At 38.6% G+C, this 144,179-nt stretch overlaps 1 pseudogene; it reads right to left on the bottom strand.

Moving 5' to 3' along the window:
* Positions 117,496 to 119,283, bottom strand: Gm5046 (predicted gene 5046; annotated as a pseudogene).

Genomic DNA, 144,179 nt, shown 5'->3' with positions numbered 1-144,179 from the left:
ACAATAGGAAAGTTGAAAGAAATATCAACTTCCTAGTTGGCATAAGGTTTCCATTCCTTCTGGCAGTGCCCATGACCATGCTGGGTTCCAACCTAAGAAAAGATTTAAAACAAAAGAGTTAAGCTTATGGCTAGCCTTCAGGAAGCATGTAGTATGAGGGAGCTCATGAAGCCCTGCTCCTAGCTGAGGTACTATTGGCAGTTGGTAGCTGCTGGAGAAAGGAGAATCTGATCCTGGTAGCTTGCCCATATTTCAGTGGATGCTGCCACATACATATATGTATGGACCATGCCAACCGAATTCATTTCAGTATTTAAAAAGAAAAAGACATAAAGTTGGGGAGGAGACATGTTGGTGGCAGTGGATTTGAGGTGGAGAATGGGGCATGCTCATAATCAAAATATATTAGATACATGTTTAAAACTATTTAGAAAAGCTTGCACAAACAAAACCTGAACAATAATATCAATAGATTTGCTAACACAGAAGGGTGGTAATCTCTTAATGCCCACTAATGGGAATATTGTATACTATGTGAGATAAAACACATGGTTTCAAGTGTCTAAGTCTCACTTTAAATGGGAACAAAATTTGCCATGAATTTTAGTCATGAGACTTGAATGAAACCATATATGACATGAAATATCTATGAGATGAATTTATAAATATTTTAGATTCTAAAGTCAGACAGCTTTGCCTCACCTTGAATCTGTCAATTATCAACAATTGATTAAAGATGTTACTTGATCTTCCTATGCTTGAATGTTGCCCATTCAAAATGAAATATTGAAATTTAATCACCAATAACATGATTTTAAGAAAAGGGGCCCGTGAGGTATGAGTAGTTCATGGGGACTTCTCTCCTCAAGAATGAGGTTAAAGTCTTTAAAAAAGATACTTACTTCATAATGTTGCTCTTATGTATGTTTTCAGGATTGAGCATTTCGCATTTGTGTGTACTTCCCTGGGCAAGACAATTTCTCTTACTCTCATCACTCCTGACCTCATATTAAGATCAGGGATTTCCCAAGTACTTGGAGTACTAGTTGGGCCAGGTTAGATTGGAATGTGGTGGTTTCCACAGAAGCATTACTTGTGGGAAATGCAAATCCAAAGTCAGAATACATATCTACTCCAGTAAGAATAAAATATTGTCGTTTTCATGGAAGATGTGGTTCAATATAGTTAACCTGCCACCAGGTTGCTAACTGGTCACCTCAGGGAATGGTGTCATATCTGGGTCTCAGTGCTTGTCTCTGTTGTTGGCAGATTTAGCATTCATCAACAAGTGTAGCCCAGTCAGCCATAGTGAATGGAAGTCCATGCTGTTGAGGCCAAACATAACCAGCATGTCTGTCACCATGGCAACTTTGTTCATGTGCCCATTGGGCAATGGCAAGGATGGCTGGGGAAAGAGGCTGACTGCCCGTAGAATGGATCATCTTATTTATTTGATTGATGAACTCCTTCTTGGCTGCAGTCATCAATTGATGAGCACTTATATGGAACATAAATGTCTTCACACCCTTTGCCCATTTAGAAAGATCTATCTACATACTTCTTCACCACGTCTTTCTCCCAAATTTTCTGATTCTGATCTTTCCAAGTCGCTTACCTTCCATCCAATCCATTAGCTACAGCCCATGATTGTGCATTTGGCCATTTCTTGTTCCAAGCAAACTGTAATATCATGCGTATTACTCAAAGTTCTTCCCACAGTGAAGATTTCCCTTCACCATTATCTTTCAGGGTTGTCCCAGAAATGCTCAGTGGAAATTGACCATGCCATTCTGAATGTACTCATAGTGTAATATACTCATCTGATCACTTTAGCATTCATTTGATCTATCACTCCAGGCAGGCTACATTATTCTCCATAACAATGTCTGAGAAAAGTAAAATGTCAAAGGTGTATTTCTCATGTCATATTCCCATGATGAATCAGAAGATTATCTTTGCTGACTGCGTTCCTGGGGATTCCTGGTAAAATAACTACTACTTTGAAATTTTGTGATTCCTTTATCAAAGATAAAATAGAGTTATGGAGGACACAACAATGTATATCTGAGATTTGACTAATAGACTTCTGTGCACACCTCACTTTCTAGAATTTTGTCACATGGGTCTACCCATTATGATAATGTCAGAAAGAACTAACCTAGCATTTACCCTATTCTAGATTTCTTTCTCTTCTTGTGATAAAACATTCTGACTGAAAATAAACTTGAAAACTTGTTTATACAACATTATAGTTTAAAGTTCATTCCTGAGGGAAGACAAGGCAGAAACACACTGACAGCAAACAAATTACAGTAGGAACCACAAAGGAAAGTTACTTGAAGCTTGTTCACAAACCTGTGCTTAACTAGCTTCATTATAAAGGGCTATCTTTCCAGGGAATGGTGTCACCCATAATGGGCTGTGCCTTTCTACATCAATTAAAATGGAAGATAATCTCCAATAGGTAAACCCACAAGATAATTCAATCTAGGCAATTCCTTGGTTGTCAGATGACTCTAGACTCTGACAAATCAACAAAGCTGATCAAAACATGACAAGTATGAAAAATACTGGAAAACTGAATAGATCAGTTAGCTTTATATGAAATAATGTTGTTTAACAAACCATCATAACAATCCTAGGGAACAAAATTATTTTTTCTCTTGAATTGTTAGTCACTTGTGGTTTGGCTAATCTAAGCTAGGTTAACTAGCTTGATTACAAGGTCACATAGGTCTAAGTCAACTTTGTGGGTCTTTTATTCCCTACATAGTAACAAACATACTTATGTTATTTGCTTGTGTTACAAATATAAAAGCTCATTATCCAAATTAACCCTAATAGAATAGGAATGGAATTTAAGAAAGTAATGGAAAGGGTTAAAATATGATGAATGAACATATTATAGTATACAATATTCTTTCTATGAAAAAATCTGAAGCCTTGATTGACATGTTGTTAGTTGTGTGAGTATTCTCAGAACAAAACTCATGAGAGAGGTAGGAAGCAAGTTTAAAAGAAACAAAACTGTGGTATATTTAAAGAAAAGTTCTCAGATATTACAATGTTTAAAGCTTTGCTACTCACAAATTGTGACAATATTTAGACTTCTTTACCACTGACATGTCCGGTCATTTGAATCAGAGATGCCTCTTAAAAGATGGTATACACTTAGGTAAAGCATTTTTCTTAGGCTAAGAGAAATTACTGTGATACAGGAAGATTCATTTCTGAGTCATAATCATATTAGGGAACATTCTCCGAAGATACTGAGGTAAGAAGGTACATCTTTCCCATCAGGAAAATGCCTGGGGCACAGAGGGATTCAGCTGTGAATCATACAAGGAGAACATTCCAAAAAAGATACTAAGGTAAAGAGATATCCATCTTTTATGAACATGAAGTCAATAATATTGTCTATTTACTTAAAAGGAATCTAACATACCATATATATCAAATAATAATATCTACTATATTCATTTATGCATTCTATTGATTTTTTAATTAAGTGCTAAACACTATGCTGTATATTAAGGTTATTGAAACAATGAAGCATTTTTATTTGTTTTCATGGAAATCAAATAACCTATGTCAATTAAAATTCAAAAAAAAGTACAATGAAACACACTTATAGGAAGCTATAAAATAAAAAGGGGTGTTCTATTGTATATGTGACTCTACTATTTTGACTATGTTTTAAAACAAAGTAAATTAAAGACATTTTTTCCAGAAAAGGTTTGTCACAAATTTTGAACAAAATTTTAAGAAAACTTCAGGGAGTCCAACAGGAAAAAAAGAAAGAGATGAGAGAGCGGGGAGGAGAGGGGGAGGGAGAGGGAAGGAGAAGGGGAGGGAGAGGGGAGGGGAGGGGGAGGGGGAGGGGAGGGGGAGAGAGAGAGAGAGAGACTGTAGAAAGATGTAGTTAGGAGTGGGAATGCATAGAAGTCTGAGACACTGTGCCATCGACAATGGTAATCATTATTGTCAACTAACACTTAACTTTATTTTTACAAATCTATCAAATAAGAACTATTGGCTATAAGCTCATTTTATAAATTAAACAAGAAGTTTGAAGAAGTTTTATGTTTCAAAGACACGTAAGTAATTGATAGAGGACAGAGTGGGATACAAAGACTAGTTTGCCTGATTTCAATGCTATTCATAATAGATAAGATACAAAAGCCAATACCGTGTCTACTATAAGTCAACAACGGGTCCATAGATCGACTTGAAATGGATGTTGAAGACATGTAACTAAGAAGCTGTATCATGAGTGTGGGCCAGTTACTTTTGATAATTTTTTAATACCGTCTGAGAAGAGAGATACTGTATCACTCGGAGTGAAACTTGAAGAATTAGGATATTCATATGAAAAAGAATAAAGGGAGAATCTAGACAAGAGCATGGTTGGATGAACAGCCAGCACAAAGTAAACCAAAGAGCATTTCAGAAGAGACTTGATACAAAGAAATGGAATAATGTTGGAGCACCTTTTAGATAAATGCTCAGGAGTAGTATAGTTGGGTCCTCAGGTAATACTATGTCCAATTTTCTGAGGGACCACCTGATTGATTTCCAGAGTGGTTGTACCAGCTTGCAGTCTCTCCAGCAATGCAGGAGTGTTGTTCTTTCTCAACATCCTCACCAGCATCTGCTGTTATCTGAGTTTTTGATCTTAGCCTTTCTGACTGGTGTGAGGTGAAATATCAGGGTTGCTTTGATTTGCATTCCCCTGATGATTAAGAATGTTGAACATTTCTTTAGGTGCTTCTCAGCCATTCAGTATTCCTCAGTTGAGAATTCTTTGTTTAGCTCTGTACCCCATTTTATATGGTTATTTGGGTCTCTGGAGTTCTTGAGTTCTTTGTATATATTGGATACTACCCCTCTGTCAGATGTAGGGTTGATAAAGATCTTTTCCCAATCTTTTGGTTTGTATTTTGTCCTATTGACAGTGTCCTTTGTCTTACAGAGGGTTTGCAATTTTATGATGTCCTATTTGTCAATTATTGATTTTATAGCATAAGCCATTTGTGTTCTGTTCAAGAAATTTTCCACTGTGCCTGTGTGTTCAAGGCTCTTCCCCACTTTTTCTTCTATTAGTTTCTGTGTCTCTGGTTTTATGTTGAGGTCCAGGAGCCACTTAGACTTGAGCTTTATACAAAGAGATAAGAATGGATCAATGTGCATTTTTCTACATGTGACCACCAATTGAACTAGGACCATTTGTTGAAAATGCTGTTTTTTTTCCACTGGATGGTTTTAGCTCCTTTGTCAAAGATCAAGTGATCACAGGTGTGTGGGTTCATTTCTGGGTCTTCAATTCTGTTCCATTGATCTACCTGCCTGTCTCTGTATCAGTACCATGCAGTTTTGTCACTATTGCTGGGCATATACCCAAAAGATGCTCCAACATATAACACGGACACATGTTCCACTATGTTCATAACAGACTTATTTATATATAATAGCTAGAAGCTGGACACAACCCAGATGTCCTTTAACAGAGGAATGGATACAGAAAATGTGGTACATTTACACAATAGAGTACTATTCACTTATTAAAAACAATGGCTTCATAAAATTCTTAGGCAAATGGAAGGAACTAGAAAATATCTTCCTGAATGAGGTAACCCAATCACAAAAGAACACACACAGTATGCATTCACTTATAAATGGATATTAGCCCAAAAGCTCAGACTCCCCAAGATACAATTCACAGACCACATGAAGCTCAAGAAAAAGGAAAACCAAAAATGAGGATACTTCGATCCTTCTTAGAAGGGAGAACAAAATACCCACAGAAGAAGATATTGGTAGGTATATAAGTGGGTAGATGAGCAGATAAATTCATCTATATAAAGGAAAAGGATTTGAAGGAAAGGGTAATTTTATTGCTACAGATTTGAAATGACTTTTATAAAGTAAACTACCTTAAAAGATAAGATTTTCCAATTCTCTAGAAGAAAGAGTGAAGATCTTAAATCATGGGCTATAACTGATGCTCTATATACTATATATGCTAAAAAATGAACCTTTACCATCTAATGAATCACTGCTTTAATATCCTATTTGATGCTCAAGATCAATATGTTGCTATGGAAACCTGAGTCTCTCTAGTCATTAATGCCTTATTTTTCCCCACACAGGAATTTGAATATTGTGTTATTCCCTCAGCAAGAATTAAATTAGCAATTATTCACCTGAAAATAGCATCAGCGAGATCTAAGAAAACACACAGAACTAATGATGTGTTAAGTTCACATAAATTATTCTTGAATTATGATGAGGTCTCATGAACCTGAATTATTTTTCACACACACATACGGGGGGGGGGTGCTTGAGGGAGAAAGGTGAGGAGTGTTTGGATTTCTTCTATTGATTACTTTTCTCCCTGAGACGTAAATTTGATAACTTGCCCACTCCTGATCTGTTCTCCTTTCTTCTGGTTTAGTAACTTAGATTTCACATAGAAAACAACTTCTGATCAGTTATAGTCTTCAGATTCTTCTTTTTCTTCTTCTTCCTTAATATTATGATTATACTTTACTAGTTCTTTGTGAATTTGTACTTGTTTTTGACCATATCCCCCAACATTCCCAAACCCAGTCCCCCTTCACTTCCTACTTAATATATTGTCCTGTTTTTCTTCAAGACTAACTTAGGCTGCCACATTATTCTGGGATATTCCAATGGAGTGTATAGACTTGTATCTATATCTTATAGAAAAATGACCTTTCTTCTCCCAGTAGCTAAAAGTTGACAGTAGCTCCTGGGATGGATATGGACATTCATGCCCAGCTTCACTTTCCATGCTGAGATTGGTTTGTCTTGAACCTTCACAATTCTTGTGCATGCTGACACAACTGCTGTGACTTCAAAGGTAAAGCTACTTTTCTATGTCCAGAAGAGACAATTTTCCTTGTCATCTACCTCCTCTGGTTCCTAAACTTTTCCAGGCCCTCTTCCACAATTATTGATGATCATTGGGATGGTAATGTACAATATATATATACTGAATATTCTGCAATCTATTTTCTGCTCTTTGCTTTTTGACCAGTTGTGAGTATCTGTGTTGATTTACTACAAACAGAAGCTTCTCTGATGACTGTTCAGAGATGCATTAATGTATGGGTATAAAGGTAAGTCATTAGGAGTTGGTTTAATACTGTCCACTTAGCAGGATGACAGTGGTAAGTTATATTCTAGGGTCTATAACCTGTCTACCAATATGGTGCCAGGTATGGTTTGTATCTTGCAGACTGTACTTACATCCAAGCAAAAAGTTGTTGGTTGCTACCATGGTATTTGTGCTACAACTGCACTATTGGGCATGTCGTGCCTGAAATGTCCTTGTTGTAGCACACAATTTTTAAAAAAGTAAATCTAGCCAAAACGTAAAAGATTTGTTGAGTACTCAGATTCTTGGGAGGTGTTCTGACTTCTTGTAGCAGATGTTGCTTTGTTCTCTGAGCAATTATCTCCCGACTTCTGTAGGTATTCCATCAAGAGGATCTCATTTGCTATAAACTACAGTAATTCAGAGACTTTGGGAGATCTCACAGAAAAAATATTCCAGCTCACCATTCTTTATCCTTGATAAGCATGGCTTTTCTCAATTTCCTGCTTCTCTGCCACTTGTCATTCATACAAAATTCCCAGCACCATCTTTCAAATAAGTAGCAAACTCTAAAGTCTATGATTCTGAGTCTTTTTAAAAGAAAACTCAAGTTACCTCTCATAGCTTGGATATTATATGTGACCTAAATTTATTCAGAAAAGTTAAGGTCTGTTCCTATAGCTTTACCTCTAAGTGTAGTATAAATTGAGAATAATGGAAGGGGATTGACCAACACTACTGTTCCTTATATTATATAAGAACTTATATAATGACTGCTAATGTTTCCAAATACTGGATATTCATCTTTACAGTTTTCCTTTCCATAGTTTGAAGGTGAAGCTTTGCTAAATTGTAGTGATACATATTGAAAAAACTTTCTTAAGAAAATTTAAGTAGTGGAATGTGTTCTTTTTCTTGTAATCAAGAACTCCAACTCAAATCTTTCCCATCCCTTGATTCAGACAATATATTGTGAGCCTTAATTGTGAACCATGAAACTTCAAATGTGCACCAGGAAGTAGAACTAAGAAAGAAATTTCCCACTAGACTATAGTCATGGCCTTTAGAGCACAAGATTCCCTTTCTATGAGTATGAGTGGGAAATTCTTTGTTGTTCAACAAGCAGTAGTGAAAAAAGATGGGTCAAATGGATATCATGAAATCCCAGTTAGTGATTATAAGATTTAAATTAATACCTGAGTTTGAAAACTGTTCAAATATATGAGAGAAATACATAGAGGTCATGTGAATAGCCTCTCGTTTTTAAGTTGATAAATTGCCAGTCTTTCTCCTGAGGTAGAAAGGTGTGGATAAGAATTAGAAACTTGAATACTGGGACAATGATTTATAATAGTTCCTACATATCTGGGATAGACGCCAGCATGGGTAATTGAAAGAACACTGTTGGATGAATGTCTGTTCATATTTTGATGATGTAGTTATAAGACTTGAGCAGGTGTCATGGCACATCACAATAACCTGACTTAATAGGTTCCTGGCCTCACATACAGAGGTTCTGATTCTGGAAGTAGAAGCAGACCCGAATATTTGCATTTTACATCAAAGGGGTGTGAATAAATCGGCACATTCTAAGAGCAATTTATGTAATGGTCTGTCTTTTGTCAAACAGAAGATCTTGTGGCTTTCTATCATTACTCAAGGGCAGAGATATGAGTCATGGAATATTAGCCAGATTATACATGGCCTACAAAGGATAAAATCCTAATTGTTCAATGATTCATTTTCCCATTAACTCAATCCATGCCAGATGTCCTGCTGTATGAATGATCTCATGATCAGTACAGAATAAAAATTAGATACTTCCAGTATGATTTATAAAATATGTGTTATATATATATCACAAGACAGATGCATTAAGGATCAGGTGTCACTTTTAGAATCATAGTAGACATAAGCTGCTAAAGGTAAATTTCATGCAGTAAGAAAATATTGTTTAGAAGTTTTTTGGAGAGGACCCTTGAACTGAACTATTATAAAAGTTGAGTGTTGGTGTCTACAGATAAAAATAAAACGATGTCAGTTTTTCACAGAAAAGATCAAGATAAAAAGTTCAAAGGCCAAATTAACTAATCATATTTGTCAGGATGCAGGAGAGCTGTAGGTCAGATGTGTGTGAATCCACAGTAGGCTAAGACTGTGGCCAGATACAGGGTTTTTGGGACAGAAGGCTCTAGTCATTAGATACATTAGATAGATATTGCAATTTATGTATAAAGGGAACACAGAACCTTAATAAGAGACTGGACAATATTGTTGGCAATATTGTTTCTCTCATCTTCAAGCATCAATGAATCCATACTTCGCAAGGCTGGAATACCTGGGTCAGAACTAAAAATAACAACAAAACCGAAAGAACACCTGAGTTTATCCCACCACACATTGTCTCACTGTGGGGCTTTAAGGCTTTGACAATCTCTGCTTCTTCTTCCTTGTTGTGAAACTTGTGTTAAAGTTGTGTGAATTGGAAACATTAAGGGTTCTTTGAAAAGTCAGTTGTGTTGGATGGAGCTTTGTTAGGACAAGCACATGAAGGAACTTTTCGTTGAAGCAGACACAAGTGAAAGGCTAAGGTAGACTTGGGAAGAAATGTTTTATTGAAGTAGACATTTGTGAAATGATGTTCTGTTAAAGCAAACATGTGAAAGGACCTGTGATGAAGGGGTTTTTCCTTAATGACACATATGTATTGGTCTGTCTTATATTGTGTACTTAGCTCAATTTGTCAGGACTCCACAGAGAAAAACACACCGAAAAAACTTCTGGTGGTATGTCCTGACAGTGACAGAGACAGAACTTGGCTTGCTGGTACAGCTAGCTGTACAACTCTGTTGGTCTCAAGATTTGCTGATTGTTTCTTCGCTGAGAGAGACACAGTCAAGAGCTTCTCCTGGTGCCCCTCCTGCTACCTCCTGTTAACTAATCCCAAGGCTAAGGCCTGGCTGTCTCTGCTAGGTAGTGCCATGGATGCTGATTCATGTTTGCTATCCTGACTCTACTGAACTGGACTGCTGGTGCTTCTGTAAAGTATTTGTGAGTTGATTGAGCTGCCACTGCTAACCTGTGAACTGAACTGCTGATTTTCCGACAACACAGATGGGAGCTGCACCAAAGAACCATTTTCAAACAGGTCTGTTTCTTTGCCACTGCCTCTGGCGGGTGGTGGGCTAAAAGAGAGGTGGATAAAAAACCATCATTAAAAATAGGGTTTAAAATGGGGAAGAAAATACCCATGGAAGGAGTGACAGAGACAAAGTTCAGAGCTGAGACTGAAGGAAGGACCATCCAGAGACTGCCCCACCCAGGGATCTATCCCATAAACAACCACCAAACCCAGACACTATTGCATATGCCAACAAGATTTTGCTGACAAGACCCTGATATAGCTGTCTCTTATGAGCTATGCCAGTGCCTGGAAAATACAGAAGTGGATGCTCATAGTCATCTATTGGATGGAACACAGGGTCCCCAAAGAATGAGCTAGAGAAAGTACCCAAGGAGCAGAAGGGGTCTACAAACCTATAGGAGGAAGAACAATATGAACTAACCAGTACCTCCCCTCCCCACCCCCTGCCCAGAGCTTATGCCTCTAGCTGCATATATAACAGAGTATGGCCTAGTTGGTCATCAATGGGAGGAGAGGCCTTTGATCTTGCAAAGATTATATGCCCCAGTATAGGGGGATGCCAGAGCCAGGAAGTGGGAGTGAGTGGGTTGGGGAACAGGGGTGGGTATAGCGGATTTTTGGAAAGAGGATAGCATTTGCTGGCGTGGATGTGGAGAAAGAGGAACAGTCCTCCATTGTTGGTGGGATTGCAGGCTGTACAACCACTCTGGAAATCAGTCTGGCGGTTCCTCAGAAAATTGGACATAGTACTACCGGGGGATCCAGCAATACCTCTCCTGGGCATATATCCAGAAGATGCCCCAACGGGTAAGAAGGACACATGCTCCACTATGTTCATAGCAGCCTTATTTATAATAGCCAGAAGCTGGAAAGAACCCAGATGCCCCTCAACAGAGGAGTGGATACAGAAAATGTGGTACATCTACACAATGGAGTACTACTCAGCTATTAAAAAGAATGAATTTATGAAATTCCTAGCCAAATGGATGGACCTGGAGGGCATCATCCTGAGTGAGGTAACACATTCACAAAGAAACTCACACAATATGTACTCACTGATAAGTGGATATTAGCCCCAAACCTAGGATACCCAAGATATAAGATACAATTTGCTAAACACATGAAACTCAAGAAAAATGAAGACTGAAGTGTGGACACTATGCCCCTCCTTAGAATTGGGAACAAAACACCCATGGAAGGAGTTACAGAGACAAAGTTTGGAGCTGAGATGAAAGGATGGACCATGTAGAGACTGCCATATCCAGGGATCCACCCCATAACCAGCATCCAAACGCTGACACCATTGCATACACTAGCAAGATTTTATTGAAAGGACCCAGATGTAGCTGTCTCTTGTGAGACTATGCCGGGGCCTAGCAAACACAGAAGTGGATGCTCACAGTCATGGATGGATCACAGGGCTCCCAATGGAGGAGCTAGAGAAAGTAGCCAAGGAGCTAAAGGGATCTGCAACCCTATAGGTGGAACAACATTATGAACTAACCAGTACCCCGGAGCTCTTGACTCTAGCTGCATATATATCAAAAGATGGCCTAGTCGGCCATCACTGGAAAGAGAGGCCCACTGGACTTGCAAACTTTATATGCCCCAGTACAGGGGAACACCAGGGCCAAAAAGGGGGAGTGGGTGGGCAGGGGAGTGGGGGTGGGTGGGTATGGGGGACTTTTGGTATAGCATTGGAAATGTAAATGAGCTAAATACCTAATAAATAATGGGAAAAAAGAAATGTAAATGAAGAAAATATCTAATAAAATAATTAAAAGTTAAAGTGATGATTATAATGGTGTCTACCTCATATAGTTTTAAACATTGATTTATCATAGAAAAAATCATAAAGTGGTATCTTAGTCCATTTAAGGATATTCTATGTTATTTTTCAAAATATTACAATGCATTTTTAAAATTTGTTTTATTTATTTATTTGAAGAAAGAGAGAAGAGAGATTGGGAGAGAGAGAGAGAGAGAGAGAGAGAGAAGAGAGAAGAGAGATTGGGAGAGAGAGAGAGAGAGAGAGAGAGAGAGAGAGAGAGAGAGAGAGAGAGAGATATTGATTTATGGTGCTCTATTTATGCCATGCTGTACAGGTACATATCAGAGGATACCTTGGTGTAGTGGCTATTCCTGGTTGTCAACTTGACAATATTTGGAATGAACTACAATTCGGAATTGGAAGGCTCACCAGTGACCCTTATCTGGAGGCTTGGAGATCCTTATCTGGATCTTGGTTTGAAGATCTTGAGCCATAGTGGCTATGGATTCCAGAAGATTGAATCTCCGAGTTAAGGAACACACCTTTAATCTGGGCTATGCCTTTCATCTGGGATTAAAGGTGTGGTGGAACACACCTTTAATCTGGGCTACACCTTTTGCTGGAGACAATATAAGGACATTGGAAGAAGGGAGTCTAGCTCTTGCTCTTGCTCTTGCTCCTTTGCCTGCTTGCTGCGTGAGACTGAGTAACTGCTAGATCCTTGGACTTCCATTCACAGCTGCGACTGAACAATTGTTGGGAATTCGGCTGCCGACTGTAAGTCATCAATAAATTCCTTTACTATTTAGAGATTATCCATAAGTTCTGTGACTCTAGAGAACCCTGACTAATACAGAAGTTGGTACCAGGAGTGGTTCTAGAGTAACAGAAGTACAAGGATGAATCTTTTAAAATACTGGAATTGGCTTGTTGATCCACCAGCACTTTCAAATATTGAAACCTCTCCAGATTCTCTCCCTCCTGGGAGCTCAGAGAATTTTGAAGACCCATGGTTGAAACTATATTCCGAACTTAAAGAAGCTAATGCCCTTGATTTTCTTAATGAATTAGGTGATTCAGTGCACAAAGCTTTCTACAAGATGGGGAAAAAATCGAAAAATGATTTTACTGGCTGGCTGCTCTTAGTATCTGTGGAAAAAATGATGAATGAAAGGAAGGAGTTGTGTGATAAAATCGAAAGGCTCCAGACACAAGTAAACGATCTAAAAGTTGCTAAGTGTGTCCTTGAGGAGAATCTTCTCTCTTGTAGCAATAGAGCTCAAGTTGCAGAAAATCAAACAGAAACTCTCATTGTAAGGTTGGCTGAACTACAGAGAAAATTCAAGTCTCAGCCTCAGAGTGTGTCGACAGTTAAAGTAAGGGCTCTAATTGGCAAAGAATGGGATCCTACAACATGGGACGGGGATGTGTGGGAAGACCATGTTGAAGCTGAGAATTTTGAATCCTCAGATTCTCAAGGGTTTGCCCCACCTGAGGAAGTAGTACCCTCAGCCCCACCTCTTGAAATAATGCCTTCCCCACATGAGGAAATTAATTTTTCAGAGTCTGCTCACGGCCCACCAATAGTTTCTTCTAGACCTGTAACCAGACTCAAAGCAAAACAGGCTCCTAGAGGGGAGGTAGAAAGTATAGTCCATGAGGAAATTCGCTACACTACTAAGGAGCTTAATGAGTTTGCTAATTCATTCAAGCAGAAACCTGGTGAATATGTGTGGGAATGGATTTTAAGGGTGTGGGATAAGGGTGGAAGGAACATAAAACTAGAGCAGGCTGAGTTTATTGACATGGGTCCTCTGAGTAGAGATTCTAGGTTTAATACGGAAGCTCGCATAGTTAAAAAAGGTGTCAAAAGTTTGTTTGAATGGTTGGCTGAGGTGTTTATCAAAAGATGGCCTACTGGAAATGACTTGGAGATGCCTGATATTCCGTGGCTTAGTGTTGATGAAGGGATTTTAAGACTTAGGGAAATTGCAATGCTAGAGTGGATATATTGTGTAAAGCATAATTGTCCACAATGGGAAGGTCCAGAAGATATGCCTTTCACCAGCTCTATAAGACGCAAATTGGTGAGAGGGGCACCAGCACATTTGAAGGGTTTTGTTCTTTCCCTTTTCCTTGTGCCAGATCTTAGCATTGGAGATGCTTCTGCTCAATTAGATGAATTAAATTCACTGGGTTTAGTTGGATCCCGAGGTAACAAGGGCCAGGTGGCAGCATTGAATCGCCGGAGACAAGGTGATCCTAGTTATTATAATGGACAGCGTAGACAAAAGAATGTTTATAATAACATACCCAGTAATGGTCAGCACAGGAGAGGTGAAATTTATAATGGCATGACTCGCTTGGACCTTTGGTACTGGCTAATCAATCATGGTGTTTCCAGGAATGAAATACATAGGAAGCCTACTGCATATTTGTTTGATCTGTATAAGCAGAAAAATTCTCAAACAAATGAAAGAAAGGCTACATTAGATCGTGGTAAACAGCAATCTCGGCCAGTGAATCAATTTCCAGACTTGAGACAGTTTGCAGATCCGGAACCCCTTGAATGAAGGGGTGGCCAGGTTCCTCTGAGGAAGGATCTTGATAAGACACTCAAAGGTTTTGCTGTTACCCTTTCTCCAGTTCTTCCCCAGAGGGACCTACGGCCTTTTACAAGGGTAACTGTACACTGGGGAAAAGGAAATAATCAGACTTTTCGGGGTCTGCTGGATACTGGTTCTGAGTTGACACTGATCCCAGGGGATCCCAAGAAACATTGTGGCCCTCCAGTTAAAGTAGGGGCTTATGGAGGGCAGGTAATTAATGGAGTTTTGACTGATGTCCGACTCACAGTAGGTCCAGTAGGTCCCCGGACACATCCTGTGGTGATTTCCCCAGTTCCAGAATGTATAATTGGGATAGATATACTCAGAAATTGGCAGAATTCTCATATTGGTTCCCTGAACTGTAGAGTGAGGGCTATTATGGTTGGAAAGGCCAAATGGAAGCCTTTAGAGTTGCCTCTGCCAAAGAAAATAGTGAATCAAAAACAGTATCGTATTCCTGGAGGAATTGCAGAAATTACTGCCACTATCAAGGACTTGAAAGATGCAGGGGTGGTGGTTCCCACCACATCTCCATTTAACTCTCCTATCTGGCCAGTGCAGAAAACAGATGGATCATGGAGAATGACAGTTGATTACCGAAAACTAAATCAGGTAGTAACTCCAATTGCAGCTGCTGTACCAGATGTAGTTTCCTTACTTGAGCAAATTAACACATCTCCTGGCACCTGGTATGCGGCTATTGATCTGGCAAATGCCTTCTTCTCAGTACCTGTCCATAAGGACCACCAGAAGCAATTTGCTTTCAGTTGGCAAGGCCAACAGTATACCTTCACAGTTTTGCCTCAAGGATATATTAACTCTCCTGCCCTGTGTCATAATTTAGTTAGAAGGGATCTTGATCGTTTGGATCTTCCACAAAATATCACATTGGTGCACTATATTGATGACATTATGCTGATTGGACCAAGTGAGCAGGAAGTAGCAACCACTTTGGACTCATTGGTAACACATATGCGTATCAGAGGATGGGAAATAAATCCAACCAAAATTCAAGGACCATCTACCTCAGTGAAATTCTTAGGAGTCCAGTGGTGTGGGGCATGCAGAGATATTCCTTCTAAGGTGAAAGATAAGTTATTGCACCTGGCCCCTCCTACAACCAAGAAAGAAGCACAACGTTTAGTGGGTCTATTTGGATTCTGGAGACAACACATCCCTCACTTGGGTGTGTTACTTAGGCCTATTTACCAAGTGACTCGGAAAGCTGCTAGCTTTGTGTGGGGCCTGGAACAGGAGAAGGCCCTTCAACAGGTCCAGGCTGCTGTGCAGGCTGCTCTACCACTTGGACCATATGACCCAGCAGATCCGATGGTACTTGAGGTGTCTGTGGCTGATAGAGATGCTGTTTGGAGCCTCTGGCAGGCCCCTGTAGGTGAATCACAGAAAAGGCCTTTGGGATTTTGGAGCAAAGCTCTACCATCATCTGCAGACAACTATTCTCCCTTTGAAAAACAGCTCTTGGCCTGCTATTGGGCCTTAGTGGAAACTGAACGTCTGACAATAGGACACCAAGTCACTATGCGACCTGAACTACCCATCATGAGCTGGGTACTATCAGACCCTGCAAGTCATAAAGTGGGACGTGCACAGCAGCAGTCTATTATCAAATGGAAGTGGTATATACGTGATCGGGCCAGAGCAGGTCCTGAAGGCACAAGCAAGTTACATGAAGAAGTTGCTCAAATGCCTATGGTTTCTACTCCTGTTACAATGCCATCTGCTGCCAAGCATGCACCTATAGCCTCATGGGGTGTTCCCTATGATCAACTGACCGAAGAGGAGAAGACTAGAGCCTGGTTTACTGATGGCTCTGCACGTTATGCAGGCACCACCCAGAAGTGGACAGCTGCAGCATTACAACCCCTTTCTGGGACAACCTTGAAAGACACAGGTGAAGGGAAATCTTCACAGTGGGCAGAACTTCGGGCAGTACACATGGTATTACAGTTTGTTTGCAAGAAGAAATGGCCAGATGTACGATTATACACTGACTCATGGGCTGTAGCCAATGGATTGGCTGGATGGTCAGGGACTTGGAAAGATCACAATTGGAAAATTGGTGAGAAAGACATCTGGGGAAGAAGTATGTGGATAGATCTCTCCAAATGGGCAAAGGATGTGAAGATATTTGTGTCCCATGTAAATGCTCACCAAAAGGTGACTTCAGCTGAGGAGGAGTTCAATAATCAAGTGGATAAGATGACCCGTTCTGTGGACAATCAGCCTCTCTCCCCAGCCATCCCTGTCATTGCTCAATGGGCACATGAACAAAGTGGCCATGGTGGTCGAGATGGAGGTTATGCTTGGGCTCAGCAACATGGGCTTCCACTCACCAAGGCTGACCTGGCTACAGCTGCTGCTGATTGCCAGATCTGCCAACAGCAGAAACCAACACTGAGCCCCAGATATGGCACCATTCCTCGAGGTGACCAGCCAGCAACCTGGTGGCAGGTTGACTACATTGGACCACTTCCTTCGTGGAAAGGACAGCGTTTTGTTCTTACTGGAGTAGATACTTATTCTGGTTATGGATTTGCCTTTCCTGCACGTAATGCCTCTGCTAAAACCACCATTCACGGACTGACAGAATGCCTCATCTATCGTCATGGTATTCCACACAGTATTGCTTCTGACCAAGGAACTCATTTCACAGCCAGAGAAGTACGACAGTGGGCTCACGATCATGGAATTCACTGGTCTTACCACATTCCCCATCATCCTGAAGCAGCTGGGCTGATAGAAAGATGGAATGGCCTTTTGAAGACGCAGTTACAGCGCCAATTAGGTGGTAACAGCTTGGAAGGCTGGGGTAGAGTTCTTCAGAAGGCAGTATATGCTTTGAATCAGCGCTCGATATATGGTACAGTTTCACCCATAGCCAGGATTCATGGGTCCAGGAATCAAGGGGTGGAAAACGGAATAGTTCCACTTACTATCACTCCTAGTGACCCTCTAGGAAAATTTTTGCTTCCTGTCCCCATAACTCTAGGTTCTGCTGGCTTAGAAGTTTTGGCTCCAGAGAGGGGAGTGCTCCTACCAGGAGCTACAACAAACATTTCATTGAACTGGAAGCTCAGACTTCCCCCTGGTCATTTTGGGCTTCTAATGCCCTTAAACCAACAGGCTAAAAAAGGAATAACAGTGTTAGGAGGGGTGATAGATCCAGATTACCATGGGGAAATTGGATTACCTCTTCACAATGGTGGTAAGCAAGATTATGTCTGGAGTGCAGGAGATCCCTTAGGGCGTCTCTTAGTACTACCATGTCCTGTGATTAAAGTCAATGGGAAACTACAACAGCCTAATCCAAGCAGGATGACAAAGGACGCAGACCCATCAGGAATGAAGGTATGGGTCAATCCTCCAGGAAAAGAGCCAAGACCTGCTGAGGTGCTGGCTGAAGGTGAAGGAAATACAGAATGGGTAGTAGAGGAAGGTAGTTATAAATACCAATTAAGGCCACGTAACCAGTTGCAGAAACGAGGATTATAAAGTAATATGAATGCCCATTGTAAATTTACTAATGCGTTTGCGATTGTACGAGGGATAGTTATATCATGTTAGGCGTATTTACAACCTTGTTATTGTTTCATGTGAACATGAGATATTATTTGTGTCAAGTTGACAAGGGGTGGATTGTAGTGGCTATTCCTGGTTGTCAACTTGACAATATTTGGAATGAACTACAATTCGGAATTGGAAGGCTCACCAGTGACCCTTATCTGGAGGCTTGGAGATCCTTATCTGGATCTTGGTTTGAAGATCTTGAGCCATAGTGGCTATGGATTCCAGAAGATTGAATCTCCGAGTTAAGGAACACACCTTTAATCTGGGCTATGCCTTTCATCTGGGATTAAAGGTGTGGTGGAACACACCTTTAATCTGGGCTACACCTTTTGCTGGAGACAATATAAGGACATTGGAAGAAGGGAGTCTAGCTCTTGCTCTTGCTCTTGCTCCTTTGCCTGCTTGCTGCGTGAGACTGAGTAACTGCTAGATCCTTGGACTTCCATTCACAGCTGCGACTGAACAATTGTTGGGAATTCGGCTGCCGACTGTAAGTCATCAATAAATTCCTTTACTATTTAGAGATTATCCATAAGTTCTGTGACTCTAGAGAACCCTGACTAATACACTTGGGAAGGATTTTTGGTTCTCTCCTTCACCCTGTGGGTTCTGGGTAAAACAGCTTAGGTTGTCAGACTTGGTACCCCATACCTTTATCCAGTGTGCCATCTCACTGATCTTTTAATATGCCTTTAAGTAGGTTCATAGTTACAGAAATATTAAGCATATTTATCCTTTCAACCATCACCTTAACAATCTACACATTATACATATGCATTCACCTATGTGTATATATACATCAATATACCCATTCCCCATTTCCACTTTTACTAATATGTTACTTATTTTGTATAGTGTTTCCAATAATGAGCCAATATTCTCATATTATTATCATTTGAACTTCACAGTTTATTCATAGTTACATAGTTTTACCTAATGGTTTTCTGTTCCAGTGTACCATTCCCTTGTCATGTTGTAGACTTCTCTTGCTATAAACATATTTTTATACTTTGTAGCTTTGGATAACTTAATTTGGAGGAATACAAGCCAGACATTTTGTAGAATTCCTCTAGACTAGTGTACTTGGTGTTGAAATTAGGGAAGATTGTATGGGAAAATTGTTGAGATCACATGCTCTTTCCCATCTAATGCAGGTTCTAGAATAATTATGGTCAGCACAACTCCATGTTTTATACTTGTCTTGTGCAAGCTGATAATATAGGTTAGAAAGTTTCTCCAAAATTAAGTTGCTATTTTTTCCATTTTCTGTTACATATGCTACAGAAGGAATGCAGTGTGTACATCTGTATCAGTAATTTTTCACATTGCTGTAAGAAGGTACCCAAGCAAAGCAAGTTACGTAAGAGGGTTTTTTTTTTTTTTGACTTACTAGAATACCATGTATCACAGCAGGACTCACCACCAGTCACAGACTAAGTTGATTGGTCATGTTCTGTCTGTATGCAGAAAGGAGAGAAATAAATGCTGGTGCCTCACTTGCTTTCTCCTTTCCATTGGGTCTGAAATACCAGCTTAAGAGATGGTACCACTTGCTTTCAGGATGAATCTATAGTTGACCTCTCTGGAAACAACCTCACAGATATGCTGAGAAGTTTGTCTCCTAGGTGATTCTAAAGCCTGTTGAGCTGACAAGAGTAACAGATCCAGTCCAACAGCCTTCACTCAAGAAATGGAAGCTGTGTGTTTCCTTTTATAGAAAGAAGGAACTACATACCCCATTGTTTTTGGTCAATTCTATTTAGACAAAAATAATGTCTCAATTTTAAATTTAGTTTTACTTTTTATTATTATTTTTCAATTAATTTTTAGTTATTTTTTATATTTACTTATGTATTCACATATATACTAATTATAGCCTCTACTCCAAGTCCTACCCTCACAAATGCCTCTCCCCACTCTCTATTACTATTATGCTCAGAGAAGAGGACACCCTTTATAGATACCAACCTGTCCTGGCATATCAAGTCACAGCAGAAGTAAACACATCCTCATCTTCTGAAGCCAGACAAGGCATCCCAGCTAGGGAAGGGGATCAAATGGCAGACAGCAAAGTCAGAGATAGCCCCTGCTCCAGTTGATAGGGAACCCATATGAAGACCAAGCTGTACATTTGCTACAAATGTGGGGGAGGCTTGGTCTATCTCATGCATGCCCTTTGGCTGATGGTTTAATCTCTGTGAATTCCCATGGGCCCTGGTTCTTTGACTTTCTGTGTCTTAGTTTAAATTTTTTAGGTCCAATTTTATTTTATTTACTTTATTTTTTCATTAGGTATTTTCCTCATTTACATTTCCAATACTACCCCAAAAGTCCCCCATACCCTCTCCCCCACCCCGCTACCCACCCACTCCCACTTTTTGGCCCTGGCGTTCCCCTGTACTGGGGCATATAAAGTTTGCAAGCCCAATGGGCCTCTCTTTCCAGTGATGGCCGACTAGGCCATCTTTTGATACATATGCAGCTAGAGTCAAGAGCTCCGGGGTACTGGTTAGTTCATATTGTTGTTCCACCTATAGGGTTGCAGATCCCTTTATCTCCTTGGGTAATTTCTCTAGCTCCTCCATTGGGGGCCCTGTGATCCATCCAATAGCTGACTGTGAGCATCCACTTATGTGTTTGTTAGGCCCCGGTGTAGTCTCACTAGAGACAGCTATATATAAAGAACTCAAGAAGGTGGACTCCAGAAAATCAAATAACCCCATTAAAAAATGGGGCTCAGAGCTAAACAAAGAATTCTCACCTGAGGAATGCCGAATGGCTGGGAAACACCTGAAAAAATGTTCAGCATCCTTAATCATCAGGGAAATGCAAATCAAAACAACCCTGAGATTCCATCTCACACCAGTCAGAATGGCTAAGATCAAATATTCAGATGACAGCAGATGCTAGCGAGGATGTGGATAAAGAGGAACACTCCTCCATTGTTGGTGGGATTGCAAGCTTGTACAACCACTCTGGAAATCAGTCTGGCCGTTTCTCAGAAAATTGGACATGGTACTACCAGAGGATCCCACAATACCTCTCCTGGGCATATATCCAGAAGATGTTCCAACTAGTAAGAAAGAAACATGCTCCACTATGTTCATAACAGCCTTATTTATAATAGCCAGAAGCTGGAAAGAACCCAGATGCCCCTCAACAGAGGAATGGATACAAAAAAATGTGGTACATTTACACAATGGAGTACTACTCAGCTATTAAAAAGAATGAATTTATAAAATTTTTAATTAAAATATAATTTCATCATTTTATTCCTTTCCTCTTTCAATCCCTTCCATGTTTCCTCCCTCTATCCCGTCTCCTATTTTTCCCTACCCTTAAATTGATGGCCTTCTTTTTTTATTATTATCATTATACATATGTATATATAAATACATAAATATATCAATACAATGTGCTGAGTTCATTTAGTGTGGTTTGTAGATATATGATTTCAGGAATACTTTGTATTGGATAACCAATTAGGAACATATCTCTGGGTGAAACTAATTCTCCATCTCTTAGTTGTTTTTAGTTCCTTGTCTAAGGTTGGAACCCTGTGAAGTCTCCATCTTTAATATGAGCATATGTATTGGTATTGCTGTTGTTCTTTCTTGTTCAAGCAGCCGTGTTGTTGAAATAGCATGAATGTAGCTTATCTGTCATTTATAAGAGACATAATCTCACAGCAGACATCCTGGCCCTTTGGTTCTTCTGCTGTGCCCTTTGAGTTTTAGGTTTAGGAGTTGTGTTGTCTTCCACCTATGCAATCATCTATCATCATTACTGGTTGTATTTTTCTGAAATGATCTCTGGTGTAAAGTGAACCTTCTTGCCTACACCTCCTAAATTTTATTTATAATTAATATCATTTACATTATGTATAGACACTGTTTGATATTTTGATATGTATATACATTTTTACATTTTAGAATGATAGAAGTAGAGTGAGTGTGTACATCACCTCATGAATTTATTAAGAATTTATTTGTAGTGCAAACATTTACCATCTTTTCTTCTTAGTACAATGAAGTATATAATACATCATGGTTATCTATGGACACCCTGCCATGCAGGAGAACCCCAGAACAGATCTCTTGTAACTGTAACTCTTTACCTGTTAATCATGTTCACCAATCCTCGCCCCTTCTCCAAACACTACCTTGTGATTCGTAATTCTTAAAGAATTTACGAATTTAAATGTAAATGAATTTAAAAATTTAAATTTATATGCTAAAACAATTTAAATCCTAATAATAAATAGGCAACAGGTGGATAAGGTAGAAACTGGCATATTTAACTTGCTAAGCTCTGGCAAGCTTCCATTACTGTACAATCCTGCTAGACTGACTTTCTCTTAAAGAAGGAAGCAATCCATACTGGGATCTATCTATCTGAGGTCTATCTGGGGTCCTTCAGGAAACCAAGAACACTTGTCCCTTGTAGCCAAGGAAATGATTTTTCTCAGTTTTGGATTCTGACTTATTAGGGAGCTTGTGGAGTTATTTACAGTAAAGCACACTCTTTCATGTAGACCACTTTTAATGACTAAAATAACCAGGGCACAAATTCTGAGCCCAATTATTTTATGCATTTGATGCTTCTAACAACCACCTAAAATATTAATTGTTGGCTGACTATTAAGGTGATTGAAAAAACTATCAGATTGAATCCTTATAAGGCTATGATTAATTTGATAGTAGAAAATGCTTTACCAGCTCATCCATACTAGTCACCATTTACATAACACTGCTATGTTTTCCAATTTGGAAATCTCAACCTTGGGAGACTTATGTTAAAATTAAGAGTAAGTAAGACTCTACACAGATTTTAATCCAGCAGCATGGCTACTCTGGCTGGAATACCATGTCCTTTGCACACATTTTTAATCAATCTAGCTGGAATACAGACACACCATTAGTACACACTATTAATTCCAAACAATGAAGGGAAAACTTAATTTGTAAAAGGAAACACCAATGTTTGAAAGTGATATCTAATTGAGTGGCAGACAAATTAAGGAATCAGAGAAATATTTGTCAGAATGGAACACGCCCAATTCTCAGGGCAGAACAGAGGAAAGAGATGTGACTTAAGAGAGAACATGGGGGCAAATTTTTACTGGGTGAGTTTTACGCCAACGTGTTGAAGAAAGAACAAGCTAGACTCAGGTGAAGACAGGATGAGCCACAGAATGAGAAACCAGAAGGTTAGAACATATTGCCAAACTTAGTAGTAGGCCAAGCAGAACAATTTAGTCAGAAACTGAGAGAAGGCAATTTGAATCAGTCAGCTTGGAGAGGAGTTTTGAACCAGATAGCTGAGTTGAACAGTTAGCCAGATTTCAGAAAGAACTAAAAAGGATGAGCTTAATCAGCAGAAGGTTTCAGAAGCTGAAAACATTCTAGATCTACATTAGACTTTATGAAAGCTTGAAGCTTCTAAGACTATGCCTAGATTAGCAGACAGAGACAATTACTTTTATGCAAGACTTTATGTGATTAAGTCTAAAACATTTGTTCTCCAGTTGTTTCAGTTACTTTGCACATTACTACAACCAAATAACCAGACAAGAATCAAGTTACATGAGGAAGGATTCTTTTGGCCTATAGTTAGACATAGACCACAAAGATATGTATGGGTAACATGTTGGTAGGAATGGCTGCTGACTGTCATCTCCCAAGCAGGACACTCATATCTCAGTCAACCAGAAAGCAGAAAGAGATGAAAGTAGATGCTTAGGTGGCTATTTCTCTTCTCTTCTCTTCTCTTCTCTTCTCTTCTCTTCTCTTCTCTTCTCTTCTCTTCTCTTCTCTTTTCTTTTCTCTTCTTTTCTTTCTTTTCTTTTCTTTTCTTTTCTTTTCTTTCTTTTCCTTTTTAAGACTCTTCTTTAAGACTAACTCAAACCCATGAGATAATGCTTCCCACACCATGGGCCAGTCCTCTGTTTATCTTCTCTAGAAATACACTTAGAAAAAATATGGCCACCAATGCCTAGGCAATTTTAATCTAATCAAATTGACAACTGGAAGTAACCACCATGATCTTTGTGATGGTTTGAATAAGAAAGACCCCCACAGGATCATGTATTTGAATACTTGATTCCTAGATGCTAGAGCTGTTCAGAAATAATTAGGAGGCATGGAATTATTGGCGGAGGTGTGTCACTCAGGGTAGGCTTTGAGGTTTCCAAAGCCCATGCCATTCTTTGTCTCACCCTGCCCTTTCCTGCTGGCTCCCTGTAGATCATATGTAATCATCCAGCTGATCCAGTCTCATCCCTGCCTGCCTTGCTGCTCACTATAATGGTCATGGACTCTAATCCTCTGAAACTGTAAGGAAGTTCCCAATTTAATGCATTTTTAATAAGCTCCCCAGATCATGATGCCTCTTCACAATAAATGAACCGTAACTAAGACACTGCTCTTCCCTAACTAGTGTGTAACCTCACACTAGTCATACCATTAAGACCCCACTCCAATACCCTTTAAGAAGAAGATAAACTGAAGAACAAATTGCCATCTTAAATTCCTCATTGTCTTTGGTTTAGAAGATGACTCAAATTCCAAATGAACACCTCTACTTTATATTCATCTCAACCTTATGTTAAGAGTGTAAGTACAAAAGCATGTACAAAGAGGATGTCCAAACCAGATTCCTTTTCAAGGCTGTAATCCTGATATGATAAAGATGAAATAAGCATATTGTTCTTAAACACTATGTGCTTCACAAATGTTACTCCCACCTAATCCTTGAGTTCTTAGAAATAAGAAATTGAGATTCTAAGGTTAGTGATGATGATAATGACAGTGAAAGCTATTCCCATGGAAATTATGTGTACAAAGAAAAACAGTGGAGTTGGTGAGGTGGATACAATTAGCACCACATGCCCTCTGTGTTCCTTTTCCAGATCATTATGCTGAAGTTTAACTCTTGTGAGCAGCCATGGACAAAGAACTCTGATAACTACCACTTTCTCTCCAGACAGGAGAAGAGCCAACCAGTCTCTTGTATTACTCCCAGGCTGTCATGCTGTCTTTTTTGAGGCACAGTATATAAGTGTTAGAGTTACATTATAACAGAGGGTCACATATCCTACTTGGTGTGAATGTGAGGGGAAAGAAACTTTATTCTGGATCAAGAGAAACTGGCAGATGACAGCTGAGCAACAGCTAATAGAATCTCTGGGAAGATGAATGGGATAGGTGACAGGAATCTATTACTTAATGTAACTTCATAAAGGCACTGGGTTTTAAGTACCAAAGGAAAAAAGTGATCTTGAGAGAGAGAGAGAGAGAGAGAGAGAGAGAGAGAGTTAGTTTTATGAGAAGTTCCCCATAAATAGGAAGTTCTCAGATCCAAAAGTGAATTGGGTACAACCACAGAGGTCTGTATCCATGACTTAAGCAAAAAAAAGTTTCAAAAAAGTACACTCAGTATTTTCAGTTCCATGTTATCCAGTGAGTAACAGAAAAGGAAGAGCGAAAGGGGTGGGGAAACAGAGGCAGGGATAGTCCTTTGGGTAAAGGCAGTAGTGGAGACTAAAAGGAGAATGACAAAGATTCCAAAATAAGGGACTAATAGCTACAAAAGGATCTATAAAAATGAGAGCACATGCAGTATTTGTCTTTTTGGTTCTGGATTATACCACTAAGTATAATATGTTCTTTTTCTACCTAGTTACCTGTAATTTTGTTAATTTTTCTTTACAACTAAATAGAATTCCATTGTATCTGTGTATTACTTTCATCATTAATTCAGCAGTTGAAGGACATTTAGGTTGTTGCTGAGCTAGTGTCTGTGGGCTAGGATATCAAGTCCTTTGGGCATATGCTAAAGAGTGCTGTAGTTGGGTCATAGGTAAATCTACTCTTATATTTTTAAAGAATTCTCCATTTGGAATCTCACCAACAGTGAATGAGGGTTCCTTGCCCCCTACAAAAATTAACAGCATTTGTTGTCATTTTTTTTCTTCATCTAAGATACTCTGAGATAAGATACAATCTCCGAGTAGTTATAATTTGTATTTCTCTGTTGCTAAGGATGGTTGAACACTGCTTTTAGATATTTCTTTGCCACTTTTGTTTATTCGTTTGAGAACTCTCTGTTCAGATTCATAGCCCAACTTTAATTGGGTCATTTGTTTTCTTGACTCTTTGTTTTCTAAGTATATATTCTAGATATTATTCCTTTGTCAGATGTGCAGTTGGCAAAGATTCTATGCCACTCTGTGGGCTTCCTCTTCAAGTGGTTTATAGTTTTCCTAGCTGTATACAGCTTTTTCATTTTATGAGGACACATTTGTCAATTGCAGGCCTTAATTCCTACATTCTAAGTCCATATCTTGTATTCAGAGTTATTATAAGAGTAACTAAGACACTTTTTTACCCTAACTAGCCGTGTGACCCCACATTAGTCATGATACCTTTTGGAGTTTAAGCCTTCCTACTGTAAAATGAGAATAAAAATCCTCACTCGTGAAATTGTTTATCAACCTTCAATGAAAACATTTATAGGGCAGTAAACACAGATAATTGTTTTTTTGTTTTTCAGAAACATAGCTTGGAACTATATTATTAATGAAGACAACAATGGTGATGGTAAAGCTGCTTCTGCTGAGCTTCTCGCTTCTTATCACATATGCACATATGTACATGATACATCCATACAGCTACCACATATACATACAGCAACACACACACCTAAAATTTAAAAAAACAAAGCTTCTGCACAGCAAAAGAAGTAATGAACTGAGTAAAAGAGGCTACAGAATGAACATGCCTTTATAAGCCCAAAACTGTGAGCAGTGAATACACAACACCCAAAAAAAAAATGTAGATTCTCTTTTGGCTATGAAACTTGAGGCTTGGTCACCCACATCAGTCAATCTGTTCAAACTGTGTAGCATAAAGGATCATTTCAAAGGCCAACATATAGCTTGTATTCCCACTGCCTGGTGCCTAAACATGCACATACCAATACAGCCTCTTTTTCCCTACAAATTCTTTGCATTCTCATTGAATTAAAGGGACAGTTGGCCACCTGTCTTCTCTTCAGGATCTGTGTTCCCATTTAAGGCAATGAATGGCAATATCACCAGAGCAATGAACTACCTGCTAAAACGTTGAGAGGCAATTAGCTTGAAGTACGCATAGCCTGTATTTGCATCATGGTGGACTTATTACCGACTACATCGCCTACAATCATACCTTTTTATTTTTCGAAAATTGTATATTTGTAGTCAATGATTCTAGTTCATACACATCTTCCACTTCCTCATTTTAGCTGTGCTCTCTAACTACCTCCCATTTAATGACAAACTTCACATTCAAAGAGAAGATAAACCTCACTATGTCTTATTAGTACTGTCTATATGACCATATATGTGGGCTCATCAACTAGGCACTGAGGTATAGGTAACCTACCAATTGATGCTATCTTCCAAGATGGTGGTGTCACCTTTTCAACTCAAAGGGCAATATTAAACAAAAGTGTACTCAAACTCTGTGTGTGTGTGTGTGTGTGTTTATGCATGTACTTGCAAGTGATTGTATGTATGTATAAACTGATGAGACAACTTGGGTATTAAAAAAAATGAAAGAATTTAATGTTCCCAGAACCTAGTTAGATTGAAAAATAGGATGCTCCAACAAGATTAAGACAGAGAGGGAGTCAGTCATATGTTTCAAAAGCAAACCCTTAAAAATCAATAATAGTTTCAATTATTAATATTTCATTATTAATTTGAGTTAATTTATACATTGCAATTGTTTATATTCACATCACAATGAGCAGCTAAAAATAGAATGCCAAGAGAAATGGTACCTACCATTAGGTTTTTCAGCTGCACAGTGTCAGCAGAGGCGAGGTGTAGTCTATGAAGCTGCTTTGGGGCTGTAGGCAACAGGCAGTACCGTGTGTGTGGCTTCCTAAACCCGTGAAGCATGAACTGCTCAAATGCAGGTTGACTAGAAATGGAATGGAAACCACACTATAGTTCTGTCCACCACTCACTTCCAGATCTACCACCTCCAACCAGGAGCGTGAGATACTTGTGCTGTGACTGCCTGTGGTTTCTGTTCTGGGCAAATGGCTGAGTGGAAGTCACATATCCTTTTTAAGATTATCATTCCTATCAATAATACACTTTAGTAATAAGCTTAGAGCTTTCACTTTTGGAATCTGATCTCAGTGACTTCCTCATACAAAGCCAGGAGGTGTGTGAATGCCAGAGTTTTTCAGTCATGGGTCATATTATCACAAACACAGGATCCAAATCTGAACATCATATTTTTTCCTTTAAAAACATCTGTGTGTGTGTGTGTGTGTGTGTGTGTGTGTGTGTGTGTGTGTGTGTGTGTCTATACTGCCAAAATGTAGGAATCAAATCAAAAGTAAACCCTGGGTTTTAGTTTTTATTTACTACCTTGTTTCAGACAGGGTCTCTGGTTTGTAATTATGTATGCCAGGACAGCTGACCTGTGAGTCTTTTCCTGGTTTGTCCTTTTGTCTCATAGTAGGACTGTTAGTATCACCTATCAATATCACTAAGTCTAGCTTGAGTATTGTGCATTCAAAATCAAATCTTAATGCTTGTATGTCAAATTCTTCCTCATTGAGCCCTCTTTACAAATCCTAATATTCTTTTAATATTGTTGTACTGCCTCCACAATCTAAGACTGAATATGAGATTTATTCTGGCTACAGTTGTAATGAATAATAGGTAGACACTCATGCTTCCTGCTCCATTAATCAGAAATAACTTAAAAAGAGTTAACATGGCAGTAAAATTATCTTTTTTTAATTTTTTAATATTTATTTATTTATTTATTTATTTTTATTACATATTTTCCTCAATTACATTTCCAATGCTATCCCAAAAGTCCCTCATACCCTCCCCCCCACTTCCCTACCCACTCATTCCCATTTTTTTTTTTTTTTTGGCCCTGGCATTCCCCTGTACTGGGGCATATACAGTTTGCGTGTACAATGGGCCTCTCTTTCCAGTGATGGCCGACTAGGCCATCTTTTGATACATATGCAGCTAGAGTCTATTTTAAAAAAATATACTTCTTGTCCTCAGCTATCTGGAACCTCATACTTGCTGCTGGTTCAGCCTTATCAAATGGTTCTGGAACCTGCAAATGCTCAATGAACCTAGTCCAAATCAATTCAAATTCAATATTTGACCACTTCTTAGGCCTTGCTCTCTCAGCCCCATCTTTATCATCTAATACAATATTGGTGAATATTGCTCATAATTTATATAAAAGTTGTAGATAAAAAAATAAAAACTTATAGCAATGGATGTGCATCGAGTGTTGGTATCTTTCCTGGATACCAAAATATTGATTCAATGTTGGAAGTGTCAGAAAAGTTCTACTGGAGAACATGAACGCCTTCTACTTTGAAACTAATAAGAATATTATTCACAGTATGCTCTACATCCCCCATTTCTTTCCCCTAAAGCAGAGGTTATAATCCAGATTTTCACATTTTAAGGACGTTAAAGACAGCAAGCGAACCTGTGGACAAACTTGTGTTCTTCACATGGTTCATGCATGTCTTCCAAGGAATTATATTATGGTAGTTTCCAATCCATTGGGTCCAAGCTGATAAATACTCATAGTTGGTGAGACATGAAATCAACTTTTGCGAACTAAATCCTGTGTGTGTGTGTGTGTGTGTGTGTGTGTGTGTGTGTGTACGCACACATGTGCACGTGCATCCATCCCTACTGGAAAAAGATGTGCCAAATTGACTTGTCACACTACCCAGAAAACAAAACAAACAATTATATCAAATAATAAATTGGAAAGAATTTGAAAGGCAACTCAGAGATGAGTTGAACTTGAATCAGAGATGTAAGTATCTCAGCAGGGGTAGCTCAATGGACAGGTGTGCTGCTGCTCTGAATCCATTACCTTTGAGGTGCCAATCAGTTTGGATATTATAATTTACAATACATTTTTACAGTTCTTCATGCAATAACACAGTAGGATTGCTCTGTGCCCTTTGACAATGCTTATAGCCACATTCCTGGTGAGAGACAAAAGTGAGGTTCTAGCTCCAGGGTCTTCTTTTTTAGCTAAACTACCATCAAGTGGTGTTTCTTAATCCTCCCTCTTGGGCATGCACAGGATCAGCCATAAGGAAATGTGGGCATAAAGTAAATTCAAGAATAAATAGAAATTTGAGAATGTAACATACATAATGCCAAGGGCTCAAAGGAGACATACTTTTATTGGGAGAGATTTTTTTTTTTTTTACCCAAATCAAGGAAAGATGTTTTCAGCTAGAATAGATTGGACTCTCAAAGAATGAATAACATTTGATTTTAGGATTGTAGTCAATCATTCTCTCTCCTTCGCTTGAACAGACCCTTGAAGGAAGCAAAGTACAGAAAAGCATATGGGGTGGTAAAAGTAAATAAAATGTGGTGTTTCTGAAGCATTTAATCATTCAATAAGTCTTTTATGTGCAATGTGCCATTGGAGTCCCACTAGAAAAAAGAAAGCAAGGCTTGTGGAGTATTAGCCTTGAGAGGCTATACACAGAAGCATATTTTAACTCTAAAATGGACAGAAAAGAAATAATGACTAGGGGAAGAAGGTTCCAGAGTCACACATATTCACTAATAGTTTAAATACATCAAATGCTATTGGAGGGGTTGGTGACAGTAGAAGGGCAGAAATGTACTGTGGTCCGTGTAGCTTCATCCTTGAAGGAGACATGCCCCCAAATAAACAGAGGCACAACATGTTATGCAAATTCATTGATACCAAATAAGTGTGATGTGGAAATTAAATTAGATGCAATGTCAGGGAAGCCCCCTTTTCCAGATAAAATCTAGATGAGATGAAGTTTGGTTCTATCTACATTTGGAAGCAGATTATCTCACATGGATAAAGAACACTGAGAGGGCTACATGATTTGAATGAGTTCAATGGGATGTCAAGCAGAAAAAGAGTAAAAAGAATAAAACTTCAAATAAAGAGGAAAAAACATCCTGGTCTTGTAATTGGGGTTTTATCTCACAGCCTATGGAAAGTTGCTGGATAAACTTAAACAGCAGTAGTATGATTCAGCACGTATTTATTATTGTGTTTATTTTATGTATGTAAATACACTGTCACTCTCTTCAGACACACAGAGGAGGGCATCAGATCCCCTGAGCCATCTCTCTAACCACCACAGCATGTCATTTTTTTCTACACAATATTGGCTACTTATGAAGAATAAACTGTAGATGTAACAAAAAGTTAAAAAAAGAAACATTTGGATTCTGTAGCAATGGTTTTCAGGAGTACTCACAATGGTATGGAGTAAAGTAATGTACACCAGTCCACAACTCAGCCAGGGACAGATGAGCTGCTCCTGCCTCTCTCCCATACCCCACCACCTGACTGTCTCCCAGGAGGCCTGCTGTAACCAGGAACACAGGTGACATCCCTGCCCTAATACTGCCCCAGCAGGGATGCACACAGATCTGCTGATACAGGACCTATTTACTCTGCTGAAATCTTGCTTCTTGTCTATAAGGCTGCCCAGGGCAAATCAGACACTCCTGACCCTTTCCAACATCCCAGAGCCTATCTGTCTACCAAGGGGTCTGCTGTAACCAGAGACACAGCCTTTTTGTCTCCTAGGAGGTCTACCAGGAACACAGGAGACCTGCCATAACCATGGTCACAGGAGGCCCCCTAACCATAGACAGATCTGTTTGCCTCCCATGAGGCCTGATCTAACCTAGGACACAGAGTTTCAAGGAGTGACAGGTTTCAGTAAGAGATGACCAGGCCAGTTAATACCAGAGATAACCATGTGGTGAGAGGTAAGCACAAGAACATAAGCAACAGAAGCCAATGCAACTTGGCAACATAAGAAGCCAGTTCTCCCACCACAGCATGCCCTGGATATCCTAATACACTTGAAAAGCAAGAATCTGGCTTAAAATCCCATCTCATGAAGATGATATAGGGCTTTAACAAGGACATAATAACTCCTTTATGAAATACATGAAATCATGGGCAAATGGGGAGAAGCCCTTAAAGAGGAAACAAATAACTCATTTAAAGAACTACAGGAAGAATCAAACAGGTGAAGGAATTGAACAAAAATATCCAAAGCCTAAAAATGGAAATAGAAACAATAAAGAAACCACCATGGAGGCAACACTGGAAAAGGAAAATCTAGGAAAGAGATCAGGAGTTATTAATGCAAGCATTAACAACAGAATGCAAGAGATAGAAGAGGGAATTTCAGATGTAAAAGATAGCATAGAAGATATTGATGTGCAACAGACAAAGAGAATACAAAATGCAAACAGCTCCTAACCCAAAACATCCAAGAAATTTAAGACACAATTGAAAAGACCAAACCTAAGAAAAATAGGAATAGAAGAGAATGAAGATTCTCAGGTTAAAAGGCCAGAAAACATTTTCAACAAAATCATAGAAGAAAACTTCACTAACCTAAAGAAAGAGATGGTCATAAATGTACAAGAAGCCTATGGAACACCAAATATATTGGGCCAGAAAAGAAAATCCTCCCATCACATAATAACCAAAACACTAAATGCCATATGAAAGAAAGAATATTGAAAGCAGTAAGGGAAGAATGATATTTAAAATAAAGGCAAACCTAATAGAATTACACCAGACTTCTCAACAGAGACTCTAAAATCCTGAAGATCCTGTACAGATGTCATGCAGACCCTAAGAAAAGCCCAGGCTACTATAACAGGCAGAACTCTCAGTCATAATAGATATTCAACCAAGATATTCCATGACAAAACCAAATTTAAATAATACCTTTCTACCAATCCAGCCTTCCAGACAATACTATAAGGAAAACTCCAATGCAAGGAGGGTAATTATACCCAGAAGGAATACTATGTAATTTGTACTATGAAGCCACAATTACTCTGATACCTAAACCATACAAAGAACAAAAACAAAGAGAGAGAGAGAGAGAGAGAGAGAGAACTTCAGACCAATTTCACTTATGAATATCAATGCAAAAATAATAAAATTACTACAAACTGAATTCTAGAGCACATTAAAACAATCATTCACCATGATTAAGTAAGCTCTATCCCAAGGATCCAAGAATAGTTCAGTATATGGAAGTCCATCAATGTAATCCACTATTAAACAAACTCAAAAATAATGTGATCATCTCATTAGACTCTGAAAACGCCATTGACAAAATACAACACCCCTTCATATTAAAAGTCTTGGAGAAATCAGGAATTCAAGGCACATACCTAAACATAATGAAAGCAGTATACAACAATCCAACAGCCAGCATCCAATTAAATGGAGAGAAACTTGAAGCAATTCCATTAAAATCAGGGACAAGACAAGGCTGCCCACGCTCTCCCTATTTACTCACTATAGTCCTCCAAGGACTAGCTAGAACAATTAGACAACAAAAAGAGGTCAAAGGGATAAAAATTGGAAAGGAAAAAGTGAATGTATAACTATTTCTAGATGATATGATAGTTTCCATAAGCTACTAGAGAACTCCTACAGCTGATAAACAACTTAAGCAAGTGTCTGGATATAAAATTAACTTAAACAAACCAGTAGCCTTCTTCTATACAAAGGATAAATGTGCTGAGAAGGAAAATAGGGAAACAACACCCTTCACAATAGTCAGAAATAATATAAAATATCTTGGTGTAACTCTAACAAGCAAGTAAAAAATCTGTATGACAAGAACTTCAATTCCGGGAAGAAAGAAATTGAAGAAGACCTCAGAAGATGATAAGATCTCCCGTGCTCAGATTAGTAGGATTAACATAGTAAAAATGGCCACCTTACCAAAAGCAATCTAAAAATTCAGTGTAATCCCCATCAAAATTCAAACTCAATTCTTCACAGAGATACAGCAATGTTCAACTTCATATGAAACAAAACAAAACAAAACAAAACAAAACAAAACAGGATAGCTAAAACAATTCTCAACAATAAAAGAACTTCTGGGTGAATCACAGTCCTTGACCTCAAGCAGTAATTCAGAGAAATAGTGATTAAAAACTGCATGACATTGGCACAGACACAGACAAGTCCATCATTGGGATAGAATTGAAGACCCAGAAATAAACCCACACAGCTACTGAAGCTTGATCTTTGACAAACAAGCCAAAACCATATAGTAGAAAAAAGAAAGCAACTTCAACAAATGGGGCTGGTCTAACTGGCAGTCTTCATGTAGAAGAATGCAAATTGATCCATATTTATCTCCTTGTACAAAGCTCAAGTCCAAGTGAACCATGAACCTCCACATGAAACCACATATACTAACTCTAATAGAAGAGAAAGTGGGAAACAGCCTCAAATGCATTGGCACAGGCAAAGATTTCCTGAACGGATCATCAATGGCTCAGGCTCTAAGATCAACAATTAATGTATGGGACCTCATGAAACTGAAAAGCTTCTGTAAGGCAAAGGACACTGTCAGTAAAACAAACAAACTAAATCTGTCAGCAACTTACAGATTTGAGAAAAGACCTTCACTAATCCTATATCTGATACAGAGCTTATATCAAAAACAAAACCTCAAGAAATTAGACTCCAGAAAACCAAAAATCCCAATTGAAAAATGGATTACAGAGCTAAACATAAAATTCTCAACTGAGGAATGTAAAATGTCCTAGAAGCACCTAAAGAAATGTTCAACATCCTTAGTCATCAGGGAAATGCAAATCAAAATGACCCTGAGATTCCACCTTACACCAATCAGAATGGCTAATTTCAAAAACCCAAATGACAGTACATACTGACAAGAATGTGGAGAAAGAGTTACAATCCTCCATTACTGGGGAGATTACAAACTGCTACAACTACCCTGGAAATCAATCTGGTGGTTCCTCAGAAAATTGGAACTATTTCTACCTTAAGACCCGGCTATACTACTCCTAAGCATAAAACCCAAAAGATGCTCCACTACATCACAAAGACAAGCCTTATTTATGATAGCAAGAAGCTAGGAGTTATCTAGATGTCCCCTCAACTGAAGAATGGATACCAAAAATGTGGTTCATTTATACAATGGATACTATTTGGCTATTAAAAATGAGGACATCACTAATTTTGCAAGCAAATGGATGGAACTAGAAAATATTCTGAGTGAGGTATCCCAGACACAAAAGGACATACATGGTATATAACTCACTGATAAAGGGATATTTGCCAGAAAGTTCAGAATGCCTATGATACAATTCACAGAGAATATGAAGCTTAACAAGAAAGTAGGCCCAAATGTGGATCCTTCAATCCCTCTTTAAGGGGAAACAAAATATTCCTGGGAGACAGACAGAGAAAGGGACATGAGTGGGAGAGAAGATGGGGGAAAGGGGGCAGAATCAGGTACCAGGATTCTGGAATAGTAGAGAAGCCCAGAGGGCCAGGAGAATGACTTGAAATATGCAGCAGTATGGGGTGGGGTATGGGGAGAACCACTACAAAGTCTGGACACCAGGGATTTTAGAGGCTCCCAGGAACCAATAGTGATGGCATTAGCTGAAATGCCTAACAATGGGGAGATAGAACTTGAAGAGACCACATCCAGTAGATAGAAATGGCTTCCAGTTGAAGGATAGGGCCACCCACCCATCTCAAAATTTTTTACCCCAAATTGTTCCTGTCTAAAGGAAATGGATCAGAGACTGTAGGAAAGGCCATCCAGAGACTGACTCAACTTGGGATCCATCCTATGTGCAGGCATCAAACCCTGACACTATTGCTGATGCCATGTTGTTCTTGCAGAAAGATCCTGGCATAACTGTCTTCTGAGATGCTCTACCATTATCTGACTGAGACAGGTACAGATATAACCAGCCTTTGGATCGAGCCTGGGGACCTCTATAAAAGGTTTAGAGGAAGGGGTGAAGGAGCTGAAGGGGATTGCAACCCCATAGGAAGAACAGTATCAACTAACTGGACACCTCAGAGCTCCCAGGGACTAAGCCACCAACCACAGACCATACACAGGCTGCTCCATGGCCCCCTTCTACATAATTAGCAGAGAACTGCCTTGTCCGGTCTCAATGCTTGGTCCTATGGGGGCTTGATGCTCCAGAGGAGGGGGGTGCTAGTGGGATAAGGTGTGTGTGGGAGCATGGGGGAGTACCTTCTTAGAGGTGAACAGGAGGGGGAATGGATGAAGTACTCATGGAGGGTGGGCTGGAAGGGAAAACACTTTTGAAATCTAAACAAATAAATAATTAATAAAAATCTATAAAATGTATATTCTGTTTGTTTTTTTTGTTTTTTGTTTTTTTAAGAAAGTGATGTACATAGAGCTGGGAGAATTATATGGATTCACATGGCAAAGCTGTCACATCAAACTGGTGTGATGAAAGAATCCCCAGTTTTCAATGTAGGCAACTAGATCAACGGTGATGTCATCTTAGAGACTGGACAAGAAAGATTGATATAAATTGGAGTAGAGTTTTGCCTCAGCATCAGTGGGAGCATCTTGGTTCCAGGACTCCGCTGAAAGTAGTCTGCACAGGTGAGAGTGTGGACTACAGAAGCTAACAGCTTCTGGGACAGGAGGGAGCCACAGAGCTTCTGAGGCAGCTCCCTTTTCAGGCTCCAGACATCTGGGCACCTTCCTGACCAGAGGATAGGTGTCTGCCCGGCCCTGGAGGGCTTTGCCTCAGCATCGGCAGGAACCATCTTGGTTCCGAGACTCCACCGAAAGTAATCTGCACAAGTGAGAGTGTGGACTACAGAGGCTAACAGCTTCTGTGACAGGCCAAAGCAACACAGCTTATGGGACAGGTCCTGTTTGGGGCCTTCATCTTTGGCCAGGAGAGAGGTCCAAATGCCAGATATCCGTGCACCTTCCCTGTAAGAGGAGAGCTTGCCTGCAGAGAGTGCTCTGACCACTGAAATTCAGAGGAGAGAGCTAGTCTCCCAAGTCTGTTGATAGAGGCTAACAGAATCACGAGAGGAACAATCTCTACCCAGAGACAACTATAACAACTAACTCCAGAGATTACCACATGGCGAAAGGTAAACATAAGAATCTTACTAACAGAAACCAAGACCACTCAATATCATCAGAACCCAGCACTCTCACTTCGCCCAGTCCAGGGTACCCCAACACACCCGAAAAGCTAGACCCAGATTTGAAAGCATATCTCATGATGATGGTAGAGGACATCAAGAAGGACTTTAATAACTCACTTAAAGAAATACAGGAGAACACTGCTAAACAGGTAGAAGACCTTAAAGAGGAAGCACAAAAATCCCTTAAAGAATTGCAGGAAAACACAACCAAACAGGTGATGGAATTGAATAAAACCATCCAAGAACTAAAAAAGGGAAGTCGACACAAAAAAGAAAACCCAAAGTGAGGCAACGCTGGAGATAGAAACCCTAGGAAAGAAATCTGGAACCATAGATGCGAGCAACAGAATACAAGAGATGGAAGAGAGAATCTCAGGTGCAGAAGATTCCATAGAGAACATCGGCACAACAATCAAAGAAAATGCAAAATGCAAAAAGATCCTAACTCGAAACATCCAGGAAATCCAGGACACAATGAGAAGACCAAACTTACGGATAATAGGAGTAGATGAGAATGAAGATCTTCAACTCAAAGGACCAGCAAATATCTTCAACAAAATTATAGAAGAAAACTTTCGAAACCTAAAGAAAGAGATGCCCATGAACATAAAGGAAGCCTACAGAACTCCAAATAGACTGGACCAGAAAAGAAATTCCTCCTGACACATAATAATCAGAACAACAAATGCACTAAATATAGATAGAATATTAAAAGCTGTAAGGGAAGAAGGTCAAGTAACATATAAAGGCAAGCCTATCAGAATTACACCAGATTTTTCACCAGAGACTATGAAAGCCAGAAGAGCCTGGACAGATGTTATACAGACACTAAGAGAACAGAAATTCCAGCCCAGGTTACTATACCCAGCCAAACTTTCAATTGTCTTAGATGGACAAATTAAAGTATTCCATGACAGAACCAAGTTCACACACTATCTTTCCATGAATCCTGCCCTTCAAAGGATAATAACAGAAAAATAAATAAATAAATAAAAGGACAGAAACCATGTACTAGAAAAAGCAAGAAGGTAATCCCTCAACAAACCCAAAAGAAGACAGCCATAAGAACAGAATGTGAAATTTAACAACAAAAATAATAGGAAGCAACAATTATTTTTCCTTAATATCTCTTAATACCAATGGACTCAACTCCCCAATAAAAAGATATAGACTAACAGACTGGCTACACAAACAAGACCCAACATCTTGCTGCTTACAGGAAACTCATCTAAGGGAAAAAGATAGACATTACCTCAGAATGAAAGGCTGGAAAACAATTTCCAAGCAAATGGTATGAAGAAACAAGCTTGAGTAGCCATTCTAATATCTAATAAAATCGACTTCCAACCCAAAGTCATCAAAAAAAACACAAGGAGGGGCACTTCATACTCATCAAAGGTAAAATCCTCCAAGAAGGACTCTAAATTCTGAATATCTATGCTCCAAATACAAGGGCAGCCACATTCATTAAAGAAAGTTTACGAAAGCTCAAAGCACACATTGCACCTCACACAATAATAGTGGGAGACTTCAACACAACACTTTCACCAATGGACAGATCATGGAAACAGAATCTTAACAGGGACACAGTGAAACTAACAGAAGTTATGAAACAAATGGATCTAACAGATATCTACAGAACATTTTATCCTAAAACAAAAGGATATATATTCTTCTCAGCACCTCATGGTACCTTCTCCAAAATTGACCACATAACTGGTTACAAAACAAACCCCAACATATACAAAAATATTGAAATTGTCCAATGCATCCTATCAGATCACCAAGGACTAAGGCTGATCTTCAACAACAAAATAAATAATAGAAAGCCAACATTCACGTGGAAACTGAACAACACTCTTCTCAATGATACCTTGGCCAAGGAAGGAATAAAGAAAGAAATTAAGGACCTTTTGGAGTTTAATGAAAATGAAGCCACAACATACCCAAACTTATGGGACACAATGAAAGCATTTCTAAGAGGAAAACTCATAGCTCTGAGTGGCTCTAAAAAGAAACTAGAAAGAGAACACACTAGCAGCTTGACAACACACCTAAAGGCTCTAGAACAAAAGGAAGCATATTCACCCAATAGGAGTAGACAGCAGGAAATAATCAAACTCAGGGATGAAATCAACCAAGTGGAAACAAGAAGAACTATTCAAAGAATCAACCAATCAAGGAGCTGGTTCTTTGAGAAAATCAACAAGATAGATAAACCCTTAGCCAGACACACTAGAGGGCACAGGGAAAGCATCCTAATTAACAAACTCAGAAATGAAAAGGGAGACATAACAACAGATCCTGAATAAATCCAAAACACCATCAAATCCTTCTACAAAAGGGTATACTCAACAAAACTGGAGAACCTGGATGAAATGGACAAGTTTCTAGACAGATACCAGGTACCAAAGTTAAATCAAGACAAGCTTAATGATCTAAACAGTCCTATATCCCCTAAAGAAATAGAAGCAGTCATTAATAGTCTCCCAACCAAAAAAAAAGCCCAGGACCAGACGGGTTTAGTGCAGAGTTCTATCAGACCTTCAAAGATCTAATCCCAATTCTTCACAAACTATTCCACAAAATAGAAACAGAAGGTACTCTACCCAACTCATTCTATGAAGCCACAATTACTCTGATACCTAAACCACAAAAAGACCCAACAAAGATAGAGAACTTCAGACCAATTTCCCTTATGAATATCGATGCAAAAGTCCTCAATAAAGTTCTCGCTAACCTAATCCAAGAACACATTAATGCAATCATCCATCCTGACCAAGTAGGTTTCATCCCAGGGATGCAGGGATGGTTCAATATATGGAAATCCATCAATGTAATCCAGTATATAAACAAACTCAAAGACAAAAAAAAAAAAAAAACATGATCATCTCATTAGATGCGGAGAAAGCATTTGACAAAATTCAACACCCGTTCAGGATAAAAGTCTTGGAAAGATCGGGAATTCAAGACCCATACCTAAACATGATAAAAGCAATCTACAGTAAACCAGTAGCCAACATCAAAGTAAATGGTGGGAAGCTGGATGTAATCTCACTAAAATCAGGGGCTAGACAATGCTGCCCACTCTCTCCCTACCTATTTAACATTGTACTTGAAGTCCTACCCAGAGCAATTCGACAACAAAAGGAGATCAAGGGGAAAAAAATTGGAAAGGAAGAAGTCAAAATATCACTTTTTGCAGATGATATCATAGTATATATAAGTGACCCTAAAAAATCCACCAGAGAACTCCTAAGCCTGATAAACAGCTTCAATGAAGTCACTGGACATAAAATTAACTCAAACAATCAATGGCCTTTCTGTACATATAGGATAAACAGGCTAAGAAAGAAATTAGGGAAATAAGATCCTTCTAAATAGTCACAAATAATATAAAATACCTTGGCGTGACTCTAACTAAGGAAATGAAAGATCTGTATGATAAGAACTTCATGTTTCTGAAGAAAGAATTTAAAGAAGATCTCAGAACATGGAAAGATCTCCCATGCTCATGGATTGGCAGGATCAACATTGGAAAAATGGCTATCTTGCCAAAAGCAATCTACAGATTCAATGCAATCCCCATCCAAATTCTTACTCAATTATTCAACAAATTAGAAAGGGTAATCATCAGATTCATCTGAAATGACAAAAAACCTAGGATAGCAAAAACTCTTCTCAAGGATAAAAGAAATTCTGGTGGAATCACCATGCCTGACCTAAAGCTGTACTAAAGAGCAATTGTGATAAAAAACTGCATGGTACTTGTATAGCAACAGACAAGTAGACTAATGGGATAGAATTGAAGACCCAGAGATGAATCCACAGAACTATGGTCACTTGATTTTTGACAAGGGAACTAAAACCATCCAGTGGAAAAAAGACAGCATTTTCAACAAATGGTACTGGCACAACTGGTAGTTATCATGTAGAAGAATGCGAATTGATCCATTCTTATCTCCTTGTACTAAGGTCAACTCTAAGTAGATTAAGGAACTCCACATAAAACCAGAGACACTGAAACTTATGAGGAGAAAGTAGGGAAAAACCTCGAAGATATGGGTGCAGGGGAAAAATTCCTGAACAGAACAGCAATGGCTTGTGCTGTAAGATCAAGAATCAACAAATGGGACCTGATAAAGTTTCAAAGCTTCTGCAAGGCAAAAGACACCGTCAATAAAACAACCAACAGATTGGGAAAGGTTCTTTACCTATCCTAAATCAGATAGGGGACTAATATCCAATATATATAAAGAACTCAAGAAGGTGGACTGCAGAAAATCAAATAACCCCATTAAAAATGGGGCTCAGAGCTGAACAAAGAATTCTCACCCGAGGAATACCGAATGGCTGAGAAGCACCTGAAAAAATGTTCAACATCCTTAGTCATCAGGGAAATGCAAATCAAAACAACCCTGAGATTCCTCCTCACACCAGTCAGAATGGCTAAGATAAAAAATTCAGGTGATAGCAGATGCTGGTGAGGATGTGGAGAAAGAGGAACACTCTTCCATTGTTGGTGGGATTGCAAGCTTATACCACCACTCTGGAAATCAGTCTGGCGGTTCCTCAGAAAACTGGACATAGTACTATGGGAGGATCCCGCAATACCTCTCCTGGGCATATATCCAGAAGATGTCCCAACCGGTAAGAAGGACACATGCTCCACTATATTCATAGCAGCCTTATTTATAATAGCTAGAAGCTGGAAAGAACCCAGATGCCCCTCAACAGAGGAATGGATACAGAAAGTGTGGTACATTTACACAATGGAGTACTACTCAGCTATTAAAAAGAATGAATTTATGAAATTCCTAGCCAAATGGATGGACCTGGAGGGCATCATCCTGAGTGAGGTAACCCAATCACAAAAGAACCCAAATGAAATGTACTCACTGATAAGGGGATATTAGCCCAGAAACTTAGTATAGCGAGATATAAGGTATAATATGCAAAACACATGAAACTGAAGAAGAACGAAGACCAAAGTGTGGACACTTTGCTCCTTCTTAGAATTGGAAACAATCACCCATGAAAGAAGTTACAGAGACAAAGTTTGGTGCTGAAACAAAAGGATGGACCATCTAGAGACTGCCATATCCAGGGATCCATCCCATAATTAGCCTCCAAAGGATGACACCATTGCATACACTAACAAGATTTTGCTGAAAGGACCCAATTATAGCTGTCTCTTGTGAGACTATGCCAGGGCCTAGCAAACACAGAAGTGGATGCTCACAGTCAGCTATTGGATGGATCACAAGGCCCCCAATGGAGGAGCTATAGAAAGTACCCAAGGAGCTAAAGGGATCTGCAATCCTATAGGTGGAACAATAATATGAACTAACCAGTTACCCCCCCCCCCAGAGCTCGTTCTCTAGCTGCATATGAATCAGAAGATGGTCAAGTTGGCCGTCAGTGGAAAGAGAGGCCCATTGGTCATGCAAACTTTACATGTCTCAGTACAGGGTAATGACAGGGCCAAGAAGTGGGAATGGGTGGGTGGGGGAGTCAGTGGTGGAGCTTGTGGGGGACTTTTGTGATAGCATTGGAAATGTAAGTGAAATAAATACCCAATTAAAAAAAGAAATAGAAAAAAAATAAATTGGAGTAGAGAAATGTTAAGATCAATATTTTGTTGATTCAGTTATGTTTGAAATACAGAGTAAGTATACAAATACAGGGGCCCATGGGTCATTAAACATCAAGCCTAGGGGCTTGAGAGATAACTCAGTCATTAAGATCATTGGCTGCTCTTTTGTAGGAACTAGGTTCATTTTTTAGGACCCAAACAGTGGCTCACTACTGTCTGTAACCCTTCCAGATATGCAAATACTTTCTTCTATTTTCTGAAGATACCACCCATATATCTAGTCTACATATTAAATTTAGGGGAAACACTCATATATATAAAATAAAAGAAAATAGATAAAAATTTATTGATCCTGGAATTCAAGGAATCTACAACCTAAAGATGACACCTGAAGCTGATAAACTTGATGAACTTTATTTTAGGATATGATAGATAAATGGTAGTTAGGTATGTGGGAGTCATTGTTCCAGTTCCCTAAGCTTTGGGGCTGGGGGGTGGTTATTATAGGTTGTCTTTGAGACTAAACATTTTGAAATATAGGGCTTAGACCCAGTCCTTCTATTGCTGTTATTATGAACAGATCTGAGATATTTAAGCCTGTGAGTTAAGGGCCAAATAGGAAATTCATGGCTTTGAGTTTATTGTTAGGGCGTTTTCAGTTAATTTAATTAAAAATGGCTGAGAGTAGTTAACAGACAACAGTCTAGATTACTTCACATAGATAGTTGGTTTTCAAAAACATCAGAAGCCCACAGAACATGACATTTAATGTTTTTATTCATTTATTGTTGAGACTAGTCTGCTCTTGACAGCTTTTCCTGTCTTGGCTTCAAAGAAGAAACTGGGCATCTTTGAGTTACTCCAGTTGTGGCAAAATAGCCACTAGGCAAGAGTTGCCTCATTTCATTTACAGACATAATATTGTCCAAAGAAAGACACATCTACAGGTCAGAAGAGCTTGATTCTGCCAAGACAGAGTATGCTAGTCCTTTAATATTCCTGTTTCTCTAAGTCTGTCAGCTGACCCTGGCCTATAGGCTGAAGACAGATGCTCCAACATGTTGAATCAAGGGACAGTCCAGGTGATCAGCAATCTCTATGGATTGGCTAAATTTTGGAAACTGTTTTAGGCTTCCTATATATTTTCAGTTAATATCAGTCATTCTTGGATTTCTGATGGGGTTGAAAAACTACATAGTCTCCTAGCAAACCCAGGCTTTTTATTTTGAGAGGAATCATTTTGAAAGGATGGTTTTCAGACGTCATTTGATCTAAAGCCAAGACATAGCCAGATGTAAAATTATAAGTCTTTTAACTAAGGATAGATAACAGAGGTTCTGTTTAATTAACAAACATGATGGACTGAGTGTTAGATTTCTTGTACTTTATAAATTACAAAATAGTAATAGTTATATTTGGTTATATCTGAAATAAAACAGTATTTTAATTGGACAGAAAGGTGGAAAATGTTGTGGATAGCCCTGGGGCTAATTATATTTGATGTTAAATCTGTTCTCCTGTGAGGGGTTGTGAACAAGGAATGAGTCAACACTCAGGTGATTTCATGTAAACCTGCTTCCCACCTGAATTTGTAAAATAAAGGAGAGCTGATGATTGGGCAGATAAAAGGGAAGGTAGAGCAGAAGGTGGGAGGGAGAAGAGGGAGAAAATGGGAGAGGGAGAGAACGCAGAGGAGGAGGAAGAAGAAAAGCTGAGAGCAGAAGCACATGGCCTGGAGAAACTGTAAGTCCTAAGGGGTCTCATAGATGTGGAAGATGGTAGTGTAGTGGTAGATCTGCCCAATCTAGGTGCACAACATGTAATCATATTAACTGAGTCATGTTTCCATTGCTGGGGCATATTTGGGAGGAGATTTACCGCAACAGTTTGGTAGGTATGTAGATAGATAAACCAATAGACAGATGATACATAGATAGATAGATAGATAGATAGATAGATAGATAGATAGATAGATAGATAATAGAGATAGATGGATAGAGATAGATAGTAGATGAATATAGATAGATGGAGATAGATAGATAGATAGATAGATAGATAGATAGATAGATAAATAGATAGATATCATCATGGTCTAGCAAGCATCTAGACTATTTTGGTTCTGAAAGGACAAAGGAAAGAAGATATAAAATAAGTGAGAGGGCAGGCAACTGTGAAGGGTCTCAGGGGAATCCAAGTAAGAGATATTAAAAGAATGAGAATCAAAACTACTGCTGATGTCAAGAATGGTGATGAATGAATAGTTGTCAAAAAATGACACATAAGTCTTCATACAAGCAACAGAGTGGAGGTCGGATGGTAGAACCCTGATAGTTGAGTCTACCTATCATGCAGGTAAGAATTCCCAGCATCCCCTGCCCTGACACTCTTTCAAGAGTTCATCTCCTGACCATTGTCACACTGATCTGTTTGATCTCTATTGTAATCCCTCTCCTGACTTCTATTTGACCTTCCACAGTAATTCCTATGGACAATATTTTTCAGAGACCATACTCAAATACAAATCATTCTTTAACCTGGCTGCAAACTGTCCAATATGAAATAGCAGGAAAGAAAACACAAAAGACCATAACTAAAAGGTATACCTGGACAAGTCTCTGTTCTACTGTCAAATAACAAATGATACTCTGGGTGAAAGCGAGAGAAGTCCCAAAGCCCCAATAAAGAGAAGGTGTGAAGCAACCATTCTTCTTTATTTCTATGTGCATATTTATATTAATTCATGTTGTAGATATCTGAGATGATAATTTTCAAATTCTAGTATGTTTTATTTATTAAATCTATGAATTGTTTCTTTATTAATCTTTTTAAGATATTGCCTAAATAACTGTGAGCTGGCTGTTAGATTTGCTGTTTTAGAAACTATGTCTCTTTCATATTTTAGCTGTCTTTGACTTGTGATGATTCATCACAGGGATTATTCTTTTGTGACTCACTACATAAGTAAACTAGGCTTGTAGTATGTGATTCGTTTTGTAATCATTTTTTAAAATAGAAACCAAAGATCAAGTCACATCAAGAGAAAACATCTTAAATATTAGCAACTTGTAACAAACTTGATATTTTGTGAGATGGAAAATATTTCATGTGGTACTCACAAAGAAATCATTCATCAGAATTGATTCAATATTTTGAGAGCATAGTTATAAATTCACCCTTTAAAAAAGAGGAAGTAAAATGATTTTGAAATGGGAAGGTTACGAGTAGGAGACAGATTCGAGATAAGTGAGTGAGATAAGTATGAGCAGAGTTTATTGTACAGATGTATGTAGGTTTTTTAAAAATGGAAAAACAGGTCAGAAGTTTTTATGAAAGAAGATAATAGAGAGAGTTACTTTGAGGTGAATGGTACCATAGCATCAATAGAAAAATAAGATTTGATTAAGAGTATCTATTCATGTTTTTTTAATGTTTCATAAACAATTTTGTATATGTTTGGCCTTGATGTAATGATGCCATGACTTACCACATCACTATAGATTCTACGACATGAAAATTTTCAGTAACTCTATACAGCTCCACTGAATGATTTTGCTACATTTATGAGACTTATGTTGCCTCCAAAATTGTACTATCAAAAATGGATATTTCTGAGTGTAGATTTTTTTTCTATCTGAGGAGTCTTTGTCTGAAAAATATCTCTATAACTCCATTGCCTAATGGACTTTCCCAACTTGTACCAACTTAACAGGCCACTTACAGTATATGAGATTATGAGATTCACAGATATAGTGAGTGGATGCCAAGGAAAAAGAGAGAAAAGTTGACAAACATACAGAAGGAAAAACAAAGCTAATTAAACCAAGCAGTCTAGAACTATGAAAAGATCTGGCTCTGGTTTTTACCCAGACCCAGACATTTCTGTGTTATGACATCCCAAGAACATGTGTTCTTTTGTTTAAATTGGTTGTATTAGGAGCCCTATCATGGAAACCAAAGGGTTTTAATTAATACATAACGAAAGGCCAATGATGGTAAATCTGTCATGAATAGAGTTACCATCAGTCATGCAGGAAGTTTCACTGCCTCCCTTCAACACAGACATAAGCATTCCCCTTTTCAAGAAGGAGAAACTAACAAAGTACCAGTAATAATTACTGTGGCTAAGTATCAGAGTGTGCAAAGGGCAACATTGAGATGAATATCTAAGTTAGGCCTTGCTTATATGTATGGCTCAGGAGATAATGCTAACATCAGTTTACCTAAGCAAGCATTCAAGTATCTAACAATGGGAATGCAATTTCCAGGTCTCAAATCTGAATGGAAATAAAATAAAGAACATCTAAAATAAAGCACATTTAATTGTCCATACTGTGATTTCTTGCTTTCTCTGTATCATTACTCTATTGTCTAAGATAATTAATATTCCTTTTTTGGATAAAGAAAATTACTGTATGTCATAGGTAGATAGAACTTTGTATAGGCTTGGCTAGCCAACAAACTCCCTTAAATTCTTCTGTTGCTGACTCCAAAGAGCTCTGGTTGCAGATGTGATATGCCACATTTGTCTATTTACACATTTGTCTATTGTGGGTACTAGGGATCCAGACTCAGGTCCTCATATGGCTATGGCAAGAGTCTCCATGACTATCTTGCTAGTGCCCCTCTTCATAGACTCCATTAATCCAGTAGCTCTCTGTATGTTTGACCAGCACTTTGCATGAACAGAACTGATATTTTGTGTACCTATCTTCTCACAAATTATTCACAAATGCAGACTTCTCACATTCTCCTAATCAAGGTTCCTATAGCTTAAGGACTCAGGGTAGATTTTGAAGTTTTTTTACATCCAAGTTACTCTTCAGTCTAGCATTATGGAGGGATGGAAGAAAGGAAATCTATAATGAGGATACAAGAAAATAATATTAGCAATAATTTTAACTTAATTTCCAACCCCTACAGCTAAATCTCCCACTCTCCAATTCTTACATGAACAAAGTCAGAACTCAGCATAGACTTTCTCACCCATTGGATTAAGTGGCACTCCACCTGGCTGCCACAGCCATCCTATCATTTTCTTCTCTTGCCCCCCAGTCACAATGAGCAGGTGGTTCCTGGAGTCACTGCCTGCCCTCTTCAGATGACACTTCATGGTTTGTTCTCAGAAGTTTGGAGGGCATTTCTTTATCTGCCACTGCAACATCAACATAAGGCAGAATGAATGACTTAGAAACTCCAATGCTGGACCTTCTCTCATTTTGCTCCACACATGAACAGTCAGCTCGAATCTTCATCATTTAGAAAGCCTTTGATTGTGACTGGAATAGGAAGTATTTCCCGAGATTATTGTACTTGATCACTTGGTGGCTTCCAGCTTGCGTTGTGGTTCTGAGCAGTTATGTAGCCTTTGATGGGTAGGACCTCAGAAAAAGAAGTAGGTTTCGAGGGAATGGACCTTGAGATTTATAGCCCAGTTCCATATCCTGATCCAGTAAGATGTACAACGCATCCTCAGTCTCTGATTCTGACAGCTACAAGCAGCTCAGACCACCATGCCTTGCTGGACATGATGGTCAGTACCCTACAGCCATAACTCAAAGTAAACCTTTCCTCTGTTACGTTGCTTACATTTGATATTTCCTCACAACACAGACCTTCCTTCCTTACCCGCCTTAGAGATAAAAAAGAATCTTGGCAGAAGAGCTGTATTGATACCCACCACTGTTGAAACTACCTTTCTATAAGTCTGTTAGAAGGCTGATTTGGATAGAGAAAAATCTTAGCGATGTTTACTGTGCTGAGGTTAAGAATTGCCCCTCCACCGGGCAGTGGTGGTGCATGCCACCACAGAGGCAGAGGCAGGCTGATTTCTGAGTTCGAGGCCAGCCTGGTCTACAGAGTGAGTTCCAGGACAGCCAGGGCTACACAGAGAGACCCTGTTTAAAAAAAAAAAAAAAAGAAAAAAGAAAAAAGAATTGCTCCTCCATTTCATTCATTTCTCTGAATATCCTGGAAGCCATGACCAATTTCCTGAGGAAATGTTCTTGCTGCATGATGTTGTCCACCAGCAGTTGATGCTAAAAGAGCCATCAACCTTGTTTAAGGAAGAAAATGAGAAACGCTAAATTACACCAAGTATCTATCTGAACAAATACTGCAGATATTTGGTACTGTGTTAAAGTTTACTGAATTTACCACTCAGTTTTCTCCAGAACACAAGGGGGTAGGTTGCAGTATTACCATACTTAATAATGAGATTGATTCGTTCAAGGTAACACAGCTAGTGCATAACAGCTGAAAACCATGTCCTTACATTCTAGATGCTAAGGTCAGTCCACAATAATGTTTGTTTGTTTGTTTTTACTCTCTTTCCAGTGAATAAGAAGACAGCTGTGAATCATCATTCCTGCCACAGAGCATTCAAAGGTGTATAAGCTCTCATTTTAAGAAACTTTGATGCATGACAAATGAAAAGACCAAGACTTTTCTAAGAAGCATTTTAGCTCCAGATGCTTGGCAAGATTATGCCTAGATAGGTCTCCTGGCCATTCTAGTACTGTTTTATTTCCTAAAAAATAAATCATTGTATTTGGTGGGTTACGTACGTAGCACATAGAGTAGGCATTAGCTTATCTCTGAATATAACCACTCCTTAACATCACCACAAGCTGCATTGAGCCCAGGATAACAAATTATGGCCCCATGAGCACCTGGCATCCCCTTCCAGTCTGCTGACTGCTTTGCTCAGCCTCCATGGTTAGGGGAGGGATATAACTTGGCAAACATCTCAAGAGACTACTGAACAAGTGACTTTGAAACAAACAAGTGTTTATTTGCTATTTCAATGACCTTAATTACAGCCAGCAAGAGATTTACACTCGAATGGACTAACAAGAAAACTAGAGAGTGAGTGGATACCCACAGCTTTACATCGGAAAAAACTCAGCAATGTAATTGCTCTGTGGATTCGTTTTCTGGATTCTACTGAGGTTCAAGTTCTGTGAGCCACAGACTGGAAGTAGACAAACATCTGAGCCTGGCCTCATTATAGCTAATGCTTTTTTCTCCTTCCATCCTCTGAGTGCAGGACTCAATCCATCAAACACAGGATGCTGAAGTAAATACTATCCACTGAAGCCTGGATATGGAAGGCATTTTGAAGATTTTCTAGTGCAAACCCTAGCCCAAGGCTACCCAGATCTATCTTACCCTTGGCAAGATCTATGTTTGGTTCAATTCGCAGCAGACAATGAACTCACTGTAGAGTCCTATATCTCCATTAGATAATGTGGGACATGGTAATGATATCTGGACTCCAATGTGGAGACTGACTTTCATATGGGAGTCTTTTTTGTTTGTTTGGTTTTGGTTTTGGTTTTGGTTTTTTTTTTTTATTATTATTATTTGAGACAGGGTTTCTCTGTATAGCTCTGGCTGTCCTGGAACTCACTTTGTAGACCAGGCTGGCCTTGAACTCAGAAATCTACCTGCCTCTGCCTCCCAAGTGCTGAAATTAAAGGCCTGCACCACCACCGGCCGACTCCTATGGGATTCTTGATGGGAAAACTACCTGGTCAGCTTTGTTCCAATTTTTCTGAACTTTGAGACTTTGTAGAAAAGACATATTTATAATAGAGTCAGTTGGGATACTTCATATATGAAGGAAAACCATGCCATAGCCCATGTCTTCTATTCAGGATATTTGCTACCAATACTTATACCTTTTGTTCAGTTTTCTTCAAGTACATTCTGTCTATGCCTTGACTAGTACCATGCAATGGAAGTCTTTAAAGTAGCATCTTTGGTTCTAAATATATAACCATATATTTTTATTTTCCCTGATATCATCCTTAAGAGCTCATATGTTGGCAAAAGGACTGTGACTTGCTAGTGACCAGGTTAAGTACACAGAGGCATACTTTCACTATATCACAAGCTCTTTATTGCATTTTATATCTTCTTTCCCAGTGTTCACTATTTGATCAGGTTCATAGATGGAAATCTAAACCCTTTCTGATAAAGCAGAGAGATGACACATATATTCAATGCCAGAGCACAGTGGCTCTGTCCTGAGCACTGTGACAGGCTCTGTGCTATGCAGCAAATGTCATCTCACGATGTGACTATGTAGGGAAAAATGTAATAATATTTAAGGGTAAGAATATATTTACTGACTGGCAGATGGACAAAGAGATATATGTGACTTCCCAGACTCTTACAGCCAGGTGAGGCCAGACAGCTATTTCCTATGAAACGTGAGCCAGAAGATGTTGAGCCAGTGAAAAATCTCACATAATTTTCCAAGCTTTCCTGTCCTCTGTCATAATGAGTGATCAAGTCAACTGATAAAGTAGTAGTTTCCCATCAGTCACTTGGGTCCTCAAGTGACTCCTAAGTAGAGGTATTCCCCATCAGTCTTCATTAGTTATGAATATAGGCAGGAAGCAAACATACATCTGCCTATGTCCCTAAATTTCACTTTACTGCATCTTCAGTAGCTTACCTTGACTGATGTGAGGTTTATTATATTTTTAAAGGTGAGCTTAGGGCAAGGAAAATCTGGTTATGATGGTGGACACATATAATCCCAACACTCCGAACCCTGAGACAAGGGAATTGCCACTTCTAGACCAATGTGCATTACATAGTGGCAGATATAGTCCACACAGCCACAACAACAATAACAAAACACAACAACAATAACAAAAATAAGAAAAATGCCTGCTCTCTAAAACTATTCCAATGAAAGGTCACCATTCAGTTTTCCTAACTGAATCATGATATTTCATAACTCAGACTTGTGGTATAAAGGGCAGGCCACATAGTGAGGGTCCAGAAATCAGAGCCACAAATAAATGGCCAATTAAAACCATGTGACCTTTATTTCCTAGGAAACTCAGCATGATTTTCTTTTCCTATTAGTATAGGTTTACAGTGACTTTTAACTTCTTAAGTGAAAAAGCCTGTCACCTTTGGCTTACCTACGTTCCAAAAAATCACTTTCATTTTCTCTCTTTTCCTTCCCATGACTAGTTGCTGTAATTTGGATTTGTTCCTAGACACTTCTTTACCACTGATATATGAGAGCACATTAAAACAGGGCACAGAATAACATTAATAGAATATCTACTTAGCAGGCCCCTATGTCAGTCTCTTTGTTTCCATTAATTTATTAAGTTCTTCCTCTTATGCAGGAAGGGAGTATCACCATCTCACTTACCAGTAAAGAAGATGTGGTGTGGTGTGTTTAAATAAATGACCCAAAATGACACAGGCGCTGGTCATTGGACCAATATTCCAGTCAATGGATTTTTCAAGTCTTTGTAATAACTCTCAGGATTCTAGGGCTGATTCCTGACTTTGTTTTTAATCTATCTAAGTGGCTAATATCCATCTGTGGAACATGTATTACTGGAGTAATTATAAACTAGAGTTTAGCACTCATTTAAAATGTTCATAGTCTTCCCTATGATCTGCTTAGTGTGTGGTTAAAAGTCAGGTAACCAGTTGACTCAATATTTCACTAACTCTGAGGCTCAAGTACATTTTAAGACTCTGAGAACTTTGATTCCATCTTTGATAAAATGGAAACAGGAGGGCATTGATAGTATTGGCACAGCATAACTGGCAGAATTCCACAAGGTGCTTTATATATGTTGCTCCTACATGATTTAAAACGTGGTACCCAGGGCCAGGAAATAAAGCTCAGTGTAGAGCACGTTTGCCATGCAAGCACGAGGACTACACTTTGGATGCTCAGAACCTGTGTAAAAGCCAATGAGGTATAGCCGATGCCTGTAGTCTCAGCACTCTGAAAGCAGAGGCAGGGGCTCCAGAGGGCAACCTGCCTATCCAGACTGCCTGGAATTAGTAAAATAAAATCCATACTCACTAAGAGACCATGCCTTAATGTATTAAATGGAAAGATACTGAAGAAGACACCGAATCTCTGTGAGTAGATAATGTAAAGATGCATTGTCTACACATATGGAATTTTTAAGGAATAAGTCTAAAAATAACAATAATCTCCTGTGCCTAGAGAGGATCAAAGCTATTGCTTAGTAGAGAAAATAAAGCCTTCAAGTAGAGTGTGGTGAAGAGGAGAGAATGTGAAGACTCAACTTTGGTTAGTTCCTCACGTTGCAGAACAGTAAGAAGCAGGGCTGTGATAAGGACAGGTCTGTGCATGTCTGCTGGTTAACCTCTCTCCCCAACTTCCAAAGCCAATCTGGAAAGCTATCACCTCACACGGATCTTGCAACACATAGAGATGAAACAAGACAGACCAAACTTACAAAATTCTGTCAATGTCATTTAGACATAAATTACTATAGAGAAAGTGAGAGTCTTTTTGGTGATTATCTATAGAGTCAGCAAGACAATGGCTTCAACCTCACCTCTCTTATTTCCAGTCTGTTTCCTTTAGGACAAGATTTTTTAAGAGTTTCCAGTAGTCACTGAATTATTATTAAAAAGGGTGAAGAAAAATTATATCTGTCCCATTGATTTTATCTAGGAAATAAATGAGAGCACAGAGGAAAGTATTGCCAGGCATGGTGGGGGCTTTTAAGGCCAGAATTATTTCTCTTCTTTTAGTTCAGTGTGCATCCTAATATTTACTAAACACTAGCCTAACTCATTAATAATATTTGCAGGGCAATGAGTTGTAGAGGTTAGACATTCAAGGCCCTAACAGAATGGAGAAACTCATATTAAAATAGAGTTGCTTTCTCCTATGCACATACGTATCCCAGCACATGGGAAATTGAGGCAGGAGTATTACAATACAAGGCTATATTTGTCTGGATAATAAGACCATGCTTCAATTAAAATACTACTGAAATCAAATTGTAAATTTTTAAGAATTTTTTTCTTAAAAATTCAGTGATTCTAAGGGAAAGATTAAGGTAGAACAATCTTTTGTGTATTTTTTTGTTGGTTTTTTTTTTGTTTGTTTTGTTGTTGTTGTTTTACAGAACTTTCAAATACCACTGAGATGAATTATCTGAGGATTGAAGACAGTAGTGGAAAAGAAATGACTTCCATGTGTTCAGCAAGCACCAATCATTATTAATTGTTATTAATTACATTGTTGTTATTACCATCTTTAATCAGCTCTGTCACTCTGCACATGGAACATTTCTGGGAAAGACTCTCTCAGGCTATGTGCTTGTGGAGACAAATGGTTACCCAGTCATCATCATTCAACATGCAACTTTTAAATTTGACAATGATGTGCAAGCAACAGCATTCCATAGATGCCAGGCTTTGTATTTTGTTCTTTTCTGTGACTAGACACTGATGATTAATCCTGATGGACAATGAGCCACAGCTCTCAGACTGTCAGGTGCCCCAAACATCAAACATCTTATGGTAGAGTTGATGGCACTATTCAAACATTACATTATATTTTAGATACAGTTTCAGACAATAAATTCTTATTTAATCTTTTCATTAGCCATGTAATATCTGGAAATCTTAACATTTACAAACATTTTTCTATTACTCTTTTTAAGGTAAATTTTTAAAAAATTAAAATATGTCCACATCACTTTCTCAGTTCTGGAAGTACCCCCCCACTCCCTCTCAAATTGACATTATTGTTTGCTACATATGAATATATAAACATATCAATATAGCCTGCCAAATTAATTTAGTGTGGCTTGTGGGTATCTGATTTCAGAGCTGAACACCACACATTACCCACTTAGGAGAGTTCATCTTTGGAAAAGACTAACTCTCCTTTTCTCAGTAATCATTAGTTTCCTATAGTTCTTTTTCTAGGATTGGGGTCTCATGAAATTATCCCCTTCCATGTTAGCACGTCTATAGATAACAGAAGGAATTCATGCTTGATGCTAGAAACTTAGTCAACTACTGGGTGATGGTAAGGTTAAGGATCTCTGCAGACCCCTTCCACCATCAGGTCACTAGACTAGCATACTTCCTAACTGCATGGTACAAGTTAACCTAATCTCCACAGAGAAATGCAGCTCTCACCCCCAACAAGAGACTTCTCTTTACACCAAATGGAGACCATTAGAGAAGCCACAGGATTGTCATAATACAGACCTAAGTGAATAGTGTGGACCATAGTCCCAGTGGGTACAACTACAGCAACAACTCTTGTACCTGAGACTCAAGGCACTCTGAGGAGTAAAGGATGAAAAGATTGTAAGAGTAAGCTGATCAAGAAGTCTTCTGAGAGATTGTGACTCCTAGTGTCTTAATCAGGGTTTGTATTCTTCCACAAAATATCATGACCAGGAAGAAAATTGGGGAGGAAAGGGTTTATTCAACTTACACTTCCACATTGCTGTTCATCACCAAAGGAAGTCAGGACAGGAACTCACACAGGACAGGAACTTGGAGGCAGGGTCTGAAGCAAAGGCCATGGATGGGTTCTGCTTATTGGATTGCTTGCTTTTTATTAGAACCCAGGACTACCAGCCCAGGGATGGCATCACCCACAATAGTCCCTCCCACCCTTGATCTCTAATCAAGGAAATGCCTTACAGATGGATCTCATGGAGACATTTCCTCAAGGGAGGCTCCTTTCTCTGTGATAACTCCATCTTGTGTCAAGTTGACCCACAAAATCAGCCAGTATACCTAGAAATGACAGGAAAGCTACCCTCACGATACCTCCATGCGTGGCTGCCTTTTCTGTTCATCTTAACATTATATAAAGAAAAATATGAGCAGTCAAGGGTTACTATTCCAAACTCAGTGCTATTTGAACACACTGCTCTGTAAAGATTTGGAAATTTTAAATGAATTTAATGCTTACTAGATATTTATAACCCTATAACCCTAAATCTTATCACAGCACTTCCTATAAAGCTGTGGTCTACAGGAACCAGCTGATGGATTTTACAAGTCAGTAGTTACAAACAATTAGCTTGAGTTTGGACATAGTGGAAGCACTTCCAACATAGAATTCATTAAATATTAAAAACCTGGCTTCCTCTAACTGAAATAAAAGATCTAGTAGCTAAATTAATTCACCAGCCAATGGAAGTTCCTCAATAATAACTTAATAGTGAACAGAGATCCTGACATCTAATCATTACTCCAGATTGAAAGACAAAAGGTATCAGTTGTCAATAGCAACATAATAATTCTACATAATTGATGAAATTTAAGAGTGTTTCTATTATTTTTATGTTAATGTTGAAAACTAAAATTTATCTATGTAGTTAATCAAAAGTTATGCTTTTTTGAGACTGGGTTTCTTTATGTAGCCCAGGCTCTCCTTAGAACTCACTCTGTACACCGGGGTAGCCTAAAACTCAGAGATCTATGTATCTCTGCCTACCTAGTGTTGAGACCAAAGGTATCCACTACCACCACCTAACAATGCTATTCAGTTTTAAACAAAGCCTAATAAAAAGTGTGATATGGCTTATCTTTACTTGACCAGATATTTTAGCCAGACTTGTACCATCATTTCTGAGATGGTAAAAACAATAGTTATTGTAAAACTTCACTACCATATTTTATTATAGCATTATGTTCATAATTTTCTCTATAAAATTAGAGAGAAACTTCAGTTTCCCTCCTATGCCCCAGAAATGTGCCAAACAGACATAGACATTCTCCTAACAGCTAATGTGAATGCTAGTATTAAATATTAACTTAATCATCATATGCAACATGTGAGCCTATGAGGAAAGTAGTTGACCTTGAGTTTGGAAGAGAATTTTACTTGAAGCTTTGGAAGCCTCCAAAAACCACTGGAATATCCCTGCTGGTTTGTTTTCCATGTTATGCATGCACTTCCTCGGTTGAGAGGAGAAAAGGGGGAAATTAACATCTTTTATGCTTCTAACATTAGGCAGGTGCTTTGCATGCAGTAGGTACTTCATCGTTAATCAATATTCCCCATGTGGGGACTAGAAAAGCTAAATAGCTCATGCAAACAGCAACTAGAAAATGGAGTGGTGTGAGCAGAGAACTGCAAGAAATGAGAAATGTATAGTAGATAGTAAAAGAGAAAAATGTATGTGTACATCTATGTAAGTATATGTAGACATGTGAGTGTAAATATATGTGTGTGTATGTTAGTGTGTATGTTCCATATTTTGGAAGTTTGACCTTCAGTATAGACGTGGAAGATAGAGCTGGAACCTAGTACGAAATCTTCCCAACAGTCACCTAGTACGAGTGGCATAAGAGGGAGCTGGTAGGAAAGCCTCACCTGTCATGTGCATCTATTACAGTGCTTCTTTGCACATCCCCAGCTGACCTGAGGTCATCACTAGAAGCTGACTCTGCTCTAACGAAACATATATTCTCAAGTAGCCCACCTCAAGTAGCTCATTATAGTAACAAGGTGCTACAATGAACATTCAAAACTAGGCTTTTTAGATTCTTAAATGGTTTAAAAAGCATATATCGGACACACATTTAAAGCAAGTTGTTGCATTTTATTTTTCAGACATGTCAATTAAACTTGCCCCAAATCACACAGTAAATAGAGGATTTGTTATTGAAAGCCAAGTCGGTCTTAATTTGATGCTACTTTAAAAGGCATACATCCAAATAGGGGCCAATTATGCCTGCATTAGGGGTGTTTGTTTTGTTTGTTCTACTTTTATGTTTTTACAGTCCAGTTATTACTCCCCTCCCAACTCACCATCCCACAGTTCTTTGTCCCACTTCTGCTACCCTCTGTCTCCAAGAGGATGTCTCCAGCCCTCAACCCTCTTCAGACCTCTCCTCTCCCTGGTGTCCCAAGTCTCTCTGATGTCGCTTCTGTCTCTGACCAGCAGAAAAGAGCGACAACACAGCATTCTTCTCAAAACAGTTTATTCAGGAACCTTTCAACATGCAAGCAGGATCTCTCTAGTCCCCAATCGCAATCCCTTATATAACCCCTCAACCACGCCCCATCAGCCCAGTCCAAGTAAATCTCAGTTCATTGGCCTTCTCAAATGGCCTGATCTTACGTCATGGTGCACCTGCGCAGCTCTCACGATGGACGTGGCTTATTTTCGGGTATATGAGGAAGTCAGGTGCAAGTCATAAGACTTGGCTGCAGTCCCAGGCACCATCTTGGGACTACCGCCATACCCGTTCCCCACACTCTGACAGTTTTTACATACAGCGGCTATTGCTCATCTACCCCTACATATGCTAAAACCATGACTATGTTGTAGATTGCTGGCATCTCAGTGCATGACTTGGCTAAATTATGAAAATAATGATTTAGCTAGAATAGTGTGTTAAGAAAATCTGCTTTGTTGCAACTGGACTACAGTAATACAGAATATTAAAGTTGTTGAAGCCTGTTAGAAGCAAGGAAATTAGACAGGCTTGTCCACTGGTGACTTGGGAACTGACAGGAAGATGGACACGCTTGACACAGTGCAGCCAGTCTAAACTTCATACAATGTATTGGTAACAGTGCACATATGTTCTGAGACCTGAGGAAAATGGAACATGACATGGAGACAATACACAAACTGCCCACACTTTTTATTGTCGTTACTGGTGGCAGTGGATCTGTGACCTTTGTTTATTACAGTGAAGGGGTCAAAACAGGCTTTGGGTCACTAACTCTCAAAACTGGAATACAGGAGGACCCCACAGGTATTGTACAGAAGGATTCTGTCTGGCATACTAGAAGTTATTCCTGAGTGAAGAGGAAAAAGCAAAAATAGAAAGAGGGGAGAAGAAATCTGTAGAATCATTATTCATATCAGACATCATTAATAAGTTAGTTAGACTTGTGTGGCCATCCTGTAGTGTAGATATTATCTTTATTTTATAGACCAGACACTCCGATTCTAAGAATTAAATAATTTGGTCACCTAGATACTAAATGATGGAGTTGGTTTAATCTAAGGGACTGTCACTCAAAAGAATAAAGGGCAGAGTTATTATTTTTTAGTATTTTAAACTTGAGCCTTCAAATATTTATATCACATTTATGGTTCATGAGAACTTTGATGAATATTTATTGTAATCTCTCTTTCTGAATTAAGAAAAAAAAACCAAGATTCAAAGAATATTCTAGTCTTTTCCAAAGCTATGCTTATGACTATGGTTTTAGGATTTGAAACCAGTATTGCTGACACCCAAACCTGTGGACTTTCTCTCCTCATTATATTTCTCCCTTTGAAGATAATCTATTTCACCAGACAAGCTGACATTTAAGCTTGCCATTCTTGAAGTTAAAGACTCAACCACGTGAGTGCCCTCAAAGTATTTCTATTATTAATAAAAAAATAATTTTCTCCCTTTCAACATTTCATAAATTCCAGGTCCAGTATGTGAGGAAAAAAAAAAGATTAAAGCAGCAGGTGGTATATTAGAAAAGAGAAGTGTCTTTTTTCCAAAGCATACTTTTGAAAAGACTGTCATTTTAGAAATATGAAGAATTTGAGAATTATAAAGCTCAAGCAGCTCAGAGTCTTAGCTTGGGGCATAGAAATTTATAATGGCTGTGTTATGCATACATGATATAATGTCAGGGACAAAAAGCAAGGATCATTCTCTGGCACATTGACTTCTGTACTTGGCAAGTTCAGTTAGAAAGAAAATATCACAGGAAGATAATGTGCACATTAAGCCCTAGACATGCTCATTTCATTTAATCCTTACAACCTTAGGAGAGCTATCATGTGCGATGAAGTTACTGGTTTCATCAACCATTAATAAATGCCAAGGTGAGAGTTTGAACTTGACAACAAAGTTCTGCATTAAAAAATAAAAACCATACCTATCCAAAGCAGCCATAAAGGTTGCTAATGTCTATGAGTTTTCTGCATCTTCCTGATGGCTTGGTTTGCATAATAAAATCACAGCAAATTTATCACCAAGGTAAGAGAAGAGATGTGAAAATGTAGCAGTGAATTAAAAATCAAATTGAAATTTAAATTATTTTGTTTTCCTGTGTTTCTGCTTCTCTTTTGTGAATTGTGTGTGTGTGTGGGGGGGGGGGGGATTACAAGAGGGCTGCACAAACTTTCTCAGTAGACATGGGTTGGGCTTACAGAGAACTTGGGTAGAGGAAATAAGCAACACTTTAATCCTCTATGGATGAGCTCTGTCCCAACACTTTTCTTATGGCTGGCTGTTCATCTCTGGGTTAAATATTGCATCTATCTACACCTTGACTTCTACAACTTTCAAACAGGAATAAAAATATCTAAACTGTGAATCACTGTGGTTTTAGTAGGGAAAAAAATGTGTTGAAAATGCCCTGAGCAGTTCCCAAGAAAACATGATTAACCCATTTTACTGTCTTGCTTTCCTTTTGAGGATGGATGATATGGTAGAGACCACAGACTTCTAGAATGTAAGCATCCTTGCCCTCGTGTTGGTTTCTGTTTTTCCTTCATAAGTAGAATGAGTGGGACTAAATTTAGGAATGAGAATGTAGACTAACTAGGAAAAGGAAAAGAAACCAGAGAAAGAGTGTCAGCATAAGCAGAATCTTATCTAATCACTTCCATTTGAGACTAAGCTGAGCTGCAAATCTCACTGTGTGAAACCCAATTATTTGCCAAAGTAATGTTTATTGGGAACTTCCTAAGAGCCAGGTCTTGCTCTTGCTGTCAAAAGCAAATAGGAATGTAGAGCCTCATTCTTCATGGAGCTAAAGGTAGAGACAGAGATACACGTGTTAATTTAACAGCTTTTTATTAGTAGTATTGTGTGCATCCATGTGATGAACATCAGGAGGGGAGAAGGTCAGGTAGACATCAAAGGACAACTTTTGTGAGTCAGAGCTTTGCATCCACGGTTGATTCTGGGAATTGACCTTAGATTCTCAAGCACTAGTGGCAAGCACTTTTACCCACTGAGACGTCTCACTGCTCTAACTATCCTCCAATCTATCTATCTATCATCTATCTTTCTTTCTTTCTTTCTTTCTTTCTTTCTTTCTTTCTTTCTATTTTAATTTCAATGTGATACATAAAAAATGTGGTTCACAGGAAAACAATCAGTTGCACTCACCCTTAACTGAGTCAAGTGCTACCAGGAGCTATATGTATATAATGCATATGTATATGTGTATTTGTATGTATATGATGTATACACTTATGTATATGATGTATATGTTTATTTATACATTGTATATATATATATATTTATATGTACATGTGTATGTAGTAAATGTGGATGTATATATGTATATTATGATTTTTATACATTTATAAATGTGGTTGTATATGATGTATAAGCACATGTATACAATGTATATTATCTATATTTGCATGTACATATATAATGTACATGATGTATAGGATGATATGATGCATATGATATATGTGATATATATGTATATGTGTACATATGTATATGATGTATATGAATGATATATATGTGTGTGTATCTGCATGTGTATTTATATGTATAGATGTGTAAATATCTATAATATTCATGTATGCATTTATGTATACATAAATATCTAATATATGTATATTATAATAGAGAATGAAATGACTATGGATGCAACACTAGTTCTTTGTTCTGAGAAATAGAAGAATAGACAAAGTTAGATGTAGCTAGGATCTATCATCAATGCACCTTGGACACACCAATGACTAGGTCTGGGGGCATCCTTGTGAGGGAAGAGCATTCTGGGTACTTCTGATTCATCCACTGAGAGCTCTTTTGGAAGCTGCTACAACCTCTCCACTGTCATTTATCTACCTGCTCTGCCCAAAAATATTCTTTGATAATCTATAACTCTTTCTTTTCTGCTTAGCCACCACTTACTTCTTAAAGCTATTCTTCCAGAGGCATTCTTCAGTAGATACTATGTTCCTCTCTATGGATACCAGCAGTGTATATTGTCATGGTCTACATTGCCTCCAAATACCAATTACTGTCACATTCTTATCCTGCTCTTGAATGCCTTTGAAAGCCATTTTTTTCTTTTCTTCCCCAAACCACACACAAAGGCTGAAGACTAATCAAGAAGGAAGGTTAGTGGTTAATGGAAGCAGTAAGGAAGGCAATTGCAAGCATCTTTTTTGTAGAGTTTATACTGCCCCCAGCACCTCAAGGAGAAGGAAAATCATGATAGGAAAAACAGTTGAGTGTTTTAGGCCTGCCTCCTGTGGAAGACACCACAATTGCATATTAGGAATGCCATTACACACACACACACACACACACACACACACACACACACACACAGAGAGAGAGAGAGAGAGAGAGAGAGAGAGAGAGTTGTTCCCACACTGTTATTTCACATTTTATAATTTCAAGATATTATAACTGTGGGAACAAACCTTGCCATTTTCTTTTTTCTTTTTCCTTTCTTTTTGTTTCTTTTCTTTTCTTTTTTTAGTTCCACTTCTGGTTTTTTTTTTGGGGGGGTAAGCAATAAGTCATAAATATAAAATTAATCATATACATATAAAAACTTATTCATATGTTTTCAGAATTAATTATTCAAATTCTATGGTTACAGTTTGGAGAATTTTACTAGCAACATGGGTCAGGACTCCAGTGGCAGTTGCCATTCACTGTTTATTTGTTTTCTGTTTGTTTTCTTTTGTTTTGTTTTCATGAGACCTTTCAGACAAAAGAACTGGTAGCTCCTCCTTCCCTTCCTTCCCCTCCCTCTCCTCCTCTTTACTGCCCGCCCCCCCCCCCCCACCTCCTCTTCCTTCTCTTGGGCTTTCATATGAGTTTACTTTTGCAACTCTAAGAAAAGGACAGCATTAAAGAACATCATCTTCACAGAAGCAAATATCCCCAGCACATTGTAATCTGCCCCCAAACCAAAGACTTGGTTGCCACAGTGCCTCTAGGCAGGTACTCACAGAGCCTGCTTCTGTCCCCAGCTCCTGGCCTTTTTCTTGTCAACATGTACGTGCATTTTATCTTCAAGAATTTGTTAGATCGTGTTTTTTGTTTGTTTGTTTTTACCTCTCACCCTTACTGTATCAGCACTCTACCTTGGCTCTGACCAAAACATAGGTGGAATGGCTTTCTACCTGTGTACTTGACCCTCACTTGGGCTAAAGGACTTCAAAGGCAAACTTCAGCTTCCATATCACTTCCTCTTCATTCTGTTGGGAATCATTCAATGAGAGTTGTAAGCAGAGAGGGTTGATTAAAATCCTGACTTTACTACTCATTGGCTATTTCACTTAAATTGAACAAATTAACCAAATGAAGCTTGTCTGTCAAATGAGGACAACACTCAGGAGCCATGAGGCTTCTGAGGAAATCTACCCTGCTTAATCCTTGCTGTAGATATTCTCACAGATACTCTCATGTTTCTATACCCAGCTTGATGGCTGTTTGCTTTGATATGAAAATGCACAAGTCCTTGGAATGGAGGTGGAATGAGTGTGTTTTATATGCTAGGATACCAAAATGAATATTGACAATTAAATTAGTAAGTGTGTTGTTTATTAGCCCTATATCTGCCAATATATCTAAATCCTCTTCTGTCCAGGAGATGATAGAACTGTCTCCTTGGCCCCTTGATGGTGGTGTAGGACATGTTACATTTTTTTTTCTTTCTTGGGATGTGAGCAAAAGAGACATATGTACTTTATGGTTAAAACTTTAAGAGCTAGTGTCAATCTGACTGCATGTTCTTTCTCTCTCTTTCTCTTTAACTCTCTCCCCTCTCTCCCTCTCTCTCTTTTCTACCCTCTCCCCCTCTTTCATCTCTCTCTCTCTCTCTCTCTCTCTCTCTCTCTCTCTCTCTCTCTCTCTCTCTCTCTCTCTCTCTCTCTCCTTGGCTTCTGGGAATGTGCCAGACAGTGGCTGGATGTTCTATCCGTTTGTACTCTGGAAGGACACTGCACAGCAAAAGGAGATACACTCCAGCATGGTGTGCCACTTGACCTGTGATGATCTTGACACACATGGTAGGAAGAGAACTGGATCTCCTTGACCTGGTATACACAGATCACAGTCCTTTATACTACACATGGAACAAGTTTGTTTTATTTTTCCTCCAGGTGCCATTAAGACTACTGAGCCTTCAGAGCTGGGGGAGATGACTCAGCTGGTACTTGCTCTATAAGCATGAGGGCCAGAGTGTAAATCTTAGCACCAACATAAAAGGCCATGTATAGCTATACAAACTTCTAACTCCATCACTGTGGGGAGCCAAAACAGAAGTAATAGCAGAGAATGATGTTTGACAGCCCAGCTCCAGCTCTGGTAAGAAATACAATCTCAAAAAGAAGTATATGATATGGACTTATAGAGCGGGAACACCCAATCTCCTTCTCTCATCAGCATGTGCACGCACGAGAGCACACACACACACACACACACACACACACACGCACACACACACACACAATCTTAGGTGTAATTTCATCACTTAACATGTCATTATGGTTTGTCTGAACAAAAAGTTTCAGGGGTGGTGATAGTTGTATCTCTTTTTCAAAGATGAGAATGTGAAGCAGAAATCCTCGGAGTTATAAAGCTAGGTCCAGGATCATAAGTCTAGTCAAATGGCCAAACATGGATGTCGGAGATGTGAGGCTTTCTTATTCTGCACCATTACCATGTAAGGTGGTGAAACTCACAGGTGGAAGTTTAGATTTGAGCCTCCTATATTGAAGCTGGGCTATCTTGACTAAGTTTATTAACCTCTCCAGGTTTTAAAGTGTGCTTTTCTATCCATATATGCCATTAAAACTGCAGCCCTGTGCTTAATGACAGGTCTGTATGGGAATGGTAGAAAGAATTCAACAGAGCACACTTCAGACACACTGCATAGCTTGTTGGCCTATGCCTCTTTGGTTATTGATCTGGGCTCTAACTGATGCATTGCATCTACCCATGGAGAACTCAGACTTTGCTTAGCCGAGAGGGTCAGAGTAAAAGGGAGGTTGAGAGAACAAAGTTTTGCTTGTCTTTCACTTCCTGTGCCTGTTTGCTTGCTGCTGAATGAAGATAATAGTGCTTCCCTTACAGGGTTTTTACAAAGATCAAATGAGATCACTTTCATAAAAATGTTCTACAAATGTAATGAGAGAGCATGTCAGGCATTGTTATTCTTCCTGCTGTCTCATTCTACAGAATAAAAGCAGGAAGACTCTCAAAGCTGAAGCATTATTGGGAGGCCCTCCTTGTCAAGCCTAAAAGTAGTTTCAGTCTGAATGAGTAGTGAAGCAATTTCAATTTCTCTTTAAATCAGAGATGTCAAAACCCTGTGATTTAGACTCCCGGGAAATACCACTAGAGCTCTCTGACCGGCTTCAATTCTAATCAAGTACTTGGTGTTTAGCTGAGAGTGAGTCAGTGACAGCCTCGATCATGCCCAAGCCCCCACAGACAGGCAAGCCTGCTCCTCTACGGTCTCTGTGGCTTGAAGATCCAAATTAATTACCATTGCCCTCAAACCCTATGTGATCCAAATCCTACATGATTTTTATTTTTATATAACACATTTCATTTATTCTTTGAAATCTTCATAGATTTATATACAGCATGTTGATCACACCCCTCCGCTGTCATCTATCTTCTCTGCAACTCACTCAAGTGACACCCATCAGTTTTTCGGAACTTCATATACTTCTTTTTATCCCCCTTGAGTTCAACAAGTGTCATCCAGATGCTCATGGGTATAGAGCCATCTAATATTGCATGAGCAACCTATCGGCAGTCAAATCACCAAAGGAAATGACTATTCCTTCCTCAGCAGCCGTCAACTGCCAATAGCTTCTCTATCAAAGGTACGGTCCTGTGTCCCCTCTTTAACCATGCTAGAACTCTATTTCCAGTTGTGAGACTGGTTTGAATGGCTGATCCATCCCTCCAGCCCTGCTTGCTGAGGCTGTAACTGACACGATTATGAGTAGTTAAGGAGAGCTGCTGTGAGTTCATGTGTACACTACACGATATACTGAAGCCAATGTGTTAGGACTCCAACTATGTTCCTTGTCCTCCAACTGGTATTTGGAGGACATTTTAAAACTTCCTTCCATACTATTTCCTAAGCCTTGGATCTGAGAAGGTCAAAACATATACACAGCAGCAAATGGCAAACTCATAACTACATCATTATGATAACGCTCACCTTCTTTGACTGTTACAGGGGAAGTCTGGGCATTGTGGAGATCGGCTATCTTTGCATTCAAGCAAGATAATAACATGTATCACATTCTAAGTCTAGGTTCAGACTTAGGGTATATTATCACTTGATGTACTCAATTTGATACATGAAATTTGTTCTTTGTCATTTTCATGGTACACTAATGAATGACATATTCTATATGGGAGAATGCTGAAGCCTCCGTTTTACTCCTAGGAAACCAGAATTCAGATACCAGCTCTGTCATGACATAAATATCAGAAAAACAAAGATCTATTCAATTGAGTTCAACCTATTGTCAAGCATAATTATTCCATAATGATACATAATGTGTCAAAATTATCTGAAATTATAAGTTTCATGCTTAGTATGTGTTAAATAAGTGTCAGTCAACATTTTTCATTTACAACATATTGATATAGTGACATTATACAGCACAAATGTATATAATATTATAAAATGAAACAATAATATATAGTAGGCATTATATACTGTTATAATTGTGAACTCTATGATATATTATATGTATTTAAATGAATATCATCTGTTTCATTTTGTCCAGTCTTTGAAATCAGTGTAGTAAAAATGTCTTCATGAGATTTATGGAATAGATGCATTTCTTCAAATTCTTCTCTTTCATTTATTTGCTTTATCTCTACGCAAGTCATTGAACTTTCATTAATAAAAATGGGAAATATAGTTCCAGTCTCACTGTGTACTGGGAAGATGAAATAATATGCAAATTAGTATTAAGCATGCTTGATAAGAAGTAGACATTTAATAAGTGTTGTTGTTGTCAGCAGCTCTACCACCAATTTTCATGTTTTCATTGAACTAATAACAAAACTGACATGCAAGATACATATTTTAGCTGCATGTCATATTAAAAAGACTTTATTGCCCAAGGATTGTTCAAGAGCATTTATATGTATTACCTAATATTATAGTTTGGATACAAATGATCCTCCAGCATATCGTGTACTGAAGAATTGATAACTAGGTTGCTGAGTCATAAGTATTTTGATTATTAATTCACCGATGTTTTCACAATTTGATAAAATTATAAGGAACTTCTAGAGGTAGGGCCTAGTTAGAGAAAGCATTGGGACATTTTGGGGGGGGACTATGTCTTGTCTCTGGTTCCTGTCCCTTCTATCTATCTGTCTGTCTATCTATCTATCTATCTATCTATCTATCTATCTATCTATCTATCTCCTCTTACAACATACCCTCTCTGTCATAATGTTCTCTCTCACTGTAGTTAAAAATACATCAAACTAGCTGACCATTGGTGAAATCTTGAAACCATAAGCCAAACTATTTTCATCCTTTAAATTCTTTCTCTGTATGTTTTTATTATGATGATACAAAACAGTCAACTAAATATACTGAGTGCAGAGCTTAGACAGAGGTACCCAAGGTTCTAAAATGACTTTTCTTCAACAAGGGTAACCAACATGCCCACAACTACTTAATGGACTTTATGCCATTCATGGACTATCATTTAACCCCTAGTTATCAATACATTGTCCTCTCTTCCAGATTTCCATAATGCTAATGACTCCATCCTGGCTATTATCCATGGGAATGAAGCAAGTAGAGTTGCACAGGCAGAAGGAAAACCAGGGAAGAATGATAAAGTTAATGCAATATGTGAGACACAGTAGTAAATCAATATTCTGAGGTCTAGACTGCCAAGAGAAGCTCAAATTACTTCCATAGTGATTTATTTGTTTCTTGTTACATGGAAGATGTATGCCCTTCTAGAGGCATGTTCATTGCATCTTGTAGATTGAAGCATGGTAATAGATAAGAAACTAAATATGATCAGCAACAATGCAAGGATCCCAGAACGATGATTGTCATAGTCCTTAGGTAGAATGTGAAGAATGTGACTACTGTGTTTTTACAAGGGAAGTAAGAAAGACTAGAGACAGGTACACTTAGGACCAAGCTATACTTAATCCCCTGGAAATGGGCAAAGAAATATCTTGTTTAGAGTGTTGTTCTTATGTCAGTCAGGGCCAGAGCAGATGGCAATCCTTCACTCATCCTAGATTGATGCCTGGTGTGGTGGCCAAAGCTGTTTTATGCTGAGGACACAAAAAATTCAAACCAAGCCAAATCAAATCCAGACAGTGAAGCTGAAGAGGACAACAGATAAAAACCTGCTTTCTAGCAAGACATGTAGTACAGAAGGGGAAAGATCTCCACAGCATGAGTGGGTAATAGACACATAGAAACCTATGGAGGAGGAAGACATAGAAATATCTGTGGACTACCATGCCACCCATGGACTTGCCCTCTGACACAGGAGCCATAGACACCTGCTTGCTGCCATACAAGGCAACATGAAGAATATCTCTCAGAGGCCCCACCAGCCTGGTGGACAGCTTGCAGCAGGAGCCACCACAATATGTGAATATATAATGACCAGCTGAGAGAAAAAGAGAAGTGGAACAGGCTGAGCATCATGAAAAATGATGGAACTAGAGAATCAAGGGTAGAGAGGAGTGCCTTGTTGTGCTTGACAGGTCTCACCTGGGGCCATGGTGAAGTCCAAGCCTGAGCTGCCACTGAGGACCATGGCTAGGTCTGAGGCTACCCCCACATCAGGGGTTGCTGGTGTCCCTGTCCATAGCTTATATTACCACTAGAGAACATGGGGATTTCCCTGGTCAAGGCAGCCACTAGTGACCACTTGGATGTCCAGGGGCTATTCAAAACTGACCTAGCCTCCCACTGGCTGCAACATTTGGGGAAAATGGCATATACACCTTTCCCAGGCAGCATACTGGAGTTGGCCCTAGTAGCAGGAGTGTAGGTAAGCCAGCCCCAAGGGTGGGAGAGCTGACCCCATTGTCACTCATCTGATGTTAGGTGCCACAGGAACAGAAATAACGCCCCACTACTACCTCTGGAAGCCTGGAAAGATGCCCGCAGGTTCATGAGCAGGGGAGAGCTAGCCCTGCCCATCACTGGTTGTAGCATTTGAGAGAGTGAGCCCTGTATCTCATCTAGGCAACACAGTGGAGCTGGCCCTGATGGCAGACACTGGTGAATGGTGAGTAGGTATGAGAGCTTGAGAGCTAGCTCACAGGGTACAGCACTTGGGAAAGTGGGCCTCTCACCTTGACTGGGTAACACAGTGGAACTGACTCTGGAAGCATGGGTCTGGGTGTGGACCCCAAGCTCATGAGATCAGGAAAGCTGACCCTGCCTTCTGCAAATGGTGGCATTTGTTGGCCTAGCCAGAACAGTGCTGGAGATCTTGCCCTGATGGTGAGGGTGAGGTAAAGCCAGCACCCTGACCAACTCTGGTACCACCCAGACCCAAATACAGAGCTCTGAGTTGTCCCACCCCAAAATGTATGTCATCTGTGAACTGTTGGGACACATGGAAAGGGCCAGTCCTGCTGATGCGAAGCTGTAGGACTTCCATGACATAGGGCAACAACAGGATAACTGGGAGGTATTCCAGTGAGGATCCAATACTGATGGGATCAAAAAAGCTGGAAATCTCAGACCAGACCACTGATTCATTACAATAAACATTTACAAATGAAGATGTGTGGGCAGAGGAATCTACTGTGGGACACACAGTGACGTATGACATTTTTCCATAATGAAAAACAATGATATTTAAAATATAAACAAAGTATTAGAGACTATTATTTAAGCCAGCAAATGTCATTTGCTGTAGAACTGAGGAATTTATTTAGATGATTTAGGAATAGTACAGTGATAGACTGTATGCTTAGCATATGTAAGAACGTCAATTAACTCTCCAGCACCAAAACCAAAACAAGGTGAATTAAACTAATGCACAAAGATACTTCAATAAAATATCACAACAAACTAAAAAAATAAAATACCATAAACACCAAGATAAAGGTTATACCCCATGCATGCTAATTTGTATTTTATCCTGGAGGGTGTAAACAGACTGGTTCTCATACCAGTTTTCCTCACTGATTATCCTGTGGCATAGAGTGAATCTCAGACATGAAACTTGTGGAAATGCACTCAGAAAACTGTTGCCATCTGTAGAAGCAAGGAGAGGGAAGGTGCCTGGAGCTAAATCAGTCAAGGTCAAGACAGAGGTTGTCTGAACAATATCAGATACCACTGCAGGTGGGCAGTTAACTGTCTATGGATGGCAAAGAGAAGAATGAAAAGAAGTCAAGGTTGACTTTCAGGCCCTGCCTTAGACAACAGGCAGATGGTCACTCCAAGTGAAGGGGCTCAGAAGAAAAAGGTGGCTAAGATGTTTGACACCCGCATGGAGATATGCCTCAGGAGCCACAGGCATAAATCTAGAACTGAGAAGTCCTGACCTTGATATGTTGATAATTAAGTATAAGTGGTAACTATTTGATAATCAGAATACATGGCAAAAAGAATGATCTAGAAAGAGGCCAGAGATTTGTGAGAAAAGAGAATGTGGCATATACAAACGATACTGGAAAAGAGCTGTGTGAAAAGGAAGTGAGAGAATATGAACAAAGTCTGGTGAATCTGGAAGCAAAGGTCCCTAAAATGGGGACACAATCCAGCAGTGCAGAAAGCAGACTGGTTCTCTATAAAGGCAAAACTTCCTATTGGAACAGAGGTTATAGAGGAATGCTGAGGTAGGTCCAGGACTATGTTACATGGTGAGTGTTATGACAGAAAAGGATAAGGTATCACAGAGGCAGGTAGAGGTAACATGAGGTAAATACTTCATACATCTTTCATTAAATAAGGCTTATATTGATGTACTAAGATTGAGAAGGGAAAAGAAAGTGAGAACTGCCTTGAACATATTGGCATAAAAGACATTCCTGAACAGAACACCAATAGCTCAGGCAATAAATTCGACAATTAATAAATGGGACCTCATGAAACTGAAAAGCTTCCTCAAGGCTAAAGACACCATCAATAGGACAAGACAGAAGCCTGAAGATGGAGAATGATCTTCAGCTACTATACATCCAACAGAGGACTAATATCCAAAATAAATAAAGAACTCAAGAATTTAGAAACAAACAAACCAAATTAACCTGATTAAAAAGTGGAATACAGTGCTAAACAGTAGACTTAACAGAGGAGACTCTAATGGCCGAGAAGCACTTAAAGAAATCTTCAAGTCCGTAGTCACCTGGGAAATGCAAATCAAAATGACTCTGAGATTCCATCTTACACTCATCACAATGGCTAAGATAAAAAACTCAAGTGACATCACATGTTGGCGAGGATGTGGAGCAAGTGGAACAATCTGGCATTGATGATGGGAGTGCCAAAAACCACTGTAGAAATCATTTTGGCAGCTTCTCAGAAAATTGGGAATAGTTCTACCTTGAGACCCAGCTATAACCAGGATAAAAGCTATATCCTGGGTATATAACAAAGGGTTCCATACTATACCAAAAGGACACTTGCTCAACTGTGTTCATAGCAGCATTATTCATAATAGCCAGAGGCTGGAAACAGTCTAGATGCCCCTCAAGTGAAGAATGGATACAGAAAATGTGGTTCACTTACACAATGGAATACTACTCAACTATTAAAAATAAGAACATCTTGAAAATTGCAGGCAAATAGATGGAACTACAAAATATTATCCTGTGAGAGATAATCCAGACCCAAAGACATGCATGGTATGTATTCAACTTATAAGTGGACATTAGCCCCAAAGTACTAGATAACCATGCTACAATCCACATACCCAAAGAAACTAAGTAAAAAGGCGAATCTAAGGGAAGATGTTTGAATCTCACTCAGAAAGGGAAGTAAAGTAAACTTCTGAGGTAGGTGGAGGGAAGGAACTAGGTGGGAGAGTGGGTGAGGAGGATAACAGGGATGGAGATGCAGTATGAGGAAAGGGTGGGCAGGAGAGGGCTGAGAGAGAAAACAGAAAGAGGTGGGGAGCATCTCTGGGGTATGCTGGAGACCTGGGACTGGGAAGGCTCCTGTGAGTCTATGCTGGTGACATTAGCTGAGACTCCCCTAGTAGCTGGGGAGACTGAAGTGGCTACTTCCAGTAGCCAGGAGGGAGGGACTTCCAGGGGAGGGAGGATGACTTAACCCATCCACTAAACCTTAGACTCAAAATTTGTCCATCCTACAAGATGCTCAGGGATAAAAATGGAGCAGAAATAGAGGGAATAGCCAACCAATGACTGGCCTAACTTTAGAACTATCCCAAGGAAGAGAGCCAACCCCTGACACTGTTAATGATACTCTGCTATGCTTGAAGACAGGACCCTAGCATAACTATCCTTTGAGAGGCTTTACACAGCAGCTGATAGAAACAAATACAGAGACTCGCAGTCAAACATCAGTTGGTGCTTGGGGGTCTTGTGGAAGAGTGGGGAATAGGACTGAGGGATCGAGATGGGTCAAGCACACAATAAAATGACCTACATATTCAAATAACGTTAGCCCATGGGGGCTCACAGAGACTGAACCACTAACCAAAGAGCATGAAAGGGGCTGGACCTAGGCCACCTACATATATGTTGCAGATGTACAGTTTGGTCTTCATGTGGGTCACCTAATGATTAGACCAACAGCTGTCTCTAACTCTGTTGCTGGCCATTGGATCCCCTTCCCCTAGCTAGACCACCTGGCTGGGCCTCAGTCGGAGAGTATGTGCTTAGTACTGCTGCAACTTGATATCCTAGGGCAGGGTGGTACCCACGGGAGGGGGGCACTTTTCTTCTCTTAGAAGGGAATGAGTAATGTGGTGAGGGGTTTGTGAATCTGGGACTGAGATTGAAAGAGGGAGGGGGCTGCAATCAAAATGTAAAGTAAATGAGTGAAGGAAGAAATAAAGAAAGAAAGAAAGAAAGAGAGAGAGAGAGAGAGAGAGAGAGAGAGAGAGAGGGAGAGAGAGAGAGGGAGAGAGAGAGAAGGAAAGGAAAGGAAAGGAAAGGAAAGGAAAGGAAAGGAAAGGAAAGGAAAGGAAAGGAAAGGAGAAAGGAAAGGAAAGGAAAAAGGAAAGGAAAAGGAAAGGAAAGGAAAAAGGAAAGGAAAGGAAAGGAAAAGGAAAGGAAAGGAAAAAGGAAAGGAAAGGAAAAAGGAAAGGAAAGGAAAAAGGAAAGGAAAGGAAAAAGGAAAGGAAAAAGGAAAGGAAAGAAGGAAAAAATTAATATTTGAGATAGAAGTATTCCAAGGCAATGTCCAAGACCTGGTTGGGCTGAGAGGAAACAATTATCTGTCTAATCTCAGCATTTGGCAATGCTGAGGAAAGTATCTGGAGTGAGTCAGGTTTCCAGAACTGCCTTGACAATTCTATATTCCTGGTTTCAACATTTGCTTTCTCCAGGACCCACCTGTATCATCCTCTGTGGTAGCATTCTCAGCATTTGTTTTCATCTTCTTTGCAGAAGACCCATACTACCTTTGAAAGCACACCTAGGGAATATTTCAGAGGAAACCATAGGAGTATGAAGTTTTTTTTGTGTCAGTTAACATATTAAAAGATGGAATAAGGTTTTAAAGTAAAGCATTGCAGTGCACATCAATTCATTCCTAGGTTAAGGCTTAAAGCTTTCATTTAGGCAAAGGAGTTTTAATCACGTCAAATCCTTATCCTGGTCAGAAGGTAATTCTGACACTATAAACATATTGGTTAAGTGAAAATGCATTGTACTTAATTTTCTCATCTGGAAAATTGAAGTTTTGAATGTTGAATGAAAAACTAAAGTGCATTAAATGTGTTTGATAGCACTTCGTCACACCTAAAGTGTTCTATAAAGACACTCGCAAGAGTGTTTTTATAGAAAAGGCTAAATGTTTATGTGAAATACTTGAAAAAAATCTTTAAGTAAAAAGAAACACTATCTTTATCCTGGAGAAAGTGGAGTCACTACCAGCTTCAGAAACTGGTTTCCCAACTATTCTAGAAACCAGGTCATGAACTGGGGCACTGAAGAAGCAAATTACCGTTCAGTGGTGAATTATGCAATGGACAAGAGTCATCAAACTGAGTGTCACAAAATAACAACAGAATATAGCCAGAAATAACATTTATTTGTTCTTATACTTATTTTATTTGTTGTATTATTTTTTAACTTTCATTTATGGAAATTCTTATTTGGGTATGAGTGGTGTGTGTGTGTGTGTGTGTGTGTGTGTGATGTACATGTGTGCAGATGTAGATAAGGATTCGTACACCTGTGGTGGTTGTAAGTGAATGTTAAGTACCTTCCTCTTTCATTCCTCACATTACTGTCTGAGACAGTCTCTTTCTGAAACTAGAGCAAACATATCACCTAGGGGCCCTCAGATCCCACAGTCTCCATCTTCTGGTACTGAGATTCTGGGTGCACATGTGCCACCAGGGCCAATATGGGCAGATAGAATCAATCAGAGTAATGGCACTGTTGAGTATTTTAGCTTGAATTCAAGTTCTTGGTTCCATCCTTCCTTGCTGAGTTATCTTAAACAGTGATTGACCTCAAAGGATAGATTCATTTTAGCAAGAACAGGAATGTATCAGTGCACTTAGGATACATAAAACTCTGCAACACATTTAGCAGAACATCTGGCACATGTGGAATACTCAGAATACGCTAGTCCTTCTTTCTAAACTGAAATTTTGCTGGGATAGCTATTTCTCTGCACTTCATCTGTACGATGGAGCTAAAAACAGTTATTGCAGATGATTTCTGGGAGAATCTACTGTTGTCATGTTTGCAAACTCAAACATAGAGCTCAGCATGTGATAAATCCCCAAATGTTCCTGCTTTCCTCATCTGCATTCGTCCTAACTTTGCTACTGAATAATCCTTATCTTTGAAGTGATATCCCCCAGCATGTGAGTTTAGATAATCATGTGCCCTCTAAGTTACTAAGAGTGGAGAAATGTGACAATTAAAGATGCTTTCTTTCTGATGGATGTATTTGTAGAAATGTTTGGTAGGTGTGTTTTGTCTTATCTTTAATGGCAACATGAATCCCCTGATACAGAGGTGAAACTGAAGGATTGAGAAACCATTTACAGTGCCAGGTTTGGGGCCTCCCTATGCATGTAAGTGAGAATCCAGATAAGAATGTCAAGACACAATGAATCGACATACCAATTACCTAGTTCTGCTCTCTTCTGAGCATTCGTATCACTCAAACCCTTCCCTGCATTGCTGAAGCCCTGAAAAGCACAGGACTGTTGGTACTGTGAAGTCCATATGAATGGTATTACATCCATTCATATCCCGTGGTCACGTGTCCTCAGTTCACCTGCCTAGCATCCAAGCTAGATACTGGTGGCTCAGCAGCTTCCAGCTGCACTGACGCTTGTTAAGGACCCTGTTCCCGAGAGAACGCCCTAGTCATTTCCTCTTCACTTCCCTTTTCTTGCCTTCCAAATCCCTACTTCTTCTTCATGTTTGAAGCAAAATGAAAGAGGGTAGTATTGGACTAGAAATGAATTTGAATCCTGGTTCTAACACAGAGTAAGTAAAATTACTTGTGTTCATGCCATCTAACTTTCCTTACCTAAAAAATGAGAACTAATACATTTTTATCATATTTAGATGAGAAAATGATAAATGGGAATAAGACATGATTGCATGGCCCATAATCCTTTTCTCTAAAGGGAACTTTCTCTCACGAGAATTTTTACTTTAGCTTCTGATATGTCTTCCAACTAAGACAGAATAATTATTTCTTTTATGTATGGCCCCAGTTGTAATCCTCACTTGGCCTGGGACAGAAAACACTGACTACTACAAACAATAGTCATTGCCGGTATCCACCTACTGTCTAGAAGAAAGTGGAAGCTTTTGAAGGTGGCTATGTCTCTCACTGGTGTACTCAAAGACATGGAATCACAGACATGGAAGGTCAGGTATATAGTTGAAAGGCAAATAAATTGTTACATGTGGTAACTTATTGTTGATTTATAGAAGTAATAAACAATCCATCTGAAAAATTAAATATTAGCTGATTAAAATTCTGACATAGACTCCAAATGATGTGTCAAGCTTCATTTTTCTACTTGACAACATGATGAGTGAAGGAAAATGTATGTCTCTCCAAATCATTTTCTTGTAGTCACTATTCAAGACAATGGAACCATAATCCCTTTAATTTGTCTGTATCAATTCTCACTTCCAAATTAATTCACTGTAAGGGTGATTTTTTTTCACTGAACACAATTACTTGGTACAATCCTTCTACTTATGATTTAAAAATACATATTGCAGCAAGTGTGATCAAATGGGCAAATGCTGTATCATATTTCTTTCCTGGTCATTTTTTCCTGAACAATTAATCCCCGTTTAATCAGGAACTGGTGATATTCAAAAGCATTCAGTTACATGAAAAGAACTCAAAGGTTAAAAAATGTTCATGTGTCCAATGATGCATTTCTTTGGCACTGACTAACTCTCATTGGTTAGATCCAAAAAAAAAAAATTACTTACACAGCACATGATTTTATAGCTTTCTCTTTTCTCCATCTGGTACAAGGATTGACTTTCAAGCACTCATCTTTTTAATGCCACTGTTTTTATACAATCTATTCTCTTTTTTTCCTTAAAGAATTCAACATAGTCTATAACAATTATTCATTTGGTAATTTTTCTGCATGTTTTGTAAAACATGAATGTATCTTTACTTACTTCCCACTACAGTCTTTTCTTTATTTTAATATTTTTGAACTACCTGAGTAAATGTGAACTCCCCAAAACCTTTCTTAGGAAAGCAGAACTCAAATTGAAAAGGTTGATCAAAGTACTCTCTTCTAAGATTATGGAAATTAATCAGAAATGGGTCTCTTTAGAAGCATTTTTATTATAATAGGGAAAACACGAGGTTGGATCAATGGCTCAACATTTGAGAGAATAGTCTGCTACCACAGAGGACCTGAGTTTGGTTCCCAGTATTCATCCTGAGTGGCACACAACCACTGGTAACTCTAATACCAAGGAATTCGGTATGTCTGTGAGTCCACGGACACTCACAAACATATTTACAAACCCACACAGAGACATGTACGTATGCACACTGTTCAAAATAAAAAATACACCTTTAAAAATTAAAGAAAAGTTGTGATAGACTTCAGTTAAAACCAATGAAAATGTACTCTTCTTGATGCTTCTTTTTCTGCTTCTCATCTTCAAAGTCTGATGCATCCAGCCCCATTGCCTAGAAGAATGTCTAAATTCAGAGTTCACCTCCTATTTTCATAGCACTTATAACAGGGAATTACCCACAGGCAGTCAAAAATAGACAGACATACCCTAAAACCATAGTGTAATATGAGTTATTTCTGTAAAATTTGATTCTCCTCCCTAACTTCCTACAAAACAAACAAACAAACAAAACAAAAAACCTCTAAAGAGTCACCTGTGATTTCAAGATAGCGCAGAGATCAATCAATGTCAATCACAGATCCTCCATTAGGATTCACCCACAGCAAGTGAAGTTCTTCAACAACTCACAAAAAATGACTTTTCTGAATGATGTTGAAAAAACATCCTGTTGTATGACTTGGAGGTACTCTCTGTTAGCCACAGCTCCGAGGCCTCTAGACTGCCCAGAGACTTTCACGGGGATCCAGAATAAAATTTCCACCAGTGTACAGAAAGCCATGTTTGTAGATCCACCTAATATTAAGTCCCCCTTTTGTGAACCCCGTATCGTGCTTTTATCCAACACTAACCCTATTGAGGAAGGTTCAAGAAGCAGTCCAGTATGCTCAGGGACAAGACTGGGTCTGTACTCATCTTGCCTATAGAAATGACCTCACAAACCACAGACCCTAAATACCCACCAAAGCCTCCCAAGGTGGTTGTGATCCCAGAGGCAAACTCATCTGCCCAGGGAAGCTCCTTCTCTGTTGAATTCACATCTAGAAAGTAGTGCCCCCGATGTAGGAGCTAGAGAAAGTACCCAAGAGCTGAAGGGGTCTGCAACCCTATAGGTGGAACAACAATATGAACTAACCAGTACCCCCAGAGCACGTGTCTCTAGCTGCATATGTAGCAGAAGATGGCCTAGTTGGCCATCATTAGGAAGAGAGGCCCCTTAGTCTACCAAACTTTATATGCCCCAGTACAGGGGAACACCAGGGCAAAAAAGTGGGAGTGAGTGGGTAGGGGAGCAGGGCGGGGAAAGGGTATAGGGGACTTTTGGGATAGCATTTGAAATGGAAATGAAGAAAATATCTAATAAAAAAATTTTAAAAAGAAAGTAGAAGTTTTATTTAAATGTTATTATGGCCAGCAGTGAACAGGAATTTGCAAGCCTGAGAGTGACTAAAAAAATAGATGCTTGTCAGTCATGAAGTATTAATATAGTAAGACTATCTTTCAGAAATAAAGATAAAGTTTTTCCAAATAAATGTGAAGAGTGAATCACTACTAACTCTGCCTTGTGAGAAACGCTAAGACAAGTTCTTTAAATGAAATAAGATACTAAATGACAACATGGAAGCATAAAGTGCACAGTGAAGGATAAATATGCCACAACAGATGGAGATAATTGCAGAAAACCACTGTCAACCAAAACATAGCATTGTAGAGGCCAGTTCCAACTGGCATATCTACAACAAAACTCTGGCACTTAAAACTCAGGGATCACTACAGGAGAGAGGGTGGAAATATTTATAAGTCTGTGAAAGGAAGGTTGCTATGAGATTTTTATCTCTTGCAATGTCAAAGAAGCTATACCTATTACGTCTCACCATTATGACTGCCTAAGTGTGACCTGAACAAAGATGACAGCAATAGGCATGCTAATGAGCATGCTAATGATAAAGTTCTGGAGGTTCCAAACTTAGACAAAAGACTACAAGCAACTAAGGGGTGTACAGTGAGAGAAATCACCTTCTCCAGGGAAGAACACACTGTTAACCGTTCAGTCTTGAAATCGTACATACAAGAAACACTATACAGACTGAAAGGGTTGTATTTCTGTGTTTTGGAATAAATATGCAGATGTTAGCAACAAAGAAAATGCAGTAAATTTGAGAGAGAACAAGTTGGGAAGTGCGGGAGAGGAGTTGGAGGGAGGAAAGGGAGAGATGATGTATGATACCAAAACATAAAACAATATAATAGAAAAAGAGTAGATATAATCTCAAAAGTAAAATATTCTACTATCATAATAATGACAATTTATTATTAATTAATTATTATTTACTTTTCACACTGCAGAAGTAAAAGCAATTATAAGAGACCACTATAACTATGTATCATACAACAGCAATAAACTCCTGAATGCATACTATATCCCAGGAGTGAATCCCAAGGAGAAGGCAACATGGCTTCACAGAGGAATTATGTCATAGAGAACCAGTACCAATCCCTCTCAAAATCTTCTAGAGTATTGAGGAGGATTGAATTCTTCCAAACTCATTATTATAACTGATATGGAAGTCAAAGTCACTACTTAATGAGAAAATTACAGCCTACAAAGACATTGTTTCTTAAACCTTCCTACAATTACAAGCATTTAAAGTAAAAGGCTTTCCCTTAAGCATTGTTTTTATTTATATTTCATCATTTTAGATGTTCTGATGTTATCATTTTGCATTGTAGAATATTTTATAATTTTTATGAATTACTATTTGGTTTATTGATTTTTTTTATTGTTTTATTTATTTACATTCCAAATATTGTCCCAATTCCCAGTCACCATTCTAAGAGTTCTTCACCACATACCCCTTCCACTTTGTCTCTTAGAAGTTATTCCCTGAACGACTCTGGAAAATGAATGGAAATATGGTCTATTGCTTTTTAAATATATTTGCAAGAAAGTTGGATCAGCAAATTAATATATTTATACTGTTTATGTATTTATATTATAAATATATTGATATATAAATATGTATATATAATTACATACATAATTATATATTTAATTGATGATTCAACTTTACTGCATTGTTAAAAAAGATGGTCAGAAGTTACCGAAAGAACACTGGGTGGATTTGTTTAATTACTAAATGATCTTGGATAAGCCATTTTCTGGATCCAAACTGCACATTTCCTGAGTGTGCCATCTGTTGGCTTTATGACCATTACCCAGTCAACAACATTATCACAGTTGTTTTTGTGATACATTCTATTGAAAGCAGTGTTGTTCTTCATTCAAGCACCTCAGAAGTCCTCAACCCTACATTCTCTATCTCCATACCATTTATTGTACTGATGTTAAACAGGGAAAACTTCCTTTGCTCAACATGAACCTTCTGCAGACTATCTACCTGATAACTCAGAAAACAGAGACTTAGAAGTGTGAAGCCTTTATAGGAAGAAATAGGAAATCTTGCCATTTAGAAACAAAATTTCAAGAAACATGATGGGATTCATGACATGACAGCAACTAGTCTAATTATATTTAAAGAATAATACACACTGTGGCTCCATTGGAAAATATGACAATGAGACTGTACCTTGGGCCCAAAGGACATAAGGTATTGCATTGCAAGACATAAGGTATTGTATTACAAAACATAAAGTATTGCATTGTACAGTTGATGACACTAATAAAAAGCAGCCTTGTGAGTTTATAAAGGGTTCCTTTATTTCCTATTACCTTAGACAGAGGAGGAAATGTCCCAAATGCCCTTTCTTTGTTGAAAGGCAGTGTCCTACAATGCGCCTCTCAAGTGTAGAGAACAAAGAATTCTTATAACCCTAAGCCTTTTGTGAGCCTTGCAATTATTACAAACAAATTCTTTGAAAGTCTCCAGGATGGAACATACACTGTTTGATGAGTTTGTACAGGTATCATATTTCAAGTTAAACAACTCTGACTTACAAAGGGAAGTAAGACCAGAGACAGAGCCTCAAGAAAGTTAAATTCCACACTGTGGACACCATCATGAACCCAAACTGCTAGCTTAACTCCTCTCTGTCTTGGCTGACTTAGAGCTGAGGTTATTGACATTTGAAAATAGGAAACTTTTCAGGGTATCCTGAACTGAGTTGAACCTAGGGATTTGCACAGTATAGGCTACATGCTAAGCAATACTACCTCTGTGCCACAGCCCCAACCCTAAATACAAAGTCTCACAGCATTCGCCAGTAACCTGGATGAATACATGTATCAAATAATCTCTACAGGATTTTAGATTTGAGTCCAGCTATACTTAGAGAAAAATGAAATAAGTTAGTAGAAAATCCTGAAATCTGTTATGGAGCAGCAATGATAGGCTAGAGTATATATTGACATCTCTTTGTCCAGGTTGTCATTCATCAAGATGTAGTCACTTTTAGGCTTATATCACAACATTGGAGAATCATAGAAACAAGTGGATACTCCTGATGTGACTGATAGTCTATATAAATGCTAGGCCTTTAAACACTTCTGAGCACCAATATTGACAAATCCCACAATTTGAATATGACAGTTATGTTTTAAAAGTTAAATGCAATTAACTTTATCAAGTTAAAGTTACCAAAACCTTTATTCTACCTAAAATTAACATGAATATTGTCTTAGTCAGGGTTTCTTTTCTTGCACAAACATCATGACCGAGAAGCAAGTTGGGGAGGAAAGGGGTTTATTCAGCTTACACTTCCATATTGCTGCTCATCACCAAGGAAGTCAGGACTGTAACTCAAGCAGGTCAGGAAGCAGGAGCTGATGCAGAGGCCATGGAGGGATGTTCTTTATTGGCTTGCCTCCCCTAGCTTGTTCAGCCTGCTCTCTTATAGAGCCAAGACTACCAGCCCAGAGAAGGGGACCTCCCCACTCTTCCCCCCCCCCCACCCCTCGTGATCACTAATTGAGAAAATGCCTTACGGTTGGATCTCATGGAGACATTTCCCCAACTGAAGCTCCTTTTTCTGTGATAACTCTAGCCTGTGTCAAGTTGACACAAAACTAGCCAGTACAAATATAAACCAGGTACTATGAGACTTCCAGGATTGCTAACTGCTGCAGTCTCCGACCCACAGAGACAAGAACGACATGGACACCAAGGCGGGTTCACAACACAGCAGCTTCTTTATTTGGCGCTTTTTCACTTCCAGCTCTCTCCCTCAGCAGCTTCTTCTCCCTGTCCTTCTTGCAGCAAGGGGTATACTCCTATATTCACAGCAACTGACCTCATCTCACTCCACACCACCTCATCCAATCAGAATCACACACACTCCAGGCACGAGCTCAGATCAGTCACAGATAGGCTGATGGATCCGGATCACGAGGAATAGGCATGCAGTTTCACTGCACATGTTCGGGCAAGGCAGTAAACTTGTGGGGTTCACAGGGCCTGGCAATGGGCCAGGGTGCCTTCTTGGCCTGTGCTTCCCACACCTAACTGTGAGCTTCTAATAAACAGTTATTCAATTGCTTTAAGTCTTTTCTTTCTTTCACACAGTCAAAAAGTTTGAGCCCCAATGGGGAATTATGGTATATTCTTCAAATACACTGTCTTCTCTCATATCTCCTCTAAGAGATGAAGTAGGCAAGTGCAAGATTGTAGAGAAATAGATCTAACAAAAGTGCTGCGTAGAGAGCAGGAAGTGCTTTTCTAGGTAGCATGTAATCCAGGAGGCAGACATTACTGGGATTATTTCTGAAGAAAGAAAAAAAATTGAAAATGAGCACTGTCCAATGATAGAGCCACTGTATTCCAAGAAAGTGGAATCTAGAATAGGACAACAGGCTAGAGAAAAAAACAGAAAGCAAAGAGCTGATTCACTGATGTTGAAAGAAGTAAAACTTACAATTAAAAGGCACCAATTCCTACCTTTAGGTATCTGATGATTTTTATGTAAGTAACTCAACAACAGGTTCTCTTGTGGACTTTGGGAAGGTTTGAAACACATATTACTTACATGAGAAAAATGGGGAGAAAATACTGAGGTTTAGTGCAAAGCTTTATTTGGTCTCTTTGATGTTGGGACCTGGGAAGGAGGGCCTGGAGAACTGATATAGTGCTTAAGACTTGCAAAGGACCTGCATTTAGTTCCCAGCATGTGTGTGTGTGTGTGTGTGTGTGTGTGTGTGTGTGTGTGTGTGTGTGTGTACGTACACACGCATGTGTGACCAGTACCCTTAGAGCTGAATGGGTCTGCAACCCTATAGGTGGAACAACAAAATGAACTAACCAGTAACCCCAGAGCTCATGTCTCTAGCTGCATATGTAGCAGAAGATGGCCTAGTCAGCCATCATTGGAAGAGAGGCCCCTTGGTCTTGCAAACTTTATATGCCCCAATACAGAGGAACACCAGGGCCAAGAAGTGGGAGTGGGTGGGTAGGGGAGCATGGCGGGGGGAGGGTTTAGGGGACTTTTTGGATAGCATTTGAAATGTAAATGAGGAAAATATCTAATAAAAAATTGAAAAAAAATATGGCCTTATGGTAGACTAAGATTCCTAATAAGAATGACAAATTGAAATGTTCCCTAACATTACAGCATAAAATATATTTCTTCTCCCGTTTACCAGGCATTGCTCTGATATAAAAACTATCAAATATATGAAAATATATTAAATAAAAAAGAAGTGGAAAAATATGAAGATTCTTATTTGGGGGGAAAATAAAACAAACATCAGAGAGGCCGGAGTGTACCCTTGGTTTCTTTCTGACCCAAAGACAGTTATCATTAATGGGCCTTTGAATATTTATTTAATGTCTCAAAACTTCAATTTACCTGAAAAATGAATACAGCAACAACTCCAAGATTTATTGAATTATGGTGAACTATAATGAGCTGACAAATTCTTAGCAGGGTGCCTGAAGATGGAAATCCTCCACTAAGTGCATGGAATTTTTCCTGGTTTTGTATCAGAAAAATTTGAACCACACTCATCATAAGTCCCACAAAGAAGCCTAGCACTTAATCACAGTTGTCATGATTAAAACCTACTTTCTATAATTTCATGAGTACTATTGCGTGTTTCGGTACTTTGGGGGATTTTTGTCAACGTGACCTAGTAGAATCAACAATAGGGGAAATGATACAAAACTTGATAGGCATTGTTTTACACCTGACTCGTCATTTCAAAGCATTCTACCCCCTTACCTAGAAGAAACTCAAATTAATAATTAATAATTGGTACATATCTCACCCCTCTACTCTGTAGGTGACCTACCTTGACTAAAGTATAGTTAATTCACTGGTGGACATGAAAGTGACAGAAAAGTGGGAGAAAGAGACTAACATTTTCTGTGAGCTCAGCTGAAGAGTTCTCTTCTGCAGCTGATGTGATTTCTAATCTTATGCAAATTAAGTGGGCTAAGGTGTGGTTAAATAGCTAGTGAAATATTATTTGAGAAGTGTGATGGTTTTTCGGGAAGAAATTAACATTTGGTTAGGGAGAATAAGCAAATAATATCTTCCCCGGAACCTGCAGGAGTTTGTTACCTAATTCTCTGAGAGCCTGATAGGCCAAAGGAACAAATGAAGGATGAAACTACTTCCTCTTCTCAAGCTGAGGCATCCATCCTCTGTCATTGATGTGCACATGGCTGTTCCAGGCTTCCTACTTCCAGAACTTACACCAGAGTCTACCCTGGATTTCACTCTAAGAACTGTAATAAAGAATTATACTTTTCTAGCCTTTGTACTCATACTGAGTTACACTGCCAGTTTTCCTGATTCTATAGTTTTCAAGAAACAAATTATTGATTTTATGGCTTCTATAATCTTGTGTTCCAACTCTTATGGTCTTTCTTTCTTTCTTTCTCTCTTTCTCTCTCTTTCTCTCTCTCTCTCTCTCTCTTTCTTTCTTTCTACTTCATTCTTTCTTTCTAGTTCTTTCTTTTTTCTACTTCTTTCCTCCTTCCTCTCCTTCTCTTTCTTTCTCTACCAAGTATCTGTCTAATAATATATATTGTATATAATATGTATTATGTATATATATTGTATATACATTTTATCTCCTATCAGTTCTATTTCTGTACTGGAAGCCAATTTATATAGATGGAGTAATTTATGCTTACAGAAAATGTCTAAGTAATTTAAACCTAGAAATTCATTTCTCACAGTCACTTATTTGGGTTCAAATTCTATTCTCAACAGTGGCATGACCTTGTGCCCATAATTTATGCTAATCTTCAAAATACTGATAATGAAGTAATAAGGAATTGAAGATATTAAATAAAGTTCTTGGGGGGGGGGGTTAGAGACAGGGTTTCTCTGTATAGCCCTGGCTGTCCTGGAACTCACTTTGTAGACCAGGCCAGCCTCAAACTCAGAAATCTGCCTGCCTCTGCCTCCTGAGTGCTGGGATTAAAGGTATGGGCCACCACCCCTGACACTGGTTTAAATAAAGTTCTTAACATAAATTTCCAAAATAGGCAAAATATGTCCGAAGGTTCATAAGCATTAGCATTTGTATTGTGACTATAGTGGTGGTTATTTTATTTCTAGTGCCATGGATGCCTTTTGTGTGAAGGAGTTGGTCTCAAAACATGTTTCCTGAGCACCTCAGATTATTGAAATTTGAATTTTGTTTTCCATTTTCATTTGTCATTTTGTTCTAATATTCTATCCATTGAAATTAAACTTGGGGAAGAGTACATGTCTTAGTATGATATTGTCAACTTTCAAGAACTGGGCCAAGGTCTTTCTCTGTCTCTGTCTCTGTCTTTGTCTCTGTCTGTGTGTATGTGTGGTGTGTGTGTGTGTGTGTGTGTGTGTGTGTGTGGTGTGTGTGTGTGTGTGTGTGTGTGTGTGTGTGTGTGTATGCATGCGTGTGAGCACGCATGTGTGCACATACATGCAGCCATGTTTGTGTGTGTCTTTCTTATCTATCATCTCTCCTTTCATAAAACATAGATACACAATGCCCCTTCAGCTCCTTGGGTCCTTTCTCTACTTCTTCTATTGGGATTTTTTTAAAACTAAAACTAGAATTCCATCTCCCACATGATACTGTAGCTCTATCTGTCATTGAGAGTGTACTATACACATAGCTATAAGCAGGAGGTTGAAGAAAAAGAAAAACAGTTCTACTGCTTATCTGGCCACCATTAGATGTTGTGTGGAAGAAAATGCCCTCTAGACTCACGATGTTCTTCTGATACAGCTCCTTATCCCCACGATCACTCTTTACTGCTATGTTTTCTTCCTGGAAGCTTTCCTCCTGGCTTCTGTCCTTTGCTCCAGGTCACACACACACACACACACACACAAAACAGTTCTGATGGTAATGGCATTCGAACATTCCATCTACACAGCGTCCATAAATAAACTGGAAATGTCTCTAATCCAGTTGTTTCTTCCTCAGATAAGAGAGAAGCTTGCTTTCTGTGCCTGTTTTTGTCTTTGCTATTTGGATTGTTTGTTTATGTTTGCTTGTTTTGCCATGGAAAATAGTTTCTGTTGACTTAGTAGAGGTTTATTTTCACTTTAAAATTCTTATTTTTATTCACTTTACATCCCAATATCAGGCCCCCTCTTCTCTCAGGAACCACTCACACAAGTCCTCCCCCCATTCTACCTTCCCCTTCTCAAAAGAAAAGGGGAAGATCCCCTCTGGGTGTCACCCTCACAGAATAACACACACACACACACACACACACACACACACACACACACACACCCTGCAAAACAATTTGCTATGGGACTATGCATATCCTCTCCCTCTGAAGACAGAAAGGCAGTCCATTTAAGGGTATGGGATCCACAGGCAGACAGATAAAAGGTTCAGGGTCAGCCTCGCTCTCCAGTTGTTGGGGTTCCAAGACAACCAGTCTGGTCATTTGCTGCCTATGTGTAGGGAACATAGGTCCAGCCCTTGTAAGCCCTTTGGTTGGTAATTAAGTCACTGGGACTCTCCCATGGGTTGGCTATTGGCTTTCTGTATAATCTCCTTATTGATTTAGGTGTGTACCATGTATCCTTACTGTCTTTGACAAGTTTAACTTGAAAAAGTATTGGATTTTGTGAAATGTTTTTTCAACATCTAATGAGATGCTCGTGGGTTTTTTTTTTTCCTTTCAGTTTGTTTACATGGTGGATTATGTTGATGGATTTTCACAAATTGAACCACTCCTGATGTCTTTGATGTGTTCTTGATTCATTTTACTAGTATTTTATTGAGTATTTTTGCATCAATGTTCATAGGGAAAGTAGTCTGAAATTCTCTTTCTTTGTTGAGTTTTTGTGTGGTTTATGTGTCAGGGTGACTATAGCCTCATAGGATGAGTTTGGTAATGTTCCTTCTGTTTATATTTTGTGATTAATTTGAGGTGTATTGGCATTAGACCTTGGCATTAAAACTATGTGACCCAGGTGTTTGTTTGTTTATTTGTTTGTTTGGGTTTTCGGGGGATTTTAATGAGTGCTTCTATTTTCTTAGGGTTCATAGTACTATTCAGATAGCTTACCTGATCTTGATTTTGTTTTAGTAATTGGTATCTATTTCATTAGAAAATAGAAATAGATAATCTATTTCATTTAGATTTTCCAATTTTGTGGAGTACACCTTTTGAAATAATATCTAATTATTCTTTGAAAGTCCATTGGTATGTCTCTCTTTTCATTTCTGATTTTGTTTATGTGGAATCTGTCTTTCTGTCATTTTGTTACTTTGGCTAAAGCTTACGCTATCCTGTTCATTTTCTCAAAGAATCAGCTCTTAGCTTCGTTGAGTCTTTGTATTGTTCTCTTTGTTTTTACTTGATTGATTTCAGTCCCAAGTTTGATTATTTCTTGCCATGTACTCCACCAGGGTATGTTTGCTTCCTTGTTTTCCTCTAGAGTCTTCAGATGTACGTGAGGGGGGGGCGGGGTTCTTCCTATCTCCTTTTTTCTTTTCTTTTTTTATTGGATATTTTATTTAGTTACATTTCAAATGTTATGCCTTCTTGGTTTCCCCTCCAGAAACCCCTATTCAATACCCCCTCCCCCTGCTTCTATGAGGGTGCTCCCCCACCCACCCAGCAACTTCTGCCTCCCTGCACTGGCATTCCCCTACACTGGGGTATCAAGCATTCACAGGACCAAGGGCCTCTCCTCCCATTGATGCCTGACTAAGGCCATCCTCTGTTACATATGCAGCTGGAGCCATGGGTTGCTCCATTTGTACTAAGATTCCTGTTAGTCCTTCATAAGAAATCAATAATAAACACTATATCTACAACCCCCGTGCCTTTGGATCTAGTTTCTAAAGTTCATTTGGGCCCTGAGGAATTTCATGGATAAAAGATGTACATGGAGGAGAGAGGCCTCTATAAAGAAGTCTCATGGTGTGCAAAAACAGCTAAATCAACCAAATATTCCAAAATATTAACAGAAAGGATTAAACCAATGCTAAACATACATAGACCTTTTTCATTATTCCATAAATACGGCAAAATTTACAGCATATTTACACTGTATTAAATGTCATTTAGGGATGATTTTTTTAAAAAAAATAGTACAGTCTTACTTTCATATTTATTGTTGTGGTAAAATACCTTGGCAAAAAGTACTTAGGAGACAAAAGGCTTGTCTTAAGTCACAATTTAAGGTTATCTTCCATTATTGTTGACAAGTTAAGGTGGCAGAAGCTTAAGGCAGATAGTCATATTACATTGACAATCAAGTGAAGTAGAAGTTTCTGGATACATCATGTAATACAGACTCACAGGGTATTTTGCTAAGACAGACTCAGCTATTGTTTTGCTGAAGCAAGACCCATAGGAGGACATAATGATGTTTGGAGAGAGTGTAAATAGGATTCAATGGACAGTGATGGCACTCTTGCATAGCTAGTTTTGCAACACTGTTTTCTTTAGTCTCATGTTTTTGCCTTTGCTAATATTCCCTTCTTTGAGTGAGAGGCACAGCAGAGAACTTCTCCTGGCTGGTCTTGGTCACTCCACTCTTATGCCGATTGAACAAAGTCCTGGCTGTTTTGCTGGATCATGCTGCTGCAGCTGACTCAAGTTTGGTATCCTGATACCACTGAATCCCCTCCAAAAACAACTTCTAAGCAGGTCTATATCTCTTGTCCTATTTACCATCCCCCCCACCTTTGGACAGTGGAATAGAAGTAGGGGGGGGGGGAAGGGGGTCAAAGTGTTTTAAAACCCTCATGAAAAGTAGGTTTTAAGAAACCTAAACCTACAACAAGCACAGACAGAAATGAACACTGCATGCTCGGTTGTTTGCTTGTCCTCAGTTCACTTTCTCCACTTTTCTTTTTCCATTCTAATATTGATTTTATTGATGATTTGGAAATCTCGCATGACGAAATTTGATCACACTTGCTTCCCTGCCCTCCCAAGTCTATCACCCTACCCTGTGTCTCCCCCACCCACCCAACCCCCCCAAAAAAAGAAAAAAATACATCAAGTCCAATTCGTGTTTTCTATATATTCATTGACATATTAGTCAAACTCTCAGTCACCAGTCCTTTAAAGGAAACACCCTCCCTTACCACCTCACCCCAACTCCAGATGCTATCAACTGCGAAGAGCTATACTTCTGCACCCCTATCATGATTGTTAGGAGCTCTCATCAGCCTTACTGTCTAGGCTGTTTCTTTTGGGAGCAGGAGTTGTCACCAAAGCCTTCAGTGTCTCTCATTCACAATTGTGAGTCTGCAGTCACTGATACCACTGCCAAAGAAGATTCTTCTCCCATAATACAGTTCAGAATAACCTGCCTTAAGGAAAGATGCCACCCATAGTAAGCTGGCTTTCTGTATCAGTTAACTTAAGAAATGAGACAACATCTCCAGACCAAACCACTATCAACAGTATCTCATTGGAATTCTTGTCCCAGGTAACTCTAGGTAGTGTCTAGTTGACGGGGCTATCATAGGGAAGAAAGGTACTGTATTGGCTAGCTTTGTGTCAACTTGACACAGCTGGAGTTATCACAGAGAAAGGAGCTTCGTTGAGGAAATGCCTCCATGAGATCCAACTGTAAGGCATTTTCTCAATTAGTGATCAAGGGGGGAGGTCCCCTTGTGGGTGGTGCCATCTCTGGGCTGGTAATCTTGGTTCTATAAGAGAGCAGGCTGAGAAAGCCAGGGGAGCAAGCCAGTAAAGAACATCCCTCCATGGCCTCTGCATCAGCTCCTGCTTTCTGACCTTTTTGAGTTCCAGTCCTAACTTCCTTGGTGGTAAACAGCAGTATGGAATTGTAAGCTGAATAAACCCTTTCCTCCCCAACTTGCTTCTTGGTCATGATGTTTGTGCAGGAATAGAAACCCTGACTAAGACAGGTACATATTTATTAAAATTGACATGTCAACTTATTTGACACTTGGCTATCTGTGGATTGTGTTATCCATAGCATGCCCTGGAACCAATACTTAGAAAATGTGGCTGTGCAGACCAAGATAAAGAACAAAGTGAGGTCTCAAGATTATAAACTGGATAATAATCATGAAATGGCATTAATTCCATCACAAAACCGTTTATAATTGTTGTACATGATCACGAATTTAAGTTGAGTGGCCTTTAGCTGGTTAGGGAGAGAAATCAGAAGCAAACAAAACAATTTTTCATGAGGAAACATCAGTGAATCTAGATTGAGACCTCCCTCTATCATAGATGAGCAAATTCCATGTATTTTTCAGTCTTCTTTTGCTTTATTCTATTTAGACAGAATGGCAGCTTAATTTCATCAATATTGTATTTAATTGATAAATTGCAAGAAAACACATACACACATGGGATATATTGAGAATTTTGATGTATGCATCTAACATACAGATTAAATGAAGCTAGGCAACATATTCACCACACTGCCTCTCCTCTTGAAACATTTGCATTAAAAATTTCTCTCTTCATGGTTTTAATATATGCAATGTACAACTGATGATTATAGTCATTCTTCTGTGCACCAGAATGCAAAATCCATTCCTTCTACTTTTTGATTAACAATTCCATACTCCCCTCTATCATCCATCTATTGCCAGCCTCTGTAAATTATCATTCTGCTCTCTCCTCTTTGAGTCCACATATTTTAGAATCTCTGTATAATCATATAGCATTTATTTTTCTGTGCCTGGTTTGTTTTTACTTAGCATAATGGCCTTCAAGCTCATCACAGATATCATAATTTCCTTCTTTGCCTGGATAAATGGTATTGCATTGTATACCTTCAATCCTATTTTGATTATTCATTGTTTTTGGTTCCTCAGCATAGCTCTCAGCATGTTTCATGCCTTACAAACCCCAAAATCCACAAATAGTATGACAAAGTAGTGACTACCCCAAAATATTCTTTTCTAAGCACTGATGTTACAGAAGGTAAGAAGTTGTAGAGGCATACACAAAGATAAAAGTCAAAATCTCAAAGGTCAAATGAAATCAGTGTTTCCCATGCTAGGTCTGATGGTTGGTGCTGTGGTCTCAACACCTGGGAGGCTGAGAAAGGACGAAGTATAACTGGCTAAATGCTAGCTTGTGCTAGCTAAGACTATGTCTCAAAAACTAAAGCAAAACTAATACAGTTAAATTCACACTATGAATTTACTTATGATTGTTAAAAGTACATATTTTTTTCTCCTATATAGATATGGGTTTTTTTTTTTGTCTGATAATTGCAATTACTCTGCTTTTTTTTTTTTTGTGGGGTGAGGCTTCTAAATTTCTTTTTCTACTAGTGGCATGACTTTACTGTCAATTTAATGCTTTTCTGGATTCTCATCTACTGTAGGGATTTTAACTACGCTGTTGAATTATTGAGTCCTTGGCAGTCCTGCATTACCTTCTCTCTTAGGTCTTGTGTCTTCCCAGACTGCTGTCTCTGATTTTCAACTAGCTACCACTTAAGCTTTTCTGTTCCTCTTTTATAGAGATCAGGATGTCTTGGATTTTATTGAAACACATTATTTCATTCTCTAACAGTTTCCTCTGATTCATATGAAAATATTATTCATGGGTATAAAAATCTCCAGAGCACTCAGGGTGATTTTTTTCCCTTGTTCTGTGGTTGGCTCCTTGCTCATTTCCTACTTTGTTCATTTCTAAATGATGATGCATCCTCACAGTTTTCCTGTGTTGTATATCTTTGCATTCAATGTGTGCCAGCTTGCTGTCAGGCACTTGTTGTTTAGATGACAGGTAAGCATCATTTGTAAACAAGAAGTCCAGATGTGCAGCTCCACTGCCAGCCCAACAGAGGTTGGGGGTTTCCTGTTTCCATTATCTGCTTTGTTTGTCTCTGACCCAGTGGACAGCAAGTCTCTCTCTCTCTCTCTCTCTCTCTCTCTCTCTCTCTCTCTCTCTGTCTCTGTCTCTTTCTCATTTTTTTTTTAACAAAAATGCCATTGAGTTTATTTTCTATGACCAACTACTGCAGGGCATTGGGACTAACCTTAAACATAGTTTTTATGCTGAGTGAGACTAAATTGGAGAAAACTCATTGTTCCCTTTCAAGCTGTTGTTGATTGGAGAGAGCTTCTTTGTTAGGCACAGATGCGCATCCCCATTTCCCCTTTCACGCCTGAGAACCTGTCTGATTTACATCTGAAGGTTCTGTATGGACTGCCATAGTTTGTGTGAGTTCGTGCATGCTTTATCAACAGGGTGCATTTTGTGCTTTCCTGCTCTAGCATAATGCAATCCATTCGGTCCACAAGTGTCCATTAAGAAGGGGTCTGTGCCTTGTTTTAATAGAAGTTCAACAGTGACTTCAAAATTCTATTTAACTCCATTCATGATAGTTTGATAATCATGACTTGCATGTCTGTTCACACCTCGCATTTCTAAATATTCTGCCATAAATTTCTTTTCTTGTGCTAGCAGCCGTGGTGTAAACCCATCTTCTTTGCAATTTCTTCAGTGCTTCTTCCAAATTCAAGAAGACTGGTGGCAATATCTAGATTTTCAACTTATACCACATGATGTAGTGCTCTTTCTCCATTGGAATCTTTAATGTTAGGATCTGCTCCATGATCAAAGAGGACAGAAACAATCTTTGTCTCCAGGTTTTATATGGCCTTTATTAGTGGCATGGACTTTAGATCATCAAGAACAATTATCTTACATTTGTTTCATAAAATGAAATGAACCAGGTGCAGACAAACATCAAAACATGCAAAGTGAACTCCAATTCAGTTCTGCCAACAAGTCTCTCATTCTCTCCACATCATGACATGTCTCTCCTTCCAAATGCTTGTCTTTCTCTAAAACTATACTGCTAATAAGTAATGGAGTGTTTGCCATCAAAAAAGAAAGGAATATTGGATATAAACTGTACCTAGACTGTCTGCTAGTCATGAAGACACTGTGATGAGCTCAGTGGACATCATCTTATTATCCTGTAGACCATATCTTATTGATGAATCGGATATTTAGAAAACATGTGTAGACTTGGACATGGGGGTTGACATCTATAATCCAAGCATGAAGGAAGAATTATGAAACAAGAAGATTATGAGACCAAGGGAAACCTGGGAAACCAAGCAGGATTATGTCTCATCTGGATAAGGAAGGACAATAGCCAGGCCAAAGCAAACATGACAAACCTCACAAGGCTTCAATCCTACACCAATAATAACAAGAAACTAAGAAATACTAAGAGTGGGGAAAATAGTCTTCCCCAAGGGAAAGCATCTCAATTTGTTATACAGTACCAAATGGTCAGCCTTGACAGCATGTGTGTAAATAACATTATATGGACTGAGAAGGAGATATATATATATATGTGTGTGTGTGTGTGTGTGTGTGTGTGTGTGTGTGTGTGTATGTGTGTGTGTGTGTGTATGTGTATATGTATGTGTATATATATATATATATATATATATATATATATATACAAAATACATATATATTCATGTAACAAATTAATGGAAAAGTGGGCATGAATTTAAAAATGAGCAAGGAAGGTTTGGAGAAAGTAAATTAAAATGATTGATGTAATGATATTATAATCTCAAAAAAAAGGAAAATATGCATAAATCAAAAAAGCTAAAGAAGTAGTTTAGTGGAACATTGTTTATCTACCACGAACTTATTTCTTAGAACCATGGAATAATAAAATGAAGTAAATAATAAAATGTACATGTTTGACATGTTCAATATACAGGAAAGGCACCTAACTGACAAAAAGATGAGGACCATTGCTTTTACGTAAGATACCAGTAAAGGAATCTAGTCGATTAATTTTCTATTGATTGAATTGAATTTTGTTTCCGATCCACAATTTTTGTTTGTTTGTTCTTCTCTTTTTCAGGACAGAGTTTCACTCTGTAGCTTGGCTTTCCAGGAAATCTCTCTGTGGACAAGGCTGGCCTCAAATTCATTGAAATCTGTCTACTTCCTAACTGCTGTAATTAAAGGGAAATAAAGGCATTTACCACCACCCCTGACTTGACCCACACATCCTATACTAAGTGAATTTCTATTAGTTTTTAAATTTTTAAATCATACTTGTTTCCAAAGGTTATACAAATGCTTGTTAATTTTTTTTCTATTTTTACTCTTGATATGTTAAAGGTATTTGGGGGCTGGAAAGGTGTCTCAGTAGAAGATTCACCTAACATCCAGGAGGCCCAGGGATCTACTCCTAGAAATAAAAATAAATAAATAAATAAATAAAAAGATTCTGGTAATTTTATCAGCTTTAATGTTTGATGCTGTAGACAATTTTTAATCTTTTAAAAAATGTACTTTCAAGAATATTTTTAGGATAAGTTGGAAAGAAAATTTCACCAAGGACCATTAGCCAAAATTTGTTTTAAAATTAAAGTGAGAAAGCTTATTTAGGAAATACTTACATGTGAAATCCACTGGGATTGGTGACAGTTTAAACCAAGGAGCAGCGTTTAGCAAAAGCTATGGGTCCTGGCAATGGGATAAAGGGTGTGAGCTTTAAGAGAAAAGTTGGAGACTATATGAGAATTTGCAAGTTGTGCGGTAGCCAGATGACTTCGGGAATTCCTGTGAATTTTCCTTACAGAATGTCATCTTGAAATGTTCCAAAGATAACACAGATAATGTAAATTTGCTCTGTGCAGCATGATGTACTCAGGTCTCTGTGTGTGTGTGTGTGTGTGTGTGTGTGTGTGTGTGTGTGTGTGTGTGTGTGTGTGTATGTGTGTGTGTGTGTCTGTCTGGGTGTACATGTGTCTGTGTTTGTGTGTGTCTGTGTGTGTATATGTTTCTGTGTGTGTGTGTGTGTGTGTGTGTGTGTGTGTGTGTGTGTGTGTGTGTGTGTGTGGTGTGTGTGTGTGTGTGTGTGTGTGTGTGTGTGTGTGTGTGTGTGTGTGTGTGTGTGTGTGTGTGTGTGTGTGTGTGTGTGTGTGTGTGTGTGTGTGTGTGTGTGTGTGTGTGTGTGTGTCTCTCTCTCTCTCTCTCTCTCTGTGTGTGTGTGTGTGTGTGTGTGTGTGTGTGTGTGTGTGTGTGTGTGTGTGTGTGTGTGTGTGTGTGTGTGTGTGTGTGTGTGTGTGTGTGTGTGTGTGTGTGTGTGTCTGTGCGCGCATATATACTCTCTCTCTCTCTCTCTCTCTCTCTCTCTCTCTCTCTCTGTGTGTGTGTGTGTGTGTGTGTGTGTCTGGGTGTGCATGTGTCTGTGTTTGTGTGTGTCTGTGTGTGTATATGTTTCTGTGTGTGTGTGTCTGGGTGTGCATGTGTCTGTGTTTGTGTGTGTCTGTGCGTGTATATGTCCTCTCTCTCTCTCTCTCTCTCTCTCTCTCTCTCTCTCTCTGTGTGTGTGTGTGTGTGTGTGTGTGTGTGTGTGTGTGTGTTTAAGCAAGCGTTGAGTTTCTGGTTATACATCTCAGGGACCTGAAAATGCTAGACATGCACACTACCATAGAGCTGCATCTCCAGACCATCTTTTGAAAATATTGTCATCAATAACAATAACAAATATTATTTTTGTCTGGATCCCTGCTAGGAATCCCTGCTTGCCTCTACCCATTGTATGTTAATCAAACCTCCTCTAAAAAAATAGTTTCATTCAGCTTCAAGTTAGAGCGATCCTTTATACATTTCATTCCTTCTGGAATGAGTCAGTGAGTTCCTCAACAGGTTAAATGGAGCCATATTGAGCAGTTAATGATGCAGCAGAGAATATGGTGTGTGGGTTGAGCTCAGCCTTGTCCACCCTTTGTCATCTTCCTCCTCCTGTTTGCTTAATGAAAACCTCATGTCCTTCCAGCTCTAGTACTGTGACTACCTCCACACTCTTTACTCATAATTTTGCTGATCCCTTTCTAACCCATTCCTCACCACTCTTTTGGATACACTTGTTTCTCCTAACTCAGAATGTAGTTTACAAAGCTTGCTTTGCAATCTTCCAAAACAGGGAAAATCACAGCATTCCTTCCAGCCATCTTCTTCTATAAATTGGGAATAGTTGGATTGTATTGCACCTTCTTGATAGAGAGGCATAACAGAGATGGATGTGGACATATAAGCACAAATTCAACATGCATGACAATGTACAGTAAGGTGATGCTGGCAATATAAACTGTAACATTTCGATATCTTATCAAGGTATATTTTACTTCCTTTCTGCTGGAAAAACACCCTGATATTAATTCAGAGGTCAAGGCTCCTTTCTGCTCCACCCCTAACTTTACCCAACTCCATCCCCAGAGATTTTATGTTTACCTTCTCATAGCAAATTACAAAGAGCAGTGGCAGAGTCAGCTATAGAGGTTTCTGGCTATCAAGCTTGGAAATCATGCCTATCATAGTCTCATTCCATAACCTAGAATTCAATCAAAAGATCATAACTACCTGGAGACTTGGATGTGAGACTTTTCTGAGCAGATAGCAATCTGTCATGCTATCCCTCTTAACTCTTGTAAATCAACAGCTCTATAGTGGCAAAACATAGTACTGCCAGCTTCAAGAAGTCAAGATTATTTGATAAATTTAACATAACCCAAGTGTGTCATATAATACAACTTATTAAGTAAGCTATTACAGAGAGAAAAAATGGCCGTGTGTTACCCAACCCAATAGATTCATTTACAATACAACTCTTATACGCAAGGCTCAGGCAAAAATCACAGAAGGGAAATGGAAATTCTACAAAAGCCAGAGAGCCAGAATACTGCTAAGCAATGCCTTCTAGGCATAGCAGAGAAACTGTGCCCATGAAAACAGAAGAGTAGGCTTGCTTAGTTGGACCTGCATAATGATAACTCCAGTTTACATACCAATATGGATGTCGACAATTTCACAAGGATTCATTAGATACAGGCAATTAATAACCACTGAGAGAAGGTAAGAGTAAGTCTTCTCCAGGGATGAGTCCTCTGACAGAGTATCCAATCCCACGTGGTCAAGTCTAAACACATAGATAAGAATAACCCTAAATGTCCTTACTGTGACTATTTTATATACATATACATACATACATACATACATACATACATGCATGCATGCATGCATGCATATGTACATACATACATATATACATGCAAACACATATACATACATACATACATACAAACACATAAACATATATACATACATACATATATACAAACACATGAACATATATACATACATATATATAAACACATAAGCATATATACATACATACATTTATATATGAAGAGTTCTTGAATTAGAGTTGGAGTGGGTAGGGGCACAGGAGGAGTTGGATGAAGGAAGAGGAAGAGTATTAGAAATGATGTAAATACAGTATTCGTGTATTAAATTTTTAAGAAAATAAAAATTCAATCAAATAAAAAATTTTAAAGAGAATTTGAGATCAAACCAAATAAACATTAAATTTTAGGTTCAAAGCTTTAAGAGCGACACAAAAGATGCAAAAAAGTTTCAGAAGTATAGACATTGACTAACTTACTTTATTATTATTTCTTGTTTGTATTTATAGAAAAAAAGCCAGGGTTCTGTTAAATCTAGTTATTTACAAAGAATGTGTGTTTGTGTTCATGTATATGTATGTATATATGTATGTATATATACATATATATGTGTGTGCTTGTGTGTATATATGTTTGTATGATTTATATATACATATATATGTATACATATATGTGTATGTCTGTATGTATTATAATATTGTATATGATTATGTGTGTTTATGTGTGTATATGTACATGTATGTATGTGTGATTTTATGTATATGGTAATGCACTCAAGTCTATGGGAAGAACATATTTTAGATGAAAATTTAAAAGGACTTTTACAGAGGAAAGTGATTGCATTTTACACACAGCTATGAAATGGGTTAGTGACCATCTCTATGACATTACCTGGTCCCACTTCCCTCTTTGCCACCTCCATTCTAGCTCTTAACACTTTGTATGCCACAGTTACCCAGTCTCTGCTACAGTGTCTTTGAGAAAGAAGTTTCCTCTTAATAGAGTGTACATAGAGTAGGCTTGCTCATGACTTTTGTGTATATCAGAGAGGTTTTCCTGACATCTCATTATTCTGTTTTCATACTGTAGTGTGTTTGTATTCACATTTGTCTTTAGCTGATCTTTCTCTCCCTCCCTCTATCTCTCTCCTTTCTTCTGTGTATAGCTGCTTGAATTACAAGTGCTAATTGTGTTCCCCCAAAAATCCTGCTTACATGAGTGTGTCTGCACATAGCTTCTGGGAACCTGACCCCACTTGGTTCTGATTGGCAAATAAAGAAGCAAACAGCCAACATCTAAGAGGTCAGACAGAGGCAGGATTTTAGAATTCCCAGGCTTGGGACTGAGATGAGAAGAGAGAAGTAGAACCAACATATGGGAGAGTGTGGTGCAGAGGAGGGATGCCATGCCTGAGAATAGTGCTGGACAGAGAGGCATGGCCACCATGTGAAGGAGCCAGGAAAGCATGGCCCAGAAGGCTGCCCAGACGGGTCTAGAGCACCCAAGATAGAACATAGAATTACTAAGTGATAACTCAGGATTATCAGAGGGGGGTATATGTATGAAATATAGGCAGTGGACCAGCTATTGTGCTGTTTAAGGCATATTACAATGTAAAGGGTGTGTGTGTATGTCTTTCACTAGGTAACTTAAACCATTGAGGCTGGTAGCAAACTATGCTGCCAGGATTAATTTATATTTAATGTTACACCCACACCTTCCTTCCACTCTCTGCCATTAGAATATGAGTTCCGTGAACGCATGAGTATTTTCTGCCCCATTCACTGCCATAGCCACCAAGCAAGCCCTGAAAAATTAAGAAATGAACAGACAAGGAGAGTGAAGACATTAGAGTTTGAGACAACTTCAAGAACAGAGAAAACTGCCTACTAACATAAAGGATCATGGACTTACCAACCTGATGCTTTCCTGAAGTCTGAATGCAGCATCATCTCTGGTTTTAAAAGGCCCAGTGTCTACTGGTAGAATACCATGTGCCGTAGGATCCTAGTTCTCGATCTTTCAAGACGAATAAGTGATGCTGCAGATGTTGCCCAAAGGAAAGAGGCCAGCAGAGCTGCTGTGAAATTCAAGATTGAAACACAAGACTCGCTTTCCCTTGAAATAGTATGATTAAAGACGAGAACAAACTCTGATGGGATTTGGAAAGAGTAAACACATTTTTTATTCTGCCAGGCCCAGAATCCTATTTTTAGCCCCGTCTTAAAGCTGGAAAGAAAGCACATCTAAGGGTAATAAAATGTCACCTTCTGGTGGCATGCCACTTCACAGTTACAACATGGTTTTTGTTTTGCATTTTCAAAGTATCCATCCAAGATCTGTATGGTGAATATCATTATTTCTATCCTTGAATTTGAGCTGTGTATTCATGGAACTCAGTCCTAAATTGTCCACAACAGACTTTCCGGGGTTTAATTATGTGGCCTCTGGAGGATACACATATGGCACAGATCTAAGTAGGGCAGAGGCTTTGGAAACAGAACCAATACCAACCCACAACCCACAGAGGAGGCATATAGCAGAAAGAAACCTGTTACAGGGTCACAGGCCTGACAATACAAATGAGTGAAAAGTTCTGTATAGACTATGTATAAGAATCACACTTTTACATTATAATGTTCAAGACAACCAAGATATAATGCTAATTTACAAAATATGGAAAAAATGGAAGCATTAATATATTGCAAAAAATAGTTAACAGATGTTGACTCTGAAACACTGCAAGAGCACCTATTAAACAATAAATTCTCTATACTCTACAATGTAAGCATAAACACTATTAGAATGAGAGAAAACTATCTCATTTGATAATCCAAAACTATAGAGAAAAACCAAATGGGAAATGGGAACTAAAAAGTTAATGAGCCTAAATAAGCTAGTCGCTGGATAGGCTTGATCCGGTGGAAAGGATAAAAGAAAAAAAAAAAAAATAAGTGCACTTAATAGTAACTGAATAGAAATTATTTAGCTAGAACCACACAGAGAAGCAAAGAAAGAGAAATAGCTACTTAGGCCTGTGATATAATGAAAAACATCAATAGTCACACCATGTTGACTCTGAAGCACTAGAAGAAAAGGCAAAGAAGGCAATGAAAAGTATTTTAAAGGAGATATTAACTATCTTCTCAAATTTGATTGAAGACTTAAGTTTAAATTAGCAATTATAACTTCTGACTGTTCCTAGTATTGTTACTAGTATGATTATCTTTAGCCGGTATCACAGCCTCTCATAAATTAGCAGTGACATGTATAGTCCTGCGTCGAAGATCAAAGGTAGTAGTGGTGGATGCAGAAAATCTGTTAAAATGATTAATCTATTCTCTCCATATATTTTTACCAGATGTTGTTTTCCTATACTAAGAATTTTGAATTTTTTATTTAGTTTTTGAAATAGCTGCTAACATGAGGAGGCATAAAATATTTGAGGAAGAAAATAAAAAAGATAACTATACTAAAGGATGGAAATTCGGCACCGACCTGTTTACCAGTTGGATACAATGGTGAATTTCTCACAGAAGAGGATCTGCTGATACTTGTATCTCCTGTGTTTCTGGAACATACCACTGCTTAATGTTTAAAAATATGTCATTTGAAAAAGAAAATAAAGCTATATCGGTTATATAAATTGGAGTATAATAGGAAGAATTCCTTTTCCTCACATTTTGATCATTACTATTGATTGACAACTTGACAGCATCTGGAATCACATAAGATAAAAAACTTTCAGACGTACCTGGGAAAAGTTATTTATCCTCCGGGCATGTGTGTGAGGAATTATATTTATTAGGTTAATTAAGTGGGAAAACCAAGTTGCACTCTTTCCCGAGTTAGGGACCTGGAATACACAAAAAGGAGACAGTTAGCTGAGCACCAGCATCCATTCCCCACTGAGTTATGACGATGGATGCATTGTGACCAGCTTCCCCGGGCTCCTGCCATCAGGACTTTTCCATCAGGATGGATTGTACTCTGATACTGCAAGAGAAAAAAAATGTCTTTCTTCAAGCTGTTTCTGTCACTGTATTTTATCAAAGCAACAGAAGTAACCAAGACAAGCATGAATTGATTCCTGATCTCAGGGAAGACCCATAATCTGGAGCACACCAACTTCTGAATGCAAAGGAGCGCTAACTTCCCACCACAGTATCTCATAAAGATTAGTAAGGATGGTGAGGGTGGTGGTGTATGTCTGATATGTGTATGCAATGGAGAATATTATACTAAGGATAGTTATACAAAAATAAAAACAAAAAGAACATTACAGTCCAGAAGTTGGAGAGATTAATTGCAGCTAGCATCATTGAAAGCTTTGTGGATAAAGAAGAACAAATCAAACCGGTATGGGGGTGTCTATGGAGTAGAGGTCCAGACTCCAGTTGGAGCGCTCCATCCCTGCACAGTAAGCCCTTACCTCTACAACATACTTGTGAACCTCTCTCCTTGGAAATTTGCTATGGGTTGATGAGTTGTGCCCTCCCACCCCACCCCACCCCCACACATAAACTGTTTTGGATGTGTGGTGTCCAGTTTGTTTCACTGTTGCTGGAGACTGTAGAAACTTTAGGGAATAGGGCCTATTTGGAAAAGTTGGTCTTAAGGAAATACCATCCCCAGCTCTCTCTGCTTCCAGGTCTATAGTGCTGTAAAGCCTCTGGTGCAATTTCTTGCCACCATCAACTGAGTGTCTTTCTCTGCCATGCCTTCCCTATATAGTGAACTAGTCTCTCTGAAGCTATGAAATGGATCCCTTCTCTCTTTGATGTACTATGGTCATGGGAAGACAAAAGCACCGAGTACAAGCTTGGGTGAATGACAGCCTCAGGGGTAGCCTCTAGCCACCGCCACCACACCACTTGGAACATTCTAATACACTAAGAGAAAGAGCATCAACCAAAGGTCAGGAAGCAAAGGAGAGAAAGCTAGAGATTAATATATATATATATATATCTCCTTGTTTATGTATTCTTTTTGTTGCTTTGGAAAGGTAGAGTAAGTTTGGGGAGCTGATGGGCTGAATTAGTGAATTCTTATTTTAACTTTTAGGGAAACAAAAGGTTGTGCCTGCTCTTCGGTGCTTTAGTGTACGTTTAATATCAGTGGTCTTCAAAGTGTGCACTGATCAAGAATATCTTGAGTTTATTAATCTTTAGAAAATATAAAGACCAGGTGGTGTCTTCAGGGTTGCTGGTGTGATCTACCTTGTGTTCAGTCAGACTCTCATTCTATTGTCCCAGGCTGTGGGAGCTCGTTGTTGCTAAGTGCAGAGCATATCACTGCCAAGGCTGAAATGTTTGGACATAGGAACTTGACATTTCTCTTCATAGAAATGGCAGCTGAGGACTGAACACAGGGTCTTGAAATCCTCACTAGATTTCTCCTATGGCTTAATTGTTTTTGCATTCCTGCTAGCTTAGAAATAACTGAGAAATAAAAGGAAAGAAAACATATTCAGAATTCCATTAGTAAATTTCTTCTAAAACTATTTCCCCCCAAGACCTGGCTACTTTACCACCCAGGAAATAATAAGGCTATCATTTTAAATTCCAAGGCAGATGCAGCATTCAAAACTGTCTCTTCTTTGATCACATAAAAAAAAAATTAGACAGAAACAACCAAGAGCCAAACAAATAAAATAAAAACTATCTCCTTTTCAGTCTTTAGTGATGAAAAATACTACCAAGCTCTCCCAGCACTCCCAGAAATGCAATTAGCTTCTGCTTTCCTGTGTAAGCGCAGGGGCACTGGGATTGCAGTCTTAGCAGAGTTGTGAAACTGCAGCATAAGCAATAAAAGTTCACTGAGCATCTGGCTCTGTCTACTCATTCAGAGCACTGTGAGCATCAGATAAAGCTGGCACTGGGGACATCTTAATGTCAGTCAGTGAGGTAGTGACTATCGTTCCTTTATGAAGTATCTTGATACTGAATTTCTGAATGGTACCTGTTAAAATATATACGAAGTTGATACCTAGAATTCAAAGATATATCCAACTGAATCATCTCTGGCCAGAAACAAGTGAACACACACACACACACACACACACACACACACACACACACACACACACAACCACTAATTTCTGCAACCTATATGTGCTCTAAGTCTCAGATGGATGAAATGAAAGTTTTAGTGTTTCCAAAAACTGAAGAACAATTTGGAAAAGAAAAGCCATGAATCACTTCATTGTATCATTAGGGCCTGTGATTACCCTTATTTACAAATGAGGGAGGTGAATCTTAGAAATGTTAATACAGGCCTACTCCATGTCAGATATGATGTGTGTGTGTGTGTGTGTGTGTGTGTGTGTGTGTGTGTGTGTGTGTAATAATCAGGCTAACCTCATCCCTAGCCCATCACCACACTTTTCCCCTTAATAACTTTTCAGTCTGATTAAGAAGTTCATTGCTTCCATGTTGCAAGTGATGTCTACCAGGTGTCAGACTCTGAAACCTTGACATTTAGGATTTATTTAAACTGTCCATATTAGCTCTTTGTGACTAGAAAAACAGAAACATCTGGTAATCTGGTGATATATTGTGGGCATGAGACAGGGCAAAATAGATGTTCTTAATTTTCGTTATTAACTACGCTGAGTAGGTGTGTTTGGGGTTTTGGTTTGAGCTTTATAGTTTTAAGTCACAGTAGTATCATATTAAAAGTGGTAAGTTATCCTGATTTCAAAATCACTCTGGGTCTGAGAGCATGGGTGTAGCCATAGCTCAACTGCTTTATAGAACATGCTCAGTAACCACAACCATTAGCTCAAGAATGGCACTTCCCACATTAAGAATGTGTTAGTTAACCTAATCTAGAAAAATCAAGAGATCTATCCTTTTGGGGTGCTTCTAGAGCCTGTCTATTTTTAACCATCCTAAGTCAACTCCCTGACAACTTGACAGTGAAACATATGACTTTAAGCCATTATCTTCCACTTCTTATCCCGTAGAATCTTGACCATCTCAAAAGGCAAAGGTATGAAGTCCAGCTTCAAAGTCCTCTTTATCTTTGCCAGTTCCTAAACTGTTGAAAACCACATATTTTGAATACACACACACATGCACACGCACACGCACACGCACATATATATATATGCAGAGTCTCTTCCAAGACCAACATAAATCTTTTAACAGTCATCTCCTGTCACAATAAAAAGTAGTCCTGTGAACTGTGGTGGTATATGCCTATAATCTCTGCCATAGTGATGTGGAAGAAAGGGAATCAAGTTCATGATTATCCTTAATTACATAGCAAGTTTGAAACCAGCCTGGACTACATAAAACCTTATCTAATCATCCACTCACTATCAATCATTCAATTAATCAATCATTCAGTAAATCAAATGAGTTATAAATTTCTAATATACAATAATGTCAACATTCACATTCTAAAAAAGAAGACGAATAGGATCATATTAAGGAAAGCTCATAGCAAAATTGAACAAAACCCGGCAAGACAACAGCAAGTCCCAAGCTTCCTGTCCAGCATTGATGTCATCATCAGGGCTTGGCAAACTTAGGTAACTCGTCTGTCCCTCCAGTTTTGTTGCCTATAACACACTTAACCTCTTTCTGGGGCATGTTCCACTTCATGAATTCATCTTCCCATAATAAACAGATCACAGCCCTGTCATCACTAATCTCCTAAATCCTCCCTTTACATTTGGGCTTTACTTTTATAGCCTTTCCCTATGATCTCCTGGGGCCTTCTTGCAGAAAACCAGGTTCTGCTATACCTTGCTTGACCTCAATAGCCTTCTTGAACCTTGACACAGGCCTCCATTCTCCTTTCATTCTGGCTGGCTGTCGTGCCTCTAAGAACAATGTCATGGATAATGCCACCAAGTTCTGATGCCAAATTAAGATGCAGCCCCAAGCCCTAGACAACAGTTGTATTAGCCTTCATCTTTCTTCCAAGCTGACCTCTGAGAGAAAACCTCCTGATATGGTGACCTTCACATATGTAATGTATTCTGTGGCTTTCCAAGTTCAGATTCTTTCTCCCACATGTATTAATATTTTCACAAGACAGAGCCTTCCATGGATTGGCTCTTGTCTTTGAGTACCCTTCTAATTTTCAAGGAACACCTGATTTCCATTTAATCATTCTACTCTTTTAAATAATGACAGTTGCCTTTCAACTTGTCTTGTCAGTAACATTAAACTTTATACTTGTCCTTGCAGACTAGAATATATTTCTGTTCCATTCTTTACTCTCTTTCTTGCAATATACCTTGATGAACATTGTACCAATGCCATGACCTGAATGTCACTCTGCCTTTAAATATCCTCTGCCAAACTAATTAATTTTGAATTCTTACTCAAGTTCCAAAACTTGAGAAGAATAGAGAGTAAATCCAGAATATAACACATAGGTCCTCTATGTCAGCTTCTCGTAGAGTCCTTGTTCCCTTCTGAAACCTCATAAGCTGGGCTTCTACTTCTACTAATTATTGTTAGCATCCTGTTCCTCCAAACTCCTATCAGAATGAACCACTAATCTTTTCTATGGCTTTTGTAGCCCAGTTATGCAAACTCTTTCATGTTACTTCCATCAAACTAGTTCCAAAGGCCCATAAAGCACATAGTCAGGTATATTTTAGTTATAGCCCCACTTCTTCAGAAGCACTTTCCTTTATATTGCTGTTTCCTGTTTTATTTTTCATTGTGAACAAACCACAACAGAAGCAACTAAAGGAAGGAAGCTGCCATTTTGGCTCCCAGTCTGGAGAAATACCTATGATAGCAATGTCATGTCTACAGGGTCACAAGGCAGCTAATCACACTGCATATTCATCCAGGAAGCAAAGAGCAATGAATTTTTGTAGTCAATAACTTTTCCCCTTTATGCAATTTGGGACTCCAGCCTAGAAATTAGGGAGGACCACATTTAGGGCAAGTCTTCCTACTTCAATTAATCCAATTTAGAGAAGTCCTCAAACACATGCTCAGAGATTTGTACTTTCTGTGATTCTATAGCCTGTCAGCTTGATAATTATGAGTACCAACTATGATCTTCCTTCTACAGTGGATAACCAAGATATGGGCAGTCACCTAAAACTGTTCAGGAAAGTGTTTCCCCTTAGAGACAAGAAAGCATAAAATGAACCTCTTCATTCCCCAGCAGCCTGGATAAAATCATGCCCATCATCTTCCATTAATTTATGAGATACACAGCAAACTAGGGTGCTCTGTGTCTCATCATATCCTGGTTCCTTTGTGTGAGAGGATATAAGGAGATAATGAAGGGATTGAAAGTACTTATAGTCTAAATTCAGTCACTGAGCCTCCTCTTCTTTTCCTTTAACCAAGTCTTTCCCTTATGTCTGGCTCTGGATCCCTGTCTTATTCCTGATGCCAGAGACCCTCTCTTGCTCTTGTCTAGTAGAATTTGTTGCCATTGGTTGGTGCCATGCTGCCTATAAAGCCTTCCTGATCCTAATGTCCCTCCAAGCAGAAGCTGCCAAAGCTGGAATATTATGCTTAATAAAGGGATTAAAGGCCCCAAAATGCGGGTGTTACAGGACTAGGTAGTGTTGCTATACCTTGGGCTCCCTGATAGATCCTTTGTAAGAACCAAGTATGAGTAAATGGAAATGCCTCCTTCCTGCCATTAGTGAAGCCTGAAATAGAATTCCACAAAATAGTTCACAGTTGCTGCAGACAGGAATACTATCCAAACAGCCCAGCCCTGTCCATAGAAGGATTCTTGAAATTTGGGGCACTAAGGAAAATGAAAAATATCACAGTATAATAAAAGGGTTGTGACATTTATTTATATGATTTTTCTCATTTTCACATTTAATAGGCATGAGGGCCTTATAGGTTATGTGTTTTTATAATCATGAAAAAATCAACAAGAAATAAGACACATGAAAACTCTGCTGTCACACTGTAATATGATGTAAGAACTGCCCTTGCTATAACAACCACAGGTTTACAAACAAAACATGTTGGTGAAACAGGTTATTTTCAAATCAGCCAGTCAGGAGGAGTTGACACTCTGTGGTTATTTAAATAAGAAATGTCTCCCATAGTCTTATGTATAAGTTCCTCCCATAGGTTCCCAATTAGGAGCACAGTTTGTGAAAAATATGGAAGTTTTAGGAGGTAAAGACTTGCTGGAGAAAGTATGTCACTTGGGGCAGGATTTAAAGGTGTGTGCCTCACTTCACTTACAATTGCCTTTCTACTTCCAGTTTGTAGCTGAGATGTGATTTTTGTCTTCTTGTATCAACTGCCTGATCTATCTGTCTATCTATCTATCTATCTATCTATCTATCTATCTATCTATATCTATCTATCTATCTATCTATCTATCTATCTATAACACAGTATGACAAACTAAGATCTTACATAAGTTGCTTTCAGTCATGGGATATGATAGCAGCCACTGGAAAGTAGCTGAGAATATCCTCTGCAGCTGTCAGGGGTCAGGGTTCTAGTGCAAAGAGTACACTACAAGTCGTGCAAAAGTGCAAAGAGGCTTTAAGTGGACTTGGTATGTTTAAGGAATAGGAAGCTCATGCATCAAAGAAATATAGACGAAAACTGAGTCCTGTAACTTCAGTATCAATTACACACTACACATATTCATTTCCAAGTGTATAACACTCATACCTCAGTACTATGAAAGGCTTCCTCCCTGAAGTTCTGTCCAAATTTTATCTATGGAGAAAGAAGAAACACTTCACAGTTCAAAGAAGAGATGGCTCAGGCAAGTTCTTTAAGCAAAGACTAAAATGTCAGGAGTCCTCAAGGATAGGATGGATCTGAGGATCCCTATGATGCCACCAGGAGGAACATGTATCAAGTGAAGAGGACTGCAATCTTCACCTGAAACAAGAGAGCAGTGTACTCTACATCTTTCAAAGAGGAAGTAAGAGATAGCCATTACACAAGAGTTTACTTGTAAACTCCCTCATTTTGTAGGCATGTGTCTTGTGCAGGTCACCTTTCCTCTTAGAATTGTGTCTTCCTTTAAAGCAAGTATTATGCAAAAAGATTTTCCAGGTCTATTCATGTTAAATTCTGGAGTCTCCAGCTTTGTTTTCTAGGTGAGATAGAGGAAGAACAAGACTATGGAGAGATCAGATATTTGGGGACCAGCCTCCAGTGTTCTGCAATTTCTCAGAACTGGAACAGCAAAATTCAAGCCTTGAAAACAAATTAAAATCTGCTTTTTTCCCCCAGTACCAGCCACTGCCTTGGGGACCTCAGAAAATTAAAATCCATGTGTGTTCCCACTGGATTTATTTTTAATTCCTTAATGCAAATATCTGAGAAGAGAGGCTTAAGGCAAGTACTGGTAAAATTGAGAAATATAGCAACAACCTGTAAATCAAAGGCCCTCTCCCAGCAGGACATAGAAAGGATAATGTGTTGATATACTCTGAGAGTTGATGTGAGGCAGATAGGAATTATGTTGAATGACATGTGGACACACATGCATGAATACTCAAACACACACACACACACACACACACACACACACACACACTCTGTAAACATGCACATACACCTGTATGAGCATGTATACAGCCATGTATACTTTACCATTAAGATCCACAGGTGAAGAAACTAATTATCCTTCTATATACTTCTATTACTGAAATACTGCACTAATGAACAAACACTGTCACTTCAAAGCTATACACATTGTATCCATGCATATTTATCTTTTACAGCTGTATTTATACACCTCATAAGACATGTTTGTATGTCATATGAATGCAAACATACCTGTCCCCACACCTTTCTTCAGTTACTATATGTTTAAATAAGACATTGGGTCTATCTACTGAGAGAACGTAACTACAGCTCCTGGGTAACTATAGTAAAAATCATACTTGTCTAAAGAACTCAATGAGGGCTGGTTCTGGTAAGTATTAGCAAATTGTATCTGAGTCCAGGGAAATGTCCATGTCACATTAGAAAGCGCAAGATAATGATGATGTGGCACATAAAAGAAGCCAACTGCAGAATGAAAGTCGCATGCCTCTCAGTGTTTAAGGCACTGGGTCTAGGAGGCCTCTAGGGCTAGTTGCAAGGTCACCATAAAGACTAAATGGAGGGAGACTTTTCCCTCATACGGGGGCTGGGGGAAGCCAGCACCATATCCCTAGCAGGGACAAAGCACTGAAGTCTTAGGCTGAAGTAGGGCAGCAGGGCAGTGGAAGAAAGACTATGAGAAGCTCTAAAACCCTCTGAAAATGAAACACTTATATAAGTGTGTAAATTTTTTATGGAAAATGATAGATATAAACCCTGTTGGACTGAAAACGTGGAGTACAAAAGAAGTATAGATTGGCTGAAAATATTGGGAGGGAGGTTGGCAATATTATCTTTAAGTGAACAGGCTCATCAGGGTCCAGAGTGCACTCTCAGGGATGTCTTGATTCTTGTGTCCTGGAAAAAGGCATTGGACCATAAACCCGTAAAGAGTGATAGAAGCAGCGGCCATTAGAAAAAAGCCCTACCCTTGATGCACAATAAATTGGAACTTTTATATCCTCTCCACAGTATTCTGTTACATGTCAGCCTTTGTGGAAAGGGGCTTCCATTCTATTTCTCTCTACAGTGACTTTCTTCATATGCTAATTTTTACCTCAATCTATATTCTCCTGTGACAATGTGAAATAGCCATGTTTTTCAGAGTGTGAATTAGAACATATACTTGGATTGAAGAAATATGAAAGAATCAAAATGAACAGCAAAATAATTAGAGGACATAGTTAAAAAAATGAAACTTTCTGGAAAAAGATGATGAGACCAGCAAGGAGCACAGCGAAGTCAGAAGAAGTAACAGAGTTAGAAGAGCAATACCAACCTCAGAAAATTGATTGATACCTGGAACTGTTACAGATGATATATATGGTGATTGACAAAGGCCATGATATGCTTATTAAGTGACCTTGTCACACAGGCTTCTGGACTTGTGTCCTCACAATATCTCATCTTCTCAATTCATTCTAAAATTTAGCTCAACTATTGAACCTATAGAATCAAGAATCTTGAAAATGAATTTTCAATTTATTGTATTTGCTTGACTTGGCTTCAGAGAACAAACTGAGATGGGGCATTGAATGTATGTAATACTTGGCAGCATAGGGCATCTGTGTTGCATGAAATCATGGGATATTATTTGCCTTGTATAAGTTGAAAACTTATAAAATAGGGCTGGGAAGGAATCAGAAACAAAGAAAGAATAGCTTTCCTTGCTTTCCGTACAGCAGGAGTCTGTGATTACATCTGCTACATAGGGCAGAGGGCTTATGTTGTCATTTCCAACACTGCTTCATCTTGACCATGGCAGAATTATCTGTGACAGCACAAGAATCAGGACATCTCTCCAGGCAGCTGAGAAGGAGGGGCTTCTAATTGCTCTGGGTCTCAAAAGTCACAAAAACTCTCTTGGCTTGGGAAAAGGAGATCATTAATCCCCAAGACAGAAAATAAAATGAGCTTTCAAAATAATGAACAAAAATGCACTAGCAAACAATGATCTCATTGTGATATGATGTGCTCATATTGTGAAAAGACTCAATATTTTCTTCATAGAGATTTGAGCAATCCATATTTATTTAAAGGAAGTGTCAATCAAATCAGGGATCCAGGGGAGAAAGGAAGAAATATGTAAGAACAATATCTTAGGGGCACAGAGAACAGAATCTAAAAATTACATGGCCTGTGTTCATTTCATTTATTTCTGTATCCCTTATCCAAGGTGCTGTGTCTAGGTCTTTAATAAGCTTTGGTGGAATGGATTCATTAATAAAGTGATATTTTCAAATGTGTTTCCCTACCTAGAATGCCCTTCCCTTCCAAGTGGTTTTTTTTTTTTTTTTTTAGTCTTACTTGTATTTTATGTGTTGTCATAAATCACACATGAAGTATCAGTCCATGGTAGGAATCATCTCTGGCAATTCAGAACAAAACGTCTCTGCCATTCCCCTTAGTTCAGTCTTAGACTTCCTATAGCCACTGCAATTGAGTCATGGTTTTTAACAGCTTACTTGTTTCTGAGCATTCCATACGCAAAATCCATTTCTCGTTCTTTTTCAGTTATCCAGTATTCTTTGCACACAGTAGGATCACAGTGCATAGAAGTTGACAAACTGTTCCAAGAGACATTAAGCAGAAAATATACACCTCGATTAGTTACCAAAGGAACACAGTATAAAGGAGAGAGAAAGATGTAATGATAAATAAAGTTTATGAAAAATAATCAACCCTGTTAAGGTTTTTCTTTTACTGTTTATTGTAATGATAAGTTCAGACACCCAAGACCTGAAGTCTGCATGTTGTCCCTGTGACTCAGTCCCCAGTTAGTTGTTATTGATAAAGATGCCAATAGCGGGGAGAAAAGGTAGGTGCAGTTGAGGTTTCATGGGCTCAGAGAAAGAGAGGACCACAAGGAGGGAAGGAACAGGAAGAAACCACCATGAAAGAGAAGAACATGCAGCATGGAAACGGAGGGTCACCATGGGATAGCTGAGCCATAAAAACATGGCTATGGGCTGGCCAGTTAGAGATAAGAGCAGCCCAGGTGGAACATAGAAAATAGTAAGTGATAACTTGGGGTTATTGATAGGAAAGCAGATTCTAATAGCACGGAGGGTAGGCAGCTGCCCAGCTATTGTGATACCTAAGGTATATTGTAAATACAAAGGTTGTGTGTGTGTGTGTGTGTGTGTGTGTGTGTGTGTGTGTGTGTGTTTCATCCAGGAACATAGTCGAAGGTGAGGAAGAAGTCCTGCACCAGGATTTTAAATAATTATTACTATACTATCTAGTTGTGTGTTATCTGTTTTGCTGTTTTTTATTGACAGCATTGAGGAATCACACATTCCTTCTAAACCCATTATCATCAGTCGGCCATGATTCCTTCAGTAAAATATTTTGCCATGAAGTTACATATTTAAGAGGAAAAATGTGAAGGTGTTTTCTGCATTGTAGATAGGCCTCAAGTGGTTTTATATAATTGCTTTCCTAGCTCATGTGCGTGTGTGTTTGACTCTGTGTGTGTGTGTGTGTGTGTGTGTGTGTGTGTGTGTGTGTGTGTCTGTGTGTGTGTGTCTGTGTGTGTGTGGTATGTTTCTGGTCTCTTGAAGGACAGTCATGCTCCTCTCAGAACTGGTTGCGATGGAAGTCCCTCAAACAAAGGGAACTCTTTATGCAGCTAAGTAGGTCTTCTTCTAAGTTCCTCTGTTTTCTCCAAAACAAACATTTTGAAAATGTGTCATTGTGTTTACTCAAGAAAATACATATTTCTTCTACAAATCACATGAAAGGATCAAGTTTCAAATGTTCTCAGTACTTTCTCAGAAGAGTTAGTCATTCATGTAGTCAATCTTGTCCTTCACTTACAGAGAATCACTTTTAACTACAGTGTCGACTCAGCTCCCTTTATGGATCTAGTCTTGTTGACCTCCAGCCACTAAATTTCACACGCCTGCTCTCTGCCTTGACAACTTCTCATGTTCCATAACCAAGCTTCCCATGTGAGGCTTCTGCATGGCAGAGATCTCGCACCCCCTCCCACACACACCCCCAACTCCCAGGACTGAACATTAATGCTCGACTAATCATGCATCAGACTTGCATCATTCTACCAAATTATGTTATCTCCAGTTCCCTGTAAAATTAAGATCATGAAGGTCCATTTATTACTATTAGCTCCAAACTCCTCAGCCTGGCCTTAAAAGCCCTCTACAGATCTTTTAGGTGTCAGCCCAGGCTATCTCCTAAGATACCCTTCAAGAGTGCACAGTTGATTAAAGACTTTTATATTTATAAAACTGACTTTGTAATTGAAGAAAATACGTAATAAAAAAAAAGAAAAAAAAATTAAAAAAGAAACTGACTTTGACCTTCAAGTTCCATTCTCAGACCCAGTCATCTAGACTATATGGCCTTATTTCTCCAGTTTTTGTCTACATGGGGTCTTCAGTATCACATCCTGATAGTTAATTAGTATTATATAATGTTTCCTAAAGTCTGGGTGCTTATTGTCAGTAGTACCTTGACTCATTACGTGGTATTTCACAAACTAACCCAACACTGCTTTCATCCCTCACTCTGGCTCTAGAACTCCAGAGCTAGGTATAGTATCTAAGGACACTATAGAAAAAGCTAATAGTAATAAATGGACCTTCATGATCTTAATTTTACAGGGAACTGGAGATAATAGTTTTCTTAGAAAATGAGTTCAGGAAGTAGCTAAACCGAGGACACTAGACTAGAATCATATCTAAAGCTGAATATGGGACAACAAAATGTCAATGAAATGGTAAATCTTAAGGCAAAAAGACTTGGTAGATGTTTTTCAGGTATACTACACTGTCTGTCTAGATGAATTTTATGTTCAGTACAAAAATCATACCCAAGTCAACTTGAGACATAAGAGGAAAGAATTAGTTCCTAGACTTCAAAATCTTGGACTATTTCTGGCTTCTTATTTGGTATTCCTTCAATGTTTACCTCTATTCTTTGGAGCTACTATATGTTGTGTTTCCTTCTTTCTCTTTAATTCCTTGGAGAGAAAGCTCCAAACTCCTATCCAGTATCCAAAAGAGAGATTGTCTCATTCAAATACATGAAAGAAAATTATCATAAAAAGCATTCTGCATGTCTTTTGTCTTATGATCTTGGGCTTTCGTGGCACTCTGTGACCCAGTGTTGTGATGGACAGGATGCAGACACAGGACTCCCAGTCTTGCTACTTTCTCAGTTAGATTAATTAGGTTCTGTCCTCATCTGAATTAAGCACCAGAGAAATAGAAAGAAAATACCAGGAAAAAAGATTAGGCAACAGGACAACCAGTTCTTCTGGGGGAGGAGCATTCTCAGTGACTCTAGTCAAAATGTATTAATTCATCATCCTGAACTTTGAGAAGTTATGGGTGATGGTGAAACAGAGAAATATCATTTCTTTTCTCACTCAATCATAAGGAGCATACATTCAATAACATGTTTATATGCTAAACCTTCTACATCCTACTTACATGAATTTTCCAGAGGAGAATTATTTGGTAAAAAGTTGGAAGTTGGAAGCTAAAGAGATGACTTAGAGGTTAAGAGTAGTTGTAGCTCTTTCAGAAGTCCCAGGACTAGTTCACAGTACCAACATGGTAGCTGACAGCCATCTGTAACTCCAGCTCCAGGAACCTAAGACTATTTCTCTGACCTCCATTGGGCACCAGGCATACATGTAGTGCACATACATATAATACAGGCAAAACACTCAGACATATGCAATAAAATAGGTAAAGTGAACAAAGCACTGTAAGCTGGGGACTATGGGAAATAATCAAGTGTAGTCTAGAAAAAGAAGGTAGGAGACATCATTACATAAAGACTGATTTTAGATTTTAGAAGACTTAAAAGGGGAAAGAAATCTTCATATCCATTCAGACAGGACTGTTTTCCCGTCAGTTCACTCTATGTCAACTGCTGTCCTATAACTTCCTTAAGGAACAGTTGCCATGGTCAGCCCTCCGTCTAGATAGCCCTTAATGAGAATATCCAACGCCTTTCCCTGTTTTTTTCCAGGGATCCAAATTCAGGCTTCTTCCTGTGCCACCCTCCCTAGCACCCTACAGCATCTTCTCTGTACTCCAATATAAATGATTCTTTAAGGCCCTAGCAACATATCCTACCCAATAACAATTTCTCCTAGGATTCTTATTTCTGATAACTTTCTCCCTCGCACAAACTATATTGTATGCTGTTTATTCCCCTATAAAAGCAGCCGGCATCAAATTCATATGTGTGGGAGTTGTTTATATGTGTATCTCTCTTCCTCAATAGACTGTCATTTCCCACAGGTCTGGAGTTGCTTTCTCATCTTCGTAGTCTCACAATTTCAAATACTGTCCTTTGAACTGAACAAATGTTTTCCAGATTGCTGAATCCAATTGTGCTAGATTCTTGCAAGACATTTTTCAAAAGTTCTGTATTAAGTGCTATGCTACTTCCAACCTAGAAATAAAAATCTCACAGTTTAGGAAAGATTTAAGGGGTCTATTAATGACCATTTCTTCTCTCTGCCCATGTTCTAAACTAGTTAAACCATCAAACAGAGATTTCAAGCATCTTTATAATTGACAAAAATTGAAGTGAAGAAATCAAAAAGACATACACAAAGAAAAATCTTCCTAACTCTGAACATTGGCCTGAAGTCTTCCTAGAATAGTTACTTCTTAAAAGTAATCGCATGGTGCACTGGTCCTTGCTTCTTATAAAGAGACAGCGTTCCTAAGAAGGTAGAACTACATATGCTCTACCATGTCCCATGCTTATACCTCCTCTCACAAAGGCCAAGAGAGGAGTGAAAAATGCATTAAGTATGTCTCCAAAGAAAATCTACCCAGTGAGAAACAACTATAAGGATTGGGATGCATTTTCAACACATCTTTCTCTTCTTTAGTCAAGAAATCAATCACCATCTGCATCTTATACTTTGCTTGAAATTAGAACTTTGGATACAGCTATGAATTATGGGAGCACAATTAGAGCATCCCCAAGCCTCAAATTCCGCAGTGGTGAGAAGAACAAAACTACATGATTCAGAAAGTGAGAACACCTGGGGGTTCCATAAAAGCCATCCATACTGAGAAGTCCTCGAACACCCCTGAAGCAGTGGCAATGGATCTAGATGGTATCTAATGTGTACCCTTTCTTTCTCTGTCTCCCACTGCAAACTAACTCAGTCCTTTGTGTATAACAAACATCTAGAACAAGGACTCTTTAAGATCTTGGCTAAAAATAACATAGACAACATAGAACTTTCTAGAAATGCAGGTCTTCAACTTTGCTTCAGAACTAGGCTTGGGCTCACAGAAGTGTTATACCGTCTTCCAGGACCTGGTTGGGATGAACTACTGGCAAGACATCACTTAAGTGTAAAAGTGTACACTGAGATGTAGAGAAAAAGTCTCAATTTTATCACCTTAGCCCATAAAAACACCCTGGCCTGAAAACAGGTTCAAAATCAAGATGTTTGTGTCACTTTTACAGCAAGACCAGCTTTTCCACAGCTTCTGTTGGCCTTCAATTATAAATCCACAAAATGGAAGGACTAGAATGTATCCAGCCTTTCTAAATTAGCTGCCTAGTCTATTTGTGTGCTCCTCACGTTATATGCCACTGTTCTAAAAATTGTGTGGTCCAGCAGCCAACATCTGAAAATACACTGTGGGCTCTTGGAAACCAGGATTACATGCACATAGGAGGTAGAACACCAGGCATACAAATTTCTGTATGCAATACCTTTAATTTTTTTCTCTAACTCAGTTCAATCTAAATAAGATAAAACCCAGCTAAATCTGGACACAGACAAAAATGTGTACCGATTAAGAGACAGGTGCCCTGTGATGCAATATCTTTAAACAAAGCACTGAAATTGTATGAGTATTTGGGAAGGGATTTATTGTCTAACCAAAGTTCTATAGGGAAAATATTATTGAAATGGGATACACATTTCAACTGAGCCCTTGTCCTCAGCAAGGACTTGGCAGTGTCATAACTTAGGTGCCTGCCATAAGTTATTCCCTTGTTCGTTGGCAAAGGCAGATCACCACCACTAACAGAAGTCTCTGAGGTCATTCTTGAATACTCAAGAAGAAAACTACTGCTTCTTTGCCAACCTGGGACATGTAAATCTATAAAGCTGACTGCTCCTCCCTGGATAGGTTTATCTTCTGAAGACTGCTGCAGCCAGCCACCTCAAGGCTAAAGCTTTTAGATTCACTAGGTTCAATCCAAGGAAATAGAAGAATATTACATTGACACTAATATGGGTCTAATTAAACACTATCATTTCTGTTTCAGTATTCTTCCTTCATTCAGAGAAATCATTATTTGTAAACAAAAATGATTATTTGTAAAGTTTTAGAAAGAAGAAAACCAGTGATACATTCTGAATAGTGTAAAATGTACTGTAAGTAATTTCTAAGAGCCTAATATCTGTGACCCTGAAGCCAAAAATAAAAATTCTTGTTTCTTCTGCTGTCTTTTTTTTGTTTCATTGTATTTATACCATGAGGCAATAAGCATATGAGTAAAATAAGTATGTACTAATCAATGTAATGATTAGGTAATCTTTCAGAATTTTATTCTAAGATTATTCAAGTATAGAATCACTTATTGTTTAAGATCATAGTACAACATTGATATTAAAGTATTCTCATCATATTTTTGTTTAGGGGAGCCTTAAAAATGTTGTGTGCCAGGACAATACGTGACAAGATGGTATTCTAACAATAGTAAATAACTATTTTCGGTATTTACAATAAAAATTACAGTCATGTAGTGGGATCTTATAGGGGAAGTTTTTCGGTGTACCTCTAAGGCTAATAAATGATTTAATTCATTTTCTTTTTTTGGTGTTCAACAAATTAAAGTTTATTAAATATAGAAAACTGAACATTTTCCAGTAAACATCATTTACTTTCTTGCAGTATACCAGAATAATGACATTCACTTAGAAGATGAAACTGAGCCTTTCAAGGCTGGACTTATCAGACATCAGAGGAAGTACTGCAGACAACAGTGTTTAAGATATGCTTAGGATATTCTTACTTTAGTATGAATAAAATCCCTAAGAATTGGCTAGGACTTAGCAACAATTTTATGCATACCTTCCAGTAACTAAATCTTATACAAAGTTCCAACAATGGTAATTGTGAGATATAGACCTTTACAAAATGATAGGATTGTGCTTAAATCGAGAGACAGTTAAGATTTCCTCATCTAAACAGATGGAACTCTGTTTAGTAAGGCATACTGTGTTGGACCACTGCTTAGTATATGAACCCAGTCACATCTCTGCATACTTTGATAGCCCTGCTTGGCTTGAGAGGATCTTATACTGCATTATGACATACAAAGCCAAGCCCTACTTTATGGAAGAGTTAAACTGCCCAGGTGTGAATAGTTCCACTTGTGACTGAGCAGACCCCACTCATTGTGGGAAGACTACTTAATATTCTGAAAGCCACAGTGTAGCTGTAGCTGGCTCTTCAGGGAACTTAATCATGACTTTAAGGGTGAAGATGGCCTCTTGGGCAGGTTCCATCATTTGAGTTGTCAAAGTCAGCTGTGGTCCACTCTTGTCCAGCACTCCCAGTGCTCAAAAGGCTGATGGAGGATCACAGGTTGGAGGATAGCTTGGACTATGTAGCAAGACTTTATCTTGTGGGGAAGGGAGGGACAAAAAAACTCCACACAACCCAATCTAAGTCCTTCCACAACCTAGGGGACTAGGGGAAGGAAGTTGGCATTTTAAACAAGTGTCTCTTTCTGTCTCTCCTAGTCTTCCTTCTCTGAGTTTGCTATGTAGGCCAGGCTACCTCAGACTTCCAAGTTCTGGGATTATAGGTTTGCACTTCCATATTCAGCTAAGTGGCTTTTTCAAGTTTAACAAACCTGCTTTAAAGTTTCTGAAATGGTTGACTAGTACAAGATTTTAAATGTAGCAATGGAAAGCAATGGTGCATCATCTGGTCCAGTCGTTTGAAGTCCACTGTGTGTAGGAAGAAGACATCCATCATTCAGCTTTGGTGACAGACTTCCAATAGTGAAGTACCATTGCTGTTACCCATATAACCAAAGCCAACATGATCACAAAACGTATAAGAATTGTCAAGTCATTGGTGGTCATTAAAGTTGTTATTATTCTTGTTGCACAGGTATGGGCAGAGAGACCCCAAGGTAGTGCACTCACAGCTCCCGATTCTTGTGCCTTTCACAAATACTGGAGCTGGGCAAACTTACTGGATGCACTAATGACTGTGCACAAGTTCATGGCCAAGTTGACAATCCATTTCTACAGGCGGAGGATGAACCAAGAAGACACAAATACAGCCATGTAGGGTAAGGCTTGCTTCACATTCCCATTGAAATGAAAGACGAAGTGCAGGAGGACACTGTCTTGTGCGATGAGAATGGGATATTCCAGATAGGTGAGCAGTGGGTTCCCATAGTAATGCTGATAATGAAGAAAGACCAGGAACCCCACCAGCTCCAAAAGTAAACTAGGGAGGCCGATGCCCTGCACACTGCGCACTGCCAGCTGCGCGTAGATCTGCGGCAGCTTGAGTGCAGCGCACATGCCCAGCGTGCTCCAGTTGCAGAACCATAGCAGCCCGGCCTCCATTCTGCTTTCAGGCGTCTCATTTTCTATAAATATGAAAACCTCCAACTGCTGGTTCTTAGGCAGTAAGGGAAATAAAGGAGACATACAGTGACAGAAGACATTAAAAATGGAAAACCCAGATTTAAAATAATGACAATATAGTATTAGATGCTGGTACAACAGAGAATGTTCACATAATGCAGGACTGTTCCTTAGAGGAGAAAGAGATTAGACTAGATAATTTGTCTTTATTAAATTTGTAAATTGTGCAATGTAATGGGATTTGTTACGATCTTTGCGTGCATTATGTCAGTATTTTGTTCTTCATCATTCCCACCACCTTGTACTCTCTCCTACTTGACATGACAACCTCTAGCTGATCACCTTCCTGACCTAAATATGCCTCAATTCTGCTTTCACTTCATATGGTATATTAGCCTCTCCTTCCCCCACACTTCCTCCTTGGAGATTACTCTCTCCCCTCTCATGGCATTTATTACACTTTCATAAGCTACCCACACACGCATGCGCGCGCGCGCGTGTGTGTGTGTGTGTGTGTGCATTGTTTACATTCCACATAGATGACAACAAAATTTCATAGTCTGTGTATGGCTCATATCACTTAGCATAGCAATCTCCAGTTACCTTCTTTTTCTTGAAAATTTCATGACTTCATTTTTCTTTACATATGAATAAAATTTCATTGTGTATATGTATCATATTCTATTTATCTATTTATTCTCTGTTAATAAATGGCCAGTGGATTCCATGTCTTAACTATTGTGAATACTGCAACAGTGACTTATTATTTGCAAGTATATGGTATGTTGAATTTGAGTCTATCAACAAACACTCATGAGTGGTATGGCTAGGTCACATGATCTACATTTAAGTTTATTATTATTATTATTATTATTATTATTATTATTATTATTATTATTAATCACTCCATATTTTATTCCACTACTAGTCTGCCCCCAGATTCCACATCCCATACCTCCTACCCACCCTGCGTCTCCAGGAGGATGTCCCCACCCCACTAGACCTTTAAACTCCCTGGGGCCTCCAGTCTCTTGAGGGTTAGGTGCATCTTCTCTGACTGAACACAGACCCAGCAGTCTTCTGCTGTATATGTGTTGGGGGCCTCATATAAGATGGTGTATGCTGCCTGGTTGGTGATCCATAGTCTGAGAGATCTTCGGGGTCCAGGTTAATAGAGTCTGCTGGTTCTCCTACAAGGTTGCCCTCTGCCTTAGCTTCTTCCAGCTTTTCCCTAATTCAACCACAGGAGTCAGCAGCTTCTGTTCATTGTTTGGGTAAAGAACCACTTCATAACATTCACAATAGATGTACCCATATACAGTTCTGCCAGCAGGATATAAGGATTTCTCATCCCATCTTTTCTGTTATTTTTACTGCTTCTTTGATCATTCTGTACAATCTCTTTTGATCATATTAACCCCTCATTCAGATTGTTCCAGATACACACTTATTCCCTACCTACTTAAGTTCATATCTTCATTAAAAAAAAAGTCAAGTAAAGTTTGTGCAGCCCATACATCCTTGAATTCATGGCCTTGTGCTGTCACACCTACCAGGACAACACACTTACAGAAAACTGACTCCACATTTCCCAGCAGCTGTCAAACACCAATAACTTCTTAGCTAGGGCAGAACTTTTGCTGACTCTACAATCTATCCTGGGCTTTTTCCAAGCTGAAGCCTGTGTAAATCATGCTATGCTGCTGTGACCACTATCAGTTTACATGTGCAACAACCCTGCTGTATCCATGAGACCCTTTTCTTCTAGCCATCTTCCCTCTTCGTTTCTTACAATCTTTCTGTCTTCTCTTCCAGAATGACCTCTGGATCTTGGAGAAGTGGGGGAGGGGGGCTGATCTGGATATCTTCTGAATTTGTTGCTCTTGATTTTTATGATGACAGCCAATTTGACTGTGGTGACATAGAATCAAAAAGGAGTTTTCATTTGCAATTTTCTTGAAATCCATTTGCAAGTCTGTCAAATACTTTATAAATGTTCATTGGCCATTTCTATGCTTTCTTTTGCGAACTACCAGTTTGAGTCAATGGCTTATCTATTGTTTGGCTTACTTGGTACTTTGTGTTTAAACTTTGCTATTAATAATATATTCCAAATATTAGTACTCTATCTAAAGTATAATTGGCAACAACATTTTCCCATTCTGTTTCTTCACTTTAGTAATTGTTTTCTGTGTATTCAGCAGAAATTTCATTTCATTTACTTCCATTTAGGGTTTGTTTTTGTGTGTGTGTTGTAAGAACCCTTCTCAGAAAGGACCATATGTCGAAGTGTTTTATGTATACATTCCCTTCTGAAAAGCTTCTTATCCATTTGCGCAAGGTAAGATATATAGATTTATTTTAATTCTATACATCCAGTTATTATAGAACCCCTTGATGTTTTTGAGTAGTAATATTAATTGCAGGTCTATATTGTAGAACATTGCTGCACATGGCACTGAACAGAAGGGATGTAAGCATGAAAGTAGATAAGCTCCTGGGAGATGGCTGAGTTTGCAGTCATGAGAAATGAAGGCATACAGCATGTGTAAAAGAATCCAAAAGACTCCACATAGAAGGGTTGTAGAAATCAGTAGATGGTTGGATGAAGGAATATGTAAAGATGATTTCAACCAGGAAATAAGTCTGGTAAGGGGAGGGTGGTAATGTCATAAAATAAAATGGAAAACAGAGAATAAAAAAAAAGTATCACCCTCACTCCCCAACAACACCACTGTTCTTTCTCTTTACTAAATAAAACTGGACAGGTATCATGTTCAATAGAAGAAATTCAAGATGCCCTAAACTAAACTAGATCTCTGTAACCTGATCCAGAGATAAGACTCCTTAACTGCTTCTAAAAATAACCCATCACTATAAGCTCAGTCAACCCTAAAATAGGACAGAAAATATCTTTGTGCTTAGAAACACTTGTTTTTTTCTCATTTTTTTCATTTTAACATAAATTTTAACTTGTATAAAAGTTTTAAAGCATGTGACTTATGCCATTCATAGGGCTCTCCAAATCCTGCTTGTTTCTTCTCTTGCCTCTTATCATTGTAAGAATTTTAAAGGTCCTTATAAGGCTTAAATCCTGCAATGTCACTAGAGTTAGACACATTTATCTTTTTGTCATATCACGTCTAAGTGGAGATATTCAACTGAAAACTTAGATGCAAAGAAAAAAATTCTCAAAAAATCTTAGATTTCCTTTTTTGAAAAAAATGTCATATTCCAAATCAATTCAAACATACATGCTGAAGCCCACTATTCACTTAGCACTGACCCTTTCTTTGCCTCTCTCAACCTGCTTCCTGTGAAAACATAAAAGCTGATTGCCAAGGTACCCAGGTACTATGGAGAAAAACACAAAATGGCAATGGCCAGTGGTAGGAATATCAGCTAAAAATAATTATTAGTTGAAATATAGACATCAAAGTCCACATAGGGATTGAAAGAAGATTGTAGCTGCATTTTTATTCTTGTTCGAAAACCAATATATGGATATCTATAGTATTTAAACAGCCGAGGGTAGGGAAACAACATAAGCCTTGCTCAAGTTTAATGTTGCCAGCTGAGTTGATACTCATGTCAGTAGTGAGCTAGTCTCATACAGGGCATCATTATTTTGGGTCAAAATGCAAACATGACCATAAGTGGATAATGAGTTTGATTTGCAGAGACTGTTCTGAGTAACAACAGAAGCTCCATAGTGCTCAGAGTAGACAATGGTAGGTCAAAACTAGAAGACACCATAGAGAAGATTTTAGTCTTTCTTTTATTGTACAACTGATACATCTCTTATAATTCTGGTAGTGATCTCAAGCATTAGTGGCTAATCCATTTCTAGCCCTTCTGATACATTTCAAGCCAATGGAATAGATGCTACTGTCCCACAACCAATCAGTCATGGATTCATATGTAGAACTCAGTGCCCTCTTCATCATGTATGCTCATTAAGATTTAGCCAATGCATTAAAGCAAACTGAACATTCAGGTGAAGCATGAAGATTGTCACAGCCTCATTGTGGATTAAAATGGCTTTGACAATGAAAAGACAAATTAGACTATAATATCCTTCTGAAATGTACTTGTCCCTTATAGTTGCAGGCTTCTTTGTGGAAGGCAGAACCTGATCTGTTGAGGTAGCTACTTAGTAGGGAAAAACAGGGTTAGAATAAATCCACCAAGTAAGGAGAACCCCCAGGCACATCCACGATAAAATAAGCCACACATGCCAAGGTTTGGTTGCTTTGTTTTGTTTTCAAACATGTCATATTAGCTACTTTTCTCATTCCTGTGACCAAATACGTGACAATAACTAACTTACGAAAGGAAGGGCTTATTTGGACTTATGATTTGAAGGAAGACAGCCCATCACGAACAGGAAGGCATGGTAGCAGGAACATACACAGCTAGTCGTAATCTATCCACTGTCAGGAACTAGAGAGCAGACAAAGTGTGACCAGGCTACATAACCTTAAAGTGAACTGCTGGTCATCCACTTTCTCCTTCAAGGCTGCACCTCCTGAAGGTTTCACGACCTTTCAGAGCAGTACGACCAGGGGTGGACCATGTGTTCCAACAAATTAGCTTCTGAAGGATATTTCACATTCAAAGTACAACACTTACTAAGCAAAACCCCTGTGCTTCTCTGTAGAGGTAAAGATGAGGACAAATAAAAGAAACAGAGGAGAATCACAAGATTTTATCCAGTGAAATTCCTTTCTAGAAACGAGGGCATCCGTTTAGTCTCTGCTCCATTTTTGTCCCTGAATTTCTTTTAAACAGGAACAATTTTGGACCAAAATTTTTGAAAGTGGATTAGTGTCTCCATCCCTCAACTGAGGAACCTGTCTAACTACTGGAGGTAGTCTCCTCACGTTCCATATTCTCACTGTTGGGCATTTCAGCTAATGTTACCCACACTGAGTCCTGGGAGCCTCCCCCATCCTAGTTCTCTGGGACTTTCTAGAGGTTCTTCCCACCCCCAACTCCCTGCAGGTGCCTATTTCCATGCATTCTCCTAGCCCTCTGTGCTTCTCTCCTTTCTCTTCCTGTACCTGATCCTGCCCCCCTTTCCCTTCCCCTTCTTCTTTCCCACTCAGATTTCTCCCTCTCTCTGCTTCTTATGATCATTTTGTTCCTCTTTATAAGTGAGATTGAAGCATCCTCGCTTAGGCCTTCCTTCTTGTTCAACTTCTTAGGGTCTGTGGGGTGTACTATGGTTATTCTGTACTTTTTGGGTAATATTCACTTATCAGTGAGTACACACTATGCATGTCTTTTTGGGACTAAGTTACCTCACTCAGGATAATATTTTCTAGTTCCATCCATTTGCCTGCAAAATTCATGATGTCCTTGTATTTAATAAGCAGAATAGTGACTGGTCCAACTTGAGATCCATCCCATGGGTAGAAACCAAACCCTGACACAATCATTAATGCTATATTGTGCTTGCAGACTGGAACCTAGCAAAGCTGGCTTCTGAGAGGTTCTACCAGTAGCTGACTGAGACAGATGCAAGCATTGGACTGAAGTTGGGGACCCCTATGGAAGAGTTTGGGGAAAGATTAAGCAGCTGAAGGGGATGGGAACCCCATAGGAAGACCAACAGTGTCAACTAACAGGAACCCCTGGGAGATTCAGAGAATGAGCCACCAATCAAAAAACATATATGAGCTGGTCTGAAGCTCCTGACACATATGTAGCAGAGGGCTGCCTTGTCTGGCCTCAGGGAGGATGCACGTAATCCTGTAGAAACTTGATGCCCCAGGGAAGGAGGATGTTCTGGGGGGAATCACCCTTTCAGAGGTGAAGTGGAGGAGGAATGGGGGGAAAACTCTGCAAGGGGTTATCATGAAGAGGGCATCTTAGGGATGTAAATAAATAAAATAATTAATAATGATTTTATTGGAAAGAAAGAAAGAAAGAAAGAAAGAAAGAAAGAAAGAGAGAGAGAAAGAAAGAAAGAAAGAGAGAGAGAGACGTCATTAGAAAGAAACCTTTTTCAGTAACATTTTTAAAGTAAATTATTTATTTAAAAAAATTTATACATGAATAACACATTTACATAATTTGCATACTTCCATCTATCCACTCTAAACCCACTCACAACTCTCCTACTTTTCCCTCAAATTCATGACCTCTTCTCCTTTAATTATTGTTGTTACATACACACACATACAAACATGCACACATGAACATACATGCACACGTGCATAAGAATACACACAAACCTACTGAGTGTGTTTAGTGTTCCTCCTAGGCACATGTAGTTAGGGTAACTACTGGGGATTAAATAACCCATTATAAAGCAAGGAAAGTGATTTTTACTTTCTCAGTATTCTGTAGTTCTTCTAGGAGTAGTATCTTGTGATATTTCTCCCATCCACTTTGGCATGCCAGCTGGTGTTGTCATTGTTAGGTCAGCTTTAGCTAACCATCCTGTTGAGACATAATTAGTGTCCCTGTCATGTGTAGAAGATATTTTGGTTCTCTGTCTATTACAATCTTTCCACCCTATCTTCTGTCATGTATCCTGAGCCTTAGGGGTAGGTATTGTGTTACAAATATATCTGTTGGGACTAAGCACTCCATTGTAATTTTCTCTACATTTTGACCAGCTGTGGGTCTCTGTAATAGTCACTATTTGCTGCAAAAAGAATCTTTTTTAATGAATGGAGAGAGCTATGCTTATCTGGGAGTATAAAGATATTACTCAGAATATGGTTAACTAAACTGAATTAGCAAATTAAACTGGTTTTGGAAAACTCTAGTAGTAGATTCTCCTTTAAAATCTATCATCTCTTCCATCACTCATACTCTCACTGCAGTTGTGAATATCACACAGAACCTTCACAAAATTGAACCTGGTAGTATTTAACCATGAATGGGTAAAATGGCCAGTAGGTCCCACCCATTCCTGATGGATTAATAACACTTGATGGTTGCCAGGAAAACGGTTTTTATTTTTCTCAAATGTGTAGCCAGTAGTAAGTTGCCCATGACTCAATAACCTTCCACTCATACTCATGCAAGCAACCATAATTTAATTCAACAGCTCACAAACACCAAAGTAAAAGACATATCAGTGGATGGGGGGTGCTTCTTTAATAAACAATTAAGTTTCAGAAGACAGAGGGTGTTTGAGAGGGTAGTTGGTATCCAAACAAGTATAATTCATTATATATGTATATGTATATGTATATGTATATGTATATGTATATGTATATGTATATGTATATGTATATGTATATGTATATGTATATGTATATGATGTATATTTATATTTATATTTATATTTATATTTATATTTATATTTATATTTATATTTATATTTATATTTATATTTATATATGAAACTTTAAAGTAGTTCTAAAACTCCCTTATGCTATGACCTTTTACCCTTTAATAGAGTTTCTCATATTCCATGATCTCAACCATAAAATAACTGTACTTTTGTTATTGCTATAAAGTATAATGTAGATATCTGATATATGATTCCTAATGGGGTCACTGGTTAAGAACCACTGCTTTAAAGAATTTAAAAATGAAAGACAAAAATACATTGTTATAAAATCACCAAAAAAGGAGAAATATGTGCCACATTGTAATATTGCTGCTATGCTGCTGCTGCTGCTGCTGGTGGTGGTGGTGATGGTGGTAGTGAGGATAATGATAGTGATGATGACAATAATGACAAAGTTGTTGATGGTGATGGCCGTGGTGGTTGAAGTAGTGATGGTGGTGATGATGGAACTCCAGTCACAGACAGATATGATTCAGACTTCTGCCTTCTGACTCTAGAACACACCTTGAGCACTCAACAAGCCAATCCTAGTCAACAGGCCACATAGCAACTTCTTTCATATACATCCATCTGGTGAAGTCAAAGGAGCCTCACCTCCATTTTTTTCCCAAGATATACCTCTGCCCTGGACAAACTCTCCTTGACCATGGAAGTAAGTGGATGTGATCCATCTACACTTGGCATGCACATACAATGTTCTACATATACCTCAGTTTGTGGAGTTAGAAGTTACAGTGTTCCACCTTCAACCTCAACTCCCACACTTTACAGACCTCATCTCTAAAGATTAGAGGACACATAAAACCATCTCTATCCCAGTCCAATCCTACACTACATGGCACTCTTTATGGTTTATGGTATCAGAGACCTTGCCTCAACACAGAACCAGAATTGCTTTCAAGGACTCCAGTCATGAGCCAAGTCTTTCCACAATGAAGTTGAAGCTTCACTGAAACCAGCCAAGATCGAACAAGGAAAAAGAACACCAAGTATGGACAAAAATGTTTGCTCAACTATGATAAGATACAAGTATTTCTTTTTGTACTCCAAATAAACATAAAAACAAACTGTCTCCTTAACAAATTATCAAACACATATTAATGGTGGCTAATGAAAATGACATATGAAATTGCAGACAAAGAATTCAAAATAATGATTATATGTGTGTTCAAATATCTCAAAAAGAACACAAATAAATGCATGCATGAATTAAAAGAGCATATGAATAATCTCCTCTATGAATTCCAAACAAACACACACACACACACACACACACACACACACACACACACACACACACACAAATTGAATGGAAAAAGGAAGTCAATTTATGGGATAAAAATAGAATTAAGCAAAGAAAAAACACTGAAATAAAGCCAAACTGAAATAATACCAGAGATGAAATTTTAAATAAGCTAGAGGAGAGGCTTGGCAGAAAGCCTTACCTACAGAACAGGCCATATGGAGATAGAATGCCAGGGCTCAAGCAGAAAGTAGAGGAATTAGATCATCCATCTAAAGTCTATTTAACTTTTAAAAAATATATAAAGGGAACAAATGTAGTCTGAAGGACACTGTGAAAAGACCTAATTTACAAAGATGAGCAAAGGAATTCTATGAACTAGGAGAGAAGCAGAGGCTGCTATTCTGATATCTAACAAAATAGACTTCAAACCAACCAACAGAGGAAATAACAAAATCCCTTCATACTGATTAAGAGAAGAATCCATCAAGACAATACCACCAGTGTAAACATGTGTGCATCAAAAATATGTGTACCCTGTCTCACAAAATAAATGCTATTAGGTTTAAAGTCAGAGATTAACACCAACACATTAATAATAGATATCCAGGCAAAACAGACTAGAAAAATATCTGAGCTAAGTGATACCATAAGTAAATGTAACCAATAGACATCTACAAAACATTCAGCACAAATACTACAGGGGAAAAAAACTATCTAGAATTCCATGGGATATACTCTAAAACTGACCACACACCAAAGCGCAGAAGTAGTTTCATCAAATCTAATGGAACTAAACAACTCCTTGTATTCTACCTGACCACAGTGGTATAAATCTAGGAATCAATAGTGAGAGAAATTATAAGAACTATGCAAACTCATGGAAATGAAACGACATTGCCATCAAACAGTAGGTGGGTTGTATCATTCCTTCCAATGGGGGAGGGGGGAATGCTAAAAGAATGTGAGAGCAACATGGTCAGAAGAAGGGTTGCAAAATTTTTGCTATATGATCCTGCAAAGCCATTGCAAACATGCTCTCATAACAGAGTCAGTGCCTTCACTAGGACTGCACAAGCCTTGGCCTGTCAACAGCCAATCAGCTATGGGCCATGAGGCCACACCCCTCCCTACCAACTCATTGGCAACTGATGAGGGAGGGATAGTCATTGTCTTGGTTATGTATCAGTGACCCCACTGGATTAGAGTGAATGGTTCCAACCCCTTGGTCTCATGGAGGGTCCTGGTTAAAATTAGTGGATCACAAAACAAAACGAGAACGTGTGAATGTGGGAAATGGACCAGTGGAGAGCAAAGAGGATGACAGGAAGGAGGGAGACAAGAGAAGTCAGGAGCAGAATGTGCTGTATGGCTAGGTGAAGTGTATGCTGCTTAGCCTGTATAAATACATAAAGCTGATGTTCTTTGTACTTAAAAGAAACAAAATAAACAAATAAATTAGATTAAATCTTGTTTCAAAAAGTTTCAAATTTATGAAAATGTATTTGTTGCACATGGAAAATTAATATGTTTTAGCAGATGCCTGTGTGTGTTCTTTTAAATCTACCCCAATAAAATTCTGTAACTTTTAAAACAATGAACGATGAACATATTGAACACTGATTAAAATAAAATGGAAGAAAACTCTTGAGAGACTAGAGATATACCCACCGTTGTAAGATAAGGGATTTCAGGTCCTTCTTTATCTTTAGTGTAGCAAAGAGAATTCAGAACAATATCTTTAGTGCTATCTACCTATGGTAAGTCATAACAGTTTAAAACATGAGTTCTCCCATTAAGATTCTGCAGCAAAATGGACCGTGGCTGTGGTCTTTTTGTGGGTGAAAGTCTACTTGCAGACCAGACTCTGTTTAAGGTCCTCAAGGAATACTAGAACTCTGTGTTACCCAACATGACCAGCATTTTAATTCAACATTCATTCCTGTCTCAGCAGTATCTGAAATACCAGAGGAGCCCACACCTATTTAGTTTAAGATCAATTTTCTTCATCTCAAAATTAAAGACTAAATGTCTATCCTTCTCTGAGGTCCTTACATATTAAAATTCCACATTGCTCGTATAATAGCACTCACTCGTGGGTGGACAAAGCTTTGACAGGGACTAACCACATGGTTGTAAAACAGAATCCAGCCCCACAGTACAGGACTAAACAGTGCAAACTAATACAGATACATCATAGATGCTACAATGCCACATTTCTACTCAATATGCCCTCCTTCTCAGCACCTTTTATCTTGTACCAGAATACCTTTTTTGCCCCCAAATAATAAGATTTTTTATTGTCAATGATATCTTACAATTTAATATCAGAGAACAAGAAATGGACCTAGGACTGGAGAGATGATGATCATATATCAGATTCATTACTGACACAATGCTGTATTTATTGACACAGTTTTCATGTACAGCCAATGGGCTTGCTGATCTAAGATGAACTTAATCTGTTCACCAGTTCCCTCCTTAAGTATTTGAAATTCTCAACTAAATTATGCATAGTAGAAAATAGATTGGATGCTGACTCTTTATAAGCAGGAATATCTCCAGAAGAAAAGTCAAAATAGACAGAATAATTCAGCAATCAATTAAATAGCTGTTTCATTGCTAACGATGGAGATGGACTTTCAAAGTTCAATATGTTGCTATAATGAACACCTTCTGCATGTAAACTTGAAGCCAAAGCAGGGGAAGGATTCACCATTAAATAGCTAGTAGTTTCCTGGACCAATTTAGACTGTTCCTAAGGAAAATGTCAATAATAAAGATAAAGCTATGCTAATTATTCAGTATCTTCTTTAATGTAGAATGGAGAGACATAAAGAAATAGGAAAACGGGGCTCAGAACTGAACAAAGAATTCTCACCTGAGGAATACCGAATGGCAGAGAAGCACCTGAAAAAATGTTCAACATCCTTAATCATCAGGGAAATGCAAATCAAAACAACCCTGAGATTCCACCTCACACCAGTGAGAATGGCTAAGATCAAAAATTCAGGTGACAGCAGATGCTGGCGAGGATGTGGAGAAAGAGGAACACTCCTCCATTGTTGGTGGGATTGCAGGCTTGTACAACCACTCTGGAAATCAGTCTGGCGGTTCCTCAGAAAATTGGACATAGTACTACCGGAGGATCCAGCAATACCTCTCCTGGGCATATATCCAGAAGAAGCCCCAACTGGTAAGAAGGACACATGCTCCACTATGTTCATAGCAGCCTTATTTATAATAGCCAGAAACTGGAAAGAACCCAGATGCCCCTCAACAGAGGAATGGATACAGAAAATGTGGTACATCTACACAATGGAGTACTACTCAGCTATTAAAAAGAATGAATTTATGAAATTCCTAGCCAAATGGATGGACCTGGAGAGCATCATCCTGAGTGAGGTAACACAATCACAAAGGAACTCACACAATATGTACTCACTGATAAGTGGATACTAGCCCAAAACCTAGGATACCCACGATATAAGATACAATTTCCTAAACACATGAAACTCAAGAAAAATGAAGACTGAAGTGTGGACACTATGCCCCTCCTTAGAAGTGGGAACAAAACACCCATGGAAGGAGTTACAGAAACAAAGTATGGAGCTGAGATGAAAGGATGGACCATGTAGAGACTGCCATATCCAGGGATCCACCCCATAATCAGCTTCCAAATGCTGACACCATTGCATACACTAGCAAGATTTTACTGAAAGGACCCAGATGTAGCTGTCTCTTGTGAGACTATGCCGGGGCCTAGCAAACACAGAAGTGGATGCTCACAGTCAGCTAATGGATGGATCACAGGGCTCCCAATGGAGGAGCTAGAGAAAGTACCCAAGGAGCTAAAGGGATCTTCAACCCTATAGGTGGAACAACATTATGAACTAACCAGTACCCCTGAGCTCTTGACTCTAGCTGCATATGTATCAAAAGATGGCCTAGTCGGCCATCACTGGAAAGAGAGGCCCATTGGACACGCAGACTTTGTGTGCCCCGGTACAGGGGAACGCCAGGGCCAAAGGGGAGTGGGTGGGTAGGGGAGTGGGGGTGGGTGGGTAAGGGGGACTTTTGGTATAGCATTGGAAATGTAAATGAGCTAAATACCTAATAAAAAAAAAAAAAAAGAAACACCAAAGAAAATAAATAAAATTTGAAATACAAAAAAAAAAAAAAAAAAAAAAAGAAATAGGAAAACACCTTCCTTATTCACTGGATTGTTTGGTTATGAATTCAAGTATGCAAGCAAAATGGACTGAGAATAAACATTGTACAAAGCATTCTGAAATCTCTGTTGAGAAGAGGGCACAAACAACCAATGTCATATAACACATCTTGTTCTCTCCCCAGTTATTAGTAATGGCCTAAGAGAAGTTAGAGTTACAACTTTTAAGGAACTATGGTAAACAGAACAGTTAAGAGATGGGAAAAACCCAGATACCCCAGAACTCTGAGGGACTAAACCACCAACCAAAGAATACACATGGAAGGACCCATGGCTCCAGCTGCATATGTTGCAGAGGATGGCCTTGTCTAACATCATTGGAAGGTGAGGCCCTTGGTCCTGTGAAGGCTCAATGCCCCAGCATAGGGGAATGCTAGGGCAGAAAGGTAAGAGTGGGGGGGGGGTGCCCTGATAAAAGCAGGAAGAAGGGGGATGGAGGGGGGGTTGTGGAGGGAAGGCCAGGAAGAGAGATGACATTTGAAATGTAAATTAACAAAATAACCAATAAAGTTTTTTTTAAATAAAAAGCACAAAAGAAAGAGAGAGAGAGAGAGAGAGAGAGAGAGAGAGAGAGAGAGAGAAGAAGGAGGGAGGGAGGGAGGGAGGAAGGAAGGAAGGAAGGAAGGAAGGAAGGAAGGAAGGAAGGAAGGAAGGAAGGAAGGAAGGAAAAAAGTGGCAGAGACCTACATTTGGAAGACGTTTCCCACAAATTACCTCACTCAAGTTACTGTAATTCTTGTCATGTCCCTGCCTTACTTAGAGCCACCACTCCTTCTTCTGTAAAAGGGGTTAGTGAGGATATACCAGAGGCTTTGACAAAATTGCACTGAGTTGCATGACAAGTGACAGCAGGTGATTTATTAAAAGTTGACATAAATATCATAAATGTTATTAACTAGCTATTTAAAATGATAATGAGTGGACTTGAGTATGCTAAAGCAAGAGAAGATGAGATCTAATCAGGCCTTGAAACCTCTCAGTGTCTGTTTCTTATGAAGAGGGAGAAAGGGGAGAATTAAATGTCCACATTATTGTAGAATTTCACAACTGAATAATATGGTGAGACTCAATTATCTCCTGTGCAATAATACAAAATAAGAAGTCTCCAGACAGGTCAAATTTTCTCTCCTGAACATAATGAGAAAGTGATTACATCTACCCCATTCTTCATCCTTACATGTGTGCCTAATAGGCTTACCCCCAAATACAGTGCAATATGGAAAGCAGACCAGGGAGGCAGAGCAGAAGCTGGAGTTGAACATGGGTCTTTCTGGATATATAAAAAAATACACATGCTTTCAAAACCCACACAAAAGCAAATGCTACAAGGAGCAAGCTCTGGATAGCAGCTCCTGGGTTTTACATTGGGCTCTTATGTGCTATATAACCTTAGACAAGACAGTCTCTTTGAATCTCATTGTACTGGCTGGTTTTCTGTGTCAACTTGATATAAGCTACAGCAATCAGAGAGGAAGGAGGATCACTTGCAGAAATGACTCCATGAGATCCAGCTCTAAGGCCTTTTCTCAATTAGTGATCAGTGAGAAAGGGTCTAGCCCATAGTAGGTGGTGCTATCCCTGGGCTGCTGATCCTGTGTTCTATAAGAAGGCAGATTGAAGAAGCCATGTGAAGCAAACCTGTAAGCAACAATCTTACATGTCTTCTGTATCAGCTCCTGCCTCAAGGTTGTAGCCATGCTTGAGTTCCTGTCCTGACTTCCTCCAATGATGGACTATAATCTGGAAGAATAAATCTCTTCCTCCCCAACTTGCTTTTTGGTCATGGTGTTTTTTCTCAGTAATAAAAAGCCTAAGACAATAACTTTCTTTAGATGCAAAATGACAACTATACTAATCCCACCATTCCCCTACTCATCTACTTCTCCATTTACCTTCAGAAGACGGCAGGCCATCATGCCTTTTGATATGCCCAGGGATATCATGCAAACATGGTATATCAAGTTGCAATAAGATTAGGCACCTCCCCTAATATTAAGGCTGAACAAGACGACCCAGTAGGAGGGCAGGGGTCTCCAAAGCAGGTAGAAGAGAGAGAAGGGCTGTTTACAACATTTCTTCAAAGTTTCCTTCTAACCCACCAGAACCTAAGTACTCCATTCTTTCCTTCTAACCATGCATTACCAGCAGGGGCCTCATGGAAGCATTCAATAGCAGAGACAAGTAACTCAGGCAACATTGAATTGGATCTAATAAAAGAAATTCAAAAAAAATAGCATTAAAGAGCTAGGTGCAAAGGAACTATTTTTGAAAATAAGTACACTATAGTCACTTCTGAGAATTCACTGGCACAGTCTAGATATTTAGGGATTTGTCTCCTCTTCTTTTAAATTGATCAAACATTTATCACAATATGTAAAGAGGTCCAGATTCCAGTAAACAACCCATAGTGAGTCAAAAAAGGTTTTAGCTAGAGAGCATGCTGTCACATCTTGGCTGATGAAGATCAAAACTTCTCAGGGTAAAGAAATGAGACATGCCCTAACAAGCAGTTTTATCTGTCAGAAATGAGAAAGTGAGGTGGCATTTTCCCAAGTCTCACAAAGATAAGGACAAAGCAGAAAAAAAATCCAGTAATTTTTTCCAGGGCTTCACAAATGCCAGTGTTAAAAATGTTTTAACTTAATAATGAATAACTCCTGCATGATAGAAACTATTTCTGGTTTGCTTTTAAAGATAATAATAACAATATAGTGTAACATGTTTCATGTGTATAAAATGCTGAAGAATATTATATATATTATATATAATATATATACATACCTAATTTGCAGAGGTAATATAGAAATAGACATGAAGCTCCAAATGTGTTTTGATGCCTGAAGTTTAAAAATATTCATTCTTTCCCCCTAAATATCTCATTTATAAAGGAGTAAATAAGTATTTGAAAACATACCAAAGAAATTAATGATATTAGTGATTACATTTGGAAAAAGAAGTCCTCAGAACTATGAGAGCAATGAAATCAACTGTGTGATGTGAATTAAAGCAAATGGTAAATGGTGATTTAATTGAATGCTTGGAAAAACAATGACATAAGAAATTGTTGTGAATAGTGTTACATGATTTGAGAAAGCTGTTGAAGAATGTGGGTTAAATAAGCAAAAATGTATTTGTTGTCTTACATAAGGAAAACAGAAGCCTAGGGAGATATATGGACTTTGAGAGGTGAGCAGAGCTTATTTGAAGTTTGAGGTTTAGGCCATTTTATATTCTTTTCATTTTTCATATTACCCAAATTATTTCAAGTACATTTCACAATAAATATGACTTGGAAGTAAGAAAAAGATCAATAAACAATTTTTACAATGGATGGTCTGCAAATACTTTTTTACAGGCAAAGACAATATTGCAAAACTGCAAAAGATATATCGATTGCACCAGTAGTTTCTAAGGAGTTAACTGAGTTATCCACGTTACTTCAAGGCATCTCCATTGCTCAAGTGATAGGAGATGGGATTTTGAAGTCACAAAGAGTTAAAACAGAAGATCCCAAATCACTTCTGCTACTTATTGACTATGTGATGTTAATCTTACTGAGCTCTAATTTCCTCCCTTGTAGAATCAGGATCAATGGTTTATAGCTTTGCTGTGAGGACCCATTGAGAAGATAAATTTCAAATGCCTTGGATGGGACCTATTCATGTTAAGCCCCACAACAGAGTTTACTGACATCTTTTCACAAGTATTCTTGAAATGAGAGACATCCGCATTCAAAGCTGTGGAGGTTTCTTCAGGAAGCCACGTCTGACTTTAAAAGTAAACCTGGTTTTTCATGAAGGTCCTGAAAGGCCAAATGCTTATGGAAGGGAAAGATGAAAGAAAGACCTTAATCTTCCCCTCTAATAAATGCAATGACCTAAGGCCCAATAAACCTCCAACTTCTCATGAATTTAAATATTCATTTCTCTTGAATTGCTTTGTATTCCAATTTAGAAGCACTCAGAACTATCTCAGTATCTGTAATCAATGTACAGGTCAATTAATAACCAGTAATATTAAAGCATGCATTTCACTGGTTTAAAAAATGTGTATTTTTAAGCTTAAATGTAAAACATGCCGAATGTTATTTTAATTATTCACCTGGTGAATACTGAAAAGACAATTGTGAATATTTTGTTTTTATGACTGTTACATAAAGTTTGTAGCTGAGACAAAAGGATGGACCATCTAGAGACTGCCATACCTGGGGATCCATCCCATAATCAGCCTCCAAACGCTGACACCATCGCATACACTAGCAAGATTTTATCGAAAGGACCCAGATGTAGCTGTCTCTTGTGAGACTATGCCGGGGCCTAGCAAACACAGAAGTGGGTGCTCACAGTCAGCTAGTGGATGGAACACAGGGCCCCCAATGGAGGAGCTAGAGAAAGTACCCAAGGAGCTAAAGGGATTTGCAACCCTATATATAAGTGGAACAACAATATGAACTAACCAGTAACCCCGGAGCTCGTGCCTCTAGCTGCATATGTAGCAGAAGATGGCCTAGTCGGCCATTAGTGGAAAGAGAGGCCCATTGGTCTTGCAAACTTTATATGCCTCAGTACAGGGGAATGCCAGGGTCAAGAAGTGGGAGTGGGTGGGTAGGGGAGTGGGTGGGGGAGGGTATGGGGGACTCTTGGGATAGCATTGGAAATGTAAATGAAGAAAATACCTAATTAAAAAAAAAAGAAAATTAATTGCTGGGGATCACAATAGTAGAATCTTCACTCAGCACACAGGAGAATCTGGGTTTAAATTATATAAAGATATATATAATTATTTAAAAAATAAATATTTGTATTTGAATACTTCTACTACATTTTATAATTAATTCATTTCAATTATATTTTACTTTCCAATTTTAATAAACAATGCTGAATATTCCATGAAACATAATGCCTTTAATTTGTAGAAATATAATTACAGGTTATTTTGCATTTTTATGAAAATGTATTCAAATTGTATATGCTTCACATAAGACAACATTTTCTATTTTAATACTTTAGATTATTAACAGTAGAACTCAACTAGCATGAGTTCATCAATCATGGAGTCAAAATTATTTGCTGAAATGAAGTAAAGAAAAATAAGATTTATGAAAGTATATATATATATATATATATATATATATATATATATATATATATATATATATATGAATTGTAGCTTTGAGCTTCTAGAGACTATTTGGGCCCAGAAGCCCCTGGCATCTCAGTCTCCATTCTGTCCCTGGGCCATCACCTATTAACTAACACCCTTTGTTTCTCCTATCTTGTTTCTGTTGACTCAGGACACTAGGGGGTTCTCCAGACATTTTACAATGGGGACATTCCTTTGACATTAATATGTTACCTAGCTCCGGCTTGGCCTGTGCACCTGAGCAAATGCCATCTGTGGTTTTCAGCTTTGTAAGCCCTCTATTTCCCAAGAGTAAATAAGACTTGAACAGAATTTTTGTCTTGTATCCTTCCTTCTTATCTCCTGATCCCAAATTTGCCATTGCAGCTCCCTTCCCATGAGAACCCTGTTGTTTAAGTCCTGCAGGTCAGGGCAGTAGACTATCCATAGAATTCCAGATATAAGACAGATAATTAAGTTCATTTATTAGATGATATTTGCTTTTTGTGTTTCATTCCTATATCTTGGGATAATAGAAACATATCTAACTTCTATGGTAGCTGACATATTTGCAAATATTATTTTATTAAGTGTTTTCTTCCCATGTCTAACTCAGATTCAGTAAATATCCACATATATTGTCCATTAAGCCATTTTCATGTTATTTAAGATGAAATTACTTTAAATTATCTGCTGTGTCTAGCACTGTGCTAGGTACAAAGAAAAGGAAATGTGACATCAGATGAAATTGAGTACTTTCAGAATAATATCACTGCAGACACTCACTGAGCAGTCCCTTTGATAATTTGTCCAACACTCCCTTTAAATACATTGCTGTAATAATATTTGTAGCTAGTGTGCCTTCTTGGTTATCTCAGTAACAGCCTTTAACAACAAGACTGTCTTCCTGTGATGTATCAGGGGATTTGGGCTTCTATAATGAACACAATACAATTGCTATTAAGGAGTTACAGAGACGGAGTTTGGAGCTGAGATGAAAGGATGGACCATGTAGAGACTGCCATAGCCAGGGATCCACCCCATAATCAGCATCCAAACGCTGACACCATTGCATACACTAGCAAGATTTTATTGAAAGGACGCAGATGTAGCTGTCTCTTGTGAGACTATGCCGGGGCCCAGCAAACACAGAAGTGGATGCTCACAGTCAGCTAATGGATGGATCATAGGGCTCCCAATGGAGGAGCTAGAGAAAGTAGCCAAGGAGCTAAAGGGATCTGCAACCCTATAGGTGTAACAACATTATGAGCTAACCAGTACCCCGGAGCTCTTGACTCTAGCTGCATATATATCAAAAGATGGCCTAGTCGGCCATCACTGGAAAGAGAGGCCCATTGGACTTGCAAACTTTATATGCCCCAGTACAGGGGAATACCAGGGCCAAAAAGGGGGAGTGGGTGGGCAGGGGAGTGGGGGTGGGTGGATATGGGGGACTTTTGGTATAGCATTGGAAATGTAAATGAGTTAAATACCTAATAAAAAATGGAAAAAAAAAAAAAAAAAAAGAAGTGCAAGGCCACATGCCTAGTAAAGTTCACACATATAGTGTGACAAACTTCATAACAGCAGTCAGTTTCACTGGCATTTCTCTTAATTCAAAAATAATTTTATTTCCTCCACTTTTCCATCAAGTTACCACCTTGGCAGCCAGCTCATTTATATGTATTGTCATGACTTCCCCATGTCACTGGAATTCCTCAGTCCACTAAAGTCTGACATCTAACCTACCCTTCATTTATACATCCCTAAGAAAACCCACCTACATCTTCCTGGCAGTGAAGTCCAGGAGTGTTATCATACTTTCCAAATCCACAATCACTTGTTCTGCTGTGATGTTACCATTAATACACTGAATTATTGGCTTGTGTGTCAGACTAACCTCCACCCACTGAGTTATAACATGTCTGCCTAACTGTAAGCTCAACAACTCATAAATATTGCTCAGGCCAGTGTAACTCAGGCTGAATAAATATATCACCTCTCCCCCAGGTCTGTGTCTTCTGATCCTATTTCAATGACGAAAGATCCCATCGATCAATATTTAGGAATTACTATTGGTGCTTTGTCCTCTGAGCACGTCCATTTCTCAACAGTTCTGTTCCTGCTCTTAAAAACATGCATGTCCCATATCCTACTGCTACCACCTCCTCTTGCTTTTTTGTCCCAAGCAATCTAACATTTCTCTAAAATAATACTCTTCAAGAAGTGAAGGCCACTTTTCAACAATGCAGACTAATTTTTCTTGATGGAATCATCTTATTGATTCTCATTTCCTAGATATAAATGAACAAGATGTATTAAGAAATGATAACAGACTTGAGAATTCAGGAAGACAGTCACACAGATTCAAAGAATAAACTAAGATACAATAGAAGCAGATCATTGGAATGTCTAACTGCTAGTGCTGAAGTAAATGAGACTCAGTACATTCAAGTTTTCATGCAGAACGTATATAGGGTTGGAGAAAACTGCATTGGTTTCACATCTACCCACGGAGTCCTGCTATGAGTGGGGAAAAGAGCACGTGTTGCCAGTGCCATATTTGTCTCTGTTCAGGAAAATTTCAGCCTAGCATTGAAAATGAACTGACAGTTCCTGGAAACTAGCTAGTATAACAGGACTGTTAAAGGCAGCTAATGCAAAGAAGATTTCTGCTGTAATAGATGCCACTCACATGCCATGCCCATGATGTCGGTGTGGGTGACCTGAATCTGCCTTCTGTGATATGAAAATTATGAGATCTCACTTGTTATGGGACTTCATGTGTATGAAAGAGAATGAAGCAATCTATAGAGACAGAATGCTGTTCATGGCTTAAGTGAAATGAGGGTAGGGAGGTGAGAACTTAAAGGCCAGCATTTCTTTTTTGATGATGGAATGCTATGAATGAATTCTGGTGGTGCCTGTTCATACCTGTGAATGTACTGCAAACAACGGAGAAGAAAAAATGTATGGGATGTGAAAATCTTGTGTTTTACAAGGATGAAATAATATTATATACTTAAATAGGTTTTAAAAGTTATAAGACCTTTCAAAGAGTTGTAGTTTTGATTTTTTCATGTTTTGAGTGTTTTCTGAGGTAAATCCTTAGCCCTGTTTAATTTCAGAGGCCTGATGTACTTCATCCCTTCTGTAATGCTAAATTAATTAAACGTCTAGTGGCAATCTTTGAAATCTATGACATTAAATATCATTTCAAATAAAACACAGCTTTCTTTCAAATCCATATTTGGATCAAAAGTAATTAATAAATAATAATAATATGATTTTTTTCAGCTTTTAGCTCAGTGAATCAATACGGAAGAAATATTTTTAAATGTATGTTAGAAGGAACCCCATTTTTAAGGATAAATGTTCCACACATCCCTGAACTATAGGAAGATGCTGTGTTCTAGGAATAGTGTTACCTCACATCATAAAACAAGCTACTGTGGAACCGTAACATGTTAACAACGTTAACAAGATTGAGAGTAATGATAGAGACAAACGGTGGGTAATAACACATGATGATAGAATCAGGAGAGGCTGCCTGCTCATGGACCGACCGGTGATGAGAACTACACATGAGACCAGAATGTGGGGAAGCCAGGGTAAAGGCAGAGAAGAAGAAAGGGAGCTCAGATCAGAATCCCTAACTGCCAACCCCCTACCTTGACTGGCCTCATAGCTGCAAATGAGTTTTCTTTCCTTTTTCTTCAGAGTGCCTCTGTCTAAAGTGCAAGGTAAGCAACATTAACTTAAGCTATTTCAGTAACTGAATTATATAAGGAGGAAGAACCAAAGAAGGTATAGTGTAAGCCTATAATCCCAGCACTGAGAAGTAAACACATTGAAACAGAAAGATTGCAAGCTTAAAGCCAATTCAGGTCACATAAGAGTTTGAGACCAGTGGAAGCTAAATGATATTCTGAATAGAAACACTATTAAAAAAAAAAAGAAGTGGGTGAGATTACCTTTAATTATTTTAATTCAAACTCGAGTTATCAAAAACAATTAACATTTAACAATGACTTGATTACTATTAATGAGAAATTCTGTATTCATTTCTTGCTAAATATTTGAAATCCGAGATGCGTTTTGTTCTTTGGGGAGATCTCACTTTACAGTAAGCACTAAACTACTGCCTGGAGAAAGGCTGGGCCTCTTCTCCCTTCTCCATGAAAAACTAAACAAGAAGCAGGAGAAGTATCTGTGAATGCCAACGGTTCCCTAACTCAGGCACTCTGCAATTCCCACTTGAAGAATTTTTTATATCTCTAACTCTACAACTGTAAGTGCTATGGTCTCTGAACTCTGTCAAACAAAATTACAAACCATCCCAAAGGTAGTGTCATTAACAACTGCTGTGAGATTATTTATTCTTGACGTTTTCTTTATTTGATCTTTTGGCATCCTTGAGTTGGAAACATAAATTCAGGAACCAACGGGTAAACTTCCACAGAAAGCTTCTCACAATGTCACAAGCTTACCACTCATGATATGCTAAAGCAGCAAAGCTTCTAAAGGCAGACACCACACTTAAAAAAGGAAACAAACAAAAATCCTTCAATCTCAACCCAGGTGTCTCCCTCTATCCTGACTTCACTGTGAAGCAATCTTCTACATACGCCATTACCCACAAATCAGCAGAGGGCTCAGTAGGAAATGACATCTGAGCTGCCCCTGGCCACACACAGGAGAGATGAACAGGCTTGGCATGAATCCCTTCCAATTATGAAGTACTCATGAATTACTAGAAAGGTGAATTGGTCAGTCTGTCTTATATTGATTTCCACCTACTGTTATGACTTCTGGTATGCCCACAACACAATATGCAATTTTGTTCTGCCCTACGAGAGATTTTGGAGTCTCTTTTATTTTTGCCTGGAAATATATGCCACTCAACATGCAATGAAATGATATATGAGTCATCTTTTACTCCGAATTACTACAAGAGTAGGCATCATGTAGCTCACAGGCAATACAGCAACAGTTGAAATTTTCCCTGTAGAATATTATCTCATACATATATTTAGAACTCCCTGGCATGGGTCTTGGGTTTAATTTTTAAAATGACTTCAGAGACCATTTTGGGAATATTGAAATGATTCTAATGATAGAACAATGCTGGGGTCACATGTCCATATTCCAAGAAAGTTTGTTGACCATTTATTGTATGCCTCACACTGAGTTTGGTCTTGGACATGCACAAAAGAACTCTTGCACTGTACACTACGTTATCATTTAGTTTATGCGTTCTTCTTCTCTCCCATTCCTTTAAATGCTGTGAAAGACAACATTTCATAGTTTTTTATGGAACATAGAAGTCCAGACCTTTTGCTATTGACAGAGGTGTGAATAGGAGGAATTTCCAATGAGAAATATTCATTTTCTCCTGCACTTTAGCATTTATATCTTTGCATTCAAATATTATGAAGGGTACAACAGAAGTATCTGTTCTAAAGAACTAGCTCTAAGGAATATATTACATGGAAGGCAAGCAAGGACTATATAACCATACAATGAACAGAAGACAATTTAAGTACAATGGAGTCCCATCGCTGTGGAGCTGGTAGCACACTGTCCAGGAACAATGTTCAGATCTAAAGTTGTAGGTCTGAGTCTTATCTCAACATTAGGCAAAGTTCACAAGTTTGGTGGACCAAAGACTTTCCTTTACAATGAGGTAATGACATAAACTATATTAGTTCTAGGAATTCTGTGAGATATTGATATCATAACATATAATGTTATATATTAATTAATGCTGTTACCCCCTCCTCCCAGTGGCATGACTAAATGTGGCCAGTTCCACTGACATGCTCAAGAGGTGCTAGAAACCCTCCGGAAAAGGAAATAGCACAGCCTAGTTTATGCGTTCTTCTTCTCTCCCATTCCTTTAAATGCTGTGAAAGACAACATTTCATAGTTATGATTTTTTTATGGAACATAGAAGTCCAGACCTTTTGCTATGAGCTCTCTAGGATGTCTGATAATAAAATTTAAAGCCTTAAACTTTTGGGGTTATATGAAGTTTAAAGATAAAATTTAAATTATGCCAAATAAAAAAATTGAAATATGGAAGGTGAAATATCACATGTTGGGAACTCTGAAATTTGTTCAGTCATTGAAAACTAAAGCTGAAGTCTCTGCATTTGTTATTCCTTTCTAACCTCTTACTGTTTCTCTGTCTTCAGTAAATGTAATTAGAATATGTTAAGCAAGGTGCTTTCAAATCCTGTGATAACTACTAACCTACTTGACACACTGTATCTCCTTGGGCAAAGTCATGTAAGTGTCTGGAGAAAATGCACAAAATTGAGACTGGGGGAATATATTCCCATATCATATTAGAAGTATTTAAATAACTAAAAATTTAGAATCCATCCAATAATTCTTCAAGGAATGTCATCTGGTAGATGGTTGGCCCTTTGTTGCTAAAATCTTCTTGAAGGAAAGAGGCAACAACCTGTAACTGATGTGACTCACATTAATGTGTGTTTCTATCTAAACATTTCCCTACAGGTACATGAAGGAAAATGGGCATGAAAAAAAAATGTGTGATTATCACTGATGGATGAGAAAGGAGATGGTGGATGAAGGCAATCTAATTACTAAGAAGGTCCTGGGACTCAACTAATTACAACTAAATCGAGGGAAAAAAAACTACACTAAAGGTAATTATTGCTCATTTGAATTTGATCTTGATAAAAGAAGTGCTTTAAAAATGGAGCCTTCCATTAAAAATTCCAAAGACAGGAGATTCTATTGTGGTAAATATTATTTGGGGGCTATACCCTACCCTTGATCATATAGTTCCTCAATAAAAAGACACAAAGCCTTTATATTGACAATAAGCCTTAAAGCATTAGAGCTGGGTAGATATCAGCCCTCTATGCTATTTTGCCTACTTCCCTGTCATTAGCCCCGAGATATAACTTGACATGTTTCATCTAGACTGCTCCTATTCCAACTGGCTGGCC

This window comes from Mus musculus, chromosome 15 (genome assembly GCF_000001635.26).
Source record: "Mus musculus strain C57BL/6J chromosome 15, GRCm38.p6 C57BL/6J".
Classification (NCBI taxonomy): domain Eukaryota; kingdom Metazoa; phylum Chordata; class Mammalia; order Rodentia; family Muridae; genus Mus; species Mus musculus.
This window is presented reverse-complemented; position numbering and strand designations above follow the sequence as displayed.